General features: G+C 42.6%; 8 protein-coding genes and 1 pseudogene across 15 annotated transcripts; 4 read left to right on the forward strand and 5 right to left on the reverse strand.

The window, feature by feature from the left end:
- The first annotated feature begins 2,812 nt into the window (after positions 1 to 2,812).
- On the forward strand, positions 2,813 to 8,547 carry LOC118236160 (ras-related GTP-binding protein A-like). Of its 2 annotated transcripts, none has more exons than XM_035434277.1 (10): positions 2,813 to 2,964; positions 3,976 to 4,097; positions 4,429 to 4,528; positions 4,957 to 5,023; positions 5,572 to 5,794; positions 6,150 to 6,245; positions 6,350 to 6,472; positions 6,887 to 6,978; positions 7,130 to 7,245; positions 7,737 to 8,547. In XM_035434277.1, the coding sequence occupies exons 2-10, from the start codon at positions 4,071 to 4,073 to the stop codon at positions 7,838 to 7,840; spliced, it is 948 nt and encodes a 315-aa protein (XP_035290168.1). In that variant the 5' UTR covers positions 2,813 to 2,964; positions 3,976 to 4,070; the 3' UTR covers positions 7,841 to 8,547. The 2 variants fall into 2 exon arrangements, with proteins under 2 accessions (XP_035290168.1, XP_035290169.1); XM_035434278.1 differs by lacking the exon at positions 2,813 to 2,964 and adding an exon at positions 3,046 to 3,552.
- Positions 8,548 to 19,415: 10,868 nt separating this feature from the next.
- LOC118234891 lies at positions 19,416 to 31,004 on the forward strand (annotated as a pseudogene).
- Positions 31,005 to 37,615: 6,611 nt separating this feature from the next.
- On the forward strand, positions 37,616 to 44,332 carry LOC118235539 (vesicle-associated membrane protein 7). The gene is made up of 8 exons (XM_035432981.1): positions 37,616 to 37,772; positions 38,480 to 38,714; positions 39,226 to 39,283; positions 40,527 to 40,664; positions 41,056 to 41,146; positions 41,346 to 41,413; positions 41,663 to 41,755; positions 42,258 to 44,332. The coding sequence occupies exons 2-8, from the start codon at positions 38,569 to 38,571 to the stop codon at positions 42,324 to 42,326; spliced, it is 663 nt and encodes a 220-aa protein (XP_035288872.1). The 5' UTR covers positions 37,616 to 37,772; positions 38,480 to 38,568; the 3' UTR covers positions 42,327 to 44,332.
- A 181-nt stretch (positions 44,333 to 44,513) lies between these two features.
- On the reverse strand, positions 44,514 to 54,292 carry LOC118235538 (calnexin-like). 6 transcript variants are annotated; one of them, XR_004766874.1, is made up of 14 exons: positions 54,091 to 54,292; positions 53,847 to 53,938; positions 52,883 to 52,941; positions 52,573 to 52,717; positions 52,394 to 52,475; positions 51,787 to 51,979; positions 51,452 to 51,641; positions 51,083 to 51,196; positions 50,771 to 50,927; positions 50,176 to 50,373; positions 48,931 to 49,046; positions 46,951 to 47,098; positions 46,669 to 46,721; positions 44,514 to 45,828 (listed from the first exon to the last, which is right to left on the reverse strand). XR_004766874.1 is itself a non-coding variant. In XM_035432978.1 (14 exons), the coding sequence occupies exons 1-14, from the start codon at positions 54,157 to 54,159 to the stop codon at positions 45,817 to 45,819; spliced, it is 1,632 nt and encodes a 543-aa protein (XP_035288869.1). In that variant the 5' UTR covers positions 54,160 to 54,292; the 3' UTR covers positions 44,514 to 45,816. The 6 variants fall into 6 exon arrangements, 4 of the variants coding, with proteins under 4 accessions (XP_035288869.1, XP_035288870.1, XP_035288868.1 ...); XR_004766873.1 differs by having other exon boundaries at positions 46,669 to 46,739; XM_035432978.1 differs by having other exon boundaries at positions 46,669 to 46,739; positions 48,931 to 49,050; positions 53,847 to 53,920.
- A 335-nt stretch (positions 54,293 to 54,627) lies between these two features.
- nup62l (nucleoporin 62 like) lies at positions 54,628 to 62,904 on the reverse strand. Its single transcript, XM_035432975.1, has 14 exons — positions 62,641 to 62,904; positions 61,684 to 61,978; positions 61,251 to 61,560; positions 60,717 to 60,843; positions 60,038 to 60,130; positions 59,695 to 59,817; positions 59,302 to 59,412; positions 57,905 to 58,049; positions 57,525 to 57,669; positions 56,831 to 56,880; positions 56,503 to 56,637; positions 56,088 to 56,199; positions 55,243 to 55,309; positions 54,628 to 54,819 (listed from the first exon to the last, which is right to left on the reverse strand). The coding sequence occupies exons 2-14, from the start codon at positions 61,968 to 61,970 to the stop codon at positions 54,728 to 54,730; spliced, it is 1,797 nt and encodes a 598-aa protein (XP_035288866.1). The 5' UTR covers positions 61,971 to 61,978; positions 62,641 to 62,904; the 3' UTR covers positions 54,628 to 54,727.
- Positions 62,905 to 63,589: 685 nt separating this feature from the next.
- dnaaf6 (dynein axonemal assembly factor 6) lies at positions 63,590 to 66,637 on the forward strand. The gene is made up of 6 exons (XM_035432982.1): positions 63,590 to 63,950; positions 64,675 to 64,744; positions 64,952 to 65,057; positions 65,233 to 65,329; positions 65,461 to 65,546; positions 65,738 to 66,637. The coding sequence occupies exons 1-6, from the start codon at positions 63,864 to 63,866 to the stop codon at positions 65,865 to 65,867; spliced, it is 576 nt and encodes a 191-aa protein (XP_035288873.1). The 5' UTR covers positions 63,590 to 63,863; the 3' UTR covers positions 65,868 to 66,637.
- A 2,245-nt stretch (positions 66,638 to 68,882) lies between these two features.
- Positions 68,883 to 78,550, reverse strand: LOC118235842 (cyclic nucleotide-gated olfactory channel-like). The gene is made up of 7 exons (XM_035433695.1): positions 78,172 to 78,550; positions 73,509 to 73,624; positions 72,857 to 72,967; positions 72,572 to 72,724; positions 71,372 to 71,479; positions 70,532 to 70,638; positions 68,883 to 70,387 (listed from the first exon to the last, which is right to left on the reverse strand). Exons 2-7 carry the CDS (start codon positions 73,613 to 73,615, stop codon positions 68,883 to 68,885), a joined length of 2,091 nt encoding a protein of 696 aa, XP_035289586.1. The 5' UTR covers positions 73,616 to 73,624; positions 78,172 to 78,550.
- A 2,586-nt stretch (positions 78,551 to 81,136) lies between these two features.
- LOC118234965 (plastin-3) lies at positions 81,137 to 108,313 on the reverse strand. 2 transcript variants are annotated; one of them, XM_035431859.1, is made up of 17 exons: positions 108,193 to 108,313; positions 97,051 to 97,147; positions 94,803 to 94,966; positions 91,214 to 91,343; positions 90,886 to 91,018; positions 90,696 to 90,777; positions 90,058 to 90,223; positions 89,028 to 89,170; positions 88,307 to 88,333; positions 87,939 to 88,034; positions 86,054 to 86,249; positions 85,350 to 85,428; positions 84,844 to 84,961; positions 84,556 to 84,689; positions 84,206 to 84,329; positions 83,435 to 83,559; positions 81,137 to 82,436 (listed from the first exon to the last, which is right to left on the reverse strand). In XM_035431859.1, the coding sequence occupies exons 2-17, from the start codon at positions 97,109 to 97,111 to the stop codon at positions 82,304 to 82,306; spliced, it is 1,911 nt and encodes a 636-aa protein (XP_035287750.1). In that variant the 5' UTR covers positions 97,112 to 97,147; positions 108,193 to 108,313; the 3' UTR covers positions 81,137 to 82,303. The 2 variants fall into 2 exon arrangements, with proteins under 2 accessions (XP_035287750.1, XP_035287751.1); XM_035431860.1 differs by lacking the exon at positions 88,307 to 88,333.
- Positions 108,314 to 116,554: 8,241 nt separating this feature from the next.
- Positions 116,555 to 124,163, reverse strand: LOC118236473 (charged multivesicular body protein 1b-like). Its single transcript, XM_035434900.1, has 8 exons — positions 123,998 to 124,163; positions 122,667 to 122,764; positions 122,409 to 122,555; positions 121,789 to 121,857; positions 121,311 to 121,418; positions 119,407 to 119,450; positions 118,822 to 118,894; positions 116,555 to 117,630 (listed from the first exon to the last, which is right to left on the reverse strand). Exons 1-8 carry the CDS (start codon positions 124,011 to 124,013, stop codon positions 117,586 to 117,588), a joined length of 600 nt encoding a protein of 199 aa, XP_035290791.1. The 5' UTR covers positions 124,014 to 124,163; the 3' UTR covers positions 116,555 to 117,585.
- Between the last annotated feature and the right edge of the window lie 1,129 nt (positions 124,164 to 125,292).

The following is a 125,292-nucleotide window of genomic DNA, read 5'->3' on the forward strand; positions in this document are numbered from 1 at the left end:
AGCAGGAAGTGCCCAGACAAACATTCATAACTCCTTTTTATACAGTAAAGTAAACAACTGGGTTGTGTCACATAGAGGGAGGGCACAGACGGTTCAGGGTCACAGATTACAGAGACACTTCTAGAACTTCTCAAACTGGCCTCTTCTCACAGGCCAACTACAGTAAACATGTAATACATGTAATACATGTATCTATAACTAAACCAAACAGTATAACATAATCAGCTCAGTCAAAGCTTAATCATTAATCAACTAATCACTTGTTTGGCTAATAATCGATTCAATCTAATTAATGGAGCTGGGTCTGTTAGCAAGAAGCATGCCATGGCTAACCATGAACAGAGTAACTGGCCAAACAGTGAACATGCTCAAGCACCTAAAAACTACTCTTGCGCTTGGGTTAAGTTGCTATGGAACAAGAGTTCTTTCTATCTGAAATTAATGATCAGTGCATTTTAGGTTTGGATACTCTGGCCTGTGCTTGGGCAATCATTAATGCAGCCAAGCGGTGTAGCTTCCTCATCATCTGGCCACTGCTCCAAACCTCTCTTGGCATGTGCAGTGCGCTCAACTAGTCTGCAGACAGTTGTAGAAGACCTGTTACAGTATAGTAGTGTGGGGCTTATCTGGGGGAGTGCAGCCAGCTACGTGCTCTCCTATCTGAATTCCAGTATCTGTTCGCAGCCAAAGACAGTGAGTGTATATGGGCTAATGTTACTAAATATGACATTGACACAGGAGCTGCCCCATTAATCTGCAAGCGGCCACAGCTCCTCCCACTGGCCCGGAGGACAGAAGTGGAGGAAAAGATTAAAGAAATGTCATCGGCCCCTCAAAAAGTCTGGGGTAAGAAAAAAAGACTGCACTCTCCAGTTGTATGCAGACTACAGGTGGCTAAATGCAGTAACTAAAAAATACCCGCTTCCCTGCATTGACACTTTAAATAGCTTAGGGGGATCCACTTGGTTTTTCTCACTCAATCTACGTAGCGGCTACTGGCAGGTCCCTCTGACTGCCACTTTGTGACCCAAAACAACCTTACTGTGGGGAGAGGTCTGTGGGAATTTAACGTGATGCTGTTTGGGCTAAATAATAGGCCAGCCACATTTCAGTGGCTATGGAGTGAGTGCTGCAGGGCATGCCAGCTAAACTGTACACGGTCTACTTAGATGACATACTGGTGCATGCTCCTTGTTTTAACCTGTGACTATTGTTGAAGTGAATTAGCAATGCCAACCTCAGACTTAATCCAGCTAAGTGCCAGTTGTTCCAGCGAGAGATGAGCTTCCTGGGTCATGTTGTAGAAGGGGGAGTGGCTACTGATCCTGCAAAAGTAGAGGCGGTAAGGAAATGACCCGCTCCTAAGTTGCAGAGAGTGTGTAGCTTCGTAGCATCATACTGCAGATGCTTTATCAAGGACTTGGCTAGCACCGCCGCGCCGCTGCACGCTCTCGCTGAAAAGTCAAAAAGGCCTCCAGCTTGCCACCAGACCTTCCGCTTTCTCTGAAATCCCCTGGTTACTGACCCTGACAGGCCGTTCAATTTCGGACACAGATGCTAGCAATGTAGGCATTGGGCTGTTGTTGTCACAGCCTATGGAGGACAGGGAGAAAGTGGTGCCGTTCTTCAGTTGTGTGCTTACCAAAGAGGAGCGCAATTACTGTGTCACCAGGCGGGAGCTATTGGCCATAGTGGCAGCAGTTTATCATGTCAGGGCATATCTGCAGGGTGGCGCGTTTAAGGTCTGTATGGACCATGCTGCCCTGCGCTGTCTATTAAATTTCAAAGAACCAGAGGGACAGCTAGTTCATTGGATTTAACGGTTACATAACTACCACTTCACCCTTGAGCACTGCCCGGGAAAGAACCACAGTAATGGCGACAGCCTGTCACACCGCCATTGTGCCAGTAAACACTGCTGTCACTGTGAATGTGCTGAGCAGAGGAAGGACTGGAGGAGAGCACAGGAGACCACCCTTGAACCTGAAACTGACCCCTAGAGAGTAGTGGCAGCCAGGACCGCTTTCATGTTAGAAGAGATGTAGCCTGACCAGCTGGTTCAGGCTCAGAAGGAGGACCTGCAAGTGGGTCTGGTGCTGCATTGGGTGCAGGAGGAGTGGAGCCCTGTTGTGTCTTGTCTGTCTGCTTTTTCCACAGGGCTGAAGGCACTGCTGGGCCAGTAGGACTGTGTGACGCTGCAATCAGGGTGTGCTGTACAGAACATAAAGGGACCATCCAGGGAGAGCATTGACCAGTTGCAGCTTGTGGTGCCACGGTGCCTCCAGTGCTGTAGTGTGTTCATGGGGTGCCTGGGGTTGGCCACTTCAGGGTGAACAAGACCCTGCACCGGCTCCACCGGCAGTTCTACTTGGGCTGGTGCAGGAGGGATGTGGAAAGCTACTGCCGCTGCTGCAACGCCGGCACAGCAATGCAGGTGGTGCCGATGGAGAGGCTGGCGGTAGACATCCTGGGGCCATTCCTGATCACTGCTGGTTCTGCTACTTATATATTCCCAGTTTTATTCCTCTGCTTGTGTTTAAAGGTGCATTCTTCTGCATTACTAAATGAGCGCAATGGTGCAAAATGTGATCCGCCTGGCATGTCGCTTGCTTAAATCGTTAAAATGCGTTGTTTAAATATTACACGTATGAAAATGTGATGTTTCGCATCTCTGGTGCAGCTTTTCTTATGAAACTCCAACTTGTCTTTTTATACGTCGCTTTGGATAAAAGCGTCTGCTAAATAAATATAATGTAATGTATGTTGTCCAATCACACAGTTCATGTCTGGGAAAGGAAGCACCGCGAGACGTTTCTTGAGCGTATGTCATCACGTGATCCCATCGTCTTGCTAGTCACGTGAATGATAAACACAGATCATAACATGCATTCCTGTTGACGGACTCGGGAGTCGGGATACGAGTTCATAACGAAAACAAGGATGGGACACATACGCATATAACCAGTAAATGCGTTTTTGACATTTTAAAAAGTCTTACTGCTGTCCTGGCAATCTATATGCAGCACACAAAGTTTAACCGTTAAGATCAGTCGAACTAGTTAGCTAATGTTCTTGTGCAGTCTATGTATTAGTTAGTTTACTACATATGGTGAATAATGCGGTTTAACGCTTAGTAACCGTATACTAATTAAGATGACAAGTTTGAGGTGGAATATTTCGATAGTAGTAGTAATTCAATCTAGCTACATGACGTGTATTCCGTCAGTATGGCAGTAGCCTTTTCGGTTCTTAATACAAAGTGCTTGTTAATTTGGGGTAGGTTTCTTAAAAATAAAAAATGATCACAATATCTCTGGCAAGTTTAGCCAAATTGCACGACTTGTTATGATCTAGCTAGCTAGACTAGTGACTTGTTAGCTGTCGATCTGCCCGACTAGCTAATTGACGAATGTGGTTTTAGCACAGTGTCGTTTAGTCATTAGTAAACAAATTTGGTAAGGGTTGTTTCATTAGAGAGCTATAACGTTAGTTGTTTTGGGTACAAATAAAAGTCTCCTCGAGTGAAATCTGTGTTAACCCAGTAACATGACAGTAAGTACCATGACCTGTACCAATATATGAATCTTGGGTTTGTGAGGCTCTGGGTATGGTGGTGCTATGACCAAGTGTTCTTGCCCGTTACTTTGTAAGAAACTTTACCCTTTCTGTTTAATTGTTTTCCGTATGTACGTGGGACAGCCTATTCTACGTACATTTATCACGTATTGATGTATAGAGCTTTATGTGACAACACAGTAAATGAAGGAATCATTGTGACCCTATGTGTTCATTTTTATAACGAAGTACATCGTGCTTCCTTCTCAATGTTTTCTGTTGTTTATAACGATATATTTATAACGATATATTAACTACGCATTTGATCAATGATGTTTTCAGCGTTGGTCAAAGGCGTTGTAAATATTTCGTTATATTCTAATATCTTTGCTGCTATGTCCTTGTGTTTGCCATCTGAAGCAAAGAGAGAAATCTACAAGCAGAGGGACTGCGCTGGTGACTCTTCTTGGGTAAAAGAAAAGGCAGGTTCTGCAGCAGATTGGCCATCGGAGGCGATGTCGAGCATAGCCATGAAGAAAAAGGTGAGTGAGGTCCTAGCAAACGGAATCTTCTCTCCATTCTAAGCCCAACTTTTTAATATAAAGGGTAGTCTTTGTGTCTTGGGAAGTCTTTTTTGCTTGAGGGGGCAGACTGTGCACTTACTCACCAGCAGATGGCGATCTTGTTAATTAGTTGAACTAGTGAACTTATCTCCCATGCACCCAGCAAGTGATGCTTTGTCAACTTGACATGTTTTGCAGGATTGGGTGAGTTATGAAAGGATGTTCGAACATAAGGTGCTGCATTCATAGATTAATCGACTTGAATTGGCACTTTTGAGCCCTGACTATGTGCATTTGTTTGATTCTGTAGGTGTTGCTGATGGGAAAGAGTGGGTCAGGCAAGACCAGCATGAGATCGATCATCTTTGCCAACTATATAGCCCGGGATACCCGCCGGCTCGGTGCCACAAGTGAGTGCTGTGACACTGCTGGGCAGATGCTGAAAAAATAGTCTCTGGCTTGTTGGAGATGTAGCTGTGGGGTCTCGGGACATTTGCAATTATTTGAAGTTAAGCTTGAACTTTACATACAGGACCTCCTATGTGGAGCCAGGTGCTGGTGGATTTTGGGATTCAAGGAACTGCAATGGCCCAAACCTTAGGCCATATAAATGATAAGTGGAGTGAAGGCTGGGTGCTGCTATTCCCAGACGCTTTCTGGAATGCCAGAATTCCGATAGAGACGGCACAGTGTGCTTGAGATGCAGCACAAAATGACTTGCCGTTGTTTTCCAAAAACCTCACCTCTGGGGTATTACATTTTGTAGATAGCCAAAGTATAGAATGAAGTTTAAGCCACAGTTTTACAGTCTCTCTCTCTCTCTCTCTCTCTCTCTCAGTTGATGTAGAGCATTCCCATGTGCGTTTCCTCGGAAACCTGGTTCTGAACCTGTGGGATTGTGGAGGGTAAGTCTGTCACACTGTTACCTCATGTTTGTCCTCGTTTTGCACTGCTCCCTGTCCAACATGTCGAGTTCACTCCATATGAGGAGTGTTCACTTCTGATGCTGTACTGCTTCAGTTCACTCTGTACACTAGCTTCTGCTGAGTGCCAAATTGTAATTGTAATGTGGAATAATATTTGCCATCTACTCTGACAAAGTGTCCAGAATTACGCACGACAAATGTGTACTCAGTGAAATCATTTACATCACTAACCACACTGAATTCTACAAATGCAAATATAGATACCGAGGTATGAAAGATATGAGCTCAGTATACCATCCATATATGGGTCATGAGCCGTAGTCATAATGCCTACCATAGTGCCAACATCCTACACTTGCATTCTGTGATCTGTTTATACAGTTGCTGGGATATTCCTGGAGCAGCTGAGGTATGGTACCGTGCTTCACGGGTGGTGAAACTACAGCCAACAGTCTTCCAAGCCAGCTGCGCTCTCTGTTACACTCCTGTTTAATATGCTGACTGATTGGTCCACCTCTCCCAAAAAGGCAGGACACCTTCATGGAGAACTACTTCACTAGTCAGCGGGACAACATTTTCCGCAATGTGGAGGTGCTGATATATGTGTTTGACGTGGAGAGCCGTGAGCTGGAGAAGGACATGCACTACTACCAGTCCTGCTTAGAGGCCATCCTGCAGAACTCCCCTGATGCCAAGGTCTTCTGTCTGGTGCACAAGATGGATCTGGTGCAGGAGGACCAGAGGGACCTGGTGAGGCCCAAAAACTGTTTACTTAGCTTAGCATATCCTCGCCAGCTGGCTGTTTAATCCTTCCTATACAGTTGATCATTTTTGGACCTGTTGATGGGAATAATTTGCTCTGCACACAAGATTATTTCACTGCCACCTGCTATTTTGAGATGCTACTGTCTGTGAATTTCATCCTCGCAGTGTGTTGGTAACCGATGCTGTCATCTCCTACAAGCTTTACAATTCTTTCAGTATTCACTTGCAGCAGCACAGCACGTACATACAGTTACCAACTCAGCAGCTAATAAATCATACATGCGGAGCCAGAGCTGCTGAATATAATCGGCAGTTAACATTTGCTCTTGAATGGTTTCAGATCTTTAAGGAGCGTGAAGAGGATCTGAAAAGACTGTCCCGCCCTCTGGCATGCACCTGCTTCAGGACTTCCATCTGGGATGAGACTCTGTACAAGGTGAAGTGGTGAGCGTTGCGTTGGGTAACGCATCTGTGTGTGTGTGTGTGGACGTGCACTCTGTACTTGAGTGTATGTAACCGTTTGGCCTCCCCTCCGCACAGGCCTGGTCCAGCATCGTGTACCAGCTCATACCCAACGTGCAGCAACTGGAGACGAACCTGCGCAACTTTGCGCAGATCATAGAGGCCGATGAAGTTCTCCTGTTTGAGAGGGCCACCTTCCTGGTGAGGGCTGGAGGAACAGGGCACAGTCACTGTGGTCATGGAGACATACTGGGGAGTCATCCAGGCCACTGTTGAACAGGGAGATATAATTGGGGACACATTAGGCTCCTGTGGGACAGGAGCGAAAGCTGGCAATTCATTCAGCCAGTCAGTGTGATACAGTAAATTAGAGGGAAACCAGGGTCTGTGGAATCACTGGTGTTATTTCACTTATAATTCAGAACTGGGGCATCTTGAAGAGAAAATTTGAGTCAGGAGCTTGATGCCATTAGGACTATTAATTGTGTTTGTCCTTTTATCTGTCTTGTTTGCTGATCTGTTTATGGTTGCTTTTATAATATAAGTCTCAAAACTTAAGGGAAGTTACATTGTCTGCCTAATGGACAGTAAAAGTTACTGTTCTTTTCCATTCAGGTTATCTCTCACTATCAGTGTAAAGAACAGCGGGATGCCCACCGTTTTGAGAAGATCAGCAACATCATCAAGCAGTTTAAACTGAGCTGTAGGTGAGTGCCCCCTCCCCAGGAGAACCCTTAGCAGCAAGGGTCTAACATCATTATCATGTGATCATCCATCAAGCCTCGCTGTCCGCATCATCATGTGCTTTACAGTTGTACCTTTACTCCATTCTAATGTGCAAATGAATCTGTCTTGTAGCAAACTGGCAGCTTCCTTCCAGAGCATGGAGGTACGGAACTCCAACTTTGCTGCATTCATCGATGTCTTCACCTCCAACACATACGTTATGGTGATCATGTCGGACCCCACTATACGTGAGTAGGCAGTTTCAACTGGTCCACCGTGATTCATTTTTGGCTGGACCGCAACGGCGGGGCCAGCCCTACAAACGTGAATGTCTGCGACTGAGTGACTGAGTGATGAAGTTACACCATTGGTCGGCCGAGTTATGAGGTTACACCACTGGTCGGCCGAATTAAGTGTGTTAGGTCCAGCCATATACTAGGTTTTGATCTGGTCTTGTTTCTGTGAGGCTAAGCCAAGTTTCTGTGCTGGAGGCATTCTTTCCCTTACAGTACGTGTCCCAGCACCAAGGTTCTCATCTCCCGTTTTCCTTCCTCACTTTTAATATATTTGAATTGACACTGTCATTTCTAACTTGTCACTTCTAAGTTGCAATTTAGTCGCAGTATTCTCTGTAATTCTCACCTCTTGTGCTTTTGTGATCAGTCTTGTCACCCGCAGTGTGAATGTATTTATTCTTGAGGTCACTGGTGTCTGCCTGTTCCCCGCCCTCTTCCTCCAGCCTCTGCAGCCACGCTCATCAACATCCGCAATGCCAGGAAGCACTTTGAGAAGCTGGAGCGCGTGGACGGACCCAAACACAGTCTGCACATGCGCATGCGCTAGGACCGCCAGCATCTGGCCCCTCCTGCAGAGTTCGGCACAGCTACTCAGCCAATCAGCCCCAAGAGAGTAGTTCTGCCAGTCTGAGTGGGCTTGCTTCAGGACCTGAGACCAAGACATGTGCCACCGTCTCACTCAATCACTCTGTCTTTTCTACCACGATGAAGGAAGTCCTCAAAGTTAACAGTGCTTGAAAGGTTTGTGTGGAGGGAAATGTTCAGTTTGTACACAGTTCTCACAGGAAGTAGTTGATCTGTCTACAAGGACTATGATGCCTTTCTTTCAGATATTTGGTTGCCTTTTCATTGAGGAACAGTGTTTTTCTGTGAAAATGAAAGTGTTTGATTTGGTTTTTAACTCTGAAAGAGTTCTATATTAATTACCCATGTCATCAACCTAAGACCCATTTTAAGCACAGGAGTGTTGTCACATACTATCAAGTTTATAAAATGAAAATATGTTGGAGGGGTTTTTCCTGAAACATTTTCGCTCTTTTAGTTCTGTACTCTATAGTTCGCAAAGGTCTGATTTGAACAGCAGTTGGACTGCCAATTCAAGTTTTTTGGGGAATGTGGGTTTTGACAAATGGATCAAAACAACAATGGTCATAACCACATGTTGGACTGTTCTATGCTAAATTTACATTAAATTTCGTATTTACATTACATTTTGTGAATTTTGGATTGCCAAATAAATATGCAAATAAGGGACAGTGTGTTTCTTTTTCTTGTGATTTTTTTTTTTTTTGGTGGGGGGTCACCCTGAATCCTGTTTACAGTATGTAGTAGTGTGGTCAGTGCCTCCCTAGAGTGTTGAAATAATGAAGAAAATAATACAATGCACTGTTGGTCTACAATAGATGTTTGGGAAATGGGAAATGATTTGAAACCAGCCATAATGATATATTATTGCTTGACATTCAGTTTAAGATGAGTTTTCAAAGGGTGTACCCATTTACTATGAATATTGGTTTTAAAAGTATGCCGCTTCATCCATTATCTATACCTGCTTATCCTGGTCAGGGTCATGGGTGGATACTGGTGCCTATCCCAGCATGCATTGGGTGAGAGGCAGGAATACACCCTGGACGGGTGGCCAGTTTATCGCAGGGCACTTTCACCATTCACTCACACATACTTATGGGTGATTTAGAGTCTCCAATTAGCCTACCTGCATGTGGGAGGAAACCCATGTGGACTCGGGGAGAACATGCAACCTCCAAAGGCCCAAGCCTGGATTAGAACCCAGGACCTTCTTGCTGTACAGTGCTACCCACTGCACGAACGGTGCCACACTGTACGCCCCTTCATTAAATACTAAATCCATGAAATCCATGCCCTATTATCGTAGTTTCTGATAGTGACAGTTTTTGAGATTAGTTAATGCTAAACACCTATTTCATAGGTCACTGGCTGAGCTGACTTGACCTGCGGCCTACAGCTGGCTCCCCACCTATACAAGACTGGTTTATTCACAGACCATATCCCTGGAAGTGGACAGACTTACGTACTTCACATCTGAGTGCAAACCTGGTCAGAATCATGCCTTATACTGAAAGGTGACAAGCCTGATAAATGATGCTATTCCTTAGCTTGCTAAATCACTAACCTTTCATAATTCTCAGAGTGGGCTAACCATAACAGTTTCCATAACTGCACTAACGCCAGGTGAGAAAGTGCTCCCCAGTACTTCCTGCGTTTCCACAGCCACTTCCTGGCTTCAGTAGTGCATCAATGGCGCCTTCTCTGTGCATCAAGCTTGTGCTTTTGACCCTTCTGATCCCACTGGTCCTCAGTGGGCCAAGTGGGGTAAAGGAGCATGGTCATGGCCAAGGGCAGTGTCATCCTAGCATGGCATCATAATACACACATTAACAGGCATCTTTGGGTGTACAAGGTTAAGGAGGGATATTTATGCATTTTTTAAATTTATTGTAAATATGGGATTTGGCGTTATGTTGGTACCTTCAAGGCTTATCAGTGAACAAGAAAATGGGCAGCAGTTTGAGCATTTGGCATGATGATTCAGGTGTGAACTCACACAAGGTTTTGTCGGGAGACAATTTGTAGGGGGCACAGAGTCGTCAGTTCAGCTAATGTACAGAAAAAGCAACAACAACAAAAAAAGATTTGACTAACAAAATCTGCTTGCATTCCCCCAGGAACATCAGAAATACCAGCCTCCCTTTGAGCACCTCTGGGGTTGATGTGCTGGGTTTGTTCCCTTGGTCCGAATCAAATACACAACACTGTATAAATAACAAACACAGAGGTTTGTTTTACCAATATGCTGTAACAAAATACGGAGACAGGATTCATAAAAGTACAAGAATGAAGGCTGAAATACAGTACTGTGCCTCCTAGTACACTTAAGATGGATTAATGTGACACTGAAATATCAGCAGCCTTCATCACAAACACATTCCCTGTTTACCTCAAACTAAATACCACAAGCACTAGAGTTAAACAACATAACAATCTTTGGTCTCCCGTTGATGTGTTTTCATGTGTTGAACACCATATAAAGAAGCATACAGGCACAAACATACGAATGCACATTGCATGCATCCTCAGAAGCCAGTCCTGAACTTGTGTACGGAGTTTGGTGAGGATCGCACAGTGTTTACGAGTTACAGTACAGCTGTTTTAGTAAAAATGGCCACACCGACAATAAATGATCGATGTGTGGCCATACTGTTTTGAAAACTCATTTTTTGATAATTATTTACGGTGAGTTTCCAAAGATTCTTTCAAGCCTAATTTGTTGACAATATATTCACTCGGGACTTTTTAATTAAATAATGGATGTTTAAAGAATAAACATCAATAATCGAGGAAGTTCAAGCGTTCAAGGGTGCTCAAAAAAAGGTTCCTTGTGAAGGAGGTTAGATTCCTCCTGGCAAAGCTTAATTCAATCTACATTGCTCAGAGACAAAGCATCAGCATGGTTCAAACTGAGTGTATTTCTTCACAGATATGATATGCCTAATATTGCAAACAAATTCCAAATGAAATACCTTCACATACAGGAAAAACCGCATTCAATGTGCGAAGGGATTTAAACATCTATTCTAGGTAATATTTTAATACAGAGTTTCATGTCCATAACTTGCACAGCATTTTTCCATTTGATTCCATGTGAAACAATAAAAGCAAGATAAATCTGCTAGATAAATTTGCCCTTGAAAGTTAAAGCCAAACCGCTTATTATAAGCTTGACTTGCCTCTATATTCAAACACACAAATACTTTTGAGATCTTGAAAAGTCATGGTTGAAACTGAAGTACTGATTGCCTTCAAAGGTCATCAGGAGAATGGTTTGATTAGGCTGTTTGAAGTCATTACAAGAGCTCCACTGATTGGAATGAGCAGACTGTAAACACTATTCCAGCCTAATGAGCAAACTTGATTGCGGTTTGGCACAAGCTCCTCCTCAGCCATGTGGTGTGGAATTCAGTCAAAGAAACGCAGACGGCAGAGATGGAGGAAGATAGAAAAGACAAACTCACACATGCAAGTCAGTAATTATAAATAGGATCACTCTGGTATAACGCTGAATTAATATTCCATCTTTATATTTCTTACATTATGCTATTTTTTCTTATATTTGTTTTCTTGCGGACAAATACTAATTTAATCATAGGATTATTATTGGGTGCTGGTAGATTTATTAATTAGATTAGTGCAAAATTGCACTTTCCAACATATCTTAAGAATGAAAAATAAACCCTTAACACAATACCATTACATATTGTTTATGGTTGAATAATTAGATGTATGCAATATTGGTGTTCATATAAATATATTCAATGTCACCGCGTAGGTTGAAGATTAAATAAGCGTGCTTAAGATAAATAGAAATTGTAACAGAAAATATGCTCATGGTTACTAGGCTAGTTCCATCAGCACCAAACTATACCTACACTAATGTCTCTCAGACTAAGTAAATAATTTCCATAACTTTTGGACTACAAAACAGCTGCCATGGTACACACAGGAATGCTGACTTCTCCATATTGCCCTGACTCATGAGTGTGTCTGGGTCTTTAAGAGCAGTGAAGCAGGCTGAGCTAAAGGAGAGCTGTCAGGCAGAGGGTCAGTTCTGAAATGTCTCCTGAGGGACTGTGTGTCCCATGGAGCAGGCGCCTGGCACTGCGCTGCTGAAACTGGCTGCAGAAGTCCCGCTGGACACGTGCGGCTCGTCTTGTGACCCGCAAGCAACCTGCTGATACTTTCCAAAGAACAGAGGCCACAGTGTGTGAGCCTCAGAGATCCTCCCCGTCCCCTTTGGCCATAACTACTTACATAAGCACTTCGTTTAGATAACTGCCCCCAATTCATCCCAGTACATATTGGTAGAATGTGCAGCAGGCTGCTTCTTTGAGCGACAATGATAGGCTGTCGGTCCTATGATTGTCTGTCATGCACCTTAGCTCCATTAAATGGTACCTACACAGTGATGGTACAGTACATTTGCTGAAGCCAAAAATGAAAGATCCTCAGAAATATTGGAACTGAACATATCTGAGAACTGTATAATTTATTGTAATGGTATAAACTTTGATCTGTCAGTTTGATTTTGTCAGTTGTGAATTGCATATCCTTTTACTTGACCAGTTGATTGCTTTTAAAAATGCTGTTCAATTTAGTATAGTATATTAAATTTTATACACTATATTTCAAATGACATGAAAAAATTACTTTTTTAATTCATACTTTTTTGCATAGCCACATGAAAGTTTCAATGTTGAAACAACATTGACACTGCAACCCAGGATATTGGCGAGCTGCAGCAGATACCTGGAAAACACATCAAATCTCGCGAAGTTATATGGATGGGTAGGTACAGTAGCACTCTGGGTCAGTGGAAGTGCATTAATTTCATTTTTGGGTGAACTGTCCCTTTAAAGTGGTAGATAGAGCTGGCTAGTTTAATCCATCTGTATGTCTTTAGTCTGTAAATGTGATGTTATACTGTGCATCTCACAAGTTCAAGCGAGTTTGCTAAATTGCCTTAGTCAGGGGAATCATTTCCCCCATGTGGCCTCAATATCTTTATTTTATTGTTTCAATATTTAACAATATGGTGCAAAGCACAGATGATTTATGGCTAGTAAAGGCGACTTAGTATGAGATTACAGTGTAAATATTCATTGTGGTTTCACTCTAGTTACTGTGACAGAGAGATAAAGCACTCTTTCAGCCACATTTGACACTAAAGCCTGACCTGGTGTGAGTAAGGTGGGGCTGGGGGGGGTGGGGGGTGGGGGGTCACAGAACACATGCTACCAGTCAAAAAGCCAGCAAGGTGCTTCCTTTCAGCAAAGAGCCGTCTTCAGTGTAATTACAGAGGGCCTCAGCCTCAGCCAAACATTACCAAGGGTGAAGAGAGTTGTGAGAAATTACAGTGCATGGCAGGGACTGAGGGAGGGATCAATGGGGCTGTAACATATTGCTTTGTGCAAAATTCCTCCTGCAAAACAAGTAATACCATGTTGTTTCCCTTAAACTGTTTGAATTAAACAGTTTGGTTATCACAATAGCCAAGTGTACAACATCAAGATTACACAACTATGCTAATAATATTGAAATTTCTGCTCCAAAGCCTATGTTTAAAATATTGAGTTCCTGTCCTATGATACAAGAAATAAATTATCAGAGTGAGTATACAAGTTTTATATGTTGGAATGATGCAATGATGCACATTCTGACAGATTAGCAGTGCAATTTTTTACCTTTTTCTTGCATGATAATCGAGAGACTCCAGTAACCTACTGGAGCTTTGAGTCACTGAATGACTTGAACAGCACAATAACACAACATAGGTCATATACTCTGTGCGGCAGAGCTGATTTACAGAAACAGCTCTGAGGAGAGGCGGACAAAGTTCTGCCACAAAGTTCCCATTTGCAAATGTGCATGATGTTCACAGTGAAAATAGCACAGCATGAAGACAAAAAAAAACAAAAAAAAAAAAACAACAGGACCAAATATTCTGGGGGTGTTGTTGACTTTGAAAACTGGATTCATTTTGAAAAATAGGTTTTTCATCAGATCGACTTTCAAGATTATTATCACTCACCTTTCATTTTAGGGTGAACACAGTATATAAATAAAAGACAGAGGTGGACAAGATGTTCAAAATGTTGGAGGAGACATTTCTGTATGAGATAATGTAGATAGGGCAAGCCAAAGTCATGGAGTCGTGCTAATCAGCCCAAATTCTGTTAAGCTATGTCTCCCAGAATAATGATTTGAGATTTGTGCAATTTTGGTTCTACGTGAGCCTTATAAGACCAAATAACAATTGCTCATCTCATTAAAAATCTGTGACAATGTGGTCCAAAAGTGTGTTGAATTGACCCAGAATTACCCTCTATTGTTTTTAGTTACCAGTCATAATTGTTACATCAGCCTTAGAATGCTTAGATAATAACATTCTAATCACATATATTTCTTATCTTACATAAAGGATTAATAAACTGTGTTCAAGAGAATGTCTATTGAATGAAGGGCATTCCAAAGCATGCCTGTTTAACAGTGTTTCAGAGCATGTCAGATTAATGAATAGCATTCCAGAACAGGTCTGTTTACTGATGAGCATTCCAGAGCATGTCTGCCTAATGAAGAGCATTCAAGAACTCTCTAAATAAAATGAACTGAATAGACTTCCTTTCAATCAATCAGAATTTGGCTGAAACCCTTCTGGCACAACAGTATGGTCAGTTTGGAACAAATTAGGTTAATTCTGTCCAGCCCACAGCACAGAAAGAGAGCCTGCTTTTGTGGAAACGGTTTATGTGAGAATTTATGGCCACAATCATGGATGGGCCATACAAGTCAGGTTTTTATATGTTCTTAATTTTTTTGAAAGACATTTTAATTGTGCGGTATTCAGAGGGCATGAATAACTGTTTCAAAACTATTGTTCTAGCGGCGATTCCCCAAACCACAATCACTGAAAAATCCCCCTGGTCCAGGATTGCTCCTTCCAATATTCTAGAGCTGGTTCTGCAGACCCGTAGACTGGGTCAACTCACATCTGGTTCCTGGTACAGATCATCAACTACAGTCCACTAATGGGGAATTCCAGAAGAGCAGACAGTTGTTGGATTCATATAAAGGACTTTGCTCATCTGGCATCACAGAAAGGCGCACCCAAGGGGCTTGCTCTGCCAATGCAAAGGCCATTCCGGCAGGTTATGCATGCTCACTCGTACAGTATATCTTCCTACATTTACCATCTTGGTTTCCTACCTGCATTATCTGAATGTTCTGCAGGACTTGATATGTCTCCTTCCCTGCTCACTGCTCACTCTCAGCCTTTCCAACGGGCTGAATCTTAAGTTCTGAGAAAAGGCAATAAAGCATATGAAGAGCGGAGAGAGTGGAACTTGCAGCACCAGCATGTGACCATGATAAATCAGCAAAGACGTGATCTGCCACTGACAGCTCCCCACTGAGGGGTTTACCATTAAATATTTGCTTTCTTCGCGATGCAGCCAGGCTTCCGCCTGGCATTGCGGTGGCTCAGTCACAAAGACAACATTCCCAAGAAATGAAAACTCATCATCCGTGAAGAGCACACAGAAATCGGAGGTCCGGCCTGTGGAAATAAACAGGCGCGGTTGGCAGGGCTTGGCAAACAGAAACATGTGGTTCCACACTCCCTGGAAACCAAGTTCATACTTGCTTGTTGCACTCAGAGCCACAACTCTCCCAGGCTTACCTCAGTTCCTTCACAAGTTCTGTCAGCAGTCCAACCAGTATACAGAACATTTTCTCTCACAGCTACAAATTCTGTGGCACATGTGGACATGAAAGATTGTTTTCTTCATTTAACTTGAATCCTATCCAAAGTGGTCAGTCAGTGGTTAGTCAGGAAGATGTCTCTGGATTACTTGTAGAGGTCAAAAGCACTGAGAATCTGAGAAGGGCCTCACATATTTCCTGATCTCCAAAGACCCGCCTTTGAATTATCATGCAGAACATTTCCTGACACATTCAAGTGGCCTAATCCATAGAGGTGCACTGGGACTGAAGTGGGCAAGCCTTTGCTAATTGTGATAGCGGCCAAAACTTTCCTGTTGCATTCTGTAAGGACATTATCTCACATGACTTTATTCCCCAATTGGGGCATTTTTTTCTCACCAATGTTTTCAAGTTCTCTCCCCACTGGGAGTTTAAAATTTTTTTTTTTTTTTTACCTCGTGCTTGATATTTGGGGGTTCAGGCCTGGCGTTTGCACTCTTTGGTCTGTTTCTTGCCTTGCTACTCTGTAAATCATCTTTGTGGATAGTTCTCTGTAAACAGTGCTGTGCAAATAAAATTTAATTGAATTGAAAAAAACTCAGTGAAGGCATCTGCTCATAATCCAACCTTCCCAAATCAGTTGAGGTTACAAGTGTGTGTATGAGTGATTATCCCAGTAGCATTATCCATATCCAATGACATTAACATTTTTCAATTTGTGACAAACGAAAAGTGAAGCTCATGTTACAATAGCAATAGACTAACATTTTTGACAAAATGCTTAAGTATATTTGGTTTCGACAGCAAGACGATTAATTGCAAAAGTAAGATGGTCTAAGGAAAATAAAATGTAAAAACAACTAAAGTTAATTCATCTCATTTATTAAAGATGTATGCTTTGGGCTGCATCTCAAATAAGATAATGCAGAAAGCACAACTAGAAAGAAAGAAAAGGGCTCACATTGATTATTTAATCATTGTTATACACCAGTGTGATACTCCTGGGAGGGAGATGCCGGGGAACACCGTTGACTGTCGCATGGAGAGAGACCGCGCGCACTCACACAAATATGAAATTAAATAAACGGACACCTTCACCCTCACGGATTCCTGGCGAAGACAGGAATCCTGCCAAAAGCTAGGATCGGCGGTTAGCCAAAGCTAACCGCCGACTTTTTAGTGGCGGTTAGCTTTCCCCCCGTCTTGTTAGAAGAAACAAAACTGAAATTAAACGCACCTCAAATAAAGAAACGCGCTCTCTGTGTAAGCTCCCGGTCTCGGCCCCGAACTGTGGAGAGCAGCACACCTTAAGCACCTGGGCTGATTAGCTAACACAGCCCAGGTGCGTGTGCTCTTTCCACCAGCGGGCGCAGCCGAGACCTATCCGCCTCTCCTGCGTACTGAATGCCACAATCATTTTTCACGTTTTATTTTGTGACCATCGAAAGGCAACAATAAAACTGATTTGCAGTCAGCCCTGTAATCAGCACATTAACAACGTGTGATTTGTTTGATTACAAATCAAAATTTGTGAAGTACAGAGCCAATCAAGAAAAAATGTCTTTCCCGCAAACATTATGGAGCTCACCGTATGTTGTGTTTTACATATGAAAGTTTAAAATATGCGCCTCTCAGAACAGCCTTTTAAAAAAGTAGAGTAGAGTTCATTAAAAAAAAAAAAATACATATACTTCAAAAAAATAAAAAATAAAAGCTGAGATTTTTCAAATGCAGTGGAATTTGGGGGGCAATAATATGAAAGAAACTTCGCCCAGGAAGTATCAGCATATAGTTAATCATTATTATCTTGCTTTATCTTGTACATATACAGTACAGGCCAAAAGTATTAGTCTACATGTAGTTCCATTCCATTTAACAAAGTAAAAAAAAACTTTAGGTAGAGAAGAATTCAGTTAATATATTGTATGCACATAAATAATGAATAACAAACCAAAGTACAAACATTTTCTTTTCAATTTCTACCTACAATAATGCCACAAGATGTCAGCCTACTGCCTCTGGATCTTTTCCTCCTGTTAACATTACTACCTGTGAGTGTGTACTGAACACTGCACCTGGAAATCTTAAGCTTCTTTGCAATTTCTTGCAAGGAATAACCTATCCCCAGTATGTTTACTTGGCCCCACACATCCAAGCATAATGCCTTCTTCTTCACCATATTTCTGCAGCTTTAGTACCTATTTTACTTACCAGCCAATGGCATTAGGCTACCTGTTGTTTTAAAAAACATAAGGTAGATAAGATTTCGGTCAATATAACTACCTCTCCACCTCCCTCCCACCGCCCATTTGCAAAATCTTTGAAAGTAAAACTCATCTTTTTGTGTTATTATAGGTATAAATGGAAAAAAAAAGTTAATACTTTGGGTTGTTATTCAATAAATGCACATATATTAACTGACTTTAGCTCTACCAAAGGTTTAAAAAAATCGCACATTTCCTTGTAAGTAAACAAACATATGTCTATTACTGGAATACATTAATCATTCCATGATCCCTGCCTGCTCTGAAAGCATATATAATATGCAACATTGCTAACTGGTATCACCTTCACTATACTAAATGGTTCCAACAGCTCTAAATGGTTCTTTGTTATTCATCCCTTATTTTCATTTACTCTCCAGTGCGGAATACCCAATCACATTGTAAGCCCTTACTGCTGCTGAAGAAAAACAAAAACATTTAAATCAATCAATCTTTTACACTGTTCTTTCAGTAAGAGCAGAACTAGTGCATTACACATTCCTTCAGACTAAAGTTCATATGCGAGCGAGTGTCCACCATTTCCAGTCCAGGACAGCACACAATGACGTGTGACAGGAATGGTGCCTCTTGATAAACTGCCATCTTGTTTACAAAGCTGATTAACAACCAGTGATAATTCATTTGGGAGGCCAGTTGTAGAAGTCTCCTCTGGCCCCTCAGCCTCTGAAGAAAGGCTTCTTTTCTCCCCTCTTCTGAAAAAAAGCTGCCCCTAAATTCTTACCAGCTGGAAGCAAGTGTGTTTTATTTTTTACATTTGTTTTATTTCTTAAAATGCTTAAAAACTGTCAGGCTGCAGTCTACATCAAAAGATAAATCAATAAGTCACAGCTGTGCTGCTGTAAATACACTATCTGTGTGATGTACCCACAGGAAGGACATATTCTATGAAATGTGTTATCGATTGGATCCTTAATTTTATAATTTTCTGCTTCCCCCTTAAATGTCACGAGGTTCCACATGATTTTTCTTTTGATTCGTCTCAGCATTCTGCTGCACGTGTTTATTCATATGGTGATTATAAACACAATCATGCCCCTTCTCTCTGAGGTATAAGAATGGGCTGACAGTTGAATAATATGATGTCAGGATTTCTCATAACTTCAAGCGAGCTCTCATCCTTTCCATTATGTAATCCTGCCTTATGCTTCTTATTATTCTAATGCTATTTCACTGTTAGAAAGACTCTAACATAACCTTTGTGGTTTTGTATCCTTTCCTTCTGTCTCTGTAACGTCTCATTTTGCCCTTGTTTGTATGGACAGGTTTTGCTTCCTCTGACCAAGATGTTGAGAGAGGAAGAGCCTACCGATCCTGATTCTCTTCTTTTATGTTAGTGTCAAATGGAAGGTCCTGAGCCTTTGGTCTGGATGGTAGGTCTGCACCATTTAAAGAAGCTCCCAAACAATTATGAAGGGATGTCCAATGGCTGCAGTGTTATTTGGTTTACTTGCAGTTGCAGCGCCTGTTTATGGTTGTGAAAATGACAGACTCTTTTACAATAGTTTTTCTGAATGTGCGTCTTTAACCTCCCACGTATCTGTGGTGCTCATTGGTTCTCACCGAAAGAATCCTGAGCTGCAAAACTGATATAAAGCTTGACATTGTCCACTTGCCTCGTCAGAACAGCCGACGGTACGCAGAAGAAGGAACCCAACAGATCATAAGGGGGGGGCTGTGCCAAACAGAAAAGTTCAATTACAGTCTGACTTGGTGAAACTGCGGTAGGCCTGTATTGAATGCGCTCGGGATTTAATAGAAATGGAATACGCGTTTACTCTGGCAGAAGATAAAAGGGGAGCACTTTGTTCTGAAATACAAATCTAGCGGCTCCTAAGGTATGTGTCCCGTAATATTTAAAAGGTAGCCTACCATTCAAAGTTTTCGCACCTACGCTACGCGGAATGCTGTGAGAAACTGCCGCTCTGCACAGTAGCCTAGTGCATAACGCATGCCTATATAAAACAGCATCTTTATAATATTTATTCAAGGGTTACAAATTGTTGAACGCCGACTCGAATAATTCGCAATGTGTAGAAATAAATACAAGACTGCTATCACCACGGATGCGCTGACACCTTACACCGAGGTGCAGGTGGGCAACAGTGAAAGTGAAGATATATACCAGGACACTTTTCCTAATGTTGTTTCTTGCACTTACATTTTGAGACCGCGAATTATGCGTAGGCTACGTAGAGTAGCTCTTGAGTCACAAGAGTAACTTAGCCTACCTAAAACGAGGATAAACCGATTAGTTACTCATGGTCATAGAAAGGTAGACATCCTTGATATGGTATTTTATTTACTCTTTGAACTGTGGACAGGCTATGCCTGAGCCATGTGTATAACGTTAGACCTTTTTTTTTTTTGAAAGCAGGGCAATAAGTCTACACGCATAGGTCACGCTTGTCAAATTGAATGTTTGGTAATTAAAAAAGAAATGCGTAAAGAAATGTATGCCATAGCTACAATATAAAAGAATAGAATGCAAAAGGGAATGAAAGTGGGAAAAACAAATTTCATACTAAATGTCACGGGCTGTTTGTGTGAAATTACTCCAACCCACTTTAACTAGTCATCAGGCACTAGGATAGTATAGTATTAGGATAGGACCTTTGGAAAGAAAAAGCTCTGGTTGTCATTTCGCCTGTGTTTTTGGAGTAGTGAATTTTCCGTTTTATAGTCTTTAAGGGTCCAGTTTTCCTGAAACGGCCAGCAGCCGAGCTGTGCCGTTACATGGCTAAGCAGTCTTCAGATGCCACAACCACGTAACATACTGACTTATAGTGTGTACATGTATGACAATAAACTCTTAAGTTGAATAATAAAATGATGTCAAATGAGTGAAGAGCAGTCCTTTCATGCTTATTTTATTTATAGAAGTAAGAACAATTTAAATAAACTAATTAGACCAAGACAAAAAGAAGTTCAGTTAAGAAACGCTCCTGTCAAGCTTCGAACAGGAGAAAAATATACACTAGTTTTTGTAGAATCTTTATTGTAGAAAAACAAAAACCCTTGTTTGAAATCCTTACATTTATACTTACGAGAGCTATTACTTGGTAATTTAACAACTGGTTATTTATCAAAAAGGCCTAGACTGAAATATTTGTAATTTCTATCTGTATGTATTGAAAAAACACAGGGCCAAGTAACATGAAACACTGGGATGCATAGCTTTGGAACAGAGCTTGTTTAATTTGTGTGAGCCAAGAAAGCCAATTTTGTTTGTTATATTGGCCTCATTTTGATATCAATACATTTAATGCCAATCAAGCCATTTGTTAAGATGGGTCCAAATGATTACATTTTATATGTGCTATGCAGTGTGTGTTGTTGAGTTGCCTTTTTGACAGAGTTTTTTCAGGATTTTGCCCTTCTGCACTGAACTGCACTGAACCCTTATGCTGTCAATCCTGAAACTGTGAAAACAATCACGTCATTCAAGGAAGTTTGACTCAGTCCTAGAAGGAGGGTGGGAGGGGGGGCAGTGATGGATTTCCCATGCTACCATTAGCCCTAGCACACTGACCATCTCTGTCCTGTCTGCTCCACAACTCAACTTTTGACAGAGGTCATGGCTCCTTGCCTGTGCTTATTGCCATTGTCATAGACAGCCCTGTGAGAAAGGGTTCAGTTGAGTCCGAATCCACCCAGTCTCTGTCAGCATCAGTTTGACAGCACAAAATTGAGTGCAATTCAGGCAAAAAGCACTCCAGCCAGTTATGCTGTGCCTTAAAACCTTGGCCACATGGCTTTTATGATCATTCCATGACCAACTCAGGTTGTGACAAAGGCCATACACCTGGGGCCTCATTTATAACAGTGTTCTTGTTAAAATTAATCTTAAAATTTATTTCCAACTTGTGATAATGCTATAAAAATAAATGCGACCTGAAGTAACTAAAACTTAGTTTAGGAACTTTAAAGTTGCTAAAGTAAAACATCTGTCTACTTAAATTGATGCCATAAATTGTTTGTCAATTAAATGTTATCCTTAAAGCATCAAAACAGCACCCTCACACATACACTGACTTCACATAACCATCAGGGAATTAACTTTAATCTAGTATAAACTCTATGTTATGATATAATCATATCCATGTCAAAGCAAGATATACTATACTATACTTCTACTTAGTTGTGGCTTTCTGCATATGCAGTAGAGTGAAGCTGAGAGGGGAGAGCTTGGGGTAGATTCATAGTGAGAGGGAGGTGTCTGGGGTAGACTGGCGATGAAAGAGAGCTGCAGGACCCAAAGGTAACCAAGCGATGTCTGATAATATTGTCCACAGTGTGAAATGTGGAATGTCATGTGGAATGCCCACTGGGACTCTTCCTGTTTGGTTTTGATGAGTGCGGGACTGCGGGGTATATGTGGTAGATGAATGGAGTAATATCATTAGCACTGCAGTCAAGGAGATGAAAGGAACAGGCCCCAGCCTTCTTCGTGTCTCTCCTCATTGTGTCTAATCACTGGGATCTTTTGGCCAAGCAACTCTTGTCTGTTAAAAATTATGGTGAATGCCCGGCAGGCTGAACTCCACAGATGTTCTAGCACTGGACATTCATCCCATTTATACACTAGCAAACTTGTGACTGCTGAGTTCTCCTACCCCCTCAGTTCCCCCAAGGCTCCAGGGAGAACAATGATCATCTCATGACTCTCATCAGTGCAGTAATCCTCTGACATGCTTGCTACCCAAGGGCAGGCCAGCGTGCACTTGTGTAATGGAGCAATGGGCATTCATCAAGGACTTCAAACTCTTGTGGACCAATACAGAAAGAGAATCAAAGAGTTAGGGTTGCACATCTAATGAAGAAGGAGGAACAGAGAACACTGCTGTTCTTCTGTCATAGTTCTATGAATCCTGATGATAAAATTAAACAATCTGCTTCTGTATCATGCCAAGTAGACAGTGAGGACCCTTTAAAGCAAATATTAAAAGGATAAAACCAATGTGGGAGAACTTTTTATGGTTTAAAGCTACAAAACACGTGACCTTCAGACCAGGCTAATTTTTAACAGAAATGTTACAATACTCAAAGTTGCATAAATGCTCAGAACTTGCATAAAATTACCCCAACCAACTTGATGTCCAAAATGGACAAAGTCACAGCTACCTGATACTCTACAATCACTACAGCATGTATTAAAGGACATTTTTCATTAGTCTGAAATAGGGTCTTTGACAGTAAGTTATCAGTTTTATGCAACTGATGGAGAGACTATTGAGCAAATAAAATCAACACCTTGGCTACATTACACACTGAATAATTTGCACTCATAACTGACTGCATCATGAGGGAATAGCTCAGATCTCTTTTTCAAACCGAATCAATGTGGAAACACTAACCTGTACAACACCTGTTTGTGTGTGCTCACAGGTGAGTACAAAGGTGTGTCCAGACTGCCAGCAACCCTTCTCTACAAATCTCTCTTCATGCTCAGCTGGAGGATGAAGGCTGTGGTGTTGCTGGTGTTCCTGGGGACCAGTGCAGAGACCACACCCTTTGGGTGGGGTACCACAGTACAGAGCCCCAGCGAGGAACAGGCCAGCCAGGGGGGTGAGTGGGTGGTCCAAGCAGCAAACCAGTCTTCTCACCCAGCCCTTCCAGCCAGATCTGTACCTCCACAGGCACTCTTCCCACCCATGTGCATCAAGCCTACTGAGATCAAGCAGGCCTTCAAGTACGTCAACACGGTGGTGTCCTGTGTGATCTTCATAGTGGGCATCATTGGTAACTCAACCTTGCTGCGTATCATCTATAAGAACAAGTGCATGAGGAACAGTCCCAACGTGCTGATAGCCAGCCTGGCCCTGGGGGACCTGCTGTACATCCTCTTTGCCATCCCCATCAATGTCGTCAAGGTGAGCCCATATCCAGTGCAGGGGTTGGCTGCAGCTGAGGCACACACAGTGCAACAGAGTGGAGTGTGTGTGGTCCTAGGGACTGTTGTGTGCACTTTACAAACTATGTGTGGATGTATAGCAGTTTCACAAGCTGCAAGGGAATGCCAACAGCTGGCAAAAAATACACATTCAAAACTAACATTTCCTTTAAGTTATGTTTCTGGTGTAACCATGGCAAAAAGCAGTGAGAGCAAAGCTAAGCTAAAAATAGATGCCAATTGGAAGAAGATGATAGATTTGTAGAGCTGCACCAGGAGCATGAGGGTTAATTTGGCCATAAACAGCTGCAATATTACTAGTATTACTAGAAACTGCCACAGTACTATTAACAGCTTAAGGAAAGAAATATCTCGGCAGCTTGATAGCTGAGATGGGCACTCGAGTTGGCGATTCATACTCGAGTTATACTTAAATCACTCACGGACTTCAGACTCAAACTGAAACTCACCCTTAAATGACTTTAGACTTGACTTGGACTCGCCAATAATGATTTGTGAACACTAAGAGTCTTTAAAGATAGATGGCTATTTGTGAAAACCACATGAAAAATAGTTTTCTTTGATTTTCATAAACCCTACACCAGAGCTGTTGCTATAATAAATGGATTTCTGATTGCCTCATTTCCTGAATAATGTAAGAAAAAACAAGTAGGCTAATCAACCATTCCTCAGGACTGTACAAGAGTCTTCAGCTAGTTGGTGCACACCTGCAGAGTATCCAGTGTTCATTTCATACTACCAATAAAGTCACACTTCAACCTTGTCCAGGTTCATACCCATCTTTACTGGATCACTGCTATTTTTCTGGCCCAAATTCTTGGGTTAAACGTGCTGGTCCTGCACATCCCCGAATCTCCAGTCCCATTTATCTTGATGACAGAGCCCCATCCTCTGCAGTAATAAAGCCACAGGGACAAAAATTAGTGTATCCGTTTGGTAAACAGCTAGGCCTACAAACTTCACTTGATATCTCTGTGGCTGTTCAAGCTCCACAAAGCAGCAGGGGACAGACATGTGATGCAAAGAGCGACCAGATGTGGACATCCTCACAGAGCTGCACAACCATGCTTGCATAGAGTTATAAATCTTAACATTTCAAAGGATATACTGCCACATAAATTCACTGACGAGTAACTAAGACAGGGGATAGGAAAACAATTTGTAATATATTGAATCTGGCTTTTATTTATTCAGGTATATTATTCACCAAAATGTTTAAGACATATCTATCCATTAGTGTACAGCACAACCCTGATTCTAAACACTGCTGGGTAACCTATCCAAAAACTACAAAAGTTCTCAGTGTCCTTGGGGACCCAGTTGGTCTTACACAGCCTCTGTAAAGTAGCCTGTATAGAAAGTGTCACTGCACGCAGCTTTAAATTCAAAACTAAATCTTTTATTTAGGTAGGAAACTGTATTAGAACCGAAACAGGTCTGTGAGAGTCTATGAGATCAGGAGCACCCCAACCAGGCCTAATGTAGTCCACATTCTAGTGGTTTGAAACCCATACGTCTATACTCCCTCTAAATACATTGTGCTGTTATTCGTTTATTAGAATCTGTTTTATTGGTTGTAAAATTATACAAATTTTTGCATGCAACAAAGATATATGTAAATATAGACTCCTCATCCTGACTATTAATGTGCTTGGCTTGAAAACGCTAGCATTGCTCTGATCCCCAATTTCTGTTCAACCCAGCTGTGGGCACAGGACTGGCCATTTGGTGTGTACATCTGCAAACTGGTGCCCTTAATCCAGAAGGCCTCTGTGGGCATTACAGTGCTCAGCCTGTGTGCCCTCAGCATTGACCGGTAAGCAAAGAAACCAACATATTAAAAGGTGACTACTACCCCACAAGACTAGTGTCACAATAATTGGAATGTACTCACTGGACTTTATATATCATTATATATGCAAATCCATTTTAAGTATCACAGATACTTTTTGAATTCTCTCGAAGTGGGAGGAGAGGCACTGTTGGTGGTGTGTCAGTGAAGATCAAGCAGTGCAGTACAATTTTGATGCAGCACATTGCAATTTTGGTGGCAGTGCTGTCTGCGATTTGCCCCTACACTGCCAGCCTGCGTAGGCCAGGCTTATGGTGCAAGTCACAGCCCAGGATATGGAAAGTTGCTATAACTTTTGGGCTTTGCCAAGCAATGTTAGACATTCTACATTGAAGTCGGAATTGGACATACACGCCTCCGGGTTCGGTGAATTTAAAAAAAACCCCAAAAAAAACCATGTTTCACACTTGAGGTTGCCGATTTGTTCTGAGCTGCCATCCATTCCCCACTCCAGGTACCGTGCTGTGATGTCATGGAGTCGAGTGAAAGGCACTGGTATTCCCCTGAGGAAGGCAGTAGAGGTGACTGTGATCTGGACTTTGGCTGTGGCTCTGGCTGTACCTGAGGCCCTGGCTTTCGACATGATAGAGATGTCCTACCACGGGAGCAAGCTGCGCATCTGTCTGCTGCACCCCCACCAGAGCACACCCTTTATGAAGGTACAAGCCCAATCTGCACCCTCCCCAAATAGCAAGAAATTAGCACAAACCAGAGTTGTGTGGGTGCATCATGTCCGTGCACAAATGACCTCAATTAAGATTTACAAAGGTTGCCTTTAAAATCTCTGTCGAGGCTGAGTCTGGATAAAACAAATCAGATCTATTTCTGGATTATGCTCACAAGGCAGACGATCTCTAATTTCTTCACATCATGCAATTCAACAGGGCAGACTTGTGTCTGTAAACATGCTTAAACAATCTTGAAAATGTTTGAAGATTACGTCAACAAAAATAAAAAATGAATTGAGACTTTTTACAAGCTCAAGGGAAGCAGAGGTCAAGGAAATAATGGCTAAGAGTAACATAATTACACTTGTTTCAACATTTCAACAGACTCGGTGCTTCTATCTTGGCAAAGGGAGGGTCCACAAAGTTCAAAGCAAAATTTTTGTTTTTAGAATAATAATGATTTTGCGTTATTATTCATTATCTGCACAATGATATCACAATAAGATAATATAATTGTATTATTTTGTAGAACATATATAACATTTGATAAACATTTAAGTGAATTTTATCCAGTATTTTAGTTCATATTAATTAAGATGCCAATAATTCTGGAAAATTAATTTTCTCCTCAGTTTTGCCTCCTGGTTAAATGTGTTCATTGCATACAGAGTGATTCCCCTGTGAAAGCTGGACGCTGCTCCATGTCTCATTGTAGTTTTACCAGAGTGCGAAGGACTGGTGGCTGTTGGGGTTCTATTTCTGCCTGCCCCTGGCATGCACGGGTGTCTTCTATACCCTGATGTCCTGTAAGATGCTGAACCACACTAAAGGGATGCGCATGGCCCTCAATGACCACATGAAGCAGGTAACCCTCCTCTCTAGTGCACATAGTGAAGCTGAGCAGTCTGTTTTGAACTTCTGATGAGAATTATATAAAATTTTCCATGATAAACTAGTAAACCCATAGAAGCTTCTCAAAGGAGAAAATATAGCCTTAAGCTACACTCCGGAAGATTAAAGAGTAGTGGTACGTTTAGAGATGCTCATGTTTTTAACTACAGCCAGCAGCCATATCCGCATGTATCCTTCTGCTGAATGGCAGATGCCAAGCAAGTGTGGACTTGGTGAGGCTACTAGTTCTGCTAGTGGTTTTAGGAGTGTAGCACAGTGGGTAAGGAACTGGACTTATAACCGAAAGGTCGCAGGTTCAATTCCCGGGTAGGACACTGCCGTTGTACCCTTGAGCAAGGTACTTAACCGAAATTGCTTCAGTATATATCCAGCTGTATAAATGGATACAATGTAAAATGCTGTGTAAAAAAGTTGTGTAAGTCGCTCTGGATAAGAGCGTCTGCTAAATGCCTGTAATGTAATGTAATGTAGTGGAACATTAGAAAAGAGATCAAGTCTCAATGGGTGTTCCTTGGCTAAAACGTGGTACTGTTAACGAATAAATTAGGGGGTGGACTTTCCTGTGACCAAATACACCCCAATACCCCGGTACACTGAGGAGACACTGTGCTGTAGTTGCAAAGTATTGTGGGAGTTCCCAGTGCCCTGGCATAAGTCCTCAATCTGTCTCCTAATTTTCCCCAGTTTAGATTGCTTGTTAATTCCTTCCCTCTTCACCTCAGCTGAACTGCGGCAAGGGTTTTGTTACAAAATGGCAGACGTGCATCAGCCAGGTGGCGGCTACACATTATTTCACACTCCTTCACTGTTAAACATTCTGAGATCATGAAATGAAAGGTTAAGACGATATTAAGTAATAAAGTTGACAGAGTGGTTAACCCTCCACACCATTTGGTAACCCCCTCCATTATAGGCACAAAAACGTGCATGTGATAAATGGTTTTGATATACACACAGGCAATGTCAAGGAAATTGTGTATTCAAAAAATGAAAGGGGAATTTTCTTTGTGAAATTTAAAGAGTTCTCAATTGTCAAAGCAGAAGCCAGGTCACAGAGAAAAGCACTGTTCATCTTAGAAGTCCTTAAAAATAAGGGTTAAACATTACCCATTGGAAGAGGCTTTGGCTGCAAAAACACCAGATGTCTCTCAGATAAGGACATTCTTTTCAACAAATTTGTAAACAGTGTTTAAACGCAACAAAATATTTTAACAGCAGTTCCCATTTAGGATCACTGACTATTTTACAGGAAGTCAACAAAGATCCAAAAGGTTGCCAAGACAGACTCAAGACTCCATAGCGGGGTTGAGTCATGAGAAGATCTGATAAGATCAATGTTTGGTTCAGTGTTTGAAGTCTTGGCAGCTTTTTTCATGAACATATAATTAAGAGCTTCATGATGAAGCAAACACTAAGAACGCTCTGGAATTACCCAGAAAATAAAAAAAACTAGACAATCTTAAGCTGGTTTCTGCTTTAACGTCTGATTTCCTTTCTTTTAACCAGCGTAGAGAGGTGGCCAAAAGTGTATTTTGCCTGGTGGTGATCTTTGCCCTATGCTGGCTGCCACTTCACCTCAGTCGCATCTTGAAGAAGACCATATATGACCAGAATGACCCCAACCGATGTGAGCTACTCAGGTGAGGCTAGAGCGTTTCTGGGATTCTCCCTCTTTTGCATAGCACCCGCATCCCAGAAGACCTGCTCTGACTGCCGTAACTGTGTGTCAGTAACCTGTTCTCTCTCACCCAACTGTTTCTCGTGTCTCCATGACCTCTCCCTGCCAAACTCCACATCAGTTTTCTGCTGGTCATGGATTACATCGGTATCAACATGGCCTCCCTCAACTCCTGCATCAATCCTGTGGCACTCTACTTTGTTAGCAAGAAATTCAAGAATTGTTTCCAGGTAACAATATGGTTTCAATTGTCTAGAAAAAGTCAAATACATAAGAACTTCCTTACCTTTAACAGTCAGCTCATACCAAATGCCCCGACCTCTCAAATCATAGCTTAAATTAAACCCTTAAACTATCATCCATATACTGTATGTACTATGATGACCCAGGAGCTGAAAGGGTCTAATATGTCCTGATAATCTTTACCACACAGTAAACAACATTTTGTTATTGTGCATTTCATGTAACAGTATGGTATTTATCTTAATGTCTCCTAGTTGTGAGCTCATATCACTTGTGTCTGCTGAATTTAAACTTTTTGCCTCCCGGCCTAGTCCTGCTTGTGCTGCTGGTGTCAGAGATCTGCGAGGAACATCATTAATGCTGATGAGAGGGCCTCAGGGATCTGCTGGAAAGGCTACTGCTATGAGAACAGCCTGGACCGACAAGCTCTCACTCCAGCCAGAAGTACAGCTCTTCCTAAGCCAGACACCACTGAGAGCTAGAGGGGATGACTGACACACAGCTAAGCTCACCCATAACACAGCCCTGCTTTTCCACAATCAGCGGTGTGGACAGGCTTGTGGACACAGACGTTTTCATCGCAGGCCCTTGTGAGGAAATGCAACTCACCATAGGATTCCCTCCATCCCATGATTCCCAGTGGACCTCATTCTTTGGAAATTGGGGGCAGAGGTTACTACACTACTTAGCGCATAAAATCTTAACCTTATTGAGGTTAAGAAATGAACTATAGGAAATGAACAATAAGGATTGTTTTACCCAATAAGGCTCCCCCTTGTCATGAGACTGTAACTAATAAACCACTTGGCTTTTTTGTGATAAGCTGTTATCAGCACCTGTGAATCTTGTCTTTAAGTGAAAGAGAACAGAAACATGATGAAATTGGAACACAAAGCTCAGCTTTGACTGGACATTTCTCTGTACAAGCTCAAGGGATTACAGATTCATTACATTACATTACAGGCATTCAGCAGACGCTCTTATCCAGAGCGACGTACACAACTTTTACATAGCATTTACATTGCATCCATTTATACAGCTGGATATATATACTGAAGCAATGCAGGTTACGTACCTTGCTCAAGGGTACAATGGCAGTGTCCTACCCTGTTACCTTTAGGTCACCAGTTCCTTTATACTACACTGCCGCCACTAGATGCATTAATCTCTGCATTTACCTTCCCTATTGTATTAATATAAGCTTTATTTTTCCACCAATTATTTTAACTGTAAACCACAAATGACCAATTTTTCAGCTTCAGCTTAATTAAGAAATCATTACATCCTGGCAGAAAGCTAATTAAAACAAATGCTTTCTTAGACATCTCAAACAATGAAATTCTTGATAATGAACCAAACTGAGAAACTCACACCAGCCAGTAACTAAACTTATTATCATGATGAACATTCAACCACTTTTAGTTCAAATCAGATTTTTTGTTTGCTCCAAACAAACTCCACAGCATAATACACATGGATTGTCAGCTAAAGAAGTCTATAAACTTTCAAAACTTCCAAAATAGCACAAACAGGATTTAATTACACTTCACTGTACTTGAGAGCATGTCAATTTATTTTATCAAGTGTGTATTTTATGTTATAATAGAAGGACAAGACATAAAACATTTGTTATTGTTGATTTGTATTTGCTGGAACTGTCAGACTGTTGATTTGCATGTATGGCGGTTTTGTCCAAAAGTCTGAAGAACAACATTCAGCTGTAGACAGCATATGAAAATGAAGCCCAGATATTGCGTAGTGTATTTTGTTTTCGTAAGTATTTTTACTCATAAAATGTATGTGAGACATTGCTTTTTATACAGTACTGTGTTGTAAGCAGGAAAAAAAACAAAACTATTTTATCATGTTTCAGCCTCCTGTGCTTTTGCTTGATTTGAAGAAAACTTTCTGCAATTTATGTACTTTAAGGGAATCGAGCAGAGGGGGAGTAAACAAAACTGAACTGTAATTGGATATATTCTGGATATTACGAGCCTTTCACTCCGGTCTGGCCTGCAGTTTTGACATAGGCATGCAACAAACAACGCACGGAGCCCCAAACACACAGACGTCTGCTAAAGGCTGGCTAAATTTAGCCAACATCATACGGGACGGAGCTGTCCTGAACATCCCTGTCCCACGGCCCCAGAGAGCAGAGTACCTGCCCTTTGCTCGGCACATTCAGTCAGTAGACCTGCTCACGGTTTCAACTACTCAAACTACCTTTGCAGGCAACGCTTCACAACAAAAGCATAAATGTATTATGCTAACCACATCTGTACATGCAGATGTTAATGTAAAGAAAAAAGAAAAGACACACATTTACCCAACCATGCACACTTACAGATGAAGCCTAAGGTTAACATAGTCCCAGACTACAAACGGGGATAAGACATGAAGAATTTAGAGAATTCTTAACAAATCAGGAAGAAAACCATTAATGACGGCTAGGAGAAAGAGGATAAAGAATATTAATTAATTAATTAATTGGATTAATTGGAGCAACTGCAAAGTCATTTCAGCAAGTCTTAAACCAAGGACTGTAGAACATGAACTCAAGGCAAAGATCAAGTTGGGTTACAAGTAGTGATAATGCAACTGATAATTAATTCTAAGAACGTCACGAAAGTTTGTATACATACATTTAAGTGTGTCTTTAGACTTAACAAATCCGACTGTACATGCAGCTACAGGCCAAGACACAGGGAGCATGCTAACCAATCACATGCTCCACACATGCTCCACAATTGATGTTACCTCTTGAACCTATCTGAAACTCCATGTCACTGCTCCTGGGCTCAGTCTGAAACACCCTGCCCCTAGACTCTCTGGTCTCGGTCTCTCGGTCTCTATCTCTCTCTCTTTCGGTCTCTCTCTCTCTCTCTCTCTCTTTCGGTTTCTCTCTCTCTCTCTCTGTCTCTCTCTCTCTCTATCGCTATCTCTCTCTCTCGGTACAACAAACGAAATAATAATATTGATATGTTTTCTTGAACTTGGTGTATTGGGAGTGCAGATACCTTCTTTCAAACTGAGCCTTTACCACACAGTGCTTCTGTACCTACATAACATACTGCTTTTTTCTCTCCTCAGCACAAAATAAAAGTAAATAATAAACATGTGGTTCCGCACATTTAAAAAATTGCAGAACCAGGACAACTGCACTTTAAAAAAAATGTAGTCACATTCAGGATTCACAACTGAGTTATACAGTATGGACAATGTTGTCTATTAAATGTCCAAAACACATCCAATAATGGGGTGTATTGAGCAGTTTAGTGTTATTTTACTATGTTCTTCTCAACCCACTACCTACTTAACTGGATACGCCTATGACTCACTGCCTCAGTTATAAATTACGCAAGTTTAAATGAATTTGGCATGGCATAAAAGTAAATGCTTGTCAGAATTTATTTTATTTCTGTTGGAAGGCCAGAGAATAGCATGTCTCCTTGCTGAACAGGAATGGCATATTAGCCTTCCAGATAGCAAACAACGCCTGGGCACCACAAAACTATTTAATGTGCAAAATTTAGATTGTAGACTTCAGTTCAAGGGACGGGCACTGCTGACACAGTAAGTAAAGAAAACTTTCAAGGCCCTCTAGGCTCCTCTATATGTCTGATCAAATCTCCCAGGGCAAAGATAACAAGGTCAGTTCCCCCAGGAGATCAGAGAATTGTATCTATCAGTGCTGACAGGTGCCAAGTGCAGGTGAAAGTAAACAGGCTCCTTGTAAGCATATCCCTGGAGCCGAACAGACCACACTGTCTCCAGTTAGCTGGAGAGAGAGAGAACATCCTGCCACTGAAGGGATGCCCGGGCATGTGGTATAGAAAGCCAGATCAGAAGCCTCCTATTGTCTGGGGGATGGAGAGGAGGGAGAGGGGTGTTGCCTGAGCAGAATGAGTAGTGACAGACAGTGCTCTCTTCACACTGAAGCCACATGACAAAATGTGAAATTGACTGCAGTGAAACCCACCGCAACAAACTTTAAGTGGCACTGAAAATGCTGAAGGAGAAGGTGAGTTGCATCTCAATCCCAGAGATGTTGTGCTACATATAATATTGGTACTCAGAATGAAAGAAGGGTAATCAAATGTATGTGAGAGTTCCACAAACAGTTAAACCGGGCTAAACTACTTACAGTCAACCTCAGAACATTTAAACAATTTCTAAATTACCTAAATTCCATTTGAAATAGTGGCACTCTTTTGGTGTTGTATAGCCTACAATATGACCACTAACCGTATTGCACAGTGTAAATGAAAGAAAATAGAACTATCTGGATGTTAAGCCTTGTCCATCCATTTCTCACTATTAAAAAGTCTGGACAGAACACTTTTTGAACAAATCACAACCCCGTACTGTAAACATGCCTGCAGAGGCAGCTGGAGCGGTGTGAAAGGGATGGGCTCCCATCTAACGTGCAGCATATATACAGGCATACCTGTGCCATACAGGAACATCTGCAGATGCTCCACAGTCTGCAGTCCTCCTGGACGAATAAAGAACAGACAAAGGCCTCACAATGCAGGCACATAACATGTGCATCTCTCTCTCATTCTTCTCTCCCTCACTCACACTCACACACACACACACACACACACACACACACAATATAATAGCAGACCAATGTCAACTGAAAAATCCCATCCTACAGGTAGTTAGCCTCAGTATACCGACAGGGACGAGATGCTTGGTCATTTCTGTGTTATTTGAGATACCCTACCGCAAGGTCTAGCTTTGAGGAAGTACCTCTGTGTGGTGCATGAAAAAGTGTTCTCTACTTTCTTTTCCCTCCTCAACCTACACCTACCTCCATCTGCACCCCCTCTGAAAATAACTACATAGCTTGTCCTACCCCCCTGCAGTCTGCCACATGGCTGCCCTACCCCCCTGTAGTCTGCCACACAGCCTGTCCTACTCCCCTGCAGTCTGCCACGCGGCCTGTCTTTCCCCCTTGCGGTCCCTCGCACGGAGGCATGCACTATCCTGCACAGTCCCTTGCATGACTACATGGTCAGCTGGTCAGTTGTGCAGAAATCCATGGGCACAGGGTCCCTGGCCACCCATGCTTCCTGACATTTGACCTCCATTCTACATGGCAGGAGGTTCTTACTGTGGGGACCCACAAAGTTAAAATGTTTCAGCAGCCAATAATTGAGTTCAATTAATCAAATGCAGAAACCCACCAAAAATCAGCAGATTGACAGCTCTGCTAAAAATTAAAGGCACCACCAATGAAGCATATTTTTCTGCCATTCCAGTGGCAGTAATTTCTTTGAGGACCTGCAAGGCTATGTGTAATATACCTGACCTCCATGAGCATAATTAGCACAGAGACACACTTATACCCCATCACATTGGAGCCACTGAGGATTACGGTAAATACTGTCTCTGGAATCCTTTCAAACAACTCAGTCCACTAAAATATACACTGAGTACAGCTTTGCAAACCTGACAGCATCAGACACTGAACAGGCTAACAGGTCCTCTGTCTTTCCATCTGCTTTGCAACAGTGCCTTCAGCAACATTCCACCCCAACCAAATGAGCTCCTACATCCACATTAAAATGCACACAATAGCAATTTTCTGTTAATAAAGTCCATGAATATACCCTTCCGTTGCCATATAATGTGACAAATATCTACATGGAGCCTCAATTACAAGTTTTTAGGAGAAAGCTAGAATTTTCAAGGGCAGCATGGTGGGGCAGTGGGTAGCACTGGGTTTGAATCCGGCCTGGGCCTTTCAGTGTAGAGTTTGCATGTTCTCCCCGTGTTTGCGTGGGTTTTCTCCAGGTAATCCGTGTAACTCCCACAGTCAAAAGACATGCAGGTAGGTTAATTGGATACTCTAAATTGACCGTAGGCATGAGTGTGTGAGTCTATGGTGTGTGTACCCTGCGATAGATTGGCGGCCTGTCCAGGATGTATTCCTGCCTCTCGCCCAATGCATGCTGGGATAGGCTCCAGCACACCCTGTGACCCTGCCCAGGATAAGTGGGTATAGATAATGGATAGATGGATGGATGGATAGAATTTGCAAAATAAGGTTGGTTAAAGTAGGATAATCTTTACCAAATCGAAACACAAAACCCATGCAGCAGAACAAAGTGGTAAACCGAGCACAAAAAAGTAACCAGAATGGGACAATACACTGAAGTTGAGAACATCTGACTTGTGGCAGCAATGGCCTTGTGCGAAACAGAAGGAACACAACCGTCTGTCCATGCCTGCAGTACTCAGATCTGCTCTCCAGAAGCACAAAATCAGAAAAGCAGCAGTCAACCTGATCAACAAAACACTGCAGCAGTTGCAACAGCAGTCAAACAGGCTGCTGTTATCTCGCAGTGTGGGCCAGTCGATGGCATAAAACAAGCAGTTCAAGACGATTTTCATGAGTTTCTCTGAATATTTATAAACCATGGCTGATCAAACTTGCATATGAAGATGACAAAAATACCCCCCCCCCCCCCCACCAAAAAAAATAAAAAAGAACATTTTAACTCATTTTAACTTAATATCCCAACATTCCATCAGAAGTACTTCTTTAGAAGTACTTCTGGTGGAAGACACCATTGATTAAGTGTCACAGATTAGCAATGCTTCAATGCAAAGATGTTTGTTGAAGTATTTGTCCAAGTAGATTTGTCTCCTCAGGTTTGCTTGTTTGTGTCTACAATCATGGAAAGACCAAAGTCTTTCCATGTTCTTGAATAACTCTCAACCATCCTTATATCAGAGATGGCTGGATGAGGGATTACCACCAATCCCAGGGTACAGCTAAGAATGTGTCACTGTCTCAGACAGAGACTGGAGAGGTTAGACCGGAGGCCATGTAAACAGAGTGTCTGATAGGCAACCCCCTCCCTAATCTGCTCCTCAAACCAATTCATTCTGGATTTAGAAGTCCTGTTTTATTTCTGCATTTTGAAACAAAGCCATGCACAATATGATATACCATGACAAGGCTTCAAATAATCAAATTTGAAAAAAGCAGTTCATCTTTTGAAAAGTTTGGGTGTGTGACACCAGAAGTGTCTCTGTTTGTCTTTCATGGCTTCAAAACTTCCAAGAACTATACATATGTTCCTCAAATTCAGACTTTAAATTAATTTGAATCACTGATTAATAATGGATAGCTAAAATCACAGTAGCTTTACTTTATGCAATTTTTGATTTAAGAAAAAAATAAAATGAAAAAAGAAACGGTATGTCTTGTTACTGAACTGACATACGAGTTTGTTACTGGCCTGACATACAATCCAATGGCTATTGAAATGCTTTCAGAAACCATGCAAGGAGTTCAATTATGAGCTTCCAATAAGCAAGCAAAGTAAGAAAATGGCGGTCCCCTCTTGTATGCATATAAACAATGTTGCTGCATATAAACAATGATGAAATAAAAAAGAATAGAGAAAGTGACAAATTGATTGCCACTTAAGCGAGTCAGCAGTCAAGACATTCCCCAGGGTGTGGTCCTACTCATGCAGAACAAAGGTTCTGCTCCTCTCTGCCACCCCCCCACCTGTCAGGACAAAATGATAGAACTGATTCAGCTCATTCCAATGGGGCATAAACCACAATGCAACCACACTGAGATGACCCAACCAGGAGCTTAAAAATATGAGCAGAACTAAAGTGTGGTTATGGTACAAGCAAATCCGCCCTTAAAAAACACTTCATCACCCTTGGCCACCTACTGTGCCCATTACAGCAGGCTTATTTTCGCCATCACAACAGTCTAGTCAGAAAGGAATAACATGAAATAACACTCAAACCTCAATCCAGACAGGAGCCCCAGGCTCCTAAACGTCCGTCTGATTCAGATGATAGAGTTCTTAACTTTGGCCTACACACTCCTACAACTTGGAGAATAAAAGAATGTGGCCCTCTGTTCTATTTCAGCGAACTGGCATAGGAATGTGTTTTTGAGCAAGGAGACAGAGAGTTTGACACAAACAGCCGGCCCACCAACAGCTGCCCCCCAGTTATGGAGGAAACTTAACAGGAGTCCTGAGACATCCATTTCCCAGCAGCACTACATCAATCTGACATAAGAAAACAGCTTGTGAAAGAGCAGTTCCATCGCAATAAGACTGCTGAAATATCTGGCTTATGGAGTGAGTGCATCTCAATTAGTGTATGAATAAGGCAGATTTAAAGGAACTACATGGCACAGTGCCTGAAAAGATACACAAAAAAGAACCAGTTAAGGATCTTCATCTGTTAGGAAACTGTTCACACTGTAATACTGCAGTAATATTATAGTATGTATTCAGGTGGAACACATTACAAGAAACTCAACTGTTCACCTTTTGCATTAGTTATAACAAACTCATCTATACAGTCCAACTTTTACTGCCCCCCAGTGTCAACTTGCAAACGCTACAATGTTTTTAAATCGACCGTTGTATTACAGGAACTTCTCAGCTGGACCAGGAAGTTGCGTAGGCCTACTGCGTAGTCTCTTTAGTAATAAGTAATCTTTGATCACATGATCCACAACTATTAACGGAAGTGTTTTGCGGTGCAGCAGGTGACTCGATGGAAAAACAGAAGTGATAACTAAGCTAGTTCAAGAACAGCTTAATGCCTTAATTTAACGATTCAACCAACACACTGTAGAGAGGTACGTTATGCGCCTAATAGTTTTTGGTTATACGTTACTTACGTTTTGATGGCCAAGCAAGAAATCTAGCCAGCTAGCTTCCTAAATACACGCCTGTGGCTAGCAGTCCATAACGTTTGTGAGAGATGGTTACTGATAATTACAGATTGGAGCTCGCACGAATGCATGTCACGTTGCATGTAGGGTCTGTCACCATGCTTTAAAACAACGGTCTATCTAACTAGCTTTATTGCATTTCTAAGAGTCAGTCGGGATTAATTGCAGCTATGCGTCCGTGCATAGAAAACATGTAACTGTAACTTACGTCAGTTCACCGTCTATTTTCCCCGAGGCTGCATTAGCTCGACTACGTTACTTTGACTGTTTAACGGACTAAGTCATAAAAACCTGTCAAGCACTTGCGTGTGTGCGCTGTGTTTTTCCTATCTAGCTACGATGGAGGGGATCAAGTAGCTCGCTCGCTTGACGCACATACGTCAGACGTGATGAATGCTATTTTGTTGTCAGTGCTTTGCGTGATGCATTGATTATCCCATGCTTAAGCTGCTTTGTCTCTGCACTTGCCGAACAGTCAAAATTACGCTATACCAGTGTGAAGTCGTGTAATATTCTTAAAATCACCCTGATGTTTTTTTTTGTGTCTGGATTTAATGAATCCAGACTTGAAATATGATGCCATTGTTTAATCAAAACTCTATTATTTACAGTTCAGCCCCGGACCTTGACTCGTCCCCTCTCATCCATCCATCCCTGAGTGGCTATCTGTGATCGACTGCCTCTGGATCCTTCTCCCACTATGGCGATCCTATTTGCTGTTGTTGCCCGTGGCACCACGATTCTTGCCAAGCATGCCTGGTGTGGGGGGAACTTCCTGGAAGTCACAGAGCAGATCTTGGCCAAAATACCCTCAGAAAACAACAAGCTGACATACTCCCATGGCAGGTAAGTGTACTGCTTGGTGAACACATATTCTGGTGTGCCTGGATGGACTGTCTGTGGAGTTCTGCATGAGGAGGAAAGTGCCTCCTAAAATGCTGAAGTCCCAAGCCTTGTTTGGACCCCCCTACTGTGTCATTTGCATCTCAACTGGTGTAGCAGGACTTGAATCAAAACTTAGTAAAATTACTAAGCAATGGATTTTGCACACCAGCTCACACTGGCAGGATACTATTTGTTATAAACAATTTTCATTGTTTTACAAGCCTGATAACCTTCTATATCTCATTGCATATCCCAGATTTCTCTGTAGTACATTAATTGGTGTGCGATCTTGAACATGACTTTCATTTATACAATCACTGGGCTAATTAAGTTGTTAAGAACAACGAGTGGAAAAAAACAGCATAGACATCACATCGTTCTGGGACTTGTTTGTAACCGAGGAAAGGTAAACTGCATTTATATGATTTTATTAACCCAATTATCTGGTTTTCCATGTGTCCTTTGTGTGCAGCTATCTCTTCCACTACATATGTCAAGACAGGATCATATACCTGTGCATCACTGATGATGTGAGTTCATAAGTGGTTTATTCTTCATTGTAAATATCGGCAATTTACTAATGTAGTTAGTTTGCCCTTTATGCATCTTTTCAAAGTAAGAGAAGACACATTGTACGGTGCATAAGTAAGAGACCATACTATTTTTTTTACTTTCTAGTGAAACCATTAAGTGCAAGTTATTTATTTTTTAGTGTGAGAAAATAATGCAGCAAACATATATTTAGCAGAATATTACACAAAACCTCCACAACTATGTGCAATATCAAATCTTTCAGTATTTGCTGTGTCCGGCCTTTGCCTTTATTACAGCTTCTATTCTATTCAGGAGACTTGCTTAGAATTTTTCAAAGAAATCTGCAAGAATATTTTTCTATGCTTCTTGTAAACACCTCCAAGTTTACAAGAAGTTCAGCCTTTGAAGTTGGTTACATTTTATGCTTCTCTCAAAACAAGTAATCCCAAACCCATTCAGTAATGTTAAGGTCTGGACTCTGGGTGGCCAGTCGATTGTTCTAAGAACACCAGAAGTTTGGTCTTCTTAGTAGTGTACTTGGTGCCATTATCTTGCTGTAGAAGTAATTTTCTCCCAATCAAATGCTGTCCAGAGGGTATTGCATATATTAAGATTTGTTTGTATTTATTAGCATTCATGATGCATTCAATCAAAACCAAGACATGGTGGTCTCTGACTTTTGCGCAGTACTGTAGGCCTAAATGTTTACGGCTATGTGTACTGAAACTGAACTATACATGTTTTAAAAAATAATGGAAACTAGATTCTAAAGAATGTTTTTTTTTATTTTGAAAGAGGTCAAGAAGATATAGTAAAAATTATAAGTGTCAAACGTAGAATATAGGCTATTTTTATGTGGATGGCTGAATCATTGTGATTATTTTGTGTAATGTATTTTAGGTGTACATCAGTGATTTTCTTTTCTCTTTTTAATACTGTGACTATAAAAGCAATATCATTATTTTTTTAGTGATATAGTGATTATTGGCTAATTTTTCAGTTTAAGTAAACTGATTACACACACCATATTGTGTACGCCACGTAGACCTAGTTGGATGTGCAGTGAATGAACTGGAATGTCTTGGATGAATCCATTCATTTTCAGCATTTAGATCTTCTTTCAATCATTATTTACAACCGTGTTGTTTGAATGACTGGACTCGGAGCGTGCAGGGATTTTTGCTCAGGTAGATTGGCCGTTGTCCTGAAATGCCCTGAGTGTGCCTGGTCGCCCTGCAGGACTTCGAGAGGTCGCGGGCGTTCAGCTTCCTCAGCGAGGTGAAGAGAAGGTTCCAGACCACGTACGGGTCCCGTGCGCAAACGGCGCTGCCCTACGCCATGAACAGCGAGTTCTCCAGCACGCTGGCGGCACAAATGGTGAGCGGGGGGACGTAGGCGTGTTCACGTGTCCGAAAACTGCCTGAGGACAAATCAAAACAATGAAGAAAAGGCGTCAGCAGATGAATGTGATTGGTTGTGGAGCTTGAGATCCCTCAGTCAACCCATCATTTGGGCGCAGATTTTATTTTTCAATATCATTGCAATGTATTATATCTTTAGATCAAAAAGAGATTACCAAATTATTTTATCACTCCATACTTCTTTTCATTCAATTCTGCCTGGTTGTCTTTGTATATTACTTTGTTGTAAACATGCACTTTACTCTGACATTGGATCTTGGTATTTGGATAGAGTCTGACAAGCCTAAATTAGGATTGTGTGTTTTTGGAACTCGAGTTTTTATGGCAGGATTTTATTGTCTTCACAGAAGCACCACTCAGACTCACGAGGTTCAGACCGCGTGACAGAGACACAAATGCAAGTCGACGAGTTAAAGGGCATCATGGTCCGCAACATAGGTAAGCCAGAGCCATCAAATGCCTTTGTGAGTCTTATGCTCCGATTCATATGCTAAAACTTAAAACCTTTAAGTTTGCACTTCATCCCAGTCTTCTTATTTTATTGCATGCGCTGATGCATAAGAGTCAGTGCAGCAGTAAAGTATCTCCATCCGGGCTGCACGCTGTCACCTGCCTGACTCTGTGGTCTCTCTCTCAGACCTGGTGGCCCAGAGAGGGGAGAAACTGGAGCTGCTGATTGACAAGACTGAAAGTCTGGTGGACTCTGTAAGTGACCCTGACAGTCTTTAAAGCTGTATCCCTCCACTCCGACCTGAGAGCAATAGCATTAACCCTTTAAGGTGGAAGATCACAAATACGTGATAAGAATGTTCTTAACTGAAGTAATGCTGATGCAATTACTAAAGGTAATTTGAAAGCAGTCGAGTTCTAGAACATTTACTTTTGGGGGGGAAGAAAATGAAAAGAAAACATACATCTTCAAAGGGTTAATATGCTCGTTTTTCCTTCTGCCAGTCGGTTACCTTCAAAACCACCAGCCGCAATCTGGCACGTGCCATGTGCATGAAGAACCTGAAGCTGACAATCATCATCGTGGTGGTGTCCATTGTGAGTGCAAAACTTCTCAGTTTGTTTCCTTGGTTTCATTCAACAGTGCCAGGATTCCATATGTCAACTAGCCCAGTGCTGCACACTCGTAGAAAATCACATTTAAAGTAATTACATGAAGTATTCAAAAGTTCTTGACAATAACATTTTGACAAATGTACAGTATAGTGCTGGTATGGTTTGTTGAAATGTTTTTTCAATCATCTACAAAAGCTTTATGTCCATGTTTTATGTAAATTATGCCCTTAGAAACTGATCTGGAGCAGTATTTAGATGTTGCTTAGGGTGTCTGGGGTCTCTGGGGGTAAACAGCTGATCCTGGGGCAATTTTAAAATTTGACATACATTGAAACTAGCTTTATATTCCTTTATCCTAATGATATATTCTACTGTCCAGATTTTATGGATCCTTGAATTTGGAGTAAGTGGATTTGACATGCATGTGATGTGGTTACATGCATGAAAGCTGTTCTCTTGCTGACCTGCTTGGGATCTTCCCCAGGTTGTCCTGTACATCATTGTGTCTGCAGCCTGTGGAGGTCTGAGCTGGCCCAGCTGTGTGAAGAAGTAGAGTAGGAGAGAGGGGCCCCACCCCGTCCCCCTGCACCCCAGTCTCATCTGACTCTGACATCTGCTGGGGGAACCCTAACCACTTATGAGACCACACCCTACTTCAGCTGAACCCAACCACACCTTTTCGCCTCTCCATCTTCTGTCCTCCCATTTCTTTGGTCCTCACGGAGGGAGACAAGACGGGGCCATGCTTGCCTTATCGTCAGGACACACCTTAGTGTGGAAACACGGCAACCCAAACAAGCAGTACCTGCCCATTTACTCTTGGAATGATTGATTGATATAGGCAAACGGGCAGTTATGTAACCTGTACAGATTTCAATATTAATACTGTGGTCCAGCTTTACTGAGACCCAAATGAAGACCCAAATAGGTGATGGTGCCAAAAGACCAAGGTAAAGGGCTCTCGAGGGAATGTTGCCTGAGGTGGTCCTAACCTGCACCAGTTTAACTATGATCTTCAACGTATGCCCCCAGAGGACACTTGGAGTGCTGATTTATTCTCCAGTCTAAACCATTTCATTTATTGAAACGGTCCCCGCATGTGATATTTACTGTCATTGTTATGTATGCAGCGTAGTTCCTACATGGTTCACTTCCATGGAAACGGTTATAGATGCTCAGACCACTGTGGTACAGACTGAAGTATATGATGTTCATACAGTGTTTGGAACTGGCTAATGTGTCCCCTGAAATCTAGTTCAAATTCCTTATATAATAGAGCGATGATTTCTTGGATTAGGCAACCTTCTGAATCACAAAAGTGGGTAAACTTTGAAGCCGACCACATCTACGTTTGTTTACTTGGGCTGGTTCGAGGGAGGGGAAGGGACTCGGGGCACCAATCCACTGGCATCCATTCTTGTAATCGATAGGCGTGTAGAGTAAACGACAGGTTTGCTGTGATTGACAGGCATGCTGAGCGATTGACAGGTATGTGGAGCGATGGCTGTTCTGAGTGCATTGTCTGCCATGTTAAACTAGAGCGCTCTGTCCGTCAGCCATTTCCTGTGCATTCTGCTGTTGAAAAGCATTACTGGAGCAAAATCCCATTGCCACATTGTTCTGTGTGAGCGAATGAATCATGTGAATACAGCTTAGTCAAACCGGTGACCTAATGAGAGTCCCTGAGCCACCATCTAGGCTAAAAGATTTTGTACAGAGCAAGTCTAAGATAGTTAATATATTAATATTCCATTATCTTCCACTATGTTACCACCTATATTTTCACATTTGTTCTGAACGCCACATTGCTGTTACTCTTGTATTTTGAATTTGCTAATGTTGTACTTGGGTTGGCACCTAATAGAAGTTCAGAGATGATGGGTCAAGTCCTCAGAGTCTCTCACTTTCTTGGAAAAAAACTACCATTCCTTCAACAGAGCTGCCCAGAGGGCACGATGAAACTACAGCTTGATTTACAAGTGCATTTCTGTGTTCCTGGTGATTTTTTTTTTTAACATTACCAGCTAATCTAGAAACATTGCTAACCATGATATCGAGCATGTCTGTATGTTGAGTCCTACCTTTTCAATATGTATAACCGATGAGTAGATCTGGCCTTGTCCTGCGCCTGTAATTGTCCCTAACCTGAAAGGGTAAGCAGGGACCGGACTGTTCTGGATACAGGATGCACCGCAAAGGCCAGACAGAACACACGTGCATCCAAAAGCATTGCTGGCATCCAGGGGTGCCTCATTCTTTGCATCAGGCCTCTTGCCACTTGCCGAGCTCGTCTGCAGCATCATCACTGATGTTCTCCGAGGCTACTAAATAAAATGCGCAGATTGCACTGGTGTGCAGTAGATGCAAAACAGTGTCTCTGATCTGTGGAATGTTCATTTCATGTTTGTCTGGGTCACTGGCTCCAGGTGTACATCTGTTTATATGTGTAAAGCACTTTTAACCAACAGTTTTCTTCCTGCCATCATCATCAATTTATTCATGTTTGATTTTGTTATTTAATTATTTTAAATGCATAGTAAAATAAAGTTATCAATGTTGGCCATGCTTTTTTTGTGCACTTGATTTCTTACTAAATGCACTGGACCAAATTTTATGAATATTGTACTTGTGTAACAAAAAAATTATCCAGGGTAGTTTTTGTGAAATAAAACAATAACAATCCAACTCTAATTGTATAAGGACAAAAGAGACTGGCCATTTGGTTTTTGTTCATTTCTACATTTAATTTCAGTCCATAAATTTCAAATTTGGCATTATTCCATAAATTCAAGTCTTTACTACGGACCTATTCAGTAAACTTACAGAAAAAATATTTGTAAAATGCATTTCCATGTCAGAAACCTAAATATTTTAAACACCATTAACTAGCCAACAAATTTTCAGCGTCTGATATATTCTTTTTAATTTGTTTGGGACAAGTACAATTAAGCACTAATACAATGCCGTAGGCAGTACCGGTTGCACATATGAACAGGCAGAGCTCAATTTCAACACTGGGCCCTTACTGAGCATTGATAGTTTAAACAGGAATGGTTGACTATTATGTTTAAAAAACATACCGAGTGTCATAAACAGGCAGTTTAACGTCTGTGATAAAAATGACAAGGAAAGTACAGCAATGGAGCAACACCACGTTGGTAAGGACTCGACCACTCAACTAAAATTTTGCAATCTAGTTTTTAACCAGTATTTTTATTTCTTCATTGTAGCAATATTAGCCTAACAGCAGGAGATAATGCAGAAGGACAGATGTGAATATCATTATATGAAAAGTTGTGTAATGCCTTGTCTCACAACTTTTCTGTGGCTGGATTTTCTGAGAGAAAAGTGGAGACAGTTTTAATGCTCTGCCCTGTAGAACCAGGACATCTGATACAGTGCAACTCCACAAGCGGCTAACTTGTGGTGCAAGATCCGTCAGAAAACAGGGCAAATTGCTCAACTCGGGTCCCAGTTTTGACCGTCCCATATAACAACAGAAGGAAGTGAAGGAAGTGAAAGAAGTGTGGCTGAGTTGGCGGTTACCCTGGAGGGGGCCCTATGGAGACAGAAGCTGTGCAATGCAAGGACAGTTCCTGTGAATGCTTCTGAAGAGAATAAATGTGCAGTGCAGGATGAACTGAAGGATAACAAAATACTAAATAGGTTTGATTTGCTTGCCTACTCTTCAGCTAACTTCACTGTAAAGACTCCCCCCCCAGTACCCAGCATCCTGTCAGGCGCAAGCTGGAGCATGAAGCAATCTGGGCTGTTGCCATCACTCTTGGTTAAAGTTCAAGTAGTTTTGGTGACTAAAACCATATTTCTATACAACTGTGGCTATAAACAGAACAGGGGTCAATACAGTTATTCTGGATTTTATTCTCTCAGTATGGTACTATGCCCTACTTCAGCCCCAACATTACAGAACTCTTGCAGGTTGTATACAGTACATGTGATCTCAGTTCCAAGTGGAAATCTTGGGGCTGGACTGCAGTGCCTTGAAATTAATTTCCTCCCCCTCTGTGTCTTTTAGTTCCAAGTCATTTCCCAATCTAAAAATGCAGCAAAAATTAGAACACATATGGCATGTGTATGTGAAAATGAACTGCCTGAAAACAAGCTGTTTACAATCCTACAGCAAACTAAATCGATAAATAATATAGAAACTATATTAAATAATGCATTCTACCATTTTCAATTACGCATCCTATAGCATTCTGCCTTCATCAGTGAAATGTTGTATGCTAGTCACATGACCTTTATATAACTCTATAACAGCTGCGTTCTACCAATCAACAGCAGAGCACTACCAATTAGAGCCTTGCTTTTCATATAAGCTATTAAGAAGTACTGAACTCAAGCAACTAACTCATCACCACAGGTGCACAAGTTAATGAGAAACTACCAATTAGAGCCTATAGTTACATGTAAGCTATCAACAAGTAGTTCATATTAAAAATCCAAAAGGTAATTCACATTTTAAATAGAAAGACACCTCACTCTTATTAAAACCTTTAAAAAGAATTCAGCAACTACATCCAGTAAATATCCATACACAGAATTTTTAGTGAAAACGAGGCCAAAAGATTCAAATTTTTTGACATAGTTCCTTCAGTGAAATGGCACTGCTTGCTGATGACCATATACCAAGCATCACAGGTGTGCAAACTAATTACACCAAATCAGAACCAATCTGACCCTCTAGCGTAGCCAAGTAGTCATTCCTCTGTAATTAGTTTGTACACCTGTGGTGATTTGAGTTAAGTACTTGTTAATAGCCTACCTGAAAATTGAAGCTCTGGATATGGAGATCTAAATTTTGAGATGTAAAAATGGGATGAAAAGAACACAAATTGGAAGAATAAAAACAACTGTGGGAATAATATCTTTACCTTGAGCTCCAGATCTGACTTCTGGGGCTTCTTGTTCTCCCTTCTCCTGGGTCCTGTAAGGTCTCCAGTTCCTTAGACAAAGTTGAATAAGAGCAGGTGGGTGAACCAGCACTGGACAAATACATCTAGTGCTGTCTCAACCAAATGCTCATATTCAACCTTCTCTAATGTACCTATATACAGTATTTATTCCCAGAAGACAGTTTGGCAAACAATACATAAGTTATAGCAGAGTATAGCAGATATGGAAAAGCAACATATAGCAAAACTAGTAGACATTACCATCAGTTATATTAACCAGATTGGTGGATCCTTCTGGGTCCTGAGAGCCATCTGTCAGATTGGTGGGTCCTTCTGAGTCCTGAGGTCCATCTGCCTGAGGCTCGTCTGACTTCTTGTAGTAATACTCCATGTCAGGAGGTCCAAATCGCTGCAGAACACAGCATCACCACAGGAATGGGATCAACACAGGCAGAGCATACAGGAATCATCTTTGCTATTCTCTGATTCAAAACAACTGCAAAGAGAACTAATGCTTTTGACAGTTACAGTAATTGTGCAGGATGCGACACTGGTAAGTGATGAGAAGGTAAAACATGGAATTTAGGGCTTCCAGACGGTTAGGAACAAATCCTTATTTAACTGGCGCATATTGTCAACTTTTGATTTAATTTGCAGAATCCTTTAGTGCGTTTTTTGTTCCTGTTGTTTTTCTTCTTGTGTCTTCATGCACTGGATTCAATGTGGTATGAAATGGGCTCCATCAAATTTGACATTTGTGCATTTGTTGATGCCGAGGTTGATGCATCCCTAAATGGAAAGCATTCATCAGATCTGAACAAGTTGCACTCAGGCGTCAACATCGCAGGCCAGGGATGGCCATGGATACAAACAGATGTGGCAAGCAAGCAGCATTCAGGCCCAGCACAGCATGAAGTGCTTTGGGTTTCTTGCACTGTTTCCAATGGGCTACATTTATTTGACAGTTACGTTTTGTTTAAGTCTTGAGAAATACATTTTTTTGTATATATAACTTGGGATATAATGAACTGTTTAATTATTGTCATTGCTTATTGTATTCTGTTGGGACAGTGAGGATTGAGTAAAATATGTTTATAGTTCTGAATCCAGCAGTTTAAACAGGTAGCACCCTTATAAAGAGACCAAACATGGAATATGTCAGGAAGTAATCCAGCTCAGCTACTGAATTCCTCTAAAAACATGAAAGATAATGTCTACTTCTAACAACAGAGGTGATTTTTGTAGACAAATAATTATTAAGTCCACCAGGTTGTAATCTCCAACTTCAGAAAACTCTTTTTCATGTAACATGATCTTTCTGCATTCTGTAGTCATGCTGAGTCTATGACCCCCAATAATTCTGGTGGTCTGTGTCTTAAAGAAATAAAATAATAAAATGTTCACAGGAGAGAAAACTCCAGGACACCTTTTTATGCCTATTGAGGGGAGGGGAGGGGAGGGGAGGAAAACAGACCCTCAGATTGACTCGTAACTGCCACAAGCATGTTTCCTTTGATGTTTGTGTTGGGGGGAAAGAAGAAAATATACCTATGGTCACACAGAGCAAGTTTGCAAGATCAGATTATATTGTCTGCTTCTCAAAGGTGATCATCTGAAAACTGAATATCTAACTGTTCATAGTACATTACATTACATTACATTACAGGCATTTGGAAGACGCTCTTATCCAGAGCGACGACATTGCTGCTGCTTGCTGTTTGGAGTCTGAAATTGTGAAGGATGCCCATGTACATGTACTTTTCCTATAAAACAAGAGCATTGCCTGTATTGTGCACTGGGTGTTTGCAAAACCGTGTACTACTGAGTGTTCCCAGGGAGCAAAAGCCGGAATCTAGAAGAGTGGCAATCCAGGTTGAGAGACGTTTTGACATAAAAGGACTAAATTAGCCCCAATATAGCACAGGATATAGCCTGGCTACATTCTAGTTGGCTAGAAAGCTTTAACTTTTCAACCAAATGTAACTGGGTTTTCACTGACTTTTCACCGCCGGGTTGTTGCTTAAACTTGGGTGAACTTATTTCTCATTGGTATATTTTCAGGTATAAGCCTGCAATTCTAATGCATTAATTTCTTGAACATTCTCAGAGCTCTCTTCAATGTGTAAAACATCTGTTCGACTAGTAGCCTAATGTAATAATTATTTAATAAGGGCTAGGTTAATACTAAAGCGATATATCTAACTGGAGAGGACATGAACTTCCCTACAAGTAAAGACTGACCTTGTCTGGCCACATAACGCTGATGAAGAGGATGATAGGCAGACCCACGCTGAAGACGTACACTCCCCATAACCAGGGACGCTTGTGTGCAGCCACCAAAAGTTGTAGTACCAATCCTGGCTGAACAAAGATGAAGCACTCCCATAGTACAGACAGAACTATTACAGTACTGACACACAGAAATTGAGCACTATCACAGTACAGACACAGAGATGGAGCAATATCAGAGTATATACCAAGAGACTACAGAAGAAGCCATAGCACAGAGAGAGAGAGAGAGAGAGAGAGCACTATGAGAACAGATACAGACAGAGAGCTATCACAGCAATGGTATTGAACATAATCTATAAATCGGTAGTTCTGCGCAACAGCGATTGAAATCAATGACTACATATTTGGAAATTCCCCACCAACAAAACTCTTGACAGACTAGTACTATAAGTTTGTGTTACAAGTCTGATGTAATCTGCCACTGCATCTTAGCTGTTGAGATTTGGACCATGGATTTCAATCCTTTCTTCCTCGTTTGCGGAATACCACAAACTGTACATACACAGTAGAAACCCTCCTATCCTTATGTTAGCTAAACATAAAGATAGCTAAGGTCTGAATACCTAATGTGTGAGGTGGTCCAGTATAATAACTGGCCAATTAACAGGTTAAGTATTCTAGATAGCAAGCAGATGACTACAAATAGTAAAATTTCACCAAGGGAGTATGGAGAAAGTATTTGTTAAGATGCTTGGAATGTGTAAAGAATGTTGTCAGGTGCATAATTTAGAATAAACTTATGCAATGTTTCAGCGCGAGCGCGAGCACACACACACACACACACACACACACACACACACACACGTGACAGCGACTGTGATATATAGTAGTTAGGGTAGTAGTTCTGCCACCCAATAGGTACTTCAGCAGCTTTGTTTAGTTGTATGGACCTTAGGACCCAACTAGCCCCCCATTGCACACTAGGGACTGGCTGTCATGGATTTAACATTATGGCACTATCTTTTCCCGCAGAGTTTCTTTCAATCACTTTACCAGGGGCCAGAAATAACTTTTAGTCCTATTTAGATTGAAATGTGGAATTTTGTGTTTTGCATTTCATCAGAACATATTACACTGAAAAGTGTCCAAAAATAGTTTATGCTATTGTATACATATAACGGAACTTTTATTAACCAGACCCCATTGTATTCATTTTCTCTTTGCCCACATGTATACGGTTGCATTCTCTCTCACAGTCCGTCTCTGTCCCCAGGTGTCCTCAGTCCAGCGACGGGCCACCTCTGGGTCATCACACAGCAGGATGTTGTCAAAAAGCACACCCCCCATCACAGACCACAGCTCCAATCCCACTGCAGCCACAGGCCTTATCTGGAATGGTGGGGGGGCATCAGAAAATGCAGGATTTGGCATAGTGCGAGGATACCATTGCCCCTGTGAGAGAGGAATGGAGGAGTTGGTTGTGGTAAAGAAAGAGACAGGATTGGGAACTCCAGATTCAGATTCATACGTCTCAATTTGTGTGATTTAAAAGTGAACCCACTCATGGACGAGCTGATCAACACGATAAACAAGTGTAGAAAATTTCCAGAGGAATGTGCCACATTACTTAAACCACTCTAAACTAACTAGCATTCTCACAAACCTGCTGTATATTACAACATTGCAGAAGCATGAAAGTCTAACACAGTAGAGCCAGCACTGGAGTAACTAAGAGCACAAGCACAAGAATATGTTTTTTTTCTCACAATTACAGGTCATATGTGATAGAAATGGGCACATGCACCAATAATATGTATGAGGCAGAATTGCTTTCATGCTCCAATGTTACCTGATAGTTGGGGTTCTTAATCATTGGGGGCCTCCATTTCCCCTTGTAGGAGGGGTTAGAGATCATGGGTGGGCTCCATGGGCCACAGCCAATAACCTGTGAGCATGCTGGGTTCGAAATCAGAGGCGCCTCCCATTTCCCATCCATGTCCTCATCCCTATTAATCAAAGACAGAGGAGAAAACTAAGTGCTTCTTTTTATGGACATTACACATTTTTTCCTCAGGTTTAAGACATTTTATTTGGAAAAAACAGCATGCAGATTTAACTTGCATGCTTTGAAATTTCCCATAAATCATGTTGCTGAACTGACCAGTCATGTGGACGCTCTGCCTGAGGGTCAGGGATGAAGGGAAGCTCCTCCACCAGCCACCCGGGAGGTCTCTGTGCCGAGGGGTCAGGAATGAGGGCTGGAGCGTTTTCGTCCCTTGGAAGGAACAGCGACAGAAATATCAGAAAACTGGATGTTGCGGTGAAGTGGAGAGATATGGGCATGAAATCACAATGCAGAGCAGACGAACCATGCAAAGTATGATGCATATTTCAAAGCATACTACAGTCGTGCAGCAGTTTTATTTTACTGGAAGGAAAGACACAGAAAAACATTAATAACTTAGCCATTAGGACGTTAACAGGTCTTTGACATATTCACAGTTGGTATGGTTTCTCTTGGATCGCATACCAGTCCAGGGGTTTGGTTGCCGTAGGGTCTGGGATAAGGGGTCGGTCATCCCAGTCTTCAGGTTTCTTATCACTGGGGTCAGAAATTTCTGCTGGGGGAACTAGAGGAGGATCCGTGTCTTCCAGAAGGCTGCCTTTACTAATCAGTGATAGGTCAATAAGAATTTCGTAGCTGTGGTCAGGGTACAAACCTGCAAAAGAGGAAGGCTAGGTTAATTCCAACTGTAATATTGGGCTAATGAACCACGCTACCAGGACGAATCGTTTTTTAACTATGTGAATTTTTTTTTTTTTTTTACAGCAGCCCACTTTGATTTCTCTCTCAGTGAGACTTACGTAGTGTGTACAGATGAGGCCGTTGGTCAGAGAAGTATTCCTTCAGGTCAGCATCTGGTTGCCGGACATGTCTCTCCTGGTGCAGTCCAGTCAGTGGATCACCATCACAGACAATGAAATGGACCTTGTGGCTGCTCCCACATTTGTCAGGACCAAACATGATGGAGTAGGGAGTGGCATTGTTGAAGTGGCTCTGAAACAATGCACCGGAAGAGATTCTGAAGGACACATGCTAAGCAGTATCTAAAAAGTGCTTTGAAAAGTCAGTCAATGCAAGCAGTAGCCAGGACATAAACTACTGGCCCATCATCTTAAGGTGAAGTGTAGGTGCTAGGTGGAGCTGGTGTTTTTTATATCATGAGAAAACCCGATTGTTGTTGACAGAGGAGATGGTGATGCAGGAATATTCTTCTGTTTACACCTGTATTCATAAAAGAGCTCATAAAGGCAATTATGAAAAGAAGAGCCATTTACTGGTGTTCTGTCAAATATCATACTGGCAATCTAATAATTCCTCCAGGTTAAATGGCATCTTCATCTCAACTTGTGTGTGCTGAGCATTCTGGCTGCTTTTGAAGTGTGGTGAGTAAACCAGTGTGGGACTCACCAGACGAAGCTGACTGAAATGAGAGAGCAGTTTGATGTAGGCCCCTCCACAGTCAACGGTATTCTGGAACAAGACCTCATACCTGCGCACACATTTATCAGAGAAGGGGTATAACTGCTGCTGTAAGACGCTGGAGTGAACCTTCTGAATTGCATGCTGTCCCTGTATGTGGTACTCACTGCAGAATAAGGGGCCTGTCCCTGAAGTAATGGGGAGCACGAAGGTAGGCAGAAATAGCATGGTGTCGGCCTGGGGACTTCAGAACTAGGCCTCTGTTCCCATGCATGTCTGAGTTTTCCACAGGCTCTTCCAAGGCCCACTCCCCTATTAAAACATGTAATAGTAAATACACAAGCATATGTCTAGATTACCAGAGGGACAGGTCAAACTACATCTCACTGATTTGCAAAAAATATCACAGGTAACAAGTTAACCCCTCTGGAATAACTATGTGACCTTTTTTGGTGGAATCAAATTTGCCAGACCTACCATCATATTTGAGCACATCCTCTTCTCCCTCTTTTAATGCCTTGGACAGGACCCACCTCCTATGGTATAGATAAAACACACCAGGGCCTGTACTGCAATTGAAACCACATCTACTCTATGGCAGTAACTTTAAAATAATGCTTTTAAAAGTTCTAAGGATCCAGGAAAACACAAATTTGCCCTTATAGGAAACCATTCTCATCAAACACAAGCTGGATCCAGCTGTGGATTAATTCTGGATGCTGCTGTTATGAATCAGCTAGAGATAACAGTAGTCAAAATTATGCCGTGGGCAACAGAGCATATACAGTTCTCTAATAACCCTGGTATCATAATAACAGCTATTTATCTGCTAAAGGAATACTACCCCAGAGCTACCCCAGTGAACATTTTTGTGGTGAAAAGTCAGTGAAACACTGTTTAGGCATTCAGATGAAAATCCAGCTACATGCTACATTGAAAAGTGAAAGTTTTCTAGCTGACTAGGATGTAGCCAGGCTATATGTGGGTAAAACCTGAGCCATATTGTGATTAACCTCCTCAGAACCTACTCTGTTTATGTCAGAACATCTCGCAATAGGTACAATGGTGCCTAAGCTTGGAATTAAGCCAATGCCCTCAGACAGCCCTCAGTTTCCTAAGCATTACACTAAACTGCTTGCATACTAAACTGGCGACACCAAAGTGATACCATCACAATATTGATTTAAAAAGTGGAAAACTTTCCTGCTGAAACAGACTGGATGGCAACCTCAAAGTTTACATTTCCTCTCATTCATTATTGAGTCATACATTGTTACAGACTCTCAATTGCACATTTAGTTTTGTAAAAACAAAAATTAGCTTAATGTTTTTTTTTTAAATAATGGTGTTCTTACCTGAACAGAGTTGTACATGATTAAGCACCATCTACAGTGAAAAACTGGATGACATGGTTACAACTTAACATTGGCGTTGCCTGTACCTGTCCAGTGGACCTGAATCAAACGTTTCGGCAAAGATGGCTTCCTCTGGGGCCTGCGCCGACTGGTACAGACTCTGTGATAGACATGTGAGCTAGAGTCAATAAAGATCAGCTTTCAAAGTCAACATTGCCGTGGAATTCAGACAGGAGGCAGAATATAGTAAATACCACAATGAGATGCGTTATAGCGTGTTCAAACAAGTGGCATGCCCCATTCCGCCCCTCTGAAAACAAGGAAACTGACCTTTGCTTCTTCCTGGGAAGCCAGCGTCAAACGGAGACAAAAATACAACGGCACCAACCGCAGCAGCATTCCCACCCAGCAAAACGATCCACACAGGTGTGAAAATGAATATTCCTTTACCTGAAGAGTCCCTCAGCAAGGTCTTAAGAGTTCTGAGGAAAAATCTGATTCCTTGGAAGTCCTGGCGTAAGCGGACTTTGACCCCTGGGCTGGCGGTTCACATGGCAACCAATGAGCTTTGCAAGATATATTTTTTGCCTACTGCAATGAGATCTCCGGATTAATTAGTCAGCAAATTAACTATTGATATATAAATTAAATAAACTTTAAAGTACTCAATGGGCCATTCCCAGCTGTTGATGGCAATCATATAAAATCCATTTAATCACTTTTCGAAACTTGTTTGTTTCATTTGTTCCAACATGTTCTATTTCCTTCATGTAAATGAAAAAATATAGTTGAATTAATTTCAATGAAAATGTTTACACACATAATATAACCGCAATTCCTTACAATTAGTAACACAATGACAAATAGTGAATAGTCAAATCCTTTATTGTAACAAAAGCATCCCCCCCCCCTCCCCAAACAAAGTTATTTTAATTAGTTAGACATTTCTATTTCAACACAAACAAAATCACTCAAATGTGATGCGAAAGCTCTTCTCCTGCTCCTTGCGCCGGTTGTCGCACAGCTTGGACACCTCCTCCACCCTCCTCTGCAGAAGCACTGTGAAGAAGGAAGGAAGGTCATCCTTACACAGGGCACAAGCCTTAGGCCTGGGTCATAAACAGACATATTTCACAGGATTTATGGAAGTGAAAAATCTAACGGAATGGGTTTTAAGCAATTGCACGGAGGCGGAAATTAAAATAAAGTTGGTTTTAAAAGCTCAACAAATGAATTGAAATCTGCCCAGGTACTTTGGATTCCAGCCATGGATATGACCATTACCAAAGGCTGAGAGACAAAGTACAGATATACAAGTCAACGGCAGGTGCTCAATATGCATAGCATCTCCACTTCATTAAAACTACAATGATTCGTTGCAACCTCCAATTCATTGGCTTTCTCATCTTAAAACAAACAGAACTGTTGGCCTTCAATCCTGTTATCAGATGTTTACATATGCAACGGCTTTCCAATATTCACCTGAATTTTGGTCGATCCACTGAAGAGAGTCCATGTGTGCGTTCAGGATTTTGCAGATCTGTTGAAGCTGAGAAAATAGTGAAAGATGAGTGATAACATAGTGATATCAATCGCAGATTAATTTATCCCTACATATCATTAACCCTTTCTCCTCTTCCAATTATCAGCCATTATTATATCTTCTCCCGATCCAGGTGATCCTCATCATCTCACCATGTTCTCTTTGCAAGCTCTATACATCACCATAACTCAAAGAATGCATTTTAAAATTTGGTCAAGGGTGCATGCTGGCTGTCATTCCAACCACACTCATTAAAAAGATGAATTTAACATCAAACTGAATGACAACGAGCTGAAAGAGTATTGTGTTAAAAGTAGTTAAAGGAAAAAATACGTTGTTAGATCTACATCTAAATTCTTAAACAGCAACTGCCGATTGCATCGCCCAGGGAATAGGAGGGTTCAGTCGGATAGGGTTCTGTGCTCATTGCTATCTAGCATCTCCTGCAACTCTATAGGTCACCCGTAGATAGAAGTCAAAGCCGCACATGAAAGGTCTTGCTCCGACTCAGCTCTGTGCGAGCTTAACTGTAGTGAGCGCTGTGTAAAGCAGCAGCAGTCCTCCACGCACACACTGGAGGAGAACCGTGGATATCTGAACTCTCCCGAATCAGCGGTGGGGGGTTCGCAGCATGAGCATGGGATCAGTTACAGATAACTGGGCACTTAAAATTGGGGAGGGAATTGAATATACTCAGCCACACAGTGGGCACCAAATTTATATATAAAAAAAAAAAAATAATAAATATAGATTTGCCAGACTCCCATAGTGCCCTGGGCTATACCGGGTCGCTGGTGTCGGCAGGCCCACTGGAGGTGTTGAGGTGCTCAATGATCTCCTTCAGATCCTGGGACATCCGCTTCAGCTGGGCATCTACATTCTCTGCCAGCTTGTACCTGTGGAGAGAGAGAGAGACATCTGCCAGTCAACAGAGAGGAGCGGAGGGACTTCTACCAGTCAAGCAGACCCACCAAACAGTCAGATGTTTTTTGTTTGGGATTACCTCCTGGCAATACACCATAAGTCAGCTCTACATCTGGTATGCCTTTCAAAGCTGCCACAGGAATCCACGCTTATAAAATATACTGCACTTACGAAATCTAACAAATGTGCTACGAAGAACTTTAAGCAACTTTAAGCAAGCCCGTTCAGCGACGTGCGGGACGTGTGCGGACTCCCTCACAGGGACGAGGACCTACGTTCTCTCGCGCTCCTCGTCTGCGTTCTGCATGTAGATGGTGCCGCTCTGTTCTTTCACCGACTCCTCAAGCGGAGTAAGCAGGTCTTCCAGCTCCTTCTGCTGAGACAGGATGAAATCCAGTTCCTGGTCCAACCTGTGACCGGGATAAAGCCTCCCTCAGTCAGGTCACGCACCGGCACTGCTCTTCAACAGGTGTTTAGACACAGTCTTCCTCAGCATTACACACATTACGGACGCAACCACATGACTACTCTCCTAATTTATAGCATCTTGCAGAGCACATGTTTGCAAGCAGAACAGTTAGTGGCCCAAACAACATTCTGTACCTTCGCTGGTCCAGTTTCACCTTCTCCATCTCTCTGTGTAAGGATGTGATCTACAGAGACAGAACATCACAGGTTAGAAGATTCCCAGCTTCCTTAACGGTCACTGATGCATTGCGCGTAGTATCCCTTAAGGCTTATTTTGTCAAACCAGATCTTTAGATAGTCAGTCATTTTTGAAGGGAGGACATTCTTTAAAATCCACTGCAGTGAAAAATTGTGGTTTTGTGGCTGCAATGTGTTGGAAACCAATGGAACAAAGCACAAACATGTATACAAACGTGCAATCCAACTTTAATGGAAAACTTTCTGAAACTGAAATTTTGGCGGACGGCTGAAACAAAGTTGTGTCAAGACAATGCGGTCATCCTCAAGTTGGCAGAGTAATTCCCCCAGGTATACTAGCGGCCGCCCTGCTTTATTTGAAGACCAATTTTAACCAAAAGGTTCTCAACAGGTTTTAGCAAGTCGACATCACCAAAGTCTGCCACTGGTTCCCTCCTACCTATTCTAATACATTGCAGATTACATGATAAGAAAACTACCAAATGTACGGTTCTGATTCCAAAACGTGGTTGAGGTGACATGTCTTCCTCAACCAGACAAGCAATCCACAATGCGAACATTCGTCAACGTTTCCCAACATATTCAAATTTCTTTCTGTTTCTGTGACAGAGCCTCTATGGGCAGCCCCTACCTTCTCTCCATTCTCCAGGAGCATGCGGTCCCAGGCGTTGACCTGCGTGGCCTGCTGGAGGAAGTGCCTCTCCTGGTCCTCCAACTCCAGACTCCATTTGTTAATGAGACTCTCCAGCTGGGCGTACGACATTGTTGGAGGTGCGCTGGAGGGGGACAGATTACAAGGCCTGGATTTGTGACTATGGACTGACTCTGCTAAATGCACAAATGTGAGGACAGTATCTCAGAGAGGCACAGGCCTGGACCACACTGCCAGGCTGAGCAGAGAGAGGGACGGGCCTGGACCACACTGCCAGGCTGAGCAGAGAGAGAAGAGAGGGCAGGAGGCTGGCAGCGTGAGGACCGACTCTGTGCGCTGTGGGCAGGGCGGGTCTTTACCTGGTGGCAGCTGCAGCGGTGGAGGTGGCTGTGCCGGTGATGGAAACCGTGGGGCCCGTGATCGGAGCCACGGAGCCGGAGACAGTGGGGGCTGCGGGCTTCAGACCCAGAGAGAAAACTGTGGCAGCACCGGAGGCAGGAGCAGCTAGAACCGCAACAGGAGCAAACGCATAATAAACCTGAACGGTCATGCAGAAACGGAAACATGCAAACACGTTTGAGCTGCATCTCCGCTCCCCACTCATGCTCAACTCTGAACATGAATCATGGCTTTACCAGCCCGGCTTTACACAACTAAAACTACATACTCAAAGCCAGTTGTTACTTGAAGCACTACACTCGGTTGCCTTTTGCATCTACTATGGCGCTTAACTTCACGTATTTACGACTTATAAAATTAGAGACGGGAGACAAATTAAAGGAAAACCCAACATAGTGTCTTAGTAAGGTGTTGGGCCACCATGAGCTGCCAGAACAGCTTCAATGCGCCTCGGCATAGACTCTACAAGTCTCTGGAACTCTACTGTCTTTCCCATAGATCTAAATGCAGATGTTACTTTAGTCACTCTTCTTATTGAAACACTAGCCAGTTGAGCAGTCTTGGTGACTGAAGCTCTTGCCGTCCGTGCCCCAATAATGAACCCTCTTTCAAAGTCACCTTTTTTAAAAAATTTAAATAAATTGCACTGGATAAGAGCATCTGCCATTGTAATGTAAATGTATGTAATGTATCATACCAGGGCTTCTTTACTTAGTAGTGGTCTTTATCCAGATCAAATTTAACAAAGGGTTCATTCTCAAATCAGATTTATCCTTTCCTTGACAGTTTCAGAATAAATGTATAATCATCTACAGTTTTTGGTGCAGGACTACTGTGAGCTGTCCTGAGTATAAGATTAAGATTTTTTTTTGTCAGAAGTCTTTTGATATAATTATGAATTATAAAAAGAGGAGACTATTGAAGCCACAAAATATTGCACAAAATTAGGCACAAGGTCTTCCAGACACTTATAATAATTGGATAATTGTGATAACAGTCCAGGAATGCAGTTTTACTCTCTGACTTCATGATCAAATGTTTGATTAGTAGTCTAAAGAGGACGCATCACAACATTTACGGTTTTGCATTGAACAAACGCTCTTACACAGGTGACATTTCCACATACAATCCATTTGATGTACATTTACTGCCGCAATTCTGGCTAAGTGCCTCACACACCCAAGCGTACACTGGAAGAGCTCCAGCAAGGAACTGAACCTGAAACCTTTCATTCATAAACTCCTCATTCATTGTAAAACACTGCCATCCTAAAATTAGTGATAAGAAATGGTTTCCGACGCAGGTATACAACACAGCCCTGTGACGTTATCAGTACACCTGAAGCCTTGGCATGTACCTGATGTGGCAGCGCTGGTGGTGGCGGCTCCCAGAGGCTTTAGCATGAAGGCCGCGGCTCCGCCGGGGGCCGAGGAGGTCGTAGGGGCCACAGCTGCGGTGGCCGCGCCCACTGTTAGCCGAGAGAAAGCAGGAAGTGACACGTTACAGTGGGCAGTGCCTCTGACGCAGCCCAGAGCCGGCTGGGCTCAAGACCCTTCGTGGAGGTTCCTTGAGTGCCGTGCGGATTACGAATGCCCACTACTATTTGAATTTGGGACAGGCATACCAATATGGACAGCGAATGCAACCCATTTGAGTTCTCAGACTCCCTCACTGAAACAGGTATTTTCCTGAGCAGGCAGGTCTGCACAGGTCTGTGCAGCCCCGTGCAGGTGGAGGAGCGGGCACTCACGTGTGAAACCTGTAGGCGCTGCAGATGCGATGGAGGCGGCTACTGTGGAGGCCGTGAAGAGGGAGGAGGCGTCTGCAGGGGCTGGCTGGCTCACTGGCGCCGCGGCGGCGGGGGCCGGAGTGGCTAATGAACCAAGAGAGCGGGAAGACCACCCAAAAACACAGTGAGAACACACACAGGATTCAACACAGGTAGGGCCCTCTCCTTACTGAACACACAGATCACTGTGGACCTGTTACAAGCTTTGACTCAAGAAGCCTTTAACAAGCACCAAACTGCAGCCTCATCACATTTCAGGTGATTATAATATTAAGGACTAGCCATTGCTCCAAGCTCCCCATACCTGAAGGTTTGACTCCAAAAGCGAACCCTCCCGCCTGGGCTGTAGTCCCTGGAGCAGTAGTAGTCCCTGGGACCACTGAACCCAGAGTCAGGCCTGAGAATAATGGACAAAGCATCACTTCCGTTCCCATAAACTGTGCCTGCAATTACTGCAGGATTAAAACACTGGTAAAAAACACAGGGTTTCACCAGTGTAATATCATTCTTCAGGTCAATTTTCATTACTGAACTCAGGAAACAACACGTTTCATTCACCTACCACCATTTGAATGAACAAGTAACCATGCATTGTTTTTTTTGCCATTCAGCCATTTTTTTGTACCTAGAGACTGCATGTCACCCAAACTTAAAAATAACAGTTTGATGACTTTTAACTGTACTGTTTAGAACCTAGAACAATTTAAGCTCAGGAATAATAATAATAATAATTATTATTATTATTATTATAATTTCCAGCAGTTTCACTGCTTACACCGCTAGTTAAAACAATTGCATCAACAGAGATTAAATAAAATTATGCTGTGTTAGAACGTCTCAAAGAAAGTCTTCCACAAACTGAAGTATCAGATGTTTATAATGTACATGTTCCATTCTTTAATGCCCTACAAAATAATATTATGTATGAGAGGTTGGTGCAGATGCATGTTCCACATTGTGTCCTTGTAGACCTGCGGATTCACCTGGGTTCTGACCCCCCAGGGAGAGGGTGGCAGAGGGTTGCACTGGGGCAGCTGCAGCAGTGGTGGTCCCAAATGAGAACCCGCCCCCTCCTGCAACTGTGGGAGCAGCGGTGGGGTTTGCCTGGACCTGGGATTGAAAATTTTCATGAACATTCAGGGGAGGAACTTCACAGGAATAAAAAAGAAATTGTGGGGCTTACTTGCACAGGCTGCCTTTACCATGTTGTATACATATAGAAACATAAACCTTTTATCTTAGCATAAGCAGACGCAATTGCACAACCTACTAATAGTACCCAAAAAAAACAAAAATTAAGTTGAAATTTAATTAAATGAGTTTACTTTTTACATGGGATTATTTCGCTGAATAACAAGAAATGTTGAATAATGTATTTCCTCTGAGGGGAGAATTCACTGTGTATGCAGAGGGTTTCATTTCTACTGAACTCCCAATAAATGGACTGCTGACAATTATCTGTGCATGAGATGTTTCCAGGAATTTACCAGAAATTTTCCAACCCTGTGCAACCCTACCTGGACCTTAGGTCCCCCGAAACTGAATCCTCCCAAGGACTGGGTGGCAGGGGGTCCCCCCATGGAGAACCCCCCTGTTGGTGCTACTGTGGCGGCTGGCTGAGTCTGGGCCGGAGCAGCTGGGGTTCCTATGCCAGTGCTGGCGCCAAAGCTGAACCCTCCACCCGCTGGAGCCGCGGCGCTCTGCGTGGTCATCCCCCCCAGCGAGAACGCTGCCCCCGAGGAAGGGGCTACGGTGCCCAGCGTCAGTCCCGTCGGGGCGGGCTGTGCTGCTGCTGCCATACTCAGGTTGGGCTTCGGAGTGTTGGTGCTGCCAAACGAGAGGGACATTAAATGTACGCTGCACGGTCTGTGGTGCGGGACATGTCTTCAATCGCAAAACACGCGCAGGTCAGACACAGGCTACCAGCTAACAAGCACACAGAGCGCTTACCCAAAAGAGAAACCGCCAGTATTAGCAGGGTTCTGCGCAGGAGTGCCGAAGCTGAACCCTGCGGTCGTGCCAGTGCTGCTTTGGGCGGGAGATGAGAAGAGCCCGGTGGCCTGAGGGGCAGCGGCTGGGGGCTGAGATTGATTTGGCGTTCCGAAAGAAAAGCCCCCACCCCCACCGGCAGTAGAAGTGCTAACCATACCAAAGCCAGTGGGAGGGACAGCCCCAGCGGTGGTCTTTGGCGTCCCGAAGCTGAATCCAGCGTTGCTGGAACCAAAACTAAAACTCATTCTGCTACCTGGAGAACAATGACAAGATGCAAGGAAGGCTCCATTACGAAAACCAAACACGTTTCACCTCTTAAAGACCTACACTGCACGCCTAACTACACTCGAATATTGATTTCATTTGACATCTGAATGTAGAGTTGGCTAGTCTACACAGCCAGTATAATCATCTCACGATAAGGAGTCAGCTTGTAACTTACTACACTTAGCATTTTAATGAGGTCACATCTGTTGGTTAGCCAAATTAACACCTGCATTCTGTTTAACAGGTCAATTCGCTTGTTGATGGCTTTTTAAAACAACGAAGTCACCAGTACCAGCTAATTTAGCGAAGTACATCAGCACTTTCCTATGGTATCATATCCATCTACCTCATCTGTGTCTGCAGCTAGACTAACATAGTCCAGTTATAGTCACATACCACTCGTATAGTAACACTGTAGCTAACGCAATAGTTACGGTTTACTTGCCAGCTAACTGATAAAACAGAAACCGAAGAAACTCTTGGTAATTTAGCTGGCTAGCTAGCCCAGCAGCGATGTATTATCTGCGCCATACGGCACAGTAAACTAGCCAGTGCTAATGGGGTAAATTATAATTAGCTATACGTAATCCTGAACATTAGTAAAGACCCTCGTTCATATTACATATAATTGCTATTAACATAACTTACAGAACGTTTATCCAATTCCCAACCCACAGATATGAACTCTTTCCGAAAAAATAGCGGCAGCAAGACTATCACACTTGCGTCAGGCAGGGTTCAAGGACCCATATTGTTGTTAACTACGTCAATGCCGGTTGCAATCGGAATCTGCTATACACATGTCTGCACGTTAGAACTCATTGCCCTGGCCTGGGCCAATATTACGAAATTGACTCGTTCTTTCGCCGCACCGCTCCCCCATAATTTAAATTCCGTTTCATAGTACAAGCCATTTAATGAATTCATGAAAATGGCGAGAGGTCCTTCCACGTCCTTGAAAACAGGCAGAGCATGAGACGCCTGTAGTGTTGCCAGATACTGTAAAACCCCTATTTTGAGGTGATTTAGAAAGAAACGGAGCGACTGAAATGCGGAGGCTTTAAAAAGGTCAGCTGAGGACAAGGACATGTTAACAGACACTAGTAGTAGCCTAGTGCTGGTGATTAAGTGTTGACCGGTGATTAAGTGATTTTGTAATTTCTGGTTGTAAAGCAATCAGAAAATAATAATCTGAAGTTTATCATAGTTTGCTGTGTGTTATTTAAAAATTGTTTTAAGATTGCTTTGACAACATCTAGCCCATTTAGATAAGTGGACTTTTTATTTTCCACGAAATTATTTCAGATGAGAATGTGGTTTAGACTAAACAGAAACTCATAACGATTTAAGAGCTTCCCTTTCTCTAGAAATTAGCAAAATGTGTTAATATTTCAGAATTTCAGGTCATTTTCATACGTGTATTTCCCATTTAGCGCAGCAGTTTATTGTGTACATGGAGAGGGTTTTTTTTAAATGACATAGCCTACAGTACGCAAAGCCATTATTTTCCAATTAGACACAAGTTGTTTGATGATTTTCAAAGATCAATATCGGTGTTTTCCGCTGCCCGCATATTTGTTATGCTGATAGAAGGAGTGCAGCGTTTGAGTATGGTTATGCAGTAGGCTATGCCTACAAATGAAGGCATGAACCCTAGTATAACCTCATTATCCCACCGATCCGTAAAATTAACCATTTCCGTAAATCTGGCAACCCCCGTCGTCTTGGAAACCGAAGCGTTTGTCTCCACCAGTCATTGAAAACTTTTCATGACACTTATCTAGCTAACGTTAGCTAATCTTACTAGTCTGTTAAAAAAAACAACTTGACAGACGATTTTGTGAAATCGTGTGTCAGTTTATAAACTTAAAATGGAGGGATTCTCTTCAGTAACTAATCTACAGGCGCTCTCAACCCTGCTGAACCCACCCGACGAAGACGATGAAGGGGATTGCGCCGTACGTACAAAACTTGCACATAAGGACCAGGACGCAGCTCACGATTGAAGTTCCTGGCTATCAAGCTGACTGATAATGAAAAGGATTCGTAAGCGTTTCAGTCTTGCTAAGCTAGCTAGCAAGTTTAGGTACAGCATTTTGCAGTAACGCTGAAACGCCGTATATGCTTGCTTAATGTTTTAATCTGGCTGTGTTGGCTGTGTTGACAGCAAGCAAGGAGTGTTGGTAGCTGGGCATACGTCCGTCATTGAGCCTGGAGGATTGATTGGCATACAAAAGTAATCTCTACTGGACCTACTAAACAGCCCATTGGATACGTTGATAGTCCCCCCCAATACCTAAGGGGATTTGGTATTGGGGTGTTTGATACAGCTAACGCCAGCACAGTTTCCATAGCTAACACATAATTCTGGTAACTTGATTTGTATTACATGTTTTTGTTTACGTTAGGCTTGTACACACGGGGCCTAATTACTTGAAACAATTTAGGAAACATTAATTTGTGTGAGCTAATAGCCAATATTGTTTCTTGTCACTTGGCGTAATTTTGATATCAATACTTTTAATGACAGGCGTCATTAACCAGTTTGAATCAATGACTTATAGACAATGCTTTGTATGTGTGAGTAGCTTGGCTTTTTATGTACGTTGAAAACGTGTTTTTCCTCAGATTGTTTTTTTTTTTTTACCTTGGCTGGGTTTTTATTATGTTTGTCAATTGCAGTTTGTGCCATCCACTGCAAAGCTAGGGCCTGGACATATTGGCCCTGCAAAATCAGCCGAAAGTAAAGTGGGTAAGCTTTTGCTCCATGCCACAAAACGCACGCACGCACATTTAATGTATCAACTACTCACTAAATTATACGGAATTTCTATTGTTTTACTACTTTGTTTAAAGGAGGAGTAACAATGATCAGGGTTAATAAAGGATGGCATTAATCTTCCAAATATGTTATTAATTATGCATTAAGATAATTAAGTATGTGTCCATTTGTCTTCAGCCACATCACCCTATATCAAAGACAGCAGCAAAGACATCTGGAGTGAGAAGGAAGTGGCTGAAGGAGCCCAGTTTGATGACATCACTGACCCACGACCACAGCCTGAGTACATTTGCATTGTCAAGCACATCACACCATCACATTAAGATGCTTTTTGTAAAACTCCTCATCATTTTGAAAGCCTTTTAGCCTTTTCTATGTGTTATATGACATATTAAATGGTTCATACATTAAATACATGTACAGATTACACACAAGTTACTGTGTCTGTCTGTGTGCAGGTATGACATTGTGCTGAAGCAGCGAGTAGGCACAGAGGACATCTTTCTGGGCATGAGCAGAAAAGATCCCTCTTCCATGTGTTGTGAGAGCATGGTGGTAAATACTATCTCTGCTTACTGTCACCACAGCTTCTGCGTTGCACAGATCAGATAACACACAATGTTCCCAAAACCTTTATGGATGCATTTTAGGAACACGCTGATGTAACCAAACTTGTTCCTCTTCAGGTGAAAATAAAATTGCCAGGAACAAAGTTTATGGAAGTTGTCCTGGACGTGAAAGAAAAGTTCCTTGATCTGAGAACACCAAAATAGTAAGAAAGTATTTCCTCTTGGCCCTGTCACTCATCCACCTTTATTCAAACCCCCTCTGTTGCTGGTGTACATTTTGTGCTGTCCCTTTTATGAATGAATTTAAACATTTTCCCCAAACCCTTTCCCTGATCCCTCGCTCCTCCTCATTAGAGTGTGACTCTAATGTCCCTTCCTCTGTTCCTTGGTGCAGTAGGTTGGGCCTGCATCTGCCCCACCCTGTGCACAGCCAGGAAGGGACAGCCCAATTCCTTTCTGAGAAGGAGGAGCTGGAGGTCACGTTGCCCATGAACCGGCCAATGGACTGCATAAACCTGGCCTGAGAGAGGAAGCTGGAGCTTGCCTGACATTCTGAATGTGCGTCTTGGAAACTGTTCAGGACGCGTCGCAAGTTCTGGGTCACATGCATGTTTGAAATACTTTTAACTCTGTAGCTGCCAGTAAAAATGAATTGTCAATGAAACAAGTTACTAACCAAAACATGCAATAATTAGAAAAAAAATTGTTCTGAATATTGGTATAAATAGGTGTTTGTTTTAAAATGGTCAGTAACCTTCGTTCATTTAACTGGCATCTAAAAGGTCCAACAGTTCCAAACCCAGGTTTGCTCTTGGCATTTTGATGAACACTGATGAACTGATGAACTGAGAATACTGAGAATAAAAACATAGGTGCTTTGAGAGGCAGATATAGACATTCCCTCTCACGCTCTGGGACTAACATTTGAAAAGAATGTCTGGGCAGATGGCTAACACAATGTAGTAGCGGAATGCAGTAAGTGCATGTGTTCAGTTTTATGCTCCGGTAAAGAGATGTTAGTATTACCTTTCTGCACATGCGCATATTTATATGGAGCAATGGCAACTAATGATCCTTTCATAAAGACAGCATCATTTGAGAACAGTATGGTAATAAAATTTGTTGAAATTATAGTTTCTTTCTATACCAGCTAAAAATGTTATACATGCAGTTGTTCTAAAGCAGTAAATTATGGCGAGGCTTTGTAGTAACTGTTACAGCTTAATCATTTGTATCACTGTGTTCTTGCCATCTTGAATGTAGTTTTTAATGAAGGGTGATTCACTTTACTGAACTCACATTGCAAGTCAATGAACCATCGTTCATCCATCTGTGATAGCGTAGCCCTTCAGACTGTGGCCCTGAAGAGCCCATATCAACTTTGCTCTAGTATTCAGCACCTGTATGTTAATAATGTAATAATGGTTACAAAATGTGCTGTAACCATTCACCCACATACACGTACTATCTTACTTATGGACTAACTTGTTTTGGTTGGTGACACCTATGTTGGTTGATCATTCATAAAGGTTACAGCTGTTCTTGTAAACAGTGAATCTGAGGCGAGACAGTATGTACTGTATCTATTTAAAATCCATTGTACCTTAAGGCTTCGGATTGAATCTGGACCATGGCAGTGCCGACTGTGGCCAGTAGCTCCATAGGGCAATCCACAATAGCTTATTGTGTCACCCAGGGAATGGGGGTGCGGAGTTCAGTTGGATCAGTTTTTTCAGTGCATTGCTATCTAGCGACCCCTGCTGGTTGATTGGGCAACCGGTATATTGGAGTCAAGGCCACATACTGTATGAATGGTCTCAGGGTAAAGGCACACATCCTCCAACGAGATCATCTGGCATCACTCTCGCCTCCCACAATTGTTTCTATTTTTAAAACAGTGCTAGTTCAATGTATATCAATTGTACATTTTCGAAATCCCCACACAGCAATAATTAACAAGCCCTAATAATAATTAATAATTATAATTATTAATAATTCATAATAATTAACAGAATTTTGTGGAATGGGGACACAGGTTGGTTGGTTGGTCATTGCACCATGTTCCAAATCCAATCGCCCTGCCCCCTTGCCTTGCATTGCCAGCTATCCCAGCATGGCTTGCAGACGCAAAAACTCGGCTCCCATTGAAATGAATGGAGGCGATTACAAAGACAGTTCTTGTCGGAGGATGTGTGGCTTTGCCTTTAGTAGCTCTATAGAATCTTAGCCGTAGTCTGCGATGTGAAAAGAAGCAGTTGGCAACACCATGTGTCCCAAATCAGCAGTGGGTTTCACACATGTACATTACTGTGGTTGCACACAATTTGCCATTCCAAATAGGGGTGGGAATTGGATATTCTTTGTCCTGTGTTGGGTGCCAAATCTTTTTATATATTTAAAAATACATTCAAACACATTTACATGAACAACTGAATAATGGTCTTTAATTGAGCTGTTACTGCACATGTCTTATGCACATGTCTGATTATCCTCATAAAAAGATACAAAGGGATCATTCAGAAAGTTATGATAACTCCTGGAATATGAAATGTGAGATATCCATCTTTAAATTCAAATACAAATTTCTCTTGCTAATATGTTCAGGGGCACAGTTGTAATGACAAAAATAAATGCCGTTACATTTATCTGTGGTAGCGCAAGCACCATTAATACTACATTTACATGAGTATACAGTATGATTCTGGGACCAGCTGAAGAAAACTGCACATCCTTGCCAGTGGTTGTAAGCAGTTTATCTGATGTAGTGAAGCTTGTGTTTCCTGAAGTGTATCAGGCATACACTGTAGTTCTTTGTGACTGCATACTCTGTGTATGAAACAATATATTGAGAACCCCATTCCTGTACATGTTGAGCAATGTTGTGTCCTGTTGTCACTTCTTCATGCATAGTACAGTAAAAAGAAATGCGAGCTAGCTACTCCTTCCATCATGCCCAGTCCATGTTGCCAGTGTTGCTTGACTACCTCTGGGATCTGGCGAGATCTGCAGGTGTCACGGTAGAGCTGACGCTCTGGGCTGTGGCTGTTCGCTGAAGGCCCAGCTCAGGGGAACAAAACTGGAAAATTATTGTGACTGTTGAGTCAGCCTCAGCCTAAACCACACCCCCAGACACACACCACAGGGGAAGTCTGAAGAGCAGTCCAAGGGACGATGCGTGTTCTTCCAGTACGAGCTGTACCTTTCTGAGAGTTTTCTGCCCCTGAGTGCCTCCTGCCTTTCAGGCATTCTCTGCTGCTGTTTTCCGAGTTCATGTTTTTTTACAGCAGCTTTACAGGAAGCATAGACTAGAAAGACTAGAAAGGTAGAAAGTGAACTCACGAGAACACATCCTCAAAAAACTACTAGAATGAGCTGCTCAGTCTTTCCTTTCCTAGAATCACTGTGTGTGTTTGTGTATATGAAGGTTTAGCAGTATGGTAGAATAAACACTGCATGAGTGTACATATATTTCTGTATGTTGGACTATGAAGCGGCCTGAAGGCAGTGACACACTGGCTGCTTGCCTCACCTGTCCCACCCTAGTCAGGCCCACCATCCCCTGGTTTGCTCTTGCCAGGTCCACCCTCTCCAGGCCCACCCTCCCCAGGTCCACCCTCTCCAGGCCCACCCTCCCCAGGTCCACCCTTCTCAGGCACATGCTCCACAGCGTTGTCGCTCTCGCCCGCATCAGGCAGGACGTAGCCAGCGCGATGCAGCTGCTGCTCCAGCACAGTGATGCGCTGCTTGAGTCTCTGCTGCGTGGTGGCGTACTCGCTGAGCAGCCGGGCAAAGCGCGTCTGCAGCGTGTCCAGTGAAGTCTCCAGCCGCACCACCTTTTCATCCACCTCCTCCGCCGGCGGTCTGGTGGCCGCGTTCTCATCCAGCAGCCCCTCCTTCATCAGGATTTCCCGTCCCCTCTCCTCCAGCACTCGCTTGGCGTCGGGGTATTCTGTCACAGCCTCCATCAGGTCGTCCTTGGACAGGCAGAAGAGGTCGGAGTAGCCTATGCTCCGGATGTTGGCCGTTCGCCGGTTACCCATTTTGCTGCCCTGGATGTTGAGGATACTTATTTCACCAAAGCAGCTGCCAGCTGTCAAGAGGGCATATTGTGTGACACCATCATCCGCTACCACCCCTAGCCGGCCCTCCTTGATGATGTACATCTCCTTGCCGATGTCACCCTTGCGGCAGACGTAGTCGCCGGGACTGAAAACTTGGGGGCGGAGCTTGAGTACCAGCTCCACCAGCAGCCCTGCCTCACAGTCCTGGAAGATTCGCACCTTCTTCAGCGTTTCCAGGTGCACGTTGATGGCGATCTCGGCCCGCAGCTTGTTGGGCAGGTTCTTCAGCACCTCCTGCTCATCCACTGCCTTCTTATTGGTCCACAGGTAGTCGAACCATCTGATAACACGTGCTTCCAGCTCTTTGCTGACTCGCCGGAACTGCATGTAGTGCTTGATGGCATCGATGCGAGCTTGGAAATCCGCTCGCGTGGCATTCATGTTGGAAATCATGGAGCCCACATTACCCACAATCGTGGCAAAGATCAACACGCCCACCAGAAAGTCGAAGACCACAAACAGATACTCTTCATCCCGGACAGGTGCTGGCATTTCTCCAATGGTTGTGAGGGTAAGGGTAGACCAGTACAGGCAGTAGACATAGGTATGGGTCAGTGTGCCATACACTGAGTCTGTGGCATTGGGGTACACCCATGAGTCAGAACCAAAGCCCAATGACTTAGATATGGCAAAGTAGATGCAGGCATTCCAGTGGATAATGACCAGGATGTAGAGCACTAGGTTGCAAATGCGAAAGATGTTGGGGTAGTTGGTGCGTGTCTCTGTGCGGTCGAAAAACTCAAACATTCGAGGGAAGCGCAGTAGCCTGTTGAAGCGTAGCTGAGGTGTGTGGATGCCTGTTGCCAGGTAGGCCAGGTCAGTGGGAAGGATGGACACCACATCCAGCTTAAACTGCAGTGTGTGGACGTAGCTGTCCCTCAGCTTGGACAGGTCCTTTACCAGGAGACCCTGTTCAAGGAAGCCTACAGAAAACAACACTACCATCAGTCCAGGCTGGGATCAACTACATAAGCTTCATTTGAATTCTGTCACTAAAGACCAACTGCAAATGTTACAGTTGCTCAGTTAACTATAGAGGCCTTGCAATTAAGCCTGGAAGAACTGACCTGTTCGCAGCCGAACACAGGTGTCCATAATGTAGACAACATCTGAGAGGTAGTCCAACACCAACCAGAGAATCCAGCTACTGGTCTGTAGCTCATCAAAGCAAGCTCTGCAGGACAACAGAAAGAAAAGTGCTCCTTCACTCATTTTTATGCATTATTGCTGGCAGGGGAAGTAACCTTGTACATACAAGATCCTCATTATTCAAATGATATCAACAAAGCATCAATCTTGTTACACTCATGGCTGGCTGCAAAGGCTGGTCAAGCAAATCACATTTGAATCACTACCTCCTACTGAAGCATCACCTATCAGGATATAATGGTTAGCAGAAGCACATCACTGGAAGTGCATCCCTTCCCTCGCAGCAGTGTGACCTGATCACGCTCATAGCACTGCAGGTTATAGGCTAATAAAGAACTCATGCAGTGTTTGAACTGAGAAAAATCCCAAGACTTTGCTGCAAAGAAAACGAGAATCACAAATGAAAAAGATGTAACATGAGGGCATGGCTTCAGCACAGATGGATTATCCCGCAAATAGTGTCCCCTGGGTTGTCTAGATTACCAGTCTTTGAAATCTGTATTCAAGCCTCTCATTATTGCTTCAGATCTAGCCTCACCTGGCAATGTGATAACCTACAGCCTGACCATGTTGACACTGTGAAGCGAGATAAGTCTAACCAAATTGGTACTTTGTGAATTAACCAATAGTCAATGATCTCTTCTGACAAATCATGATCTTGTGTAGGTAGGACTCAGATTTCAGGCATATAACCTCCTTACTCAGACCTGATTATATGCAAGGCAATGACGATGCAAGGGAGAGATGCATTTCCATACCTTGCCACTAGGAGGCACCAGTTGTAAAGCACAGCAACAGAAATGACAAACAGCCAGTAATAGTACATATCATCCGAGGGTGCCACGACAAAGACATGTGACTTCTTCCTGTTGGAAAAAAGAGGAACTGTGTAAATTCTGCCAAATTTCTGCCAACATACAACATGCCATAACTCACTTTCACATTACGAAAATGAGTAATGGCATTCCATGTACATATCATTAACAAAAATACAAACCATTTCACTTGGTATTTCATACTGTACAAAGAAAAGAGACACCATGGACCTGACTATTGCAAATTCATCCTTACAAATGACACTAACCTTACAGTAAATGCCACACTAGTGTTCATTATTAATCATGCTAGAAAATTATGAACACTATTGTAGGCACTAGGCCTACCCCCTAGCTGCCCATTAGTTCTTAAAGCAAATAGTCCTGTGCGTTGTAAGTATTGTGAGTCAACCTCACCACAATGTTCCATCATGAAAGGCAGGTCAACTGGGGTACATCTTACCATGCCCTTAATCTGGAAACATATTGGCTTTCCCTCACATTACTGTTCATTCTCAATATGTCATTAGTACCTTCCTGTCTGTCCTGTATGAGTTATGAATGGATTGTAGGATGATATCCGTATTTCAAATATTTGCTTATACTGTATATTCCCCTCTCTGAAATTCTGTGTGATGATTTTATTATAAACAGAGTGATAAAAACAAAGATAAGCAAGCTGATTGATTGAAAATACCACTGTTTGGATGGAACACTGAGTGTAACACGTAGAAATGTACGTATGCTGGATTGGGCACAAAGGATAAGATATAATACGAAAACAAATCACTGTATGTATCATATTTGTATAGTATTTGTACTGAAATTTTGATTCGTTAACTGTATTGAATATATTGAGTATAAAAGTGGCCATTTGCTCTCTAAACTCTAAAATCAATCTTTTCACTTCATCAACAATGGTCTTTGATCTGTTTTAAGCTAATTTGTTTGTATTACTCAATTGCTCTGTTTAAAGCAGGAAATCTTAAATAGTAGAACTTAGCAGAACAGGTAGAGGGTGCACTCACACAGATTGTGAAACACATAAGCATATACAAAAACACAGGCACACCTCACGCACATACACACACAAACACACACATACCTGCACACACACACACACACACACTTTTGATGGCATACTTTGTGTCCCCCTTGCCATCGTTGCTGTTGCGACTTGGGGCGGCCTGCAGCTCGGGCCCACGGAACCGCTCCAGGAAGGAGTCTGGCCGTTGTTGCTCCTCCATCAGGCTCTTGTGAGCCCATTCTCGCAGGGTCACCACCAAATTCACCAGCCTGGCACACAGACAAGGAACTTCAGCTTTCAGTGCACATGATCAAATGGTATTGCCTTTAAATTTCCTCAGAATGAACAAGACGATCACATTCTGTACCCATTCAAGCTCACCCTGACTAAGCCAGACTCACCGTGACATGGCCCCTCTCCCACGGAAAGAGTTGCGCGAGTTGATCCCATTGGGCTCAATGGTGGCCACCCGCTGCAGCTCGGAGGATGTGTCATCACACACAGACTGCGTCCTGCAGAAAGAGGGGCAGGGACAAATCCTCTCTTTCACAAACAATGTTAAATCAATCCCGCAGCGGTAGCACAAGAAGTATGCGGAAGTGCTCCAGTCTAACTGCCAAAATAATCCCTTCCTGTACATCTCCATGATGTGTGGTGAGTTTTAGTTCAAAATGGCTGCCATACTTCACCCAGATGAGGTCATCCACTCTTCATGGTAAAGCATTTTAAGATCTACTATATAAAATCCTGTCATAGATCCAGTCACAGGGGTTTATGAGACATGGAGCCCCAGTCCATCCTGCAGGATAAGAATGCCTGGCCACAATTCTACAGTACAGTAATGGGAACAGTCTTTTACTGGCCCATATGACACATTGGGGACAATGAAATAGCCAGTTCCATCAGCGAAATAGCCCATTCAATCAAAATGTTGTTAATTTAACTGAAAAATATAAACATTTTCTCAAATTCACACACAATTCTTAGATGAAGACAGATGTACTGTATGTGTCATGCACACATTCACACACAGACACAGACACAAATACACACCGGCTTAGAGTGCTCTCTGCTCTCTCAGGCTCCTCCTCCAGAGCTGTCTTCACTGACAGCCGATGGACCGACAGGTCTTCACTTTTTTCTGCCACCTGGCCAGTCATCCTGTCTGTCTGTAGAGAAAAGGACACAGTCACACACCCAGAGACGCAGACACACATCCAGAAATGCAGTCACACACCTGAGACAATGACATACTCAGAGACAAGTCACATACCCAGACACATACGTGAGATACAGTTATACACACAGACAGAGTCACGCACCTTTGACACATTTACACACCCAGACAGTCACACACCTGAGACACAGTCACACACCCAGAGACATAGGCACTCACCTGAGGCACAGTCACGCACTCAGAGACACTGTCACTCACCTGAGACAGTTAAATCCCCAGAGACACAGTCACACACCCAGACACACACCTGAGATACAGTTACGCACCAAGACAGAGTCACACACCTGAGACACAGTCACACACCCAGACAGTCACACATCTGAAACCCAGTTACACACTCAGACAAGGCCACACACCCAGAGACACAGTCACACACCCAGACACAGTCACACACCTGAGACACAGTTACACACCAGAGACACTGTCACATCAACAACAGCTCACATCTCTGAATTATTGCTGCTATCAGATAGCTGTGCACGGCAGAGGAGCCTACCGAACATGAACACATAATCAATACACTGCCCATAAGCCTACTGCCACTCAATAAATAGCTTACACATGAAGAACACAATAAGCAACTCAACAATATAATCAGCAGCACAATAATATTGGATAGCATAAGAATCTGCAGTAAGTCAAATCGGACAGCAGCAATACGCGCAGGCCACAACACAGGAGCCACCAGCGTATAGGTCCAATGTAGCATGAAAGGCCTAATCTGGGTGGCAGGGTAGTGTAATGGGTAGGGAACTCAGCTTGTAAACCCAAGGTTGGATACCAAGCTTGCAGGTTTGATTCCCAGGTACCATACTGCCATTGTACCCTTGAGCAAAAACTATACTTCAGTATATATCCAGCTGTAAAAATGCTAAATGTTGTTCATATGTCACTCTGGATAAGAGTGTTTCCTAAATGGCAGTAATCTAATAATATTAATAATCTCGCACTAACATTCCAAGTAGGTCAGGGTAGAAGCTCTTCTTTCTTACATTTCCAGCTGAGTCTGCAATGATATCACTGAAAATCCAGGGTGCTTAACCAGTCACTTTCTAAGGACTTGCGAGTGTGACTGCTCAGCCTTTCTTGTCCCATAGTGATCTAATTTTTTCTTTATCAGTGACAGTTTAGAAAATGAATGCTCCCCAGACGCATTAGTCACAGACAAGGTGACAATGTCAACATTCGATAAAACGTGTAACATTCCTTTTCCTTTTAAAAGTTCCCACGCGCCTTGTTGTGGCTTCTTTGTGGCTGATGGCTAACTAGCCAACATGAGCTAAAATAGACATCTGCAGGAAATTGTGTGAATGTGTATGCACTGTGCTAGCTGTACTATGGCCAAAAGTATCTGGACACCCCTTGATCTGGGGCTGTTTTTCATGGTTTGGGCTAGGCCCCTTGGTTCCAGTGAAGGCTAATCTTAATGCTACAGCATTACGGACAATTATGTGCTTCCCCAACAGTTTGGGGAAAGTCCTTTCCTGTTTCAGCATGCCAATGCACCCAGGCACACAGTGAGGTCCATATAGAAATGGTTTTGTCGAGAATGGTTTTAAAGAACTTGACTGGCCTGCACAGAACCCTGACCTCAACCTCAGCCAACACCTTTGGGATCAATTGGAAAGCCAACTGCGAGCCAGGCCTAATCATCCAGTCAGTATCCCACCTCACCAATGCTCTTCTGTCTGAATGGAAGCAAATCCCTGCAGCAATGCTCCAACATCTAGTAAAAAACCTTTCCTGAAGAGTGGAGGTTATAGCAGCAAGGGTGGACCAAATCCATATTAATGCCCACAATTTTGAATGAGATGTTGGATGACAGGTGTCCACATACTTTTGGCCATGTAGTGTACATATGGGTGTGATGTTCAGGTGTCCACATACTTTAGGCCATGTAGTGTAGCTAAAAAACTACATCCACTTGTGATTGCAGAAACTGGCTATGATAAAGAACACTTGAACATCTTGTTTCATCAGCACTGAGCTAGCTGAGCAGTTGCAATATTTGCAATGTTTATTCAATTTAGCAAGTGTCCACTAAGTGCTATGCTGTTTTGCTACAACAGTTTAGCTGTAGAAAACATTCTGAGACTGTTTTGGCCATGGTTTTGGCCCAAAATCAAATTGAATTCTAAAGGCCATTACACACCAGGCATTGCACACACCTGAGACAGCCCCAAGCCCAGAGACACAGTCAAACACCCAGAAACACAGTTATACACCCAGACACTGCTACACACCCAGAGACACAGTCAAACACCCTGAAACACAGTCACAAACACAGACACAACTAACATACAATTGACCCGGTATAGGCAATCCGATGCTATCTAAAAACTAAAAAAAAAAAAAAATTATATTGTTATTTTGTTTTTGTAAATTATTGAATGTGCCATTACCATTCAAAGACGAAAAACTATTATTATGTTATACCAGTGGCAGCTGCTGAGCTGAAAATTGTTGTGGTGGAAAACATTCTCTTAAACTGTTTATTAGTCTTGTCCTGTTTACAATCATTTTCATGGATTACCAATACAACTATTAATTTATAGAATACTTAGTACCATCAGATATAGCCAGTTCTCAATTAGGCTATAAGGTAAGTAATAAAAGTTTTATTTGCATTGCAAAATTATGCATGTTATCAACATAATTTAAAATTCAGGATACATATTCTCTTCCTTCTCAGCACTCGCACTGGGAGAATATTTATGGCAAAGACCTGCAATGTGCAGATTTTCTAATTAAATGATCTTGACGGGCAGGTTTTGTTAGACAGTCTTTATTGCAGGTTGTACTGAAAACTATTTCAGTCAGAGAGGTGTATTTTTTTCATTAAATGTACTTAGTGATTAAAGGGGATTTTTCTAAATTGAATTTACTGTTTAATCTCCCAAAGAGATTAATGAGATTAACTTGAGCTGTGTGTTTACCTGCCAAGGGATTATTCAGATCATTGGCACACTTGTTAATCAAAGGAAATGAAAGAAAACAGGCTGAGACCAATGCTCAGTCAAAGTTTTCTGCCCTATCTATTTTCAGCTTACGAGCTGCCACTGCATTATATTTTATGCTGTGCTGTGAAAATAGAGATTATGCTGAACATATCTCACTCTCCAGTTTCTTTCAAAATTGTAAGAAATCATTCACCTGTGTTTATGGAGGTTTGTGCCATAATTTTGGTCGCTTAACACTGAAGGGTTCAAAAAACACCTCAGGCGCAGTTTTTCTGTTTATGGGTAGAAGTCATGGTATATTCAACATTCCAGCCACTGGTAGTGTTTTCTGGGCAGTTTTTCTCCCCAGCTCAGAAGTGTTTATGGAAGTGTGTGACAGACTTGTGTGTAGGGACAGTAAGTCAATGGGGACAACTTGCCAATAGCCCTGGGGCTGCTGAGAGAGGCCACTGTCACCGTGGAGACAAATGTGGCATCCATAGCAACAAAAGGTACGACAGAAATGACTGCTGCCCTCATTGTGTTGGAAGGAAAGGGCAGAGTAACTGGGATGAAAAGAGAGATAACGACAGGAACATCTGATGCCACTATAATAATTTCTCAACCCATCCTGACCTAGCATCATTTTTTTAAATCCTTTGTCAACTTGTATCGTAAGTTAAGGCAGGGAAGAACTTGTCCTGTGCCAAAATTGTAGCGTACTTTTCTGGTGTCAATTGCCTATTACCTGTTGATCATATTTTGTAAGTAGACTGCAGCGTATGGAATCATGCACTGTAGAGGGCATGTTAGTTGGTATATTGAGTTTGGCCCTCAAAGGGTTTAAAACCCTGTTCTTATCAGCTTTAGCCAACAAATAGGGCATTAGTGGCAAATGCAGCAGAAGAGTATAAAATTCTACCAGTGCCTCTATTAACAACTAAATTAATAATGTTTCCATATACAGAATCCTGTCAGACGTCTATGAGAAGCCTATGCTATCATGGCAGGATTGAACAGACAGCTAATGAACAATTTAGAGCCTCGTTAACAGTGTTTTACTAATTGGGCAGTCATTAGGGAGCTTGGTGCCTCAGACACAGTGCACAGCACTCTGCTCTGTTGGGTTTTGTGTTCTCATAAACACCTGTAAACAAACCACACAGCAATGGCGCTCACCCACACAAAGAAACTAGGAATTTCTAGGCAGGCTATGCCACCGCTTCACTTCCAACAGGTATTAGCACGGTTGGTAACAAAGTTGGCACCCTGATAAATGTTTTATCAAGTTGCATCATTCATCCTACAGGTAATTGACATACTGTACTGTAACAACTACTGTGCAAGGCTTTGAGACCTCTGTCATATTTTCTGTGGATTAGAGTAAGCTTCAGCCAGGATAATGTGTGATCCCTGTGGTGTGGGCTGAATGTTCACATTGACAGAGCCTGCACGAAACTTAACAAGACTGTTCTGTATTTTCAAGTAGTGTGTGAGAGAAGAGACTGACTGCACAGGTCACAATCAGTTGGGCACTCACCTGTTTGTCCTACTGTACTGCTTGCTGTTACTCCAAACTCAAAACCTTGCTCACTGTCCTTCTTGGAAACATTCGCTCCATCCGGAAAAACACTCCCATAGCGGGAGACTCAGAGACCGAGCTGGTCCTCCAGCAACCCTGCTTCCAGATCCTGCCCCCTCTGAACTGTATACCTCGTCCTTTTAACCTCCCGTTCCTCTTTCGGTCTTGGCTTCTGTCCGTAGAGTCACCTTCCAGCTTCTGAAAGCCACCAAGGCATCGCGAAAGCAAGTGATCTTTACCAAAGCGAGCTGAGAGTGAGAGGGAGGGCTGGTTTCTTTGAGAAGAGGGGAGGTGAGCATGAAATGTTGAAGCACAGCTGTTGCCTCCTCCTCTTCTCTCACTGAGGACACAGGGGATAACAGTGCTCTCTCTCTCCCTCTCTCTCTCTCTCTCTCTCTATCTCTCTTTCACTCTCTGTCTTTCTCTTTCTCTCTCTCTATGTATGCATGGTCAGAGGATGTCTCTCACAGAAGTGGGAGAGGTAAAGACCATCCATGCAGCTTCATGCACACATTATGCTTTTGTCCCCTTGAGGAAAGAGACCCTTTCACTCCTTATTTTGAAGTGAAGAGCAGCAGCTCCGTGTGCCACTCAGTGTCAAGTGATGAGCTGTCCACCATGTTACAATACACACCCAGCTTGTTACACACGCCTGATTTCAATACAGAGCTAATTAGTGTCATACAAAATCTAGCATTAAATCTACTCCCCAGTGCGCCACTCAGGAAGAGAAATATTTCAACGCAGAACCCCAGGAGGGGCAAGCCATCCCCCATTCCACCCGGTTTGTCTTTCCCCTTCATCAAGCACTTTGACGGACTGTGACGGATACCTTCAGCAAAGACTGGTTAGACACATGCAGGGGAGAAGAGAGCTCCACTGGAGAACCCTGTGGAGAGGAGGAGAGGGTTTGAGCAGCAGAGAGTGGTGGCAGCATCTGTATAGGAAGAGACAAAATAAAACCTCTTCCAGTACATTTCCCCAGACTGCGCTTCACGCATGGTTCAGTTCCGCTCTAGCACGCTCTAAAACTGTTTCCTCATCTGTCCCGAGCACCACACACAATCGCAAACAAACTCACTCACTCACGCATACGCTCAATCCCACACTCACTGTTTTACTTACCCCGACATCACTCCCTCACTCACCCATTCTCAACCCTAAACCCTATTCCTCTCCTAACTCATTCCCCTCCTAATTCACTCACTTCTCTACACTCAGTAATTCAAACCTCTCTTCACTCCCTCATAGCCCTCCTTATTCACTCACTCACTTCTCTACTCACTCATTCCCCTCCTAACTCATTCACTCACACCCCTACACTCCCTAATTCTCTTCCAAACTCATTCACTCACAACCCTACAGTACACTCCCTCATTCTCCTCGTAACTCATTCACTCACACCCCTACACTCCCTAATTCTCCTCCTAACTTATTCACTCACAACCCTACACTCCCTAATTCTCCTCCTAACTCATTCACTCCCAACCCTACACTCCTTCATTCCCCTCCTAACTTACTCACTCACTTCTCTACACTCACTCATTCACAGCCCTCTTCACACCCTCATTCCCCTCCTTATTCACTTACTCACTTGTCTACACTCACTCATTCCCCTTCTAACTCACTCACACTCAAACCCCTGACAGCCTGCAGAGGGGATTGCCTGGAGAGGCTGTTGATGTAATCTCTGGTGTCACCCTACCCTCATCTCCTCCTCCATAGGCTTCACTCCCCTAAGGGAAGACAGTCCTCTGGGCATCTCACTGCACGCACAGTAGAGGAAAACAAATGACTGGGTGAACCACACTAACCTCATTAGAGTATACCAAGAGTGAAAGCACCAAGCATTAGATAACAAGAACAGGTATTTCACATTACCTAGACTGGACTCAACTTATCCTGAAACCCTCAATGTCTGCTGAACTCTGTGCTGAGCTACTGTTGATTCCAATCATGCAAATCGCTTGTGCACCAGACACATGTCTGATCCTCGTGATGGCTGTAATTAAGGGGGAAAGCGGACCAAACTTCAATTCACTAGCTGCTTCAGACAAATCCTGAGGACCCTACTTCTTATTCTCAGTGGACTACAGTGTATGTTATAATGGGCATAATCTCACCACTTTAGTACTCACAGAGAAGAAAGCACCTACACGGCTCTTTGCTAGCACTTCGATGATAGCTAGATCTGAGGCCACATGCAAAAAACGGCCATATGCAAAGATTTGTTCGAAAATTATGCATATACGCCGAAATCCATGGCAACGTTGAGATTTCTAAACCTTGAAATTGTCATGAAAATGTGCGTACCTTCAGACCATGCATACAAACTATTCCTTGTGGCAGCTCAGCTGTATTGCAGGCATGATTATTCCAGTCTTTATTTATTTTTTAAATTTTATTTATCTTTATTTTACACTTTATTCCGGTCCCAATCTCTCAACAGCCATGATATTTGAAGAGCATGAAAGGTGTACAAACGGGACAGTGTAAATGCATCAGTTCGGTTGTTTAAAAGTGACCCCAGTATTTGAATTATATAGATAAAGTTCCAACAAAAATGCCATTAATACCTACTTTCCAATTAATACCTACCTAATGCCATTAATACCTACATACCGTTATCATGCATTATATTAACAGCCATAAAGTTATATTATCATCCATAAACACAGTAGCCTACAATAATAGGGTACTTGGCTTGGGCCTAGCCCAAACCAGGAAATAGATACTTTTGGTCATATAGTGTAGTTTACAGTCTTCCAAAAATGGCAGTGCAGCACCTTCATTTGAATGTGAATAGCTCACAGATACTGTAGCTACTTTCATGCAGCATCTGGCACTCATGTGTGCCGTTCTAACCATCCAATTTCAAATCACTGTAATTCAGTTTAAATAAAGTACAGATTAGTCATGCATAGTTCATTTCCTTTTCCTTTATTGTTTCCTTTATGTAAAAAGCACATCCGAGTAAACATTTGCAGAAGACAGACTAAAATGCACTCATAGGTATGGAATGTTTTAAAGCTTCCACCTGAAATGGTTTTATTTTGTACTGCATTGGATATATATATATATATATATATGTATATATATATATATATATATATATATATATATATATATATATACACACACACACATACACACACACTCTCACACACACACACACACAATGAGCCTTCCTTTTCAAAGTTGCTCATTTTATGTCCAGTTAATAAAAAGAACTTTGTCAAAGGTGCCTTGCATCCAACTACACCAGTCTTTAACACCATATATTCATTAAACAAATACGCAAATACAACATAAACACACTTCAGGTTTGTTTTTTTTGTGGAATATGAATGCATTTCAATGAGAACATCCATCTGAAATAGGGGAGGAGAAACCTGATTCAGTTACCCAACCACTCCCCAAAAAGCACCTGCTACCTTGTCTTCTTTCACATAAAGCTTTTGTGCAGAAATGAAAAAAGTCTTTGGAATAATGTAACATAAGCTGTAACAACTGCTGCTGTCTTTTTCTGTTCTGTTTACACTGAGAATTCTTAAATGAATAAATGTTTCATTACCCTTCCTCACGACTCATGACACAAATACACAGCCGTAATTTCTGTATTGCCAAAAAGGAAAAAAAGGGAGTGGCCATACTCATGCTATTCCTTAGTAATATCAGCCACGTGGGTGATATATATGTGGGAGAGTCAAACATTCTGATTGGTTCTCTTGTAGAAGAAAAGGGGTCTGAAATTAGCATCCTTTAAAGTAGGACCAAGGAGGACAGGATGACTTCCGTCATGCTTCCATTTGCATACAGTTCAAACAGGAACTTGAGGTGTAGAAATTCAAAGCTACCTTTTATATTAAAGTTATTCTCTTAAAAAAGTGAAATAGAAGGTTCCGTTTCCCTTTACCACAGCAGGGTAAATAAAGTGGAAAACAGGAAATCCGATTTTTGACTGCACAGGGTCTTTAAAGTCTTTCAGAACATGTCAGCATTCATTCCTTTGACCAGAAGCCTTTTTTCCAGCAAACGGCTTGTGGGCGAGACATTTTGGCTAAGCGGCGGCAGGGGAGTGTGCGTCGGGTTACACCCTCTTCATGCCCCTGCCCATCAGGCACGCGAACACCGTCATCACCATCTTCGGTTTGACCTCAACCAGGTCATCCGGAAGGGCGTAGACACGGGCGCCAATCTTTCTGGCCATGGACACAGCGTATCTACAGAGAGAGGGCAGAGCAATCCAGAGGTAACTATCCACACACCAGCGTGCCAGCCCAGAAGCTCCCCTGTGACCAAATGGGTTGATACATGGCACTTCCGTAGTTAAAAATACAAGAATACATAAAACTGCTCGTTGCCTCCCCAGCCCTCTCACTGGTGCCCCTAGTGGTGTTTGGTTTGTTTGCCTTTCCTTTTTCTTTCTTTAATTGCAGCACTGGCAGCAGCTGATGGAAGCCCTTCATGAGGAGCTGTGTGACGTCTTAGGAAAGATTCACTCAGCAGAAACTCTCTGGGGTTCCACGCTGCCCATGCCATGTTTTGCCTTCATCTCTTTTACAAAACTGTGATTCCGTGCTTTATGTTGCGACTTGCCTGCGGCAGGTAGTAACACTGCTCAAGACTGAATAGAAACAAAGTATGCGATATGCATTTGAAATACGTGAAAATCATCAGAATCAGATAGGGAGCTCAATGTAATAAATATACAATATTCATTTTATTATAAATATACTGGTGTGCATGGGAAATTTGTGATAATTATAATATTAAATTTGAGAACGTATGTTTAGATTTTAATATTACAATTACGAGAAAGGTGTGGGCACCCCAACACTATAAATATATATAAATATAAGTAAATGCAGGCTGATGATGGTGGTGGAAGTAATACAATTTTGCCAGTTTAATACCTGCATTGATACTGTATTCAAAAAGGCATAACCATTCAGACTACTGATTTTGACCAAAGAAATGCAGTACTGACTAATCTTAGAAACAAGCACTCAGTAATCAATGTATTCAATTAAAGGATGAAATTATTTAATGGAATACATTTTCAAAGTAAACCTCCAAACTCACTCAGACAAGAAATACGGGGTTTCTGTCTAACTGTTAAAACACAGGGGGCACCGGCTGCCCTCCCATTGTTACGTGGCCTGCGAACCTACAGACGTACATCCAGTAAGACGCATGCTGTTGTATACTGCTGACTTACTTGGCGTTCTCCAGCTTGTCGTCCTCGGAGAGGCTGCCCGTCTTTACCAGGTCGTAGCTGACGCTGCCTGGCTGGATGGCATCGATCAGGTCCAACACGGGCAAGCTGGAGCTGATCTCTTTGTCCTTGTAAACCATCATAGTGCGTTCACCATTACACCACACTCAGAGCCTGCCATTTCCCTCATTACATTCATGCATTTGTGCAAACTACCATTAATGCTTCCCAGATCATAGTTTTTAGTAAAAGATGTTGCAGCTGAAAAATAGCGTAGCTTGGTTTTTAACCGATGATCTCTGAAGCAAAACTATAAATAATCAATTAATGCTACTAAGCCAAAAAAGGTAGAAGCAATTGTTTTAAGGTATTAAATAACACTAATTTAAAACACATAATACATAATGCATCAATTTAAGGCACTGCATACCATATTAATATAAGGTATTACATAAGGCATCAATTTAAGGCACTACTTGATACGTTAATTTAAGGACTTACACAATTCACTAATTTAAGGGACAACATGACGAGTTCATTTAAGGCAGTACGTACAACATTAATTTAAGCCACTACATAATGCATTTGTTTATGGCTATACGTAATACATTCATTTAAAGCACTACATAATGCATTAATTTAAGACACCACATAACACATATACTAAAAGCACATTCATTTAAGGCACTACATTCCACGCTAATTTAAGGCAGTACACAATGCATGAATTAAAGGTACTACATAAGGCTTTAATGGACCAGAGACTTAACTCACCTTGAAGCTCGTTATCTTTGAATTCTTGCCAGCCTCTGACAGGGTCTTATTGACCCACTTGACAATAATGTCATCATTAACTTTCTGTCCATCTCCCAGATCTTCCAGAACATTCAGTGTGTATCTGCCAAGATGAAAGAAAGTTGAGAGCATTCATGCAGCATCAAGTCTGCACACTACATTTATTTCACTGCACTACTCGAAAATCAAAACCGCATAGCTGTCAGAATCAGAATGATGCACTGCTGACAGTTCAACACATTGCACAAATATTGACATTAACTCATTCTGCCCTCATTATTGAGTGTCTTGGGGTTGTCAATCGCATGATGACAGACAGCTGCTCCCACCTCCTCATCAGCTGCCACACCAGGGCCAGGGTGAGGGTGGAGTTGCCGTCGTTCAGGTCCTGTCCACCGATGCCCACGAGCGAGAATTTGGCCTCATTCTTTCCCAGATCCACGGCGTAGTTGCAGTTCTCCAGCTGTGTGTGCACATGGGAAAAAGAGCGATGTGCAATCCTGGATCAGCACAACACTAATCATAGCCATAGCCTGACAGAGGCTCAGTATCTAATATTTTGCACATGAAACACATATGTAAAAACAGGTAAAAAAAAAAACAGGTTTTCAGGTTACCTTCCTCATGTTGGACCCAATTTTGGAATAGGGGGGTTTGTTGACCTTGTTGTTCCAGTCGACCGGGACCCTGATCTTCTCATACAGCTGCAAGATGACCAGCGCATCCTGCAGGTCACTGCAGGAAAAACAGAAACAGTTACAGGACCTGATCATGCAGTTCTACTCACAGTTAAAATGGCCTCTTAACTAACAACTACAAAGAAATTCACTACTACAGTAGATTGGAATAAGCAGAGGATACGTGCTGTCAGTTGCAGCTAATTTCTGCTCTTCAGCACAAGGGCCAGAACAGGGATGTTTTCACATCCTCATGCCATTTCTAAGAGAGAATCTGATGTTGGTGCATTATCACATGACAGAATTAATGAGCTGTCATAGTTATGAGAGTGAATCAGTACTAAAGTTGGTGACTTTTAGCAATGTTTAGCATGGCAGTATCTCTGCTAAAGTGCTGCATCAGCTGTGTACCCATGCACTGTCTCATCGGGGTTTAGAAAGCCTACATATAGAGGTGGTTGACGTTGGGGTTCACTCCCAGGGAGTTCATCCAGTTCCGGAAGGTTCTCTCCTCGCGAGTCTCACCTGGGGGAAGACATGCATACCTCTGTCAAATAATCAAGTCTAAATTCACAAAACCGCCATATATACATTAACATCAGTAGCTTAGCATGAAACTAGAATACTTTTTTTTCTACCCCCAATACCAATTGAATGCCATCCTGCCTTCAATCTGAATGGTCAGAAGCAGTTTCAGGCAAGACTTCATTCGACACTAGGGGGAGCTCCAACTCAAGAGCTTAACGTGAAGCTGTTTGAACTGACAGGAGCTGGAGCTGTACTGCAAACAGGAACTTCTCCCTTTGAAAAGCATTACTTACTGCAGTGCTGGTGGACTACAGTCTCAGGATTCTTGGAGCAGGACCTTATTTGTTTGCTTATGTGCTTCTAATCAGACAATTTTGGCAGTGCTTGCCAAGAACGGGAAGTTCAGAGTTAGAGCAGACTAAACATCTCACTGACGCGAGTCATTTGCGCGTGGTGAGTGACACAGCGACGTTTCAGGATAAACTCTGAGAGGTGTGGTCGTCTGATGCTAACGCCTGCTCCTCCACGGGGCCCGCCACATTCCATTATGGCAGTAAACGGCCGCCCTGGCCACGCCCTTCGTGGCGTTCGCGCAAGCAGTCCTCTGTGGTCTAACACCCACCTTCCAGCAGGCCCCAGTCAATGTCCTGGTTTTCTGGCTTGGTTAGGGCAGGGTACTTGTTGAAGAGGTTTGCCACGAAGGCCAGGTTAAGCTTGGGGTTGCCGCTGACGACGTCGGTGGGGGTGACGAACTGCCGGCAGCCCAGCCTGTCCGCCTGCTGCAGCATGCTCTCCGCCCTCTTCAGGTCATCCTTCTCCTGCGGTTTCACACACAGCCCGGGTCGGTGCACACACTCGGACAGCACCGCAAACGTCACAGACAAAATGGCGCAGAAGCACAGCGGAGCCGCCGAGTGACCCCTAGGGACTCCGAGAGAACGGCGGCAGGATGCCGGCGCCAAAGGACCGTGCTGAAAACCCAATTCAATAACCGGCCCACAGGGGCCCATGGGCTCCAACATACATTCACAAATCATTGTCCTTCATTCAATCGCTCCTCTCCACACCAGTCCCACAGGAAACCTCCATACATTAAGTGCACAATAAGTCGTAGACGAAGAGGTGACCAGCTGAGGTCAACAGTACTGTCTACTGTTGAACTGAGCTTTGCATCTCATTTGAGTATTGGCTCTTACTAATTCAGACGAATCCACTACAGGCAGTCATCTGAGGAAAACGCTCACAGTACAAATGTACCATGGTTTGATTAATACAGCACCCTTCACAGAATAGGAGAAATCAGTGTTTATTTCCAAAACTGTATTATGTAAACCTGTGAACCAGGTGCTAATCTACAGGGTAACCAACAAATTACAGACAGACTACATCAACGACCTTCACCAAGAAACAGAATTTACTAGAATGGTGATTCTCAACAGGAATAGCTGAGCAAAAGAAGAGCCATGTAGGATGAAATCAGCTTTTAAACAAAGTCTGATGAAATCAAAGATGACCTAATGAGTTCAAATGACCTAATTAAACGCATGAACTGCTGTGGCCTTGCAGTGAGGAATTAGGAGTGTTGTCAAACTGGGGAACAGCAGGACTGAGTATGTGACCCTGACCACACAGCTCAGAGTAATGCCTGGTATTTACTGAAGTAATCAGTAAAGCACAACAACATGTCAACTACACTCCTCAAAATGGCATGAGTCACTACACAACTTTTCTTCTTTTTAAATGATAAATCAAGGAACCCCTAATCTGACCAGTGACCACAGAACTGAACCATTTTCCACCATCGTGAAACCAACTGCATGTACAGGCACACACACGCACACGCACACACACACACACACTTGTGGAACATCTGTTGCAGAGTGCCAACTGCACCCCAAAACTCCCACTCCTAGCACAGTCAGTCCTTTCTCCTAGTTAAACCTCACTGAGAAATGCATTCTCAGAAATTTCTGAAATGTTTGACACAAGCACCTACTTTACAGATAAATCTCAGAGTATTTGAAGCACACGCACATGTTTGTGAAAGACTGAAACGAAAGAGCGAATGAGTGAATGAAAGAGTCCTTAAAGGGATAACAGAGACTTAAGTACTACAGACAGCTCCATTTATGCAGCCAAATGATCCGGGAGACTTTAAAAACCCTGAAATGCGACAGAGATGTGAGCAGCATATCTCCGTGGTAACCTGGAAAAGCCTGAATACATTTTTCACATCTTTTTGAACCTTCAGTTTCTTGGACCTATCCAAATATTGGACAGAATGCTATAAATAACAAAATTAAATACCCGCAAGGGTACGGCAAGCCTCCGATTTGCATGGCCCCTATGTAAAATCAAACATTCCAGCTTCTTAAACTCCCTCTGCAGACTCTCGGGAACCTTGTTTTCAGTTCCCAAAACCAGAATCTGGACCTAACGTGTCCCTCAACATCTTTTGATTCAGTTAAAATACATTTGCGATAACCGTAATCATCATTAACACTCACACTGAAGCCGGCCATGTTAATGTCAATTCGGGGCTCGTCCTCTTTGCTCCCATTGGGGGCGATCTGGTTCAGCAGGTGGAAATAGGCCTTGGAGTCCTGCAAGGGAAAAGCAGACGTGGTTAATTCCTGCTCCTAATGCCCGGAACAGCGATGCAGAAAATCCGATCATGCCACAGACATCAGGGAAAAACAAAACACGGGGCAGGACATGCCATGCCAAGCAGCATCCTCTGGCAGGGTCGTGCGATGATGACTGAACAGAAACTTGAGAGGAATTTTAAAAACCAAACTAAAAACGCACGGGAAAAATGAATTTTATTGACTGAAAAACAAAGTTTAAACTGGGATGGTACAAGTGCAGAAAATACCTTCACTGAATCAGAGAAGTCTGAAATCTGAACATAGAGAAAAACCCACAGTCAGATTTGGATGGCAGTTGCTAACGTACGGGTTGAAGAGCAACCGGATACTTAAACACAATCAAGTCAGACACTTTTCAAGGATACAATTCCTGGCACAGTCATACTAGAAGAAAAGTGAAAGTGTAATAGGTTCTGACACCTGCATGGTGTCAAATAATAGGTTTTTCCCCGTGTGGTCATGACCTCTAAAGGAGGAGCTTTCATTCAACAGTTAATGCTCTGATAACCCATACAGCCTACTGCGTGTATAATTATAAAACGCTACAATTAGCTTGGGCCGGGGAGACTCTAACATGGACAAAGAGCTACCCCATAAACTAATGCTCAGAGTGCATTAGACAGAGTGCAGAGCTGAGCTGCAGCCAAACACGCAGATGAACTGAATCGACAGGACAGTAAATCAGGCCTCCGATCCCTTCTGCCTGAGGAAACCCGCTCACCAGAACACACCGCCATATCTCCACTGCAGAGTGGCTCCATTCTGGGAAGACATTATCTGATGAATACCAGTAACAGGGCCGTCTTTATAACAGGACTCTTAAATGCTACAGCATGAGGAACACTAAGACAGGTGCTTTTTCCTTTCTGCGCTGTTGGTGGTATTTATGCTGAGCAGTGTGAAAAAGGCCTTCGTTCTCTCAGACTCACACAGGCAGGAGGTACACACCTTAATGTCAGAGCTGAAGTTGTTGATCTTGTTCCAGCCTGCTTTCTCCAGGTGGTAGTTGACCCAGCGTAGCAGAAGCTCTTCGGGGGAGAGCTTCATCAGGTCCTCCAGGGTCTCGCCCTCTCTCAAGAGGGCCGCCAAAGCTACAACCAAGTCAGCGACACAAATCATGTGACCAACTATCCATACTCGCCCATGTCATTTCGCAGTATCACCCCTCCCCCGACTAAAAGCAGTGTTCCTACACAGCAATGGATTACAATGGGAGATCACCTCATCAGACAGATTTGGGGGTAACAGGAGAACTACTGATGGGACAGAATGTCAGGATAAAAACAAGTGAAATTCACTAAGTGACCCAGGTGAGTCGTCAGTAGACATTTTTTGCAGGCTGCGGTAAATGGGACGGAAGCTGACAAACGGCTCGTTCCACACACGCCTGGAAGCCTCTGCTGGGAGGGAGCTGACGGAGGGAGGGGCACCGACCTAGCTGAGTGACATTCCTGTGGTGACACCAGGCCCTTGCAGATGGCTGTGAATGGGGCGGGCTTTAGGCTACGGCATTAAAACGAGAGCAGGTAAGATTTATGCAGAACGTTTAATGGACTGCACCTGACACTCAGAAAAAAATAATAGAAACCAGACCATCCTGTTCTGCCCTCTGGGGTGTGACAGCTCTGAAGACTCTGACATGCTGTGATTCCCTTCTGTCACTGTGCGAGGCCATGCTAAGTAATGTAGCTCAGTTGAGCCCGAATTCATCGCTTTCTGCAGATCCTCTCAATGAGACCAGGATCAAATACATATTTGAAATACATGAACTTTTTAAGGTACTGGTAAAATTTGAAAGCATTTCTGGAGAATATCCAACAAAATGTTGCGAATACTGGTTTCTTTTAAAAAGGTCGATAACCTGCAGGAATGTTCATTGGAGTCGAAAAAAGTTGAAGTATTTCAAATATTTATTCGGTGCAGGTCAGCCGTGAACTCGGACGTGCACAGTGCCGCTGGTTATGTGACTGCGCTGTACCCTCGTTCCTGCTCAGCTCGATGTCGGCGAACAGGCCGATCTTGATGATCTGCCACAGCAGGCCGAGCACCAGGTGGGGTTTCCCATCCCGCAGGTCCTGGGCCCCGATGTTCACCACGTGGCAGCCGATGGCCGAGGCCGAGTTCAGGGCCAGGTTCAGATTCTCCTGTAGGGGGCAGCAGACGGCACCTCCATCAGTTTTACTCCAAGCTCGGAACGACTACAGTAAAGCCTAATTTACAGTACAGGACACAGTTGGGAATAGGGAAGCGTGATAAGGGAAGTGGATTTGTAGCCAGAAGGCCGTGGGTTCTGGATACGTGCTGTAAAAATAAGGTGATAAAGCTGTAAAGCTCCCAAACACTCAGGTGTATTGCTTACTGACGGGTGCTGTAGAAAAGTAGAAAGATGCTAACTGACCTGTACTGAGGAAAATAGAGAAATGCTAACTGACCTGTACTGTGGAAGAGTGTAAAGATGCTATCTGACTTGTACTGAGGAAAAGAGGAGAAATGCTAACTGACCTGTACTGTGGACAAGTGGAGAAATGCTAACAGACCTGTACTGAGTAAAAGTGGAGAAATGCTAACAGACCTGTACTGTGGAAAAGTAGATGGAGACACTAACTCTTAACTGACCTGTGTTGTGAATGGTGTCAGCTTCTTCTTGTTTATTGTTCTCTCATCAATCGTGTCGGGCACGGACAGGTTGATCATTTTACTGGAGAAAACACCCAAAAAGTTCAGTTAAAAAGGGAGAGGCGCAAACGTAATTAGTAACAATGAGAACTAATGTCACGGAAAATGGGCGTGAGAGCATTATATTTACCAGAGAACGATGCCGTCGCCCAGAGACGTGAACAGCGAGTCTGAGTTTGGGTCCATCGGCAGCACATGCTTACAGTCTGGATCATTCTCCAGGGCCGTGTTGATCCAGTTCACAAAGGCGAACCGCTCCTCCTCTGCAGCACAAAGCAGCATTAACGCACAGAAGACAAGGGCGTCCTCCATTTTCTAACTGAATAGCTACCTGCAAAAAAACACACCTAGAAATGGCCTAGAAATGGTTTTTGTGGTGAAGGAGACCTCACCCAATGCACAAGTTTGGGTCTAAACCCTCACACAGCATGCCAGATTGAGTCTGGCGGGCATCTCACCTGAGAAGGAGTGCTGCGTGCCCTCGCTGGACAGCTCCGAGGTGCCACCGATGGCCAGGATGCCCTCCTTCTTGTTGATGGCCTTCCTGAAGGTCTTGGCAATGTCACTGCTCTTCAGCTCCTGGAAGATCTGTGTTGGTCAAGGAGGGGGGGAGCAGAGGAGAAGGGGGGGGGGGGTTAGAGGGTACAGAAACCGGAGGCATCCAATCCCCCAGCAGAGCAGCAGAGACGCATTGCGAATCAGGGACACTGGTCTTAGTCTTATCAGAGTTCCACTTCTGATCCTACAGAAAGTATTCAGGTGGAAGCCCAGAACGTATGCTTAGCTTACTGTAAAAGCAGATGGCACTTAACATGTTTGTTTCACATTTCAAGCAAGTCACCAACAGTAAATAAAAAAATGCGTAAAGAAAAGCATCCAGTTCAAAGTAGAATAATTCCTCTCAGCTGAATACAAAGAATGCTAAATTTGCTAAAAATGCTAAATTTACACATTACACATGTGTAATGTGTAACAGTTAACATGATTGGTTTTGAGAAGCTCTATCTGACTTAGGCTCCCTTTGTCTAATGTCAAATTTTGTCAGAGTAAACACAAAACACATTTTTAAAATGATTTGATCTATTTAATGAAAAAAGTTATCAAACACCGATATCAGCCAAAGTCAGCAAGCAAAGTTAGCCCAGTCAGCAAGTCAGGATTTTGATCAGGCCACTCCAAAAGTTTAATTTTGTTTCTTTTCAGCCATTGAGATGTGTGTTTTTTTTAATCAGCCCTGCTGTATAACCCAATTATGCTTCAGGTTCTGAAGCTTCAGACAGATGACAGAAAGATTCTCCTTAATTTGTTATTGCGGAACAAAGGGGGCAATTACATTTTCATATGGGTGATATGGATGTTTGATAACTTTGTTCATTGAATAAATGAAATAGTAATTTTAAAAATGTGTTTTTTGTTAGCTCAGTTTCCCTTTGTCTAATATTACATTTTGCCTAAAAATCTGAAACCACCCAGTGTGACAAATATGCAATAATAGAGGAAATCGTGTGTGTGTGTGTGTGTTCTGTCCTCTATAAAAATAGCTCCTCAATGTGTTCCAAGCATTAGCATCTCAACTTCCCATTTAATTCAGTGTTCTTCCTAAAAACAAAAGCCCTCTTCACCAAATGTGGGCATTATAATCTTTGTCATGAAGCAATGGTTGACACACATGGAAAGATGAATTCCTAAACCAATTTCAGTTTGCAGGGTAGAACTGCCTTCTGAAAACTGCCTTATTTAACTGAAAACCATGCCAGTGAGTGAATATGTAACTTTTAAAAATAGAACTTAAAAACAGACTGTGGCTTTTGCCACAGCTGCTTTGGCCGGAGTGGCCTGAACAACTGCCAGATATAGGAGGGTTAGAAGCACTGTGTTCCTGAAAACATTCAGACTGGAACTCCTCATAAAAAAATGTTAGTATATAGGAAGACGGCCTAAGCTGGTCTATGGATTGTTGTAGAACACAGAAGAAAGTTACTGTTCACACAGATATGCTGGTAGAACAGTACTTCTGCTTAATCTGGAATGTTGGGAAATAAATTCAGGTGTCTTTAGGTGTCTCAATAAAGTAGCAACAGCGTAGGTTCAGGAGCACAGGCAACTTGTAATTAATGCCTATACGTGAAACCAAAATGGATCAAACATAAATGCGCTCATTACAACCGTGTAAATGTTTTAAATAACAATCAGATCTGAATAGTGACTATGGGGAAAGAACAAAGGGAAAGTCATTTTCGACATGCAAGTCTGAACTTTTATTAGTATTGACCCCTTCTGTATAGCCCCCCCCCCCCCCCTTTTTTCCTGATTAGGCTCTATATTCCACAACTTTATTTGCAATCAAACAATTCACATGTGGTTAAATTGGACATTTTCAGATTTTATTAAGGGGTATTTTTATACGTTTTGGTTTCATAATGTAGAAATTGCAGTGTTTATTATACATAGTCACCCCCCAATTTAGGGCACCACAACCATTTTGGGACAAACGGCTTCACAGGTGTTTCTGATTAGTGTGTTGTTAAGGATGTATTAGGACTTCCTAAGAGCCTGTAGAGTTCTGGAAGATGGTCTTCATTTATTGTCGTATTGTTTAATACATCACCCCAAGTCTGCGATAAATGTCAATAAACAATTCCACGAATGATTGACTTGTGGCATGAAATAGAAGCTCTACTGCCCTCATCGTGGGGGAAAACCAAAAAACGCGTAAAAGAAAAACCTGATATTTTCTCCCGGCCCAACTTATAGAACATTTATAAATAAAACAGAGAGCCTGCTTTAAAAGTGAGAGTACTTTTAAAAGTCTAAAAACAGAATTTCACATCTGCTGAGTAAGCACTTTGTTAACAGCCAATCCTCAATTATGCTGATCCAAAAAAGACCGCCTTCCCGCTTTTGACCTGAAACTGAAACGTTCTGGCACAGTCGGAAGCCATGTGCTGCACAGTCCGGGATTAAAGCAAATGTTGCTCTAACTCTGCCGTAAATCTTGAGTCACCGGAAGTTTGTACCGTGGGAAGTGTGACGCGCGGTCGGAATGACGGCGCTCACCGTGGTGCGCGCAAATCCCTCGGACAATCATCCCTGTGTCTCCGGGGACACGCTTACAAAGCCCAATGTGCTCTCTCACTACGGTGGCAGGCGTCTGTAAAGACTGACCCACAGTCCTAAACATCGCCATCGCAAATTCCAACCTGCTACGTAAACAAAGGTGGCCAAAGGTTCGACGTCAGCTTAGTCCACCCGCTGGTGAGGTCTGGCAGAATAAAAGAATGTGCTGCCCTCGGCTTCAGCAAAAAAAAAAAAAAATCCCCAAAAAAGTAGCTGAGAAAAGGAGGAATACTGAATGAGTGTTTTCACTGAGGTGCCAGGGGCCATCGCATTACTAGTAAACGAGACTCTACTCTAGGCCTCTTAACTACTGTTGTCTCATCCTTCATGAAACTGAATACTGCAGTCTGCCCTGCTCTGTGCTGTGACCCCACTTTCCTCCAGGGGAAGTGGAAATCCAGACACACAGAGAGAATAGAGAGAGAGAGAGAGAGAGAGAGTGAAAGAGTGTGTGTGACAGAGAGAGAGAGAGAGAGAGAGAGAGTGAGAGTGAGAGTGAGAGTGTGTGTGTGACAGAGTGAAAGAGTGAGAGACAGAGGGCGAGAGAGAGAGAGAGGGTGAAAGAGTGTGTGAGAGAGGGTGAAAGAGTGTGAGAGAGAGAGACAGAGAGAGAAAGCGAGGGGGTGTTGAATGAGTGTTTTGAATGTACGCACACAGCAGCTTATGAATGTATGCATGCATAACTCTGTGCACCTGCAGCAAAACACCTGGCGCCTGAACATTCCCTCATAAAACCAGACTTCTTCTTCCCTCTGAGTCTCCGCCCCTTAGAGAGCCTAAAGCGTTGCATTGTAATCGGTGCGCTGTACACAATACTGGCCTCAGCCCAGCGGGCATGTAGAAAGGGTGGCCTCTCACAGCGGGCACACAGACATCATGTGTTTTAACATCACAGCTCTGGCCAAAGTGTTCGCTAAGGACATGACTTACCGCGACAAATTCATCGAAGCTAATCTTGTTGTCTTTGTTGCGGTCTCCCTCCTGCATCAGCTTCTGAATGATTTCCCTGACCTTATATCCCGGCAGGGACAGGTTGGCCTCTTTAAACAGCTCGTGCAGTTCATGGTCGCAGATGAAGCCGTTGCTGTCCAGGTCTGGTAAAGGAGACAAGGACATCAGCATTTTATCATCAACAGTTTTACACTGGAAAAATCCCTGCTGCTGCTCCTTTAGCCAATAAGAGACACCGAAGCCATCTTTCATCAATGTTCAAATTATTTGTTTTTATTTATTTTTTATTTGGTGCCCAACATGGGGCTGAGGATATCCAATTCCCATCCCAATTTGAAATGTCCAATCATCTGCACCGGCAGCAGCGTTCATGCTGCGAACCCCACTGCCAATTCAGAAGAGTGCAGACGTCCACTGTCCCCCTGGAAAACATGCGGTGTTGCCAGCTGCTTCTTCACACACCCCAGACTACATTTAAGCTGCAGAGTCAGAGGAAGACATACAATGTGAGTCATATGAGTCAGAGTCATATGCGGCTCTGACCGTAATCTACTCGATCGACCAGCAGGGGTCGCTAACCCCGCGGTACGCGGAACCCCGACTGACTGAACCCTCCAGTTCCCTGGGTGGCACAATCGGTGCATGCGTGTCACCCGATTGACCTGCTGGTCACAGTCGCCACTGGCAAGGTGAGGCCGTGAGACTCATCCATGTATCAGTGTGCCGCCTTACACCTTAATGAGCCATCCAGCAGCCCATATGATCTATAATCACATTTCGCAAACCTGCTTCTTTCCTGCGTAACCGGTAGGCTCGCTGGGAGTGACTCTACTTAAGGGTTTAACTCCCCAGTAGCATTGCTCAGAACAAATATTTTATTTGGATATGCATTTCATTAAAAAAAAAAAAGTTTTTCACTGATATGACAACTCAAGACTCCTTTAAGACACTGGCTATCATATTAAGTTCTGACCAAACCATTATATTCAGTTATAATATTATCATATTAAGTTATAAATGAGAGCAACTGCACATTATACTACACACTTTTGACAATATAGATAAAGGAAACCTACAACTCAATTAACATAATTGCAAAATCTCTGAACCCTGGTGATATGCTGGTTCTCAATTCTAAACCAGATTTGAAATCTACTATTGCTGAAGACTAATATCAGATATAATCTCTAAAGAGCATAGAATTCATTTGAAATGAGCATGTGCAATCACTTTCTGGAAACTATGAGGACCAGCAGAGTGTCAATTTTGCAGAGAGCAATCCAACGAGAAATCAATCTATGGTTCCCAGCCAGACTTGAAGTAAAGAATGTTTGCTTCATGGAAAACAGACTGCTGACAAAGTGAGATTTAATGAAGTGAATGAGTCGGTCAAAAAGCATCTTTAGGCTGTAGCATTAAAGGCTGTACCATTCTGCCAAGGCTGTCTGTCCAGCAAGCAAAATGATCACGTTGAATACATACAGAATATAGTCTAGGGTGCACATACAATTGGACAAAATATGAAAATCGACATATAGTAATGAATTCAAACTGAGTTACAGAAATAAAAAATGGAAAATGGAGTGGAAATGGACACTTTGTCCATTAATTTCTTAATGATTGTGTTTTTTTTCACAAAAGTTTACCAATGGTCATTAATCCAAGTTATATTTTGTGTGTCAAATATCAGAGAGATCTAAGATTGACAAAGATGCCATTTTCCCCCGGAATTACCCTTAAGTAGCCATATTTAACACCCACACACCCAGCAGACACTGTCCACTCAGAATAGATCTAAATGATACCCGAGTCAATGACACTTTTCCTGCGATTCAACTCAATTACAGAGTTGGATGTGGATTCAAGAAATGGGACTGGTTCACAGCAGTGAATCTATCATCATTGTTTGAAAAAACATGAACAAAAATAGGGTTAAAAAAACATAAGAAATGACCACCCTTTGTCCCTAAATGAACCAGAAAAGCACCTTTAAAGCAATTCATGACATCGCTTCTCACTGCAGATGCACCTGCTAGCGCCCACTGCAACGTAGCGCATCTTCCGTCCACGGCTACTGGCGTGAGCGCCCGTGATCCTGCCTCTGAATGCTTTCTTAAATGACGTTCTAACCAGGCAACGTCTGCACCCAGGACAGGACTACAGTGTTGCCCACAATGCACCAGACCTGGAGCGTTTGTCCCAGGCCAGGCACGGGTCAGACACTCACCCACTTTCCCAAAGGCCTCCTGCAGCTCCTCCAGTTCCTCTTTCGAAATCTTGGTCACCATCTCCCTGGAGCAGCGGGTCAGAGAGCGTCAGCGGTCCTGTGGGGCAGGCAGAGAGAGAGAGAGAGAGAGAGAGAGAGAGAGAGTGAGCTGGGACAGTTCTACTCCACAAACACAGAGGCCGTTCACATGCTTCACCTGCTCGTGAGCCTACTTATCTGTTCAGCGCTTCCAACAGAGCGTTGATAAAAAGGAACATGATCTCTGGGAATGTAATGGCGGTGTCTGAAAGTGGCTGAATAAAGCGCCTGAATGCGGTCTGTCATGTTGGGTATTTCATGGCCTGATGAATGAAAAGCCCAATCAGAACCAATCATGAGGAATGCCATCAGCCATCACACTCCTTCTGATAGACTGTGAATGAATGAAGGGTGTGGAATTATGACCGTTTAAAACACAATTTTCTCTCCCATTCTTCACGGTCATTATGCTGGAGATTAAATGGAGGCATTTCTACTGAATAACAGTAGGGATAACTTACGCCTTTACCTCAAGGTTTTCGGTCTTATTTTAGAGTCCACGCATTAACATGCTGATTTACTTTTCTCAAAGTGAACAGGAAATTAATTTTGGCTAAAGTCAGCTGGGATCTCACTACCCAGCCAAAGTCAGACTGAGGCACTTTGAAATGTCAAGTGTCAATAGCCTGTGGGTGAATATCAGACAGGTCCTTTGGGGTATCTGGAAGTACCCCAACACTAGTGATATAGCAAAACATACAGGGCAATAACAAATACAGACAACTACAGCTAAGCAAACGTTTCAGTTATTTACATGCTAATAATTTTCATGTGGCTTTGAATGTGTTTTGCCTAAGGTCTGCAAGCAACATGAGGTCCGGTCTGAACAACGAGCCTGTTAGTTCAGTCTTAATGAAGTGTGGAAATCTCTTGACCAATCCAATCCTCGGGCTGTTGTGAAACATCTTTTAAAATAACAAGATGTCTAACTCTTCTACTAGCCTACTTCCAACACTCCACTGTGCACTGAGTCTCAGTGCAATCACAGACCTTTGGTTAGGAAAAATCGAAGATATAACTCTGGATGTCAGGCCATCATTTCAGAATGAAAACATATTTCAATACACAAAATACAAAATACAACAGCATACAATCATAGAGTTCTTCACAAAAGATACCCGGGTAGCACACAAAAATTGAAACTCCTGGGGAAATGAGGGACTACAAATATATGTGAAGCAGAGGCCACAAACAGGATACAGGTGTGGCTCATCGACAAATTATGTGAATAACACCCCAGAATGCATACGGTCCTGTATATGAATTCTGGACAATCCTGCCTGCTTACATTTACGACCAGCATGCCTGCAAGGCAAGACCTCATTGACTCTGAAATGTTCAGGGGGAGTTTCGGTGACCCAGACTATTTCGCAAGCAGCCGGGCCTCTCTCTGAAGGATAGGCTGACATGGGTCCCCTAGAGAAAGACATCGTTAGCACAGGGTAGCAGTGGGCTGCTCCAGGATGATGATGTCCGTGCATTGAGTGGAAGAGCAAGGCAAAACAGGCAAGCCAGTTCAGATCAGCTGATTCAGCCCCAACACGATGCAAAGCAACTTCAAATCATCGTTTCCACTTTGTGTTTATTACCCGTGGCTATACTGCTAACAAATTTCTTGCACCTCAGAATATGCCTACGAGTCATCTACAAGTTTATATCCGAGAAACTGATGCAATGTCCGCAGAACCAGATCGGTGGTGTGACGAAATCACTATTCTGGTCTCACAAAACCACAGACGACTGTGAATTTTTCCATTTGTCTGCTATCGCCAGATGACTGCAAAGAAGAATCAAGGACCCTGGCTCCTGCCCCATCTGAGTGAGCATGTGCAGAAGCCTCTGTTTCCCTGGCTCTCGGCAGAGACTGCAGTCTCTATCAAAATGAGAATAACAGAGATATCTATCATTAATAAATGTCAAGAACCATCCATTAGAAAGCAACTTTATTTCTCCTTTCAGGATTGTAATGGGTTAAAACTAATGCGCAGAGTATACAGGCCCAGTACTACACTTCTTTCCTATGTGGTGACTTCCTTGTTTAGATTCTTTTTCATTTAAGCCACCCCCCTTCTCCACCCTGATTCCAATTCCCCTCTTCCACATCTTCACCCTAGGCCTACATTCCCTTACCACCCAAAAAATTACTTTCTCTTGCTCTGGATAAGAGCAACAACTAAATGCCTAAAATGTAAAATGTTTATAATTTTTAATGTCATTTTTAACTCAGCAACTGACTCAGCCTCTCATATCATAGTTGCAACAATGAGTTCTGTTCCTTCCCATCCTGCCAGAACAATCACAGATCAGTCAGCAGATTACAGCGCACGGTTCCATACTCTACAGCAACATGCGGAAATAAAGGCCACCCCTTGCAACTGCATTTGGACTGTTAAATAAAAACCAAAACGGCTAAAAATGGCACAGATTCCACAGCAATGGCTCATTTCAGCCCAGTACTTGTTTCCACAGGAATGGGTCATCTCAGCCCAGTACTTGTTTCCATAGGAACAATTCATCTCAGCCCAGCAACCATTTCCATAGGAACAGCTCAGGTCAGCCCAGTTACACTGCGGAGTCATGTTCTGAAACTCTGGAGGTGGGACCGCCTTCAGCCCTTGTACAGACCCTTCTCTATGGCATGCACATACCAAAAAACAAAAACAAGCCACCAATACCTGAACACTGAGCCCACAACGATTCTGGATGTATATGTAATAATCCTGGCCTATCTTGACTGTAATAATTAAATAAGAAAGGGGGGTAAAAGGCTTTGGGTGTCTGAGCGCTGTATGACAGCAAGGTTTGGAGGAGGGGTTACATTTTCTTTCCCTCCTCGAGCAAACCCCTCCCACTCGTCTCGTAAAATCAGCCCCTGTAAACAAAACACATCAGTAACAGGATCCTGCCTCACCTACATCCAGAGATAGTTGCGAAGACACAACAAAGAAACCCTGATCTCTCATCACTGGGGAATCAGAGTGACCTCCCTTCCGCCAATAAAACACCAGTGATCCCGCAGGAAAAACAAACTGCTTGCACGCATGTCTGACAGAAGCTCTGCGGTCTCTGCCTCGCTGGCCCGTAATAGGCTGCCTCATGTTGTGGTTCCAGGCAGCTCCGGGCCAGCCTAAATCCAGCGACGACACTCTGTGCACACACAGTTCCATTCCGCTGTTCCCCTCCCTCGCTGTCCCACCGAGACGGGGTTTAAACAGGGTGAACTGGGAAAGAGGGCTCCCTCACTGCCCTTCCGAGCTAACCTGGACCACCGGCATTCCTGTCTGGATCGCTACAGCTTCAGACACTAAGTCACAGACTAACATTTCCTGCCTGTGAAAGAAAGCTTCCCTCTGTGTGTGTGTGTGTGTGTGTGTGTGTGTGTGTGTGTGCCGATATGTGTATTTGTGAATGTGTGCGACTGTGAATCTGTGTGTACTTGAGCGTGTGTTTATGTGCTACTATCTGCTTCCTGTTGAGCTGATACCCACCGCTTGTATTAAGTCAACTCCTCTCCCAGACACACGCACATACCTCCATAACTTCAGTGTTATGTTAAAGGAATAATCTTCACTGTGTCTGACATCCACAGCGATGATGTCATCTCAATGCACTGCAGATCTGGATTTCCCATCAGACTGAAAGTACTTTTCCACTCACGGGCTGCAGCATAGTTATGCAGAACAATGTAACCGACTGCAGCCGCAGCCGCTATCTTTGAACAAGATGTAGGCTACAAACTCCAGAAGAGCAAGTTTTAGGAACTGCAGGGGCACTGCGCTCACCGTGGACTTTATGTCACTCCTGTGGCTTCTCCCCTCGGGAATCAACAAACAAACAGTAAGACTAGCAGCAGCCTCCTACGCTGGCTCTGGAGGGACCGGAGACTCTTGGAGGTGGCGGGGGATGGCGGCTGGGTATGGCGTGAACCCCGAGGCCCTGCCCTTGGGTCGGCTGCCGAACCGGTTCCCTCCTCCGCCGCTGGCCGGGAGCCCCGCCCCGGACAATGCAGCGGAGGAGAGGCTGAGCCTGTACGGCGGCTCGGGGAAACACGCAGGACCAGGAAGGAATAACAGAATTACCCTCACACCGCCCTCATGGCGCCTCTTCCCTCCGCGCCGGTCCCAGAGGACCGCGGGACCGTTTAGGCTCTCTAAATCTGAGGGCGTGACGCCCTGCCGTCAGCCGTCTGCGGGCGACGCCGGGCCCGCCCGGGGGTTTCGGGAGGGCGCGTCACGCAGGTGTCGGCCGGTTTTTCCCTTTCTCGGCCCTTGATTGGTCACTGCTGCGGAATGTCTGTCACAGTGAAGCAGTCACACTGTGCTGCGCCCTGAAGCTTTGTGCAGCTCATGGGTTGATGTATATCTCACGCACATAGACAGCCTCTGAAACAACAGCTCACTGGCTGCCACAGCCAGGCAGAATTCTGGTGAGATGAACACTCATTTTCAAGCAGCCACACAAATTAGGAACTTCATTCACACGATGTAAAAAATAAACATCAATATAGGAAATAAACACTTGTGGTTCAGACGTGGAAGCACAATGCACAATGTCATATGCCCTTTATGGCCTATAGAGAAAGAAGGAAGCTAATAGTTTCACACAGATAAAAATCAGAAGCCAAATATATGCAAAATATGGCCGGCCATAGGCTTTATGACCAAATCAGCTGTATCAAACCAAGTGACAGGTTTTTGTTTTGAAAATCGAACAGTTTTTGCATCTAGCCATTCTAAATTTATTACTATGCTTTAAAAGAATATTAAGCACAGCAGTAGAAAAAAAGCATAAAATTACAATATCAATAGTACCTAAATAGTTTATATCCACTCAGTGTGGAAGATTTCTTTGGGAACCATAGTACAGTTTACTGGCACAGCCTGTTCCAGCATGTTCCTGTTTTAGAAAATAGAACACAGTTCCCAGCTCAGTCTAGTCAGCAAGCAAGAGCATTCAATCCACCACCATCATTTCCACCTACACGTGAGTCTAAATCACAGAGTCTGAATCCCAAAGTACTGTATCATTATGATACTTTTTAATATCTGAGATTCTACTACCTTCCGAGTTTAAACTATAAATTTAGGCAGCACTCAAAGGAAGAAGTTCCGGTCATGTCAGTAAGTTTGGGCCAAACCCTGATTGCAATCTTTCAATGATGTGTTCACTGTAGCCTACACGTTATTCAAATTGCTGACCATACGTAATGATCTTTGTGAGGGCCACTTTTGATTTCAAAGATACTGACTATACCAGGAAGTTCATATCTGTGATAAATGTAAGATAGTTGTGAGCTATATCGGATTCATCCATTAGACTCCATGAATTTGTGCTGTGGCAAAACTACAGCCTGGAAGCTAGCTCTTTGAGACTCTGGAATTCCTTTAGCTCAGGTTTCAGTGCCACACAATGAACCTACTCAGAAACTAGCTCCAAGCGCGGCTGAGCTGGTGCTCAATGGGCCTGCACTGGAGGAGAAAAACCAACGCTCTCCCAAATAAAACGAGAACCGTGATTCACAAAAGAACTCAAACCATCACAGACAGTGGAGAGCTGTCACCTGCTTTTACGGACGGGAAATGTGAACAGTTTGTCATTTGACCTGCGTGACTGCACAGCAGCACAAAGACAAAAGGAGTTCTGTGCCATGCGGTAGGCTACTTCCTCATTAGCCTTACCCTCTATCCGCCTGTTCCGCTTCCATGGTTACAGTGGGATAGGAGGACCTTGGCATCCATACCCATACCAGAAAGCCTTTGGGCTAATGGGAGAGGGAGCCCTAACGGACAGGTTCTGGCACCTGTCTCTCCTGCGACGTGAAGACTGTACATCTCTGGCAGGAAGCCGAAGCGCTCGCTGAGAGAGGCCAGTGTGAGCCACAAATCGGCTTCACTTCCGCAAAGAACAATTCATATCTCACTGAGAAAAACACAAAAGTAGAGTCGACTGAAACATCTTCGGCAACCTCTGTGGTATCAGCCCGACAGACCCACGTTAGACGTGCCTGAAATCCAAATGACAGAAAAGGCCGCGTCCAGCGTACCACTTCCTGTTCCACAAAGCAAACCAGGTTAATTTGACATTTGGTGGTCTTCTACCCTTCAGTAGTGATTGCTGAGCGGAAAGCAGCGGTTTCGTTCAACAAATGGCTGAACAGCACTTGATTTAAAGGAAAAGATATCAAAATCTAAGAGAGAGAATCCTGTTTACTTTAAAAAGGGAAATATATCACACAATTGCATTTTAAAGAGGAGAGCCTCTTTAAAAACATGAGTCCATTATTAGAGTAATAACTTCTTAGAAAGTGAAAGCACAGAAGACAGGATTTATCCTTCAGACATGCATAGCTTTTGTTTACTTAACACAGTTGCTTTAACCAGTAAATTTACTATGCTGATCTTCCTTTATTTACATTTAACATGCCAGCGCACATGAAAAAGCAGATGTCATTCTTGTGAAGCGCAGAAGTGTACAAAGTGTGTTCTGCTTGCCTCACCAAGTTCTTCTCCTGAGCCTTTGCTCTTTTGGACACAGGAAGCGTGTTTATTTCTACAACGCAAACAATGCACAAAAGCTTCTTCCCTTCCAGGGAATGCATGGCCTAATTGTTTCCCTGAATGAAAGTCTTTGATTCTTATATCAATATACTTTCTAACATGATGCATGCTGGGAAGGCTTGATGACGGTGCTCATCCCTGCTTGACCTTTCACAGTCTTGTAAACTGTTAGTTCACAATGCCAACAGCAAAGAGTGGAGTCAAAGAGTTTATTTCAATATGACCTGCCAATTTCTTACTTTAGCATTTTGGCTCAAGTACTGCCCTAATTACTTAACTGGATAAATCAAAAATGTGTTGTCCAGAAATTCATGAAATTACTCTCCCTGATGATCACTACAATTATCTAGATTAGAAGCTCACCAAGTACAGCTGATATGAGAAGAAAGCATGATGCAGAACTGATCCAGGATCAGCTGATCAGCTGCCCCATCTTGATGCCCCTCAGTCATAATGATCCAAAGTCAGTGCTTGGGAGGTACATCTATACCCAGTGCCACAGAGGTACTACTGCAACATGCACATCAGCATCAACACGAATATATCCAAACAGGAAAACTCCAACTCATCAGCTACTCTTAGCGGGAACAGTCGCCATCTGAAACGGAGCACACAGCACAGGGTAAGGAGATCTATCCTCAAAAAGAGGGCCCTGAAAAATGATGTCTCTACTGAATGAGGTGTTGGTCAGTCCAACCCAAGCTCAGCTGAGCTCTGTTAACTCTATCATTCCCCCTAAACGGATAAAGCAGGCAAACACAAGCCTATCAAAGCACTTAGAACTAGACATGCTTTTCTTGGTCTGTGACGGCAAAAAAATCGACCACCAGATGGAAACCAAACTAGTTTTATTTTTTCCTCACAGTGGAAAAAAATCTTGTCTTTAATAATGAATCAAGACTCAGACATGTTGTTCACAGACAGATATCAAACTGTTTGATGCAATAGGCCTACTTCCACACACAATCCACACAGGTCCTTTATGTACTGGCTAATACCTTCCACTCTGGAGACACAGCCATAGCACAGCTCACAGCCTGGCTGTGCTGGCCTGCCATTCCACACAAACACACACACACACACACACACACACCTCAGCTGAGTCTTGAACATGGAAAGGCAGCGGTGTATTCAGTAACATAGCTCCCATTCTCACTAAAGCCACACTGTCTCAACAAATGTTTTCTTGAAGAGTGGAAGAGGCATTTGTTCAATACAGCTTTGAATGAATGTCTGTGGCTATTATTTATTCAAAATATACAGGAGAAACCAGGTGGTCAGTCAGACACAATAAATCTACTAAACTGTTATCCGGTCACTCAACTGACCGACTGAAACTACATTTCTGGGTCTGATTTAAGCCCCATTTAGAAATAGGCTACTTGACACAGGACATTTCTATTACACTCTTGTAGAGTAAAATTAAATTGATGGTTTCCAAGAAAAGCCAAATATAGGGGCCTTGAGATGTCATTTGTTCTACCATTAAATGAGGATTAACACAAAGAAAAACATATTTACCCGAGAAACACATTTTAACCACATATAAAATGAAGCCGCACCTTAACTTAAAAGCAATAATTGGCAGTAAATTTAACAGTGTGAGTCACAGAAACACACCTATGAGCGGTTACAGCCCCATACACCAACCACACCCGACATACAACTCTCTACTCAGAATAGATCTAAATAATACCCCAGTCGCTGTAGTTTTTCCTGCAATTCAACTCAATTACAAACAGGCACAGTTGTATTGGATTTCAAGTCCTGGCTCGCAAAACTACAGCCACCATCAGTCTGTAGCTCTATAGAAATGGTAACCAACCCTGTTCCTGGAGATCTACTGTTCTTTAGGTTTTCATTCCCACCCTAACAAAGCACACCTCACAGCTAGAGATCTTGTTGAGCAGCTAATTAGTAAAGTCAGGTGTGCCAAATTACATTTGAAATGAAAACCTACAGGATGGTAGATCTCCAGGAACAGGATTGGTTACCACTGCTCTATAGCCATCATCATTCTGCAGCTCTAAAGCAATCATCACTCTGTAGAAAAAAATAAAATGGGAAAAGAAAAATGAAGATTCTCAGGGAACAGCAAACATCAACCATACTGAGCATGAATCAGCTCTGTCCACAACCATACTGAGCACAAATTATCCCTGTCCACAGAACATTCAGTCAGGCATAGCTTTTGTGCCCAGCACTTCAACTCCATCTTATTTACAGGAACTAATGTCAACTTTCCGGTGAGACACAATAGTGACACTTAGGTCCATTGCATTTTACACACACCGTGCACCTCACGCTCTGTCCATATTCAAAATATTCAAAAACGCCTCAACACAAACCTGCAACTGAAAAAAAAAATGCAGAAAATCTACATACCTAAAAACATTTTTGGGTTGTTTTCGAACTTCCTAAAGCAGAGAAATGAAAAGGAAGCTTTGGAATGTGGCTCAACTACACTGAGTAGTCTAAACCTCAGAGCCCAATTTTCACATTGCAGAAGAGCCAAAAGAGCAAATAAATAAATAAATAAAAATAATTATAATTATATATATAATTTAAAAAAAGCTTTACCCTGGTGTAAGTTCCAGCCCAGCTCAGTCACTCCAGCTGACAGGCTTAATGTAAAACTATAATACACACACACACACATATATATATATATATATATAATTCAGACATTGCCAGAAAGGATACATAATTCCTTCCCTTACAAATAGCCTAAATAGTAAGAGCCCAGCTCTTGGTACCACACCCAAGAGCAAATTCGCATCTCAGTAATGCAGTCACAGCCTTGTCTGAGCCAAAACACACAGCCTCTTCCTCTAAACGCAGTACAAACACACGATTCTCCAAAATCTCAACGTCCCAGCACAAGAATTTTTAAAGATCCAGTTGAGTTGCCAACTTGTGTGAAACTTGTTTGAATCAAGGTTATCAGTAAGGCCATCTGGACATGCCTCCCTACGGCCCATATACAATAAAATGATTACTGTTAAATAGACTCTTGTAGAGCACGTAAGGTCCCTACTTGACTCGTTGTGTACCCTGCTGAAGTTCAAATAACACTGGAAATTTTTTACACGCGAGTGCAAACTGAGTGCAATAATACATGTGACACGAAACTGCGAATTACAATGGTACTGCCACTTCAGAATTCAAGATGTACTCTAAAGCCAATATTATATGAAAGCTAGACTATTAACACCACTGCACAGTAATACAACCATAAAAGTTGATGTTTAACTTTTTCACCTAGTCTACTGTATGAAATATCTCATTGATATCTACAGTCTACATAGGAGATCCAATACGCAATAAAGTATTTCAATGAATTATCAACTGTATGCGCGTTCTTTCCTTAACATGCAAAAACTCCTCATTTCACTTAGACTATATCGCACTGTTATTGTAGTGTCAAAATGTAGAAATACCCTATGACCAGAAACCAGCAAAGCGTTTTTTACCACCCTTCCTTTGACGAGCGCTTAATAAATGCTAAGTATTTTTGGATTCTGGGACTTATTTCACCATGCAAAAAGTGACAGCGCCACGATAAATTTTAGTGCAAGCACTGGAATTCAAAACGTAAATAATTGAAGAATGCAACCAGACTACTTCGTGCGGTACGAATTCTACGCGTGCTTTTAAATTAAACGTGGAATGCTCTGCGGATCCAGTTCCCTCTTTGGATGGCTGCGGTCATATTTACCGCAGGTAAATACGTCGACTAAGACGGCCCCATCTCATTAGACATTCCCAAACTAACAGTTTAAAATCCCAGTAGGCTACTCACCAACCCATCTTGTTACACTAACTCACATCTGAAGTGCCACTTAATACTAACGACGGTGATGTAACTTAAGTCATTTAAACTGAACACCAGGGACCAAAGACACGCGTTGCGATAGTATCGAGAAGATACAATGCGGTCCAGTTTTTTCTAAGTGAATATAGATACATTAGATTATACTAGATCCATTCAAAATGTATAACATAAGTACAGCAAACTTTCTGCTATGTCTGAAGACAAAACATGGGACATTGGTAGCAAACGTTCAGGCTGTGGGTACCACACAGTTCTAGATTCCTCATCCGTAAGCATCACGTTAGGCTACTACAGTTTAACTTTTCTATTGAACGTGAGCAACTTTACATAGGTAACCAAAACTGTTTGGATACATCCGACTTTCTCGTTTGACAACTGAGTTGACATTCTTCAGACGACAAAATCAGACACGTGTCAACCCAGTCAAACTAACGTTAATTGGGCTAGCCAGTGAAAATTCTAACACACATGTTCAGGAAAAGACGGGTTTGGAAGGCTGGTTTACAACAATGCCATACATTCCGTTTCCTGGCATAAACGAGCTAACGTCAGCCAGATAGCAGGATAGATTAATGATGATTTGCAAGTTTCATGGAAATCCATATAGCAAGCAGTCATCATCATAAATATGTGTAAATTATGCTTGAAAAAAGTATAAAGCATAAAACTCACCTTTTTGTTCCCCTTTGCAGATACGTTGATACCGGCCAAGCTCTCAGTATCACACTCCGTAACTTCCTCAGCCTGCCAGACCAAAACCAGCCGAACACAGCACAGGACAGAACTACGGGAGCAAAAAATTGGAATGTTTTACGCCCCGCCTACTACTATTCTAATTGGATGGAACCCAACAGAGCTACTCCTAAAGCGGTGATGTAATTGGATCTCGCCGCTGAGGACTCCTCAGGACTTTGTGGTCGTCTTCTTGATTTAGGAAAACATGAATTTGACTTCCTTTCTACATCGCCTTATTTTATGCCCCTGAAAGTGCATTTACTATTAAAAAAACAAACAAATAAGAAAACATTATTTGAAGGCATTGTGGAAAATAACCTCGTATTCTCTTTCAGACAAATGTGGACCCCTGCTGGCTGAAAGCTAAACAACGTTTTAGTGATACGGAAACTTTGGGTTTTCATTTCTTTCAATGTCAGGTGGAAATGAATAATCCTTCATTTGAGCTTAATTATATTATCGAAATACACTATATTTCCAAAAGGATGTGGACACCTGAACATCACACCCATGTGTACTTGTTGAACATCTCATACCACAACTAAGGGCATTAATATAACATTAGACCACCCTCCCCTTTGCTGCTGTAACAGCAGAATTCACTTCCATTCAGCCACAAGAGCATTAGAGAGCTTAAGTACTGATGTTGGTCGTGAGGCCTGGCTCACCGTCGTCATTTCAATTCATCCCAAAGGTGTTTGATGGGGTAGCGGTCAGGGCTCTGTGCAAGCCAGTCAAGTTCTTCACCACCAAAATCAGCAAACCATTTCTTTATGAACCTTGCTATCTGCATGGGGGCATTGTAATGCTGAAACAGGAAAGGGCCTTCCCCAAACTGTTGCCACAAAGTAGGAAGTGCACAATTCTCTAGAATGTCATTGTATGCTGTAGCATTAACATTTCCCTTCACTGGAAGTAAGGAGCCTAGCCAAAACCATGAAAAACAGCTCCAGACCATTATTCCCCCTCCACCAAACTTTACAGTTGGCACCGTTTGGGCCAGTACAGTTGGTAATATGCATTCCGCCAAACCCAGATTTGCCCGTCAGACTTAGATTTGTGTACAGCTGCTAGAAATGAAAATCTTTTGACAAACAATTCTTGTGCTGATGCTGTTTCAAGAGGTAGTTTGGAATGCTATTGTGAGTGCTCCAACAAAGACAGATGATTTTTATGCACTAAACGCGTCAACACCCGTTCTGTGAGCTTGTATCGGCCTACCGCTTCGCGGCTGAGCTGTTGTTACTCCTATACGTTTCTACTTCACAATAACAGCACTTACAGTTGACTGGGGAAGCTCCCAGCATGACAGAAATGTGATGAACTGACTTGGAAAGATGGTATATTATGACAGTGCCACGATGAAAGTCACTGAGCTCTTCATTGCGACCTATTCTACTGCCAATGTTTGCCTATGGAGTATGGCTGTATGCTTGATTTTATGCACCTGTTAGCAATGGGCGTGGCTGAAATAACTGACACAGCTGAAACCACTAATTAGAAGGGGTGTCCACATAATTTTGGAAATGTAGTGTATGTTGTAGACCAATGGTTCTCGCTTGTCCCAGCCACAGAACCTTTCCACCCTAGTTCCCTATGAGCTATAGGCCTACACTTTGTGCTTCAATATGATTGGCTGAGAGTCCACACTAAATGTAAATAACGAAAAACAAAACCTTGTATCTTTCTGGATTTCTCAGATTTATTGTTCCAACTCACCTGTATTTTTTTCCTTTACTGTGAACATTTTTCATATTTTTAAGTGAGCTCATTCCAAGCTAAAGCTATAAATATCCCAAGGTTATTTCCTGGTGACACACATACATTTCATCTGTAACATCCTGCCTTCTTTGGTGCTGCAGCCTGCATTTTCCTAAGTCTCTATGCACAGAAACCTTCACAAATTCAGGTCTTACAGGCTTTTTAAAATGAAAGTTACAATGGAAATGCGTCACTGGTGTCTTTTAATGTCTGATAGAAAAGCATAACTGATAACTGAATCAGATTATAAATAGGGAAACAGCACAATCTGATTTCTCTTTTTACAGGCTGATTGAGTCAGAGTTCAGAATTTCATGACACTTTTGAGCCAATTATCCATTTGAGTAAGCGTAAAAACAGACAAATCAGAGTAAAGACATTTATAAAGTTATTATCATACAGTAATAGCCACTGGCAAATGTGGGGTTGATTTTCAAGACTGAGCTGAACTCTTTTTTTCTCACTTTTCTACCATTATGTTTCCACATGTTTTACTACAAGTGCATTATTTAGCAGCGTTTTACTGCCATTTCCAAGCAATCCAAAGAGTGAAAAAAGATGTACAATGCCAACATATAAGAATAATTGAGGGCGTTCACTGGGTGGAGTCGTAAAGCTCGTTCACAAGCTCACATTTTTAGGCACATTTGGGATTTATAAATGAAGCATGTATATGTGTGATTTACAAAACTTTATTCGTTCGTACGTTTTTTTTAATAGTCATATGATAAAATTTTGGATGAAATGCATGCAAGGATCTTCAACACTGAAAAACATGTGAGTTGAATAAGTTAATAAAACATAGGTGCAACTAATAATGCCATAATGACACAAATACCACAGAAGGTTGCAAGAAGACAAAAATGAGATATACAAGGGGAACTGGCGGCCTCTGGCGGTCAGAGACAGAAACTGTGACAGATCCATAGCATTCTGTAAATTAAGTCAGCCAAACAATTGGATTGGCAGGTATGCCATCCGCCAAGTTACAGGCCATACCTACTGTATACAGCACCGAGAGTTTGGCACTTTTAAGGGTTTCCCACAGAAATACCCTCAATGACCACAGACTCTCAACCCTTAAAAAACATTAACTTCTTTACCTTCTGACCTCAAGTAAACACAGAATTTGGATACAACTTCACATGTCCACACAATACAGCCCCAAACATGGGTTACTTTATTTATTCTTCTTCTTTTCCTGCTTCTTCTTTTCTTCTCCTTCTTCTTCTTTTCATCATCACAAATGCTCCAGTCTCACGATCAATAATTCTCCCCACTGGACATTTAGCTACATCTTCTGCCATTCGGCCAATAACAAGTACACGACTACAAAGTAGGCCCTAAAACCTCACTACTGTTGCAGGCTTTGCCCAGCCTCAAGCTTATTCTGCATGCCTGCAGCTGGGTACATGCAGCGATCAAAATGCTCAAGCACACAGGCAAGATAAATGACAGTCAATGCGACCATTCATGACCATTTATGTAAGTGCTTATAACTTTATTTCTTACGCAATATTGATATAAAAGTTATATCAGAATGTTCAATACATATGTTTAGGAAAGTCACGAAGGGGGAGCCATATGGATTTAATGATGGCAGATATTATTTTCTTGAAGTGACAATGGTCAAATTGACCACTGTGGCATTTCTAGTGTTAACTACTTTTTAACAAGTCCTATAAAGCCAGATGTACCAAACAACCTTAAACAAGTCAACAATTCTAAATTTTTAAACATTAGCTCTTTTTTGGATGCTTTAGAAGAAAATTGTCCTTTGTTTTTAGGATGTAGCACAGCTGAATTGCAGGCTATTTCCACTATAAATGATTGGCATTAAAACTTTAATTTGACACAAAGTCTGAATGACCACATTCTCTTCAGATGGTAAGATGAAACACAAGGCCAAGATACATGAAACAATTTAGGAAACATTGGGGAGCATTGCTTTGGAATACAGCTTGTTTAATTTGTATGACTTAAGACAGCCAATATTGTTTGTTGTAACTTGGCCTCATTTTGATACCAATAGCTTTAATGGCTAGATTTTTTTTTTAAATTAATGACTTATAGACAGTGCTTTGTATAACTGAGTTACTTGGCATTTCTGTTTGCTGAAAATGTGTTTTTGTTGAGATTATATTCAAGCATCTAGGAGACTTTGCATTTTTCCATAATGGAACGCCTGGCCTGAATCCAGATACTTAACCCAAATGCAAATGAACTAATTTTTCATCATCAAACCTCGCACAGAATCTCAAATATACACTGAGTAGGCTGCCTAGTTAGCATTTTTCCTGACACATTACACAAATGCAGGTACAAGTACTATTTATAAATTCATATAACATATAACATATAACTTATATTATTTAAAGTGTTCTTACTAAAAAAGGCATTCTCAGTCAAAGTGTATCTATTTCTAACATTGGATAATGTAGGAAGTGGATTCAGTCTGTGAGGAGTCATGCTGCGACATTATTTATCTTGTCAGTTTCCCAACTTTTTATTAACCCTTTGAAGAGCAGGTTTTTGGAATGCTTTTACAAAATTCTGTATCAGTGTTCTTGAACTCTGTTGCTTTCAGTTACCAGTAGTGATTCTTACATCAGCATTTGAATGTTCAGTTTTAATCACATTCTAATCACATATTTGTGATCTTACACCATAAAGGGTTGAAGATATTAATGAACAAATCATTGTGTTTATGTGTTAATATATTTATTTTATTGACAGTTGGGGACAGTGCATACTAACATAGCCTTTCTCACAAACGTATGCAGCCAGGTAATACTCCTTTTAGTTCCGCCAAGCATTTTTGAATTTTGTGTATATTCAGGAAGAGAACCTGACAAATTCAGACATTTTTCATTGGGTTCATAAGGTGTAAGGAATGTAGTCCTACTCTGTCTCGTCTATGACATTACCACAGTGCGGGGATACCATTTCAAATGAAGCACACATTTTTGTTCTCGAGGACTGAAGTTCCAAATTTCTGTGCCAAAAACACCTTTTACAGTTTTTATGGGTTACCTTAGGTTTAAATTTCTTGAATTATTCTGATATATCCCCTCTGCAAAGCCATGTGCCTTGTGTATAGTGTAATACTATTTGACAAACAGGAGAAAAGATCCCATATTTGGAGAAGCCCTCTTGAGTTTAGAGCTCAATCCCTGGCACTTACACCAACAAGGCCTGTTGACACAATGATCATGTGACCTGCTTAATGCAGTGCAATTAATTCCTGGTCCTGGCAGGCCGCAGGGTCTGCTGGTTGTTGTTACTCGACGTTTAATCGATCAATTAAGGCATTCGATTACACAGTTAACTCACCTCACCTGGTTTCTTGGGTCTGAATTGGCTGCTTATATTAAGACGAGAACAAAAACCAGCAGACTCTACAGGCTGCCAGGGCCAGGAATGAAGATCACTGTGCTAATGGATCTCAGCTGCTGGGCACAGCTGTGCAAACAGCCAGGCGCCTTGGCCATGTCGTTGGAGCTTTGAGTAGAGGAAGGCATGCACAGACTCTGATCTCACCACACTGCTGGCCAGAGGCCTCCGGTGCCTGGTTTTTACAGCAGAAGTAGAACGTTAGAAAGTGAATGTTTTTGTTATGGAGTTGTTCGCACTACTGTATTCTGTGTTCCTTTTCGTTCCTTAGACTAAACCCCTTGTGAGACTACAGTACAGTAGGAACACTCCACAGCAAATTACTATCTGATAACATTTTGAAAGACTAATTTATATCAGTAATTAACTTAATTTATAAAGAAACAAAGGACAGCATCATAGGTTCACCTTTTTACCTGTTGTTTTCAGAGGTGGAAAATCTAGGATCAGAAAGTAAAATTCCTCCCCAGTATTTTGTTCCAATTATCTGGATTTGCTCATTTGGCACAATTCTTCAGTCAGGAGGTAGAACTAATTAGTGAAATCAACTGGCTGGGTTCATAGGTGGACGAAGCACATGGCAGGATGTTTACTTTCTGACCCCTGGACTTTCCACCTCCGGTTGTTTTTCTAAACATACGAGAGGGAGAGTGAAGAGCTTCTGAGTGAAAGCAGTGGGCAGCTGTTATCACAGCCTCTTGGTGCTTTTAGCTCTATGGTCCACTAACCCAACCCTCTCACACCTGTTGACGGAGCACACAAGTGTTCCAGGATGCCATAAATTCCGGAATGCAGCTGCCACATGACTAGTTAGATCAGTGGAGGCTACTGACAGCCAACATGAAATAAGCTATTTGTTTGGACAGGGTTCTTGCTGTATAAGAAACTCCAAAGCAGTTTGTACAGCGACATTGATTCCACAGCTTGTATAAATGAGCAGATCAATTTTATGTCAATTTAATAATTATAAGCACAAACATCATTCATCATAGTGTCAGTACTTATTTTTTTTATTCTCTCCGCCAGTGCAAGCTCTTTCTGTGTAGGAATCTTGATATAGGAACCTGCGCAACAATTTCCATGCATGCAGATCGCATGCACCAAAAGAAATATAATCTGACAACATAATTAAATATAATAGTTTTAAGAAGAACTGAGAAACGTGCACATGTCCATATGCATATCATCTTGATTCTCATATTTCATGTTGATCACAAACCGCTAATGTGGAATATGGGTGTTGCCAGGATAAGGATCTTTATCCAGCATATTGTGTGCCTGTAAGTAGTCAGTGTCAGAAGTCAGGGAGGAAATCTGGGAAACCAGTTGAAAATGGGCAGCTGAAAGTATGTCACCTGGCTGCACCCCGCTCCCTATATTTTTATTTCACCATTTCCAGATGGGTCCCCCCTTAAACCTGCTGGCGTTGCCATGGCACCTAAGCAACTCAAATCTCCAATCGCAAAGAAACGTTGTGGGGCCTTGTTAGCTCCTAACCCTTCTGCTCTGCTGAGAGTGAAGCACCTTACAGAGTTCACACTGTCAGATGCAATTTGAGAAGTTAGGAGGCCTCTGAATGTGTCCCTGTGGTCAGTCAGTGGTCATTCTCTCAGTCCTGGCAGAGACACTGAGAGAAAGTGACACGTACGGCCTTATTTGGCACTTGGGGCAGCTGGTGGTACGATAGGCTCACTCCAGTGGCATAAATGAAGCTGCAGATGGACAGAAACAGTGTATGTGGCAGTGGACTGTGCGGGGGTTGGGCCTCGAACCCTGTGCAGACCGTGTCCCAGTACAGCGCAAACAACAATTACACAATTTTTCACAGATGTACAGTCTTGTATGAAAAAAGACAAACAAAACAAACAGAAGAAGCTCTTGGATTGTTATGTTTGCCCAGTTGTAACAGAAACACTGGCCATCAAGACTGACAGGCCAGTGCAAACAGCAATAACTCCAGGATACACCAAAGTGCAAAGCAATGCAAGGGTATGTTGTGTGAGCATTCAACAGCAGATAGACAGACACACACAAGTAGTGAAATCAGACACAGATTAATTGAAATAAAACACATTGACAGGTGTAATCAGATGCACAGAATGATGAAATCAGGCACAGAGAAATGTAATCAGACATACAGAATTATGTAATCCGACACAGAGAAATGTAATTAAGAAAATATCATAAAAACTGTATATAAAAAAACTGTTTTGAGTATATAATCAATCGTATAATGAGTATATTAGAAATCAAAATAGTTCACATTAGAAATATTGTACAACCTTAGATATCATAGTTCAATTCTATGGTATGGATGACCCAAAACACATAATCAATCATTTTTCATGTCAATCATGTTCACAGAACTCCCAAGAGGTTAGCAAATGCATGTTTCTCTACTGCAATGGCACGGCATCGGACAGAAACAACCTGAACATGGCTGCCATCTAGTGGACCACTAGAACCAGAATAGTGTCATACTTGTGAAAGTCATTACAGCAGCTGTCCAAAATAAGGACCTGCTGAAATTCATTTTTTTTTTTTTAGCACATTAACACAATAATAATAATAATATTTTTTTTTAAAGGAATCCCGGTGTTGGATAGGGAAGCTGGGCCTGGGAGAACAGTGCTGTTCAATGCCCAGGACAAACCTGGCAAACACAGAAAACACTTCCGAAGCTATCAAACCCCAAGTCAACAGTATTGGTCCTGTGAAAGTTCTGCTGCACATTCCTGATCTTCAACAGCCATTTAGATATCAAGATATAAATAAGTAAATACACCGTGGGAATATCTGCAGTAATCTGCAGTAATCCGCAGTTATTCCTGAAAACTTTCCGCCTGACTGATGTCAAAATAATGATAATGTTATAAGCCTACCACCTGGCCCGGATGCAGAGGTCACAAGGCCAGAGCATGGAGATGCTGCATTGGATTTACACACAGCACAGTGGAAAATCACTCATAACTGTACCAGTACTAGCCCAGTGGTTCCAGAATGAGAGAAGAGTATCAGTGTGCACACTTCACTTTTCAAAGATACGCATACAGGGCACTGTAACCTGTACTGTAAATGTGTTACTCTGGGAAAGCCCCACTTCAAAAGTAAAATCACTCGATGCAAATGAAACAAAATCAGAACATGCAGAAAATGTTTCTTTTTTATTTAGGTTTTTATGAAAATGTAAATAATTACAGTTTCTTGATGTTTAATACATCTCTTTGATAAAGGTGAAAAAGATGAAAATGCTTATTGGCATGTCCAGTACCTACAACCAACATTAAAAAATATTTAGAATATTTAGAATCACATTCCAAAGTCTGTGAAACAAACACTACTGGGATACTGTGAATAATATCAAACTGCTGACAGAGACCCAGTTTTTGTTTTTTTTTACAAAAAAATCCCACAATCACCCAAAGAGAAAAGGGAAAAGAATATAAATATCAAACGATCTTTTTAAACATCAAAACATAAATGTCAGTGTAAAAATTTTTTTTTTCCTACGAGTAAACGTTTGGCTGTCGCGGACGTGGAGGATCGCGGCCGCTGGGAACGCAGCGCTGAACGGTCTGACGTGGAGGGACTGGGCCCGTAGCGCCCTTCAGGCTATTCCTCACGGCCGTCATGACGACGCCTGTCTCTTCCAAAAAAAAGCTTTATCTCGTTACTCGTACTGTAGAGTCGGCGGAGTGTGTCCCCTGAGCCCAGAAACATCGCCACTCCACAGGACTCTACTGTCAAAGGCAGGCAGCGTGCGGGGACAACACAAACAAACGAAACAGACAGACAGCAGCGATGTCACCCGTCCCACGCACACTTGTACATTCATGTGCATACATAGGTTTTTTTCCACAACCGAGCGGATTTTGGCATTCCTCGTAGGCCTGCGCCTTGTGGCACGAAAACAGGGCACTCTATAACAAACTACTAGGGTCTCGATCGCCCCTCCAGCAATGAGAGAATGATCAGAGAACAGAACTCATCTTCATCACTGGAGAAATTTGGCAGAAATTTGAAGGGGGAAGGGGAGGAGGGTGGAGGAGGGGCAGAGAGAAAGACAGACAGACAGACAGACAGAAAGATGGGTAATCTGCGTCCCGGGGCCGGTCACTGTGTGCGTGACCCAGAACTCCTCGCTTCAGCCACACGACGCCCACTCGCTCGCATTCCTCACATCTGGTCCCGCAGCTTGGCCAGTCTGTGGGACAGCTCATCCTGAGGACAAAATCAGCACGCACGGAGTTAAAGCGTTTCAAAACACGCATTCCACCCCAGTAATAACGGAAAATACTTCCTTTTCTTGTTAGCGAAAGCAGGTGGTACTCTGCAAATACTACATCCAATTGGTTGAGGACACTGCCTTAGTAACAGTAAGAGTTTTAGCTCCCAGTGATTACAATGCTAAACTAACACATACAAAACAAGTCCTTTTTTTTTTGTCTAGCAACATGCTAGTGCTTTAGTAATGTTAAATCTTATCTTGTGTGTCTGTTAATGTTTTTTGGCCAAGTCTGTCCCATATTAAACAGGTGAATGCATTCATGTTTCTCCTACGTTGAAAGTCGCTCTGAATAAGTGTTTTCTAAATTAATGTAACATGTGCATGTGGCCTTGTTCCACACAATCAACCCCTTTAATATTGCTTGTTCTTAAATGCGTACCTCCCAAAAACAAAAACACAGACACTGCATATGTATAACACATATGCATACACACACAAACACATACACATACGTGTGTCCGTGTGTATGGAAACGCATGCAGGAGAAAGCAGAGGGAATTAATCATAGGTCTTCAGCCCTTGCACACTGCATGAGTTACGGTGCTGTATTCGCCTCATCATACTGCATCTTTACCGTGATATTCTAATCTGACATTAGCTTGACAAATCTGCAGTGTCCACCTGGCTTTAGCGGCCTATGTGTTTGTTGGAGCTCGCCGCACGACGTCACACCACAGGGAGGCTCAGAAAACCTGTGTAGTTACAATGTGACAATGGAGGGCGTAGCTACTGGATATTGTTGAAAAACCGGTTTAGACAGGATCTGCTCGCTGAGAGATTATTTTCAGCAATTCCGTCCACTGAGTGACTCCCAGTGAAACTTGCCAACTGAGCATGAGAAATCAATTTCTAATGCTGAGGGTAACCAAATGCTAATGTTCTGAAATACGAGTATGACAGTATGTAGAACTCTCACAGGGCCCAGTCAAAATTGGTCAGGTTTCATATGAAACTCCTTCAAGTGTTCACTTAATAATAAAAAAAAAAAAAAAAAAAAAAAAAATCTGGGTTCCTGTGTAGCTGTTGGAGGAGACAGCATCACATCTCTATTGCGCAGTGACATTTTCCTGCACAGGGGGGGCGCACAAATGGTTATTCGATGGCTGTTACCCATGGGTGCCCACCTGCTCTGCAGATGCCACGCTGGTCCCCACCGATCCCATCTGGCCCTGAGGCAGCTCCAAGTTCAGGTCCAGCCTGGGGAAAGCATCAACAGGACACCATTTCACCCACTGAGGACCACAGGCCCTGGCAAAGGAGTCTGTGTTCACCTGTCCATCAGGCTTCTGTACACCTCCCGCCTTCACCAGTGCGTGGACAGTGCCGTGATAACAGCAATGGACACCTGATGTCCCTGTTGTGTGTCCCTTCTGGTAATCAGTGATGCTTGATATCAGTGATAACCTGTGAGCCGTCTGAAGACTAGGCTGAGAGACATTCTCTCGTATCACCTGCATATACACCCTCTAGTGTACTCCTGAATAATTCATAGAGACAACACACTAAACAGCCAAGATAATCAGCTGCCAGTAAAGCAAGTGTCCACCCCCCTGCCCCCCAGTCTCACCGGGGGCAAGCATCTCTTGACGGCTCACTAAGTTGTGTGGACCTGAAATTCTCGTCAAGGCGGATGGCCGTATGCCGGACACATATCCGCGTTACTGCGGAAACGGCCGTGGCTCAGCGCTGAGATTTCACCCATCGCTTACCCAGCTTCGTCTGCCATCTCGTGCATCAGCGTGTCCACTTGGTTCTGAAACGGAAAAAACCTACTGTCACCAACGAGGCATTCACTCGACACCACGGACAGTCTGAACACCTTGTCTCCCCTTGTTTTCTCGCATTGGAACTTCAGTCCTCGACCAGGTCAGGTGACAATAACCTCTGTCAAGCCCCTTCTCAAATAGCTATCCCATTTGCGCCACCTCAATAATCTATGTTGAGAAAGTACTTGCCACTAATTAAGCACAGACTATGATTGACAGCGACATTTACAAGTGGCACTTGTGTTAAATTCAGTTTGATTACTTACTACTGCAGACATTCTGTAGTATTTTAAAATGCTGTGCAGGAGTATGATAGGCTTTGTTGAAAACAGTGGGAAATGTGCACAAAAAATTGAGAGCAGTTATTTAACATTTAACTTGCACCTACAAGTCTAATTAAAAAAAGAATAAATTCATGATTCAACTAAGAAACTAATCATGATCTTCAATCAAGACCTAAAGTAGAATCAGGCGTCAGTGCTGGGCTAAGAAAAAAATCTGCACCCACACCGGCTCTTTTTGGATAAGCTTGGACACCCCTGCTTCATATGGATGCATTCTTCTTTTTAGTGCAGTGATACTCAAACCTGGTCCTGGAGAGCCACAGAGCCTGGAGAGCTGGCTTTTGTTTTTTTCCTTAAGGTCAGCGACCAATTCAGGCCCAATAAACCAGGTTACCCGAGTTAACTGTGTAATCAATTGCTGTGTTACTCAAGTGTTGAGTAACGACGACAGCCAGCAGAGCCTGCAGCTCTCCAGGACCAGCAGTGAGGACCACTGGCTCAAAGACATGCTTTCCACGGCATTTAAACTCCCATTCATGTTCACTTTCCTTCCTGACTCTCCCCACATTAGATCAATTGTTTATAAATGTCTTATTTAGAAGCTCGATTGTATGAATAGTCACTTAATTGTGCTGTTGGAGTGCCTATGGGGACCCCTTGAGATTAACCATTGAAATAAAAGCTTAAATCCCCAACCAGTCACATGGTGGAGACAGGTGGCCCTAACTATGGAATATAGAAAACTGAATAAATTATTGAATAACTGAACTCTATTATATATGGTAGGGTACCATAGTTTGTATGACAAAAGTCACAATTCGGATTAATTTACAAAGCTGAAAAAACAAAAATTATTGGAATGTGTCTCTCTACCTGAACCTTACTTGCAAACATATCTAAAATAACCCATTTCATACCTTCAGGATTTAGAGCTGATTAATGGCCAAAAGATATGAAAGAGATCGATATCCAGTAAGAATTTAATCAAACCTAATAAAAGCAGCCCCTAGGCCTGAGCTGGGAAATGGCCCAACAGGGGAACATCACCAGACTACTTCAGGACAGTTATGAGGATTGAGCAGCAGAGGGAAGCATTGCTTCGGCTCAATTCTACAATAAAAACTGACTTGCCAGCAACACAACCAGACACACTTTAAACTGTAAGCATCAATTTTCCCCCCAAATAGGCCAGAGAGGATGTCTGTGTAAAACAGTGAGTGTGGATGTGTAAAACTCCACCTGCAGGGTGGTGAGTGTAGATGTGTAAAACTCCACCTGTGGGGGGGTGAGAGTGGATGTGTAAAACTCCACCTGTGGGGTGGTGAGTGTGGATGTGTAAAACTCCACCTGTGGGGTGGTGTGTGTGGATGTGTAAAACTCCACCTGTGGGGTGGTGTGTGTGGATGTGTAAAAATCTACCTGTGGGGTGGTGAGTGTTGATGTGTAAAACCCTACCTGTGAGGTGGGGGGTGTGGATGTGTAAAAATCTACCTGTGGGGTGATGAGTGTAGTTGTGTAAAACTCCACCTGTGAGGTGGGGAGTGTAGTTGTGTAAAACCCTACCTGTGGGGTGGTGAGTGTAGTTGTGCTGCTCATAGAGTCCTCCATTTGTGCGGTCTGCACATCCAGAGTCTCAAACTGGTGCTCGAATTTGTCCATCAGCGCTGAGATCTGGAGTGGGAGAAGACACAATCATCTGGTAAGTGTGCAGTCCCGCAAAAGCTGTCCTTTAATGACCATGCTCTGAAAAGGCTGAACTTACAGTCAAGTCAAGTGCTGTCTGTTTGTTTCCAAAAATACAACCTTTCCATGTACTCGTTTCCGACCATGGCCATAAATAGATCAAAATAACTGCTTTCATATCCACCAGCTATCAGAACCTACTGAACAACAGCTTGTATAAGACCCTGAAATAAAGCGTGAAGCACGTTCATGGGCATCTGATACATCACATTGGCCACTGTGGACGACAGAGAATATATACATAGGCAGAAACTCAGGAGATTGCAGACAGCCACACTTGCATGCACACAAGCCATACCTTCTCCAGGTTCATACTCTTCAAGGCCGCATCCATGCCCTTCACCACTCCAGCCATCGACTTTGTGACCTACAGAACGGACGGGCGTGGTCAGTCCCACATACGTACCGTCAACATCCTGAAGTCCCTCCATTAACACCCCATGTGACAAAGTTTCAAGAGCTTCTTAAATGGCTTTTCTGAGTCTACTTCTTACATTACAGTCAATAAATCAAAATGGAAAAAGATAATGTTTTTCAAACAGTCCCTTGAAGTATCAGTAAAGTCAAGGAATTGTGGATCTGCATAAGCATAATTTAGAAACATAGCACTCCTTTTTAAAAGATTTTATAAGTAAATCAAAACAGATTTCTAACTAATCTGAGGAATATCAGTTGAATATGATCTTTGGACAAAGTAGACAAGTGTGTTTGTGTACATGTGTAGCATTATGTTACATTCTAAAAACATTAGGACTGAAGTTTTTTTTTTTGAAGCTCCCTTCACAGTATAGTTCCATTCTGCATAACCCACCTTTTACACAACACTAACTTTTTATGATTAGGGGCCAGTCGGCAGATTCAGGAGCAAATAATTTGCAATGGTTTCAGACAGAGAAAGTGCTAGAAGCCCCTTTTCACCTTGTTCATGGTGACAGCAGTCTGTACCCTGGCCCCCACCGCGTCCACCCGTGCGCTCATCCTCAGGAAGTTGATGGACTGGTTTTTCTGCCGGATGGCGTTTTCGGCGTGTATCCGCGCGACTTCCACATTTCCTTTTTGAACGGCCTGGGAGGAGGGAGAAAATGTGCTCGTTTGCAACAGTGCAGCCCAAAACCGCTGAGATGTTCAATAGGTTTGCCTCCCTGTGTTCGCCGTCACCTAGCAGCAGCAGCTTACCTTCTTCACTTTGGCCTTCTCCGCCTTTTCCTCTTTGTCACATTTCTGTGAACTTCGTTGCAACTCTTTGGCAGCAAACTTGAGGTTGAAGAGATGCTCTGTGATTGTAAGTTAAGAACATCTCTAACGACGCTATAAGTTGATTTGATAAATACAACTGAGAACGGCTTCAAACAGTTTCAAAGGTCCACATATGAAAGGAGGACTGAAATTAGATATATTATGCAATATTTGTTTTCTAACATGAAAGAAATGGAAATAATTTCATTTTTTTCATGGCCGGTTAAGAAGCAATGGCCATTACGATGTATTTTAAAACTCCTGAGATTTTAATGCCGTGAAGGTCATTAATGACGTATGCATCCTGCAAACACGCCGAACACCTCATTCAAAGCATTACTCTGATAAAATTAAATACTGATGACATGAACGCATCCAACCTAACAACAGAAATGTTCTGTATCAGTGGTGGAGGTAAAACAGTAAAACAGCAAGATCGTCATACACATAGACATACGTATATAGATCTATGGTCATACAGGCCCAGTCATACACTCTTCATTATAATGAAACACAAATCAAATTAACAAGATTTGCCTATGATGTCAACAATCGTTCCCTTCCCACTAAGCGCCGACCTGCCATTCCGCATCGAATTAATTTAATGAGCTCGATAACGATACGGCTGTAGACAAGGTGGGTTCAGGTGACGATCTGAAACAAACTAACATGAAGGACTGATCACGTCAGTTTCAGTCCAAACAGGACGATAAGTGATCCAGGGAGCAAAAACCGCAAATCTACTAGGTTTAGAGACGTTTCCACACAAACGGACTAGGTTAACCACAACAGCACAGATTTTACCCGGATATAGCCTGGCCAGAAAACAGTTTTCAACCAAATGTAGCCCGGTTTTCACTTGAACGCATAAACGGCGTTTCATCGACTTTTTAGAGTAGAAAATAAATAACCATCTTCCCTCTATACAATAAATGATCTAATATTATATACCTAACCTCCGGCAGACTGTAACAGTTAGTCTAGTTAGCACTAATGCGAAGCACCGATGCGAACAAATCTACCACAGTTCTGTCTTGCAACGCAATGTTAATATGCTATAAAGCTACCTAAAACAAATACTGCCCGTTTCGTCACGTTGCAATTGTAATCTACCTATGGGGTGTCATAGGTAGCCCATTTTCCTAGCTAGCTGGCAAGTAGCAAAGTCATTTTCAGACGCCCAAACCATTCCACCATTCCACCACAGGCCCAGTCACAGAGCTGGCGGCTATTTGCCACCGTCTTTCTTACTTCGTAGTAGAAAAGGATACTGTCCAAATTTGACATATTTGTAGCTATCGTCCGTCTGTAAAGTAGTAAATAAAACCGTTGTCACGGCTCTTCTTGGTGTTTGTGTTTAGTCAATTTCTTCACTTCTTTTCCGTGTTTTCAATTTGTTCCCTCAATACTTCCGGCTACACAACTGGAATGATGACATCATGGTCAGATGTTTAGGGGCGTGTTCTCAAACGTCACATGGATCCGAGGCTCTGGGGATCAGACAGACGGGCTCAGTAATTTTTTTCTTTTCTTACAGTTATGTATTCCCTTGTTGAACAAGTTTAGTGACGTCAATTTTGTACTTTCTGAATCAGAAGCGTATCGGCTGACCTTTTGTATAAACGTATTTGCTTGCAGGGTTCTGCGTGTCCGTCGTGACTGTCCTGCTTCTGATCTGAGTCGTCTCAGCCCTGTACTAATTCAAAAAGAATATCCTGGTGGTATTTTTCATGTTGCATTTAGCTAAGTACATTTAATAAAACGATTATTAAAGCCCAATTCTTCTTTATGTACTATACTACAGGCAACAGAGCTAATGGATCAAAGAGAGCACACCTGAGGGATGAGTCACAGAAAGACAGTCTCCTCCACCCCTCCATGTATCTCATATTCTGAAACATGCCATGAAGAGTGGCTGTCTGCTGGGGAGACTCACTGTGACTCTAGATACACAGCCAGTGTTGATGAGGACAAGGAGCAGGCCTGATTAACGATTAGCTTTGCGTCTCTACATCACAGTGGCAGAGAGGATGAGTCACACTCACTCGGATGTGATATTCACTGTGGCGGCAGCAGTGTGCTGCAGTCCGCAGCCTGGCTCTGTCCTACCAGCTCATCCTGAGCTCCAGTGAAGCCTCGTGCGCCAGCACTGGGGACACACGGGCAGATCATCTCTTCCACCAACACCCAACGCAGACAGGTTTTTGTGCTCCGATTTTTGTCAAACACTTACTGCTGTTTTGGAAAGACTGCTGATATTGCAGCACACCATATAGAACAGTGTCTCTGCACCATTTGGCTTTTTTTTTGCCATTGAGGTAGGTAAAATTTAAATATTAAGAATCATAAAATAAGTTTTCATAATTATTGGTCAGTGCCCTTTCTTCCACTGGAACTGCTATGGCAATACTTGTTATCATCTCTATCACATGGTGTCATTTCAGAATCAAATTAAGAAACTTCACCAGTGTGCACACTTGGAGTACTGCAGACACTGGAAGCCTTAAAAAAAGAAACTAGAACATCTCTGTGATTTCAGATGTTCCTAGGCCCCTTTAACTTTGTC

The sequence above is a fragment of the Anguilla anguilla genome, chromosome 9 (genome assembly GCF_013347855.1).
Source record: "Anguilla anguilla isolate fAngAng1 chromosome 9, fAngAng1.pri, whole genome shotgun sequence".
In the NCBI taxonomy this organism is placed as follows: domain Eukaryota; kingdom Metazoa; phylum Chordata; class Actinopteri; order Anguilliformes; family Anguillidae; genus Anguilla; species Anguilla anguilla.

Coding starts and splice junctions, on each gene's coding strand:
- LOC118236160 (XM_035434277.1), top strand. CDS start 4,071: ATGTCGAGCATAGCCATGAAGAAAAAG. Junction 4,529..4,956: donor CCGCCGGCTCGGTGCCACAA/GTGAGTGCTGTG, acceptor TCTCTCTCTCAG/TTGATGTAGAGCATTCCCAT. Junction 6,979..7,129: donor CAGTTTAAACTGAGCTGTAG/GTGAGTGCCCCC, acceptor TCTGTCTTGTAG/CAAACTGGCAGCTTCCTTCC.
- LOC118235539 (XM_035432981.1), top strand. CDS start 38,569: ATGGCGATCCTATTTGCTGTTGTTGCCCGTGGCACCACGATTCTTGCC. Junction 38,715..39,225: donor CTGACATACTCCCATGGCAG/GTAAGTGTACTG, acceptor CTTTGTGTGCAG/CTATCTCTTCCACTACATAT. Junction 41,414..41,662: donor CTGAAAGTCTGGTGGACTCT/GTAAGTGACCCT, acceptor TCCTTCTGCCAG/TCGGTTACCTTCAAAACCAC.
- LOC118235538 (XM_035432977.1), bottom strand. CDS start 54,159: ATGCTGCTGCGGTTGGTGCCGTTGTATTTTTGTCTCCGTTTGACGCTG. Junction 53,939..54,090: donor CTTCCCAGGAAGAAGCAAAG/GTCAGTTTCCTT, acceptor TATTGACTCTAG/CTCACATGTCTATCACAGAG. Junction 46,740..46,950: donor TCTGGTTAATATAACTGATG/GTAATGTCTACT, acceptor ACTTTGTCTAAG/GAACTGGAGACCTTACAGGA.
- nup62l (XM_035432975.1), bottom strand. CDS start 61,970: ATGAGTTTTAGTTTTGGTTCCAGCAACGCTGGATTCAGCTTCGGGACG. Junction 60,131..60,716: donor CCTGGGGGGTCAGAACCCAG/GTGAATCCGCAG, acceptor CATTATTCTCAG/GCCTGACTCTGGGTTCAGTG. Junction 54,820..55,242: donor GTGGATCGACCAAAATTCAG/GTGAATATTGGA, acceptor CCTTCTTCACAG/TGCTTCTGCAGAGGAGGGTG.
- dnaaf6 (XM_035432982.1), top strand. CDS start 63,864: ATGGAGGGATTCTCTTCAGTAACTAATCTACAGGCGCTCTCAACCCTG. Junction 63,951..64,674: donor ACGATGAAGGGGATTGCGCC/GTACGTACAAAA, acceptor TGTCAATTGCAG/TTTGTGCCATCCACTGCAAA. Junction 65,058..65,232: donor GACCCACGACCACAGCCTGA/GTACATTTGCAT, acceptor GTCTGTGTGCAG/GTATGACATTGTGCTGAAGC.
- LOC118235842 (XM_035433695.1), bottom strand. CDS start 73,615: ATGACTGGCCAGGTGGCAGAAAAAAGTGAAGACCTGTCGGTCCATCGG. Junction 71,480..72,571: donor GATGGCAAGGGGGACACAAA/GTATGCCATCAA, acceptor TTTTTCCAACAG/GAAGAAGTCACATGTCTTTG. Junction 70,639..71,371: donor TGGTGCCTCCTAGTGGCAAG/GTATGGAAATGC, acceptor GTTGTCCTGCAG/AGCTTGCTTTGATGAGCTAC.
- LOC118234965 (XM_035431859.1), bottom strand. CDS start 97,111: ATGGTGACCAAGATTTCGAAAGAGGAACTGGAGGAGCTGCAGGAGGCC. Junction 91,019..91,213: donor CACGCAGCACTCCTTCTCAG/GTGAGATGCCCG, acceptor TTTGTGCTGCAG/AGGAGGAGCGGTTCGCCTTT. Junction 90,778..90,885: donor GGCGACGGCATCGTTCTCTG/GTAAATATAATG, acceptor TGTTTTCTCCAG/TAAAATGATCAACCTGTCCG.
- LOC118236473 (XM_035434900.1), bottom strand. Junction 119,451..121,310: donor CTACACTCACCACCCCACAG/GTAGGGTTTTAC, acceptor TTTCCGTTTCAG/AACCAAGTGGACACGCTGAT. Junction 117,631..118,821: donor GCGTGGCATCTGCAGAGCAG/GTGGGCACCCAT, acceptor TTTTGTCCTCAG/GATGAGCTGTCCCACAGACT.